Raw genomic sequence first — 144,179 nt, forward strand, 5'->3', positions numbered from 1 at the left:
CGGTGAGCCTAATATACTCATGTGAACTTTAAAAGCTGAGAGTTTTCTCAAGCTGAGAGCAGAAGAGTAAGTCCAAGTGATTTGAAGGATGAAAATGATTCAACATGCTATTGGTAGCCTTGAATATAAAGGGAAACAATGTAAGGACTAGAGAGTGGCCAACAGCCAGCAAGAAAACTGAGACCTCAGTCCTACAGCCACAGGAACAGAAATCTGCCAACACTCTGAATGACTCCAGAAGCGTTTTTTTCCCCAGGGCCTCCAGATGAGAGCCTAGCCCAGCCAACACCTTGATTCCAGCCTTGGGAGAATTGAAATGGAGAATCCACCTAAACTCTCCTTGACCCCTGATCCACAGAACCATGAGATAATAAACAGACACTCCTTTAAGCCACCAAGTTTGTGATGATTAGCTACATGGCAATAGAAAACTAATACTATGAAAAGATGCACCCCAATGTTCACTGCAGCACTATTCACAATAGCCAAGACGTGGAAGCAACCCAAGTGTCCATCAACAAGTGAATGGATAAAGAAGATGTAGTACACACACACAATGGAATACTACTCGGCCATAAAAAAGAACAAAATAATGTCATTTGCAGCAACATGGATGGACCTAGTGATTACCATACTAAGTGAAGTAAGACAGACAGAGAAAGACAAATATCATACGATATCGCTCACACGTGGAATCTAAAAAAAAAAAAAAGATACAAATGAATTTATCTGCAAAACAGAAATAGACCCACAGACAGAAAACAAACTTATCATTGTTAAAGGGGAAAGGGTGGGGGAGGGATAAAATAGGAGGTTAACTTATACATACTGCTATATTTAAAATAGATAACCAACAGTTATATATATATATATATATATATATATATATATATATATATATATGTATATATACACATATAACTGAATCACTGTGCTGTACACCTGAAACTAACATGACATAGTAAATCAACTATACTTCAACAAAATAAAAACCTTTTTAAAAAAGAAAGAAAATGGGGACTTCCCTGGTGGTCCAGTGGTTAAGACTCCATGCTCCCAGTGCAGGGGGCCCAGGTTTGATTCCTGGTCAGGGAATAAATCCCACATGCAACAACTAAAAATGATCCCTAATGCCTCAGTGAAGATCTTGCACGCAGCAACATTAAGATGTAGTGCAGCCAAATACATAAATATTTTTTAAAAAATAAAGAAAAAGAAAACTAATACCACAGGTTATCACTACCTGGCTCTGTTTAATAGATAAGGAGAGGGACTTCCCTGGTGGCCAGTGGTTAAGAATCCGCCTGCCTATCATACAGAGCGAAGTAAGCCAGAAAGAGAAAAACAAACACCATATGCTAACTCATATATATGGAATCTAAAAAAATGGTACAGATGAACCCAGTGACAGGGCAAGAATAAGGATGCAGATGTAGAGAACAGACTTGAGGACATGGGATTGGGGATGAAGCGGAAGCTGGGACGAAGTGAGAGAGTAGCATTGACATGTATACACTACCAAATGTAAAATAGCTAGTGGGAAGCTGCTGCATAAAACAAGAAGATCAGCTTGATAATGGGTGATGACTTAGAGGGGTGGGGTAGGGAGGGTGGGAGGGAGTCACAGGGGGGAGGGGATGTACGGATATATGTATAAATACTGCTAAGTCACTTTGTTGTACAGTAAAAACTGGCACAACTGTGTAAAGCAATTATATTCCAATAAAGTGCTAAAAAAACCACCATATGCAGTATCCTTTATTAGGAAATATACTTAAAATGTTTTTTTGCTCCCAGGTAACCTAGGTTGAAAGTGAGTGTTTATAAAGTATCACAAATATCTAGTATACTAAATTTAGAAAACTGTCAGAACTGAGAAATTGTTGTTATTGCATATGTTGTCAAACTTTGGTAATTTTTATTAAATTTCAATCTTATGCATTAATAATTAAATTTGATAAAATTTAAAAAAAAGAAAAAAAAGATTCCGCCTGCCAATGCAGGGGACACAAGTTCGAGCCCTGGTCTGGGAAGATCCCACATGCCAAAGAGCAACTAAGCCCATGCACCACAACTACTGAGCCTGTGTTCTAGAACCCACAAGCCCACAACTAATGAGCCCACATGCTGCAACTACTGAAGCCTGCATGCCTAAAGCCCATGCTCTGCAACAAAAGAAGCCACCACAATGAGAAGCACATACACTGCAATGAAGAGTAGCCCCCACTTGCCGCAACTAGAGAAAGCCCATGCAGCAACAAAGACCCAATGCAGCCAATTAATTAATTAATTAATTTTTTAAAAATAGATAAGGAGATACATGATGACCAAGAGATGAAATACTGCCCACACCTGGAGAACAAAGATGAACAGACACAAGCCAGGGCATGTCTGCTCCAGAACTGCTGCCCAGTTATTGCAGGGCCAGTTCCCCAAGCTGACTGAATACACCCTATGAAGCCCTTTCCACATGCGACAGCCCAAGCCCCAGTGCACAGCCAAGCCTGGGAGGAGGGGAACTGGACAGAAGAACATGGAAGCAGACAGCATTAGAGGCAACGGGGCATACACTAAAGAGGGAGCCCCAAGGTCCATGATGCGCTGAGAGGAGCTCACTTCCAGTGAGGTCTCACTCTGGTTGCACTGCTTAGCACACCACACAGGAGACTTGTGTAGCCTGAACGCCCCAGGCCTCCCCAGCCTTGGGGCACAAATGAGGTCACGTCAGCATATACACTCATAATTTGTTTGCTCAGACCCCTTCCTATTGACTGTATTAGTTAAGGCACAAGATAAGTTGCTGGAATAGAGAGATGCAAATATATAGTAGCTCAAGCGAAAGAGAAGTTTATTTCTCTGTCATGTAACATCCCAAAGATGGATGGTGGGCCTGAGCAGGGGCTGACTCTACTCCACAATGTTGCTCAGGGTCCCAGGTTCCTTCCACCTGATGTGTTGTTCTCATCCAAGTCAGAGCTCATGCACCACCACCAAGTCCACATTCCAGCCACTAGAGACGGTGATGGGTGGGGGAAATGGCCAAGCAGCAGAAGTAGAGGCCAACTAATTTCCTTTTAAGGAAGTGACACATCACTTCCTCTCATACTCCATTGGCAAGGTCATGTCCACACCTACCTGAAAGAGAGGCTGGGAAATGTAGTTCCCACTGGGTAGCTGTGGAGTCCTATTACTGAAAGATGGGAAAATTACATTCTGGGGAGCAATAAGGAGTTCATGCAACACCACCACCCTGAGTTGGCAGGGAACCTTGGTGTATGTTTCACGTGAACTTGAACACCACCTGAGTACCATGGTCCCTGCGTGTCTGCCATCTCTGCTCTGTCAGAGCTCTGGGAATCAGCACAGAAAGCACTTCCCTGTCCAGAGGGCTGTCCCCTTGGGCTCCCAGCAGTGGGCAACTGTCTCAGTTTGGGATCCCTCCAAGCAGAGCCAGAGGCAAGTATTTGGGTGCTGGTAGTTGATTTGAGAGGGGATCCAAAGAAGTAGAAGTAAAGAAGCAGGGAGAGTAATAAGGGAAGGGGGAAAAGCCAATAAATGGTGTGCTGCTGACCTGATTACTTGATTATAACTCAGTCCCACTGTGGACACTCTGAGGAACTGTCTTGTCTGCTGCTTCCCCTATACCATTGGTTGGGGACTGTCCCTGGGGGTGGTGTCTCCTGCTGAGGCAGAGAAAGAGAAAGAGAAGGTGGGCACTTGAGGAAGGACACCGTCCAAATGCATGAGAACTGCCTGCAGTGCCCACTGCTGAACTCTGACAAGAGTCAAGAGATGTGGTGTGGGTCGGGCTGGGGACATGCCATCCTGCCTGCTCTGAGCCTACAAATGAACCCTTCAAAGGTCTTCATCACAGTTTCCTTGCCCTCAGGCAAGTCACCCATGTGATTAAGACCTCGGGAGCCTAGGATTCTGGGTACAGTCCTGGCTGAGGCACAGCCCTGATCACCTCAAAAATTCTCCGTTAACATGACTGTCTTCGGGACTAAATAGACATTTCTCCAAAGAAACATACAGATGGCCAAGAGGCACATGAAAAGCTCCTCAACATCACTAATTATTAGAGAAATGCAAATCAAAACTACAATGAGGTCAGAATGACCACCATCAAAAAAATCTACAAACAATAAAAGCTGGAGAGGGTGTGGAGAAAAGGGAACTCTCCTGCACTGTTTGTGGGAATGTAAGTTGACACAGCCACTATGGAGAACAGTATGGAGGTTCCTTAAAAAACTAAAAATAGAACTACCATATGACCCAGCAATCCCACTGCTGGGCACATACCCAGAGAAAACCATAATTCAAAAAGACACATGCACTGCAGTGTTCATTGCAGCACTATTTACAATAGCTAGGTCATGGAAGCAACCTAAATGTCCATTAATAGATTAATGGATAAAGAAGATGTGGTACATATATACAATGGAATATTACTCAGCCATTAAAAGGAATGAAATTGGGACATTTGGAGACACGGGGATGGACCTAAAGACTGTTATACACAGTGAAGTAAGTCAGAAGAAGAAAACAAATATTGTATATTAATGCATATATGTAGACTCTAGAAAAATGGTGCAAATGAACTGGTTTGCAAGATAGAAACAGAGACACATATGTAGAGAACAAATGTATGGACACCAAGGGGGGAAGGCAGGGGGTGGGATGAATTGAGAGATTGGGATTCACATATATATACTAATATGCATAAAATAGATGATTAATAAGAAAAAATACCAAATTGTATGCTTTAAAAAAATGTCTTCTGGAGACTAAGTGGATTCATCAAAGCATTCCTGGCTCTCAATAAATATTAGTTATTATTATTATTATTATTATTATTATTATTATATTGAGGGTTTATGAACAATGCCTGGCTCCCATGAGGCAGGCTGTATGTAATAGATAAGATAACATTATTCTGGGCCAAGATCACACAGTTATTGAACAGAACCAGGATTTAATCCAGACAACCTGATTCCCGATCTATGCTCTATGCCATCAGGGCCTGTCACCTCTCCAGGGTAATCACCAGCAGCTTTATTATAAAATAATGCAATTGTGATGCTAATGCATGCGGCTTCCAGGAAGCACCCAGGAAGAATCTCAGGCACGAGAAGGGACACTGCAGGAATTCAAGGAAATGAGCCTCCAAGACCGCCACCTCCCAGCCCCAAGCAGAAGAGACTGTCTCCTCAGGTATCATCACTGAATCCTTCAACTGCTCCCAACAGATGGAAAGGATTAGGAGGCAGGGATGAGGTTGGGGCCTTGGAGAACACTAAATACTGGCACAGGAGTTTCAGAGCCTTGGTATCAGCGATTTCAGCTTGGTTAGCTTTCTAGGACACTGCGAAGAAACTGGATGTGGAAGGGCAGGTGCAGGGAGCAGTCGCTGGGTTTGGAAGGCTGCCACGCCACCTGCGATGGAGAGAGCAGAGGAGGAAGCTCATTAACTGTCCCTGGATCATTAAGTCACGGTCCCCAGGGGCACAATCACTGAGTTTGGACTTTTCCTTTCGTCGGTCTCTCTGCAAGGGTCCCTGGGGGCTCCAGCCTGGGCCAGGGCACTCATCTCAGGAAGAAGGTGGTACAAATCTCCCCTCTGGACAGAGGAGTTAGTAACCATTGTTATTGGGCAGAATAACAAAGGCTACTGTTTACTGAAAGCAGCACCGTTCAGGTGAGGAAACAGGCTCAGAGAGGTTAATTAACTTGCCCAGGGCACACAGTTTGGAAGTTGCAAAGTCAGAGCCCAAAGCAAACCCATCTGGATCTCCAATCCATATCCTCACACTACCTTGCCCTCCGTTTTGTAGGGTGGATGACAGCAGTTCTCCGTGGTCAGCAAGAGTATCCGAGAATGTACTTCAGGGGCCTGAGCAGCAGGCAGATGGGTGTAGACGGGAGGAGAGCCGGTCAGATGGCGTGGGTCGTTCAGGTAAACGTCGATGGTCCCTTGCTCAGTAAATACATTTGTTGGCTGGTATTTACTGAGTGCCTCCTATTTTTGAGGCCCTGGGGATGCAGGGGCTAATGGGAGAAACTGGGTTCCAGTTCCCATGGGGAAGGTGGGAAAGAGGGACCACGACATCGGTCATCTCAGATGGTGGGGGGGACAGTGAGAGGAAGGAAAAAAAGGACAAGACACAGAGTGATGGAGACACAGGCTGCAGGGCTGTCCTGGAGACCTTCCTGGGGAGGAGACATTTGGCTGAAACCTGAATAGCGAGAACCAACCCCTGGAAGGTCTGGGGAGAGAGAATCCAAGGGCAAGAAACAGCAAAAACCCTGACGTGAGAACAGACGTGGTAAGTCTGAGACCTGAAAGCAGCAGTGTCTGGGGAGCAGAAGTGACAGAGGTGGGATGAGAGAACCCAAAGAGCTCCCATCCCCACCCCCAGGCTGGCTCCATGCCTCTTCTCTGACCCTCACACTTGGATTCTAGTTTTCTATGTCAGGTTTGCTGGCCAGCCTCTGACGGGTCCTGGCACAGGTCTGGGCACAGAATCGGTGCTTAATCAGTCTTCACTGAACAGATCTGACATGACCCCACAGGGAGAAGGTGGTACCTGTCGGCAGGGTTTGGGTGACAGCCCCTAAGGCAATGGGTCAGCGAAGAGCAGTCAAACTTTGCTGCTGTAATTAGATGGGCGTGACCGCCTAGCTTGGCTTGCCTCTGGATTGGGAACTATTTAGGGCTTTCTGCAGGGGGTCAGGGGTCTGCATCGTGGCTGCTCTGGAATTACGCAAAGCTCTGTCCCCTCTGCCTACACCCTCCTCCTCCTGGGCCATGGCTGCCTCACCTCTTCCAGGACTTTCTTTAAACCTCACCTTTGGAGAAGACTTCCCTGATAACCCTTCCTCCAATCTCCAGAAATTTTCTCCTCTTTCCCCATCTTATCTTTCTCCAGAGGACTGAGCACTCTTAACATGCCATCGATTTTAAATATTGACTTTGTTTGTCACCTGTCTCCCCAGCACTAGAATGCCAGCTTCATGGAAGCAAAGATATTTGCTTTTTGGTTAATTGCTGTGCTGAGCTCAATAAATATCTGTTGCATGAATGAGTGAAAGAACAAACAAATGAATGAATGTTAGCAGAGAGAGATGACTTGAGGCAGAATTAGCATCATCTCTAGGACACCAACTAGGCAGTGGCAGCCCCCAAATAAGACAGTTTGCATTTCAATAAACTTACTCAACATTTGCCAATTAGCACATCTAGGAGGAAGCTATTTCAACATGTAGGTTCTGCGTTTTATACTTCAGTATTATTTTTATTTTGAAGTAGCAGTGGTGATCTGGGGAACACTAGATCTTTTCAATGCTTAAAGTCTTCGAATCCAGCCTTAAACACTGCAGCACTGCATCCTGCCAAACCTTATCTATCAAACAGAGCCACCTAGTGCAAACCTCAACTCCCATTGCCTATATATTTTTTTAACTTTCCTCTAAAATTTAGAGCCTATATCAGTTCTATCTCAATCTTTCCTTTGAGTAAGGTCTACCTGGCTTCGGTGTGTGTAGTAAAATACAGATTTCTGGGCGCAGTGGGTTTGGGTGAAGCCTGGCCACAGACTTTGCTGTAAGAAACACTGGTCTCACTGCTGTGAAGGATGGATTTAATGTTGGTATCCATCGGGACGTAGGGTCAAAGGAGGCAAACTCAAGCACTACACTGGTTAGTAAAAAGTGCATATCTTCCAAATATCCCAAGTAGGCATTAAAAAAATCCTAAAGTTATGAAGAATTCAGGAAAAGAAAATAGGGACCTGCCCAAGACACAGCAGAAAGCGGATTTCTCCCTTGTCTCCTGACAGCATTTCCTCCCCAACCTTGCATGCTGCCCACTTACACACGTGGCTACTTGTAATGTTGCATGGGAGAGACTAAACATTAGGAAAGACTTTTTATTATTGCCCTGGGGGAAGGTGTTTCCTATGGCCTATAAGTCTTGGGCAAAATCATCCCCTTGGAGATAAGCTTGGAGCGAGTAATTAAATACCTGAAAATGCTTAAACATCACAAATACCTAGTCAGGGTAGGAAATCAAAAGAGCCCTTGGCTACCCTCTCATAGAGACATCCACCACTGCTACTGAGTGTGGATAAAAGCATCGGTACCAGGGTCAGTTTCTGCCTATTCCACTCAGGGGCTGTTTGACCTTGGAAGTTATTTAGCATTGTGTGCCTCAGTTTACTCCTGTGAAAAATACAGTGCTCGTATCTACCTTATTGAGCTGTTTAAGAGCATCAAAGTTCTTAGGGCATTGCCAGCCAGAGTAACAGCTGTTCTCTTCATTGGAGATTCTGGAACCACTCTTCTTAAGTCATTCTCTTGTGCCATGGTTTGGAGGGAGTCACATGCAACTCTCACTCTGAGTTTCCTCATCTTCCAGAAGACGAGAACAGCTGCTCTTGTTGCTGAGTAGGCTGGATTCTCAATTCAACATTGAATGGGAAAGGCTTCCCTGGTGGTGCAGTGGTTAAGAATCCACCGGCCAATGCAGGGGATATGGGCTTGAGCCCTTGTCCAGGAGGATCCCACATGCTGTGGAGCAACTAAGCCCATGCGCCACAACTACTGAGCCTGCGCTCTAGACCCTGCAAGCCGCAACTATTGAGCCCACGTGCTGCAACTACTGAAGCCCACACACCTAGAGCCTGTGCTCCACTGCAAGAGAAGCTACTGCAGTGAGAAGCCCACACTCTCCACAACTATGGAAAGCCAGGGTGCAGCAACAAAGACACAATGCAGCCAATGAATGAATGAATAAATAAATGAAAGATATAAAAAAAATTTCATTTAAAAAATCATTGAATGGGATGAAATGCAGGTAAGTGGAACACAGCAAAGGGGAGGGTGTGGCTGGAATGAAACAGGAAAGATGGAGTAAATGGAAGAGAAAAAAGAGTGGAGCAGACAGGATGCAGAGGAGGAGTGTGGGTGAAGTGGGAAGAGAGGAGGGAGGCGTGGTGTGAGGCATGCTGGAGGGAGGAAGGAAGAGCTGGGGAAGTGGGGTAACGTGAGATGGGACCTGCCTCCTGACCAACACGGGGGTCCCCCAGCATAGCTGTTATCTGACAGGGCATCAGGGATGGTGTGGGGAGGGGGACCTCAAGGCTGCTTTCCTTGGTAAGATCAACAAGAGGGAAGGGTAGAAAGGCCATGATACAGATACAAATATGGATCCCCCTAAATGCTTGAACTTTCTGACACTTGCCCACTTCAAAACTCACCAAGATGTGTGCTTCCCTGTCCCTCAACCTGTAGAGCAGCTCCCAGAACCTGGCTATGACCTCAAATATTCTGTGAGGACCTCAGTGAGGTGCTATGACCTTCATGCCATGACTTCACCCATGGTTCTGGTCCAGTAACTAGCAACAGAGGCCTCCAGGCTCCCAAAATGAGCATCATTGATGGTGGCAAGTCCCAGGCAATAAGGGCAGCTATTCTCATCTCCCTTGAAACTGGAGGTGATGCCCCATGTCGCCAGGTAGGGTCAGAACCTTGGTGAGAGTCTGCATTCCCAGAGTGCCAATGTAGGTCATTTTGGAGATGAGCTGACAAATGAAGTGGGAAACAGACTCTGAGGCATAGGCTCCAAGGAAAACCCATTGTAGGTCGGAGCTTGCTATTTCTCACCCCAGAGGCACTGCTCCCATCTCAGGATATAGTCTCCCTCTCCCCCTCCTCAGATAGGGCTCAGAACACCCTGCAGAGGGAAGCTTAGATTAGAATCCTCAAATATCTAGGAGCCTGGCCAGCACTCGCCACATACAGGGTTGTGAGTTCACTGATGAATCCTGAGGTTGAGTAGGGCTTGGGCTGGTGGGCAATGTGCTAGGAGGCAAATAGCAGGTGAGTGGTTATATGCTGGGACTCTTTGGTTGCAAAGAATAGAAATGATACTCAAACATACTAAAGCACCAAAAAAGTAAACAGGTTGCTTCACATGCCAAAGTCCATGAGTTTGAATGCTTCAGATAGGAATACAGAGAGGTGACATTGATATAGACATAGGTATACACATGAATATAGATATAGATGGTATAGATATACATATAAATATAGGTATAGATATATGGATACAGATACTCAATTTTTATCATCAGTTTCTTACTGCCCTTCCTCTGTCCCTCACCTCTGATTTTACTTTATTTTCAGGCACACTTTTTTCTTTCTTTCTTTCCTTCCTTCCTTCCTTCCTCCCTCCCTTCCTTCTCTTCCTTTCTTTCTTTCTTTCTTTCTTTCTTTCTTTCTTTCTTTCTTTCTTTCTTTCTTTCTTTCTTTCTTTCTTTCTTTCTTTCTTTCTTTCTTTCTTTCTTTCGTTTTCTTTCTCTTTCTTTCTTTCTTTCTTTCTCTTTCTTTCTTTCTTTCTTTCTCTTTCTTTCTTTTCTTCCTTCTTTCTTTATCTTTCTTTCTTTTCTTCCTTCCTTCCTTCATCCTTCCTTCCCTCCTTCCTTCCTTTCCTGCATTGGGTCTTTGTTGCTGCGCACGGACTTTCTCTAGTTGCAGCGAGCAGGGGCTACTCTTCATTGCAGTGTGTGGGCTTATTGTGGTGGCTTCTCTTGTTGCAGAGCACCGGCTCTGGGTGCTCAGGCTTCAGTAGTTGTGGCACACAGGCTCAGTAGTTGTGTTTCACAGGCTCGAAAACACAGGCTCAGTATTTGTGGCTCACGGGCTTAGTTGCTCCATGGCATGTGAGATCCTCCCGGACCAGGCTCGAACCCGAGTCCCCTGCATTTACATTCACTCATGTACATGTTTAGCTAGCTCTAAGCAATCTACCTGCATTGGTAGGTGGATTCTTAACTACTGCACCACCAGGGAAGTCCAGGCACACTATTTCTACATGGTGGGAAAATGGCACTCCAAAATTTCTGTTTCAGTGGTCCTTGCAGAACTCAAGAGTCTCTCCTTCTCAGTGTCCATGTTAATTCCTCTAACCCAACATGGTTTAGTATAAACTGCAGAGTCAAACAGGCCTCCTGCACCCCTCCCTCTGTGTTGTTGGAGTGCTGAGCACAGAACTCACATGCCCAACCTTGAGTGTGGGTGAAAGCCTGGGCCATGTAATTGAGGGCTCTAGACATTTTATTGATCACAACAGTAGAGTCCGGTGGAGAGAGGAAGGGGAAGGTCCCAGAAATAGAGGACATAACAGTCTTCTGTCAGGTGGGGAGGCAGCACAGAGCAGAGGTTATGGGCCCCAGGCGCTGGTGAGCACAGGTTTGATTGCCCAATGTGCAGACTTGGACAAGTGCCTTTGCTTCCTCCCTCTGTCCTCTCCCCACCCATTTCTCTCATTGACATAAAAAAAATTTTTTTTAAGAAATTGTAGATTCATGTGCAGTTTTAAGAAAAAAATAGGAAAAAGGTCATAAGTCCTTCTACCCAATTTTCCCCAATGGTAACATCTTGCATAAGTAGAATATGATATCACAACCAGGAAACTGACACAGATACAATCCACCAACCTTATTTAGATTTCACTAGTTTTACGTTGACTTATGTGCATGTTTCGCTCTAAACAATTTTATCGTGTGTGCAGATCTGTGTGACCACCACAGTCAACATCCATGACCACAAGAATCCCCGTGCTGTTCTTTCATAACCACAGCCACTGGCCTCCCTCCCCCATTCTCTAATCCACGGCAACCTGGATTCTCCATTTCTATAATTTTGTCATTTCAAGAATGTCATTTAAATGGAATTATACAGCTTGTAATCTTTGGGGACTGGCCTTTTTTCCCACTCAGCCTAACTCCCTTGACATCCATCCAAGTTTTTACGTGTATCAAAATCTTGTTCCTTTTTTATTACTGACCAGTACTTCATAGTATGGACGTTCCACAGTTTGTTTAACCATTCACCCATTGAAGGACATTTGGATTACTTCCAGTTATTGGTTATTATGAATAAAGCTGCTATGAACATTCATGGACAGGCTTTTGCGTGAACGTTAAGGCTTCATTTCTCTGGAACAAATGCCCAAGAGTGCAAATGCTGGATTGTATGGTAAACACATGTTTAATGTCATAAGAAACTGCCATATTCTTTTTCGAGAGAGACTGTATCATTTTACATCCCCACCAGCAATGAATGAGTGATCCAGGTCCTCTATATCCTCAACAGCATTATAATCATCCTGATAGATACATAGCGGTATCTCACTGTGGTTTTAATTTACATTTCCCTAACAGCTAATGATGTGAACATCTTTTCACAGGATCATCATTGACTTTTACAGGATCAATCTTCAGAAAGTTTTCTCACTTGGTAAACGAAGATAATAATGACAGTAGCACATCACACAGAGATGCTGTGAAAGTTCTCATGAAGCTCCTGAAGAGTAATTGGCATGTAAGTATTCAAGAAATGTCAGCTGTTATTGTTCCTGTAAGAGAGGGGTTAATAGTATAAGCTGCAGAGTCAAACAGAATCTCACTCTACTGGAGCTGAGAATCCCCTCCCTAAGTCTCTCTTTATTGCACTATAAAATGGGAAGAATGGGAAGAATGGGAACGTTACTTACCTTGCAAGGTTGCCATGAAACTCAGATAAGACATGTAAGGTACTCACTACAGTGCCTACCAAGTACTTAACTCTGCTTTTCCCTCACATATGCAGTTTATCAGAGGCCCCTTGTCTCCTTAACTGACTCTTCATAGCTCTCCCTCCATTGCTTTCCAGTCCACCAGGGTCACTCTGCTGGGGCTGGGGTGGGGGGATACTGGATACAAACTCTCCCTCTGAGGATCATTATTCCACTGGGGCCCTCCACTGCTCCAGAAGAAACAGCAGATTTGGCTGGGGAGCTGGGTGAGATCACATTTATCTAAGAAGCTTCCAAATGAAAACTAGCATTTGTACTTATTGCATTTCACCTCCAAATTTGATTACATTTCTCTCCTGCTGTAAATCTGCCTTCCCCTCTGCCAACTTATTATTAAAGCCAGGGTGGAATTGGTGGAGTGATACGTAAAATTTCCATCTTGGCTTTGACATTCTAGGAAGTTACAAACCAATTACAGCTGCTGAGCCTCAGGCCCCGATGAATCACAGAGCACAGCAAGGGATGGAAGGGGCCAGAGCGGGGACGTAAGGGAGATAGTGAGCTGGGAATCAAAGGTCAATTAAAATGAAACGGTCAATTTTAATTTGAATGTCTTGCTTATAGTCACATCCTTTTCCCATAAATGAGAAAGTAAATGAAGCTTGTTCATTCGTGTGGGTGTGGTGTGTATTTTTGGAGGACAGTGAGTGTTTCTGAAATGGTTTCAGAGTCTAAAAGATTTGAAATTTGAAATGTCCCAGGGAGAAAACATGCAATCTGGTGACCTGCCCAAATGTCAACAGCTGCCTAACAAAAAGCCATCAGCACTGGCCTTAGGGGAGTGTGGGTCTAATGTCATCAATTCCAGCTTTGGGAACAAGCACCTCTGTGTTTGGGACCTGGCTCCACCACTTAATAGCTGTATGAGCTTAGCCAAAGTGTGAGCAACTTCTCTGTGCCCCTGTTTCCTCATCAGTAAAATGAAGATAACAATGACTACCCCTGCTGGTTATTTTAAAGATTAAGATAAATAATGTTCCCAAAGTGTCAAGCACTGTAGAGAACGGACCTGAGGACATGGGGGGAGGGGGAGGGGAAGCTGGGACAAAGTGAGAGAGTAGCATTGACATATAAACACTACCAAATGTTAAATAGATGGCTAGTGGGAAGCTGCTGCATAGCACAGGGAGATCAACTCGATGCTTGGTGATGACCTAGAGGGGTGGCATAGTGGAGGGTGGGAGGGAGGCTTAAGAGAAAGGGGGTATGGGGATATATGTATAAATACAGCTAATTCACTTTGTTTTATAGTGGAAATTGGCACAACATTGTAAAGCAATTATACTCCAATAAATATCTAAAGGAAAAAAAAAGTGTCAAATACATTGCCTGTCCAGGGGTTCAACGTTAATTCCTTTCACCTTGATCGGTGGACTTGAAGCCCAACCAGATAACCTCAAACAAAAACAGTTTAACTAGATCTTAATTTAGTGGTATTCGCCTTCCTGATAGGGACTTAGGTTTCAGGGCGGTTTTTCGTTTGTTTGTTTAAGCTCTTTATTAGAATATAATTTCCTTTATATGTGCTTCCTGAGCCTGTTCCTCTCTCAGAGGTTGGAGGGGTTCAGCACCATGGACAGCGGAGGCGCCGCCGGCCCGGTTATCCCTGAGTTCATTCACTGGCTGGCACTTTGGCCTCTTCCTGTCAGCACAGGGCTCAAAGACTTGCTGTGAGCTGTACAGCTGACTTGGTGTTAGGTTGCAGTCTTGTGTCTCTGGCTCTCATCAATGAGGAACATTTGCTTACAAGTTCATATTTCTCTTCTCCAGTTCAGGGCAGGGATCCTTCTAGAAGAAATTCCCAATCTTTTCTTTGGGGGTTGCTCTGTCTGAAGGTGTGGGTTGCTGGAAAGGGAAGGGTGGGACAAAGGTTATTAGGGAGGACTAGGAATGGGAATTATCCATGATGACCCAGGACACTGTGGCTTGGGTGGAGAACTGAGAATTTTTTGAGAAGAGCCAAGTTCATATGAATCTGAAGGATGAGGAAGAGAGACAAATGGGAGAATGCCTAGCCAGTTCAATAGCCAGAAGAGTCAAGCCCACAATAAAACAAGGTGCAATGCATGGGTCAAAGTAGTTCAAGAATAAGACCATGAATAGTTAGTGGGCACCAAAATGCCCTTTCAAAGTGATGCATAGGATATGCAGGAGAAGGCATCCACTTTGTAGGAGCTGGGTCAGCCTAGTGAAAAGAAAAGATAGAGCACCCACCAGGGAAACCGTGACCAGAAATGAAGCAAAGTCCAGGTTGGTGGATGAGGAGCAACGAGTAGCAGTAACTTATTGTCCTTTTCCATCCCTCCATTGACCTTTCCTAGCAAAGGTGGTGGTGATGGGAATTGGGGGCGGGGGGGGTTCCAAGAGGGAGGCAAGAAGGGGGCATTTCCCCACTCATTTTTCATATTTCTCATCATGCCACAAACCATTGCCTTGGATGACAAAGAGAGAGCAAAACTGTGTACCTAGGGAAAAGTCCCAAATTAAGTCACAATAGGTATATGGGGACAGTTCAAGAGCAGCTCTAGCTGAGGAGAGTGAAGTCATGGTGTTAGCCTGAGATTGAAGGGAGAAAAAGGCAGAAAACAATATTTTCACATAATACACCTCTGCCTGGCAGCAATCAACACCTGTTCATTCATTTGCAAGGTTTGGTTCCCGAGAACACCTGCTCCTCTATTCCCCAAGCATCTGATGTTGTCCTTGAAACCAGAACACCAGCTTCCCAGGGAGGAGCAGAGACACCAACAAACACAGCTGGCAGAAGTCACCCAGCTGGTCCCCCCTCCTCCTTGCAGCCCTGTACCTTTGCTGGCAAGGCCAGCCCACAAGCTTCTCCCTCCCTCCACCCAGAGCTAAGACCCGCTCTGCAGGAACCCCTGGCATTCATGTTTGCCGAGAATCCAGCTGCCTTTTGCCTGACCCATTCTCTGATTAATCAGGTGGGGGCCCCAGGCCAGTGGAGGGGAAATTACAGGGGACCCCTCACCGCCCTCCTGGACCCCTGCCCAGGCCTTTCTCTCTCTGACTGTGCTGCTCCCAGATCTGGATTAGGTCATATTTGAAGAAGGTTTTCTCATCTCTCTCAGTGTGACCACACTTGAGGACCTGTAGCATCACCTGGAGCTCATTTGAAATACAAATTCTGCAGCTTCACCCTAGACCCACAAAAAAAAGCTCTGGGGACGAGGTCCAGCAATCTGCTTGAGCAAGCCCTCTAGTGGATCTGGGTGCATGCTGACATTTGAGAACCCTTGTCTACAGGAGTCACAAGAAGAAGATGCCTCAAATTCCATGATGTGCAATTGTTCTATCGTTCACCCCAGTTGGTGAACTTCTGGATTAATTCCATTTTTTTCTTACAACAGCAAAAAGTCTGTATTGGACATTCTCTTATATACACCTTTTTTTTAAAGAGGGAAATATATTTATTTATAGAACTGATGGCATTCTTGTCCACGTTCAGGAATAAAAGATGACTGTGTCACACAACTGGTGTCGACATTCTCTCATATAAATCTTCATGGACCCATGCAAGTATTTCTGGAGTGCACATTCTTAAAGAAGGGTGTACACACACTCAAACACTGATAGATATGCCAAATGGGCCTCTCAATGCAGCAATTTGCATTCCCACCACAGAAAATGAAAGGGCATGTGTCCTCCACAGTCTTTCCAGCTTCAACTAAGTGTTCTCACTGTTTTCGTTTTCTTTTCCAATCTGAGAGGTGAAAATGATACCTTCTTTTGATTTGCATTTCTTTAAGAGTGAAATTGAGCATCTTTTCTTATGTTTATTAGCCATTTTAGCATAGTACTTTTTTGGTTACCTCTACTTCCAGCAATCACCATGCATGACACATAATAATTAAAAAAAGGGGGGGGGAATGCAGCCCCCTCTTTTCTGCAAAGTGCTTTACAGTCCATGAAGGAGCCAGATGGAAGTTTTAGGGCTGAGTGTAGAGGTGACTAACTGTGCAATGGTTTGTAGGGGGACGGTTCCCCAGGATATAGGACTTTTAGTGCTAAAACTGGGAAAGTCCCAAGCAAACCTAGTTGAGTGATTTGCTCAGAGCATCACACAGAAAATCAGGAGCCAGCCTTAGGGGAGGCTCCCAGACCCCTGATCCCCAGTCCAGGGCTCCTTTTTCTCCCCAAGACACCTCTTGTGGAGAAACAGAAATAGACATGGGAGTGTTGACCATCTCTTGCCAATCTCATCCAACTATACAGGAAGCATCTCTTGCTCATTCACATCTTAAACCCAATGTTTATCACAGAGCCTGACAAAGAGTTGGTAGCTAAAGTCACCATCACAGGGTTGAGGAGGGAGAGACCCAAAACCGCGGTACCATCCCACCCTTGAATTTCTTTCACAGTTGATTGAATCCACAGGTTTGGAGGGCCTATTGTCTTCATTGTTCTACACCATTTTGTAAGGGACTTGAGTGTCTGCAGATTTTGTTGTCTGCGGGGGCTCCTGGAACCAATCTCCCATGGACACCGAAGGATGACTGTATCCTGATCACACAAAATCAGAATCCATCCAATGACTTTACAAGGAAATGCAGTTGAAACACCATGGGTGTTGGACAGATGTGATTTCTAAACAGCCAAGTCCAATCACTTGCAAGCTGCATAGCCTTGGAAAACTGCCCTGTTCCTCAGTTTTCTCTTCTCTAAAATGAAACAAATAATACCTACATCATACCAAAATGATTAAGACGTGAGGAGGACATGAGGAAGAAAAGGCAAAGAGAGTAGATTATTCTTTCCCCCAAGGTGGGAAGAACCAGCACCAGGAGAGGCTGGCCCAGTTGCCACAAGAGAAGGAGTGGCATTTGCTTCAGGTCTGTGCATTGAAGGGCCTGGCCAAGAAGTCCAATGGGACTGGCCTCACACACTCCCTGGCACAGAGCTGAGTGTGCCCAGAGAAAGTCACATTTCTTCCTAGAAGGAGCCCTCCCCTTATAACTGTGCAGCCATGGGGCCGTGTCTACCCAGAAGAGGTACATTTCGCAACTGCACACAAAAGCACTGGGTAGTCTGGCAGTAGCCCCGATCTGCGGCACCCCTGCTCTTCGTGGTGCCTCCATTTCTCCTACCCAGAACATAGAGAATAGTTTCTTCCCCTATGGACCCCGTGTTGGGTCAGGCTGACCCTGACAGGTTATCTGAAGATCCGTCTTTTGCTCATTGTGAATCATAAATCATTTGCAAAAGAGGATGCTGCCTAAACACTGCCATGAGGTCTCTGTGGATCACTACGTGAGGCAGATGACTGCCAATTAAGGAGGGACTGGCCATCGTAAATTCAGTAGGGCCTCAAACGGGGCTTTGTTCAGTGAGGTTCTGGCTCTGAATCCTGACGCACCTTCACCCCAGCCTGGTCTCATGTGTTTACAGATCCAACAGGAGCCTGGCTGTGGATGCTGGGGGATGTCTTTGGGCAGAATACCAATCTTCCCAGCAGCCAGCCCCTGTTCAATTAAGAGAAGAAGAAAAGATCACTGCTAAACGTTCAGTTTACTTCCACTGCTACAAAGATCCAACCCAAGGGAGGGGGTAATCTAATATATTCTGAGTGATTTAAACTCATTTAAATGAAAAAAAAGAATTCTGCAGCAATGAGCTGCAGAAAAGATGGGGGTTTGATAACTCCACAGAACAAGCCAAAAATGTGGCTCAGAAAAGAGAGGAAACACACAGAGGTGATCTAAAGTATGACCATTCAACCAGCTAGCTAACCAGCTAAACAGACAGGCAAACCAGGACCAGGAGCTAAACCTGCAACACCCTGCGAAACCAGGATGGATGGACTTCAGTTCTGCTTTCAATGATAAACCCAAATGAATTATGCTGGAGGAGGGAAACCTGCTATCAATTAAACTGAAATTATATGCTGATAAAAGAGCTGTGTGATGATAAAAATTAAGCACATGCACTCAGATGCTACACACACATCTCACACCCTCTGTTCAAGGCACAGTCTCCTCATCTGTCACATGCCTGCACTCCCTCCCATGCCATCAGGTACAAAACCCCTCCCCCTCAGCCTGTACACTGCTCACCTGGAGACCACCCAGGGACAGTGCCTCCACACATAGATCCCCCCCTTCAAATTCACACCTCACCCACCCCAGAGCCTCACAGGTACTAGTGGCCACCTATCCATGCCTAATAAGATGATGGAGATTCTGCAGCTCTAGTGGCATCACTCCACTCCTCAGGAAGGTGCCACCCCATGTGGCCTCGTGCAGTCCCCAGCTCAGGTCATAGTGCTGCAAGCACAGCTCTGCTCCCTTGAAAGGTATAAGGACCCTGACAACCTGGGGCTCCATGTAGGGAGTCAGGGAAGTGTAGTCTTTGGCTGGGAGCCATGTGCCTCGAGACTCACTGCAGGGGGTTTGAAATCTCCTTGTGGTTGTCAGCCTCACATGCTACCTTTGTGGTGTTACAGACGCTTGTGAATGGTAAGTCCTTCCACATCTTGCAAGTTGGGTGGTTGCCATCCACCCAAATGACCTTTTCAAATATTTGCAAGGTAGACAATCCAAAGAAGAGCTGGACAAGGCAGGGGAGTGTCTACAGGAGGCAGCCTTCCTGATTTCCCAAAAGCCTTACAGGGTGGCATTGGCTTTGGTGCATTTCAAAGGTTCACAGTCCAGTTCTCAGGTTTTTAGGCTGAAATGTTGTCCAGACTCTGACAGTGAACCCATTTCTCTGAGGCTGGAACATGAGCTATAATTCTAAAGTATTCACTTACAATGAGAAATACAGTCATTCACTCAAGCTTAGTGGTCAGTGCATTATTTGCTATAGAGAAGGCTGCATGGGAAGCCAAATTATATTCAAAAGTTTGCCAATTAAAAATAAAGCTGAAAGGACTTCCCTGGTGGCACAGTGGGTCAGAATCCGCCTGCCAAATCAGGGAACATGGGTTCGAGCCCTGGTCCGGGAAGATCCCATATGCCTCGGAGCAACTAAGCCCGTGCACCACAACTACTAAGCCTGCACTCTAGAGCCTGCGTGCCACAACTACTGAGCCTGTATGCTGCAACTACTGAAGCCCGTGCATCTAGAGCCTGTGCTGCGCAACAAAGGAAGCCACTGCACTGAGAAACCTGCACACTGCAACGAAGAGTAGCCCCCACTCACCACAACCAGAAAAAGCCCGAGTGCAGCAACAAAGACCCAACACAGCCAAAAAAGAAATAAATAAGTAAACAAACAAAATAAAAAATAAAATAAATAACATAAAAAATACAAATAAATAAATAAAAATAAAGCTGAACAAATGAGTTTGATTAACCTCACATGTTGGGGCAGGATGAGTTCGGCCAGGACCCAGGGCCTCTGACTTCTCATTTAGCTGTTGGATGCCACCACAGGTTCTCAAGAGAAGGCATGCTCCAGGCAAAAGCACATTTTGCACAGAAAGGCTTTTGTCCCAAATCTAAAACTTTTGACCCATTCCAGAGGCAGGCCAAAGTCCTCCTCCAGTACAAGCCAGTCTTCCTCCCGGGCCCTTCCCCCTGTGTTTACTGCTTGATCTTGGGGCCTGTGGAAGATCCGGAGATGAGCCACTCAAGTCCCCTTCAAGAGATGTACCCCGGCACAAATGGGCAGAAGACCTAAATAGACATTTCTCCAAAGAAGACATACAGATGGCCAACAAACACATGAAAAGATGCTCAACATCACTAATCATTAGAGAAACGCAAGTCAATGCCACAATGAGGTATCACCTCACACCAGTCAGGATGGCCATCATCAAAAAATCTAGAAACAATAAATGTTGGAGAGGGTGTGGAGAAAAGGGAACTCTCCTGCACTGTTGGTGGGAATGTAAGTTGGTACAGCCACTATGGAAAACAGTTCGGAGGTTCCTTAAAAAACTAAAAGTAGAACTACCATATGATCCAGTAATCCTACTACTGGGCATATACCCAGAGAAAACCATAATCCAAAAAGAAATATGTACCGTAATGTTTATTGCAGCACTATTTACAATAGCCAGGACATGGAAGCAACCTAAATGTCCATCAACAGGCGAATGGATAAAGAAGATGTGGCATATATATACAATGGAATATTACTCAGCTATAAAAAGGAATGAAATGGAGCTATATGTAATGAGGTGGATAGACCTAGAGTCTGTCTTACAGAGTAAAGTAAGCCAGAAAGAGAAAAACAAATATCGTATGCTAACTCATATATACGGAATCTAAAAAAAAAAAAAAAAAAAGTGGTACTGATGAACCCAGTGACAGGACAAGAATAAAGATGCAGATGCAGAGAATGGGCTGAAGGACATGGGGTTTGGGGGGTCAGGGGGTGAAGGGGAAGCTGGGACGAAGTGAGAGAGTAGCACTACCAACTGTAAAATAGATACCTCGTGGGAAGTTGCTGTATAACAAAGGGTGATCAACTTGATGATGGATGATGCCTTAGAGGGCCGGGCCGGGGAGGGTGAGGGGGAGTCGCAGGAGGGAGGGGATATGGGGATATGTGTATAAATACAGCTGATTGACTTTGGTGTACCTCAAAAGCTGGTACAAGAGTGTAAAGCAATTACATTCCAATAAAGAGCTTAAAAAAAAAAAGAGAGATGTACACTGGGACTTCCCTGGTGGCACAGTGGTTAAGACTCTGCCTGGAAGGAGACTCACCTTTCCTCCATTTACAGCCGCTCTAGCCATGCTGACAGCAGTTCGACCCTTAATTCTAAAACTTGCCTTTCAAGTCTTATTTTTTTAATTTTTTAAATCACCCAATGCAGGGGCCCAGGTTCAATCCCTGGTCAGGGAACTAGATCCCACGTGCCACCATTAAGACCCGACACAACCAAATAAATAAAATATTAAAAAAAAATAGATGCACGCCACCCAGCAGCAAGGAGTGTGACTGACTGACAGCCTCTATCCAGCGGCTCCTTCAGGGGCCTCAGTTCACCTTCCTCTTGGGCTGGGCCCTGGCCAGTGACTGAGCAAGGCCGTGGCACTACGGTCTGGCCATTTCTGCTCAATGCAGGACCCCTCTAATGGGCGACCTGTGCTCTGGAGCAACAGCTGGGCTGGCAGAGACCTTAAAATGTCTGCAGGGTGGTCTCACAGCTCCTCTGGCCCATCCTGCCTTCGCCCGTCTTTCATATGCAGATGTTACTCCTGAAAAATTTTTGCTTCTAAATCCATTGCAGCAAACTGAGGAGTCCAGCCGGCAGCCACGCTCTAGATCAGAGGTCAGCAAATTTAGCCCATGGTTCAATCCTGGCCTGTGGCCTGTTTTGTAAATAAAGTTTCACTGGCACACAGCCAAGCCTGTTTGTTTACTTAGTGTCTCTGGCGATTTTGCACTGCAATGGCCAGGTTGAGCAGTTGACAACAGAGACCTACAAAGCCTAAAATATTTCATATCTGGTCCAGAGACAATTTTGCCAAACTCTGCTCTAGATATTAGAGTTCCGAGGGCAACGAAAGACTAATGCAATGAAAAATGAGGGCCTCTTCCCATGAGCTTGAGACACCCGCTCTGTGCCTCCTTTTATGTGTTTCTCCCGGACTGATAACTGGTCTCAAACAAGACCCTGAAGTAGATAAGGAACTACCAAGTCCAGAGTTCAGAGCCTGAAAGATATTGGAAGGTCAAGGGTAGGATCTCCATCATCTCACCATGTTCAGACTGGCTCCTCTCACTGGACACTACCTTCCTGATGAAGCTACAAAGCCATCCTACCATGCCCAGTGTGTGTCTGGGCTTAAAGGCACCCACAAGCTTTTGACCATGACTATGAAAATCAGGAGGCAAGGATATGGGGTTATCTTTACTGCTACCCAGCAAACCTCTACCACTTTGGGGAACAGTACTCTGATTTTCCTTGGGGAAACCACCCTCCCTCCTACTCATAATCATGTGGTTTCTGCAGAGGCTAATCTCACCTCTGGATTCAAGGATGAATATGGGACCTCAACCTGGACAATCTGAATGTTCCACTCCTCTGGACACTGTAACTGGATTAGGGATTAGGGACGGGCACACAGGCCAAGCTGGTCTTTGTCTAGAGCTCTTAGGAGAAGCCGTTTCTCTGTTACCATTGCTGAAAGGCTGATAATGACCTTGGCACTTCCAGGAGCCGTCCTGCCACTTAAGGGAGCTTGTCTGAGAGCGATGCCAACACCTAGGGGGGCAGAGTCAAGGGTAAGGAGGACGAGTTCCTATGGGTGTCATCCCAGCACCCGGATTTAGTCGCCTAAAGCTAGATCCAGCCTTGGAGTTCTCAGTCACATAAGCCAACAGGTTCTGCATTTTGCTTAAACCAGTTTGAGTGGGATTTTCTGTCACTTGCAACCCCAAAGACCTGGCTTGTACTAGGACTACATCCAGACCGTATCCTCATGACACACTGGGTATTTCAGAAATGAGACTGGAACTCCTAGAGAAGGGGAGGGAAATGTAGAAAGGATACAAGGAAGAGGTGATCTGGGCTTGCACCTCTACATCCTCAGAAGCCTGGGCAGGGGTCCTGGCTGCATAGACTCAGATCTCAGCTGTGGATGGTAGCTTTTTCCCAAAGCCCTCGGCTGTGATGGTGGTGCCCTTAGCAGGCATTTTTCCAATTTCTGTGAAGGAATTCCTTCATGAAACAGTCTGAAGTTATTTCCAAATCCTCAAGGCTGGGTAACCAGGGGGATTTTATTAAATGTGTTTATTCTGTAATCCAGCTTCTCACAAGATATCCAGGAGTTTCTTTTAAGCTGTCTCTCCTTCTTCCCAGGCAGAATTCTCATGCTGCTTCTTAGATGTTAAAAATAAGATGAAGAAGCCCCTCATTCAGGTCCAAACCAGCTTAGCGGAAAGGCTCCTGCCCCACACCAGCCAGCTGGTGGACACGCCCACCTTCCGCACCGGTCCTGTCTGTGCTAAACCCCCTTGTGGCCAAGAGCCTTCACCCATCATGGTCAAACCGACTTTTAGATCTACAAGGCTGAGGAAACAGTTGAAATGCAACACAAAACTACACTATTTATATTTTCATTTCTATTAGAGCTTTATAACGATTTCTTATTGAACTGAAGCTTAAATGGCTCAAGACTGATCATAATAGAACACTTAATTGTTTGCTTGTCTAACTCTCTCAGCCCTAATTAAATATTGTTTTTCATTGAGCAGCTTACAAAGTGATGTTTTTTTCCTGTCACTGAAGAGAGCACGGGGACTGAGGCAGAATTCAGATGAGCCCAGGATCACTCCCTGCTCTCATCCTGTTCATTTTTCATCCAACAGTGGGAAGCAGAGCCCTCTGGAGGGAGAATCGCAGAGTTCTCAGGGGCAGCTTTCAGAGATGATCTCATGCCAGTCCTTGAAGATGACCAGGCTGGTTAAAAGATGAGTTATGAGAGCTCACGTTTCTTTGTAGGGTTTCCTATAGAGCGTATGGGTTCTCGGCATTAAAAGCTGGTGTCGGAACCATCGCTGGCACCTTTCTTTCTCTGACACCCCCCTTCTCAGCAGCACTACCTTTAGTGTCACCAGAATCCAGCCACGTCTCATCATCTCCCTGCCATCATCCAGGTACAAGCCACCTTCACCTCTCACCCAGATTACTGTAGAAGTCCCTTAACTGGCCTCCTACATGTATCCCAGCCTCACCACCATCTGTTCCCACCACAGCAGCTGGAGGCCTTCCATGCCTCCCTCCCCATCTCAGGACCTACCAGTGGCTCCCAGCTCATGCAGAAGAAAGCCAGGGTTCTAACAATGGCCTCCACTCCGCTGTTCCTATTGACCTTGTCTCCTAATTCTCTCCCCTTCGCTCATTCAGCTCCAGGCGCCCGACCTCCTTGCTCTCTCCTTGAATGCTCTTCACGTGCTTCTTCCTTAGGGCTTTTCACTTGCCATTCCCTCTTCCTGGAATATGTCTCTCCCAGAAAGCTGCACGCTTGCTGGCTCACTCCTCCATGCCTTCATCCAAATGTCACCTCTCAGTTGGGGGTGGCGGGCAGTGGATGTTCTAACCATCCCATTTAAAATTCCAACTACCCCATACTCCCTATCCTCCATCTAGGTTTTATTTTCTCCATAAACTTTACTACTGACATATGTTTTTAGTTCACCTGTTTATTTTGTTCATTGTTTATCTGCCCTATTAGAATGTTACTTCCAAGAGGACAAGGATTTTTCTCTGTTGGTTTCACTGCTGAATCCCCAGTGTCTAGAAAAATGCCCAGCACTAAGTAGGTGTGCAAATATTTTTTGAGTGAATGGAGTAAGTGAATAAATGTAAACATATATAAATGAATGAATAGTCTGTCACTTGTTTCTGGCCATGAATTCCAATGGCCAGGGTCTATTCTAGGCCAGGAGCCTGGATGCATCTGCACTTTGCATCCTAGGATTCTGGGCATTAAAGAAATCTTCCCATGGGAGATAGAGACGCTAAGGGTATCATTCAGTGAACATCTCCAGAGTGAGGTCCAGAGCTTAGAATGAGCCCTAACCTTCCAGCCATAAGTGTTTATTTAAATCTGGGGCAACAGGGTAAAAGAGGGGGGAGCTTAAAACTGAGTTCAAAAAGGGCCCTTGTTCATAGCATGAGAAGGGACAAGTTGACTCAAGGAGCTTCCCTGGAGGCATCAGAGATGAGGAGAGCTCAGAGAACACATAAGGCATTGCTGTGAAAACCTGTAGTATTTGTGGGTGCTCTGGGACCCTGGGGATGATTTTGTCTGTTAGAGCACCAGGATAATCCAGGAAACTTTTCTAGAGGGGAAGAGGGAAGGGAGGTGGTATAGCCAGGATCATTCCCTTTGTACAGGATTCACAGGATCATGGGGTCAATCTCCAGGTGGCCCATCTCCAGGACCAAAATGATTGAGACACATCCTTTCTCCAAAGGCTGTTGGAGAGGGTGTTCCATTTTATCCCCTATTCACCAGGTCCAGGGTCAGAGACTTCTTACTAAAGAGTCTTTTTTCATGAGACTTCACATTTGAGAACTTCATTCAGTTCAATCTAACATTTATTTATTCATCAAATTTTCAAGGTATGCACATTTTACATTTTGACACTTGTATCAAACCTCCCACCGGAAATGTTGTACCAATTTACACTGCCCTTTTCTTATATCTTACGTTAAGTATCTATCATGTTTTCACCTGCTTTGAAGGGAGTCAGACTTCCCAGAGATGTGTCTATTTGATTTATCTTTTCAAAGTTCTTATTCTTGATTTGATTAATCAATTCCCTGACTTTTTGCTTTGTGATTAATGTAGGCTCTTATCTTTATTCATTTCTTCCTCTCAATGCTATTTTGCTATTTGTTTTCCAGCTCTTATTTTGAATTCTTAATCGAACTATTCTCAATTTTTCAACATTTAAGCATATTTATTTTAGCAATAACAGCTTTAGATTATGGATTTTACTGAGAATAATTTTAGTCATATTCCCAGTACTTTTATGTAGTGGTCTCATCATCTTAAATGTCTAAATAGTCTGTCTTTTCAGTATTGATTTCCACTTTGACAGAAGTTATTTTTTATTTTGCTTAATTTACAAGTGGCTATCATTTATCTTAATCTAGGCATACTCTTGCTATCAATGTGACCAGGAAACACAGCTTACAAATTTTTATTTTGGAGATTTGTTGTGGGTTTCTTTACCTGATGCATACATTGTATCAGTCAAGATAAGTTAGGTTAAGCTGCAGTAACAAACAACCCCTTAGAAATATCAGTGGTTTAAATAACATGGGTAAGCTGCAAGTTCTTCTCATCATAGTCATTCAGGGACCCAACCTTCATTTCGACACATGCTTCCATGATCACAGAGGCAGAGAGAAGAGTCTGGCTCTTGAAGCCACTTCTGTGCCCATTTCATTGGCCAAAGAAAATTCAGATTCCTGAGTTCAACAGAGGATGGATGGCTTATTCTCTAAAGGGAGGAGCACTGAGTATTTGTGAATAAATATTTTACCATATGCATTCAACAGATACTTATAAAGGACTACAGGGATACTGCCTACTATATACCAAAGATTGTAATAGACATTGGGATCCTGATAGATAATTTTTAGTTGACATCCTGCCTCCTTTTCCCATCCACTCTCCAGCCAGAAGTGGCCATGTGACCCAGATATAAATGGAAGTGGGTGGGGTTCCTGGGAAAGATTTTGCTTTTGTGATATTGCTGCCACCCTGTCTTCTTCCTCCTTCTCTCTGTCTTGACTGCTAATGTGAGAAAGGTCAAGAGAATCCCAGAAATATTTGCCTTGACATTGCTGAGCATCAACCAATACCAGCAGAAGCCTACCTTCAGATTTCCCACATGAAAAAAAAAAACAGACTCATGTTTGTACAGCCACTGTGGTTGCGTTTCTTGTTACCTGCATCCAAAAGCATTTCTGAGGCACAAAAGTGTTCACAATTTAAACCATATAGACAATTCCATTCTAAGTGAATGATAATCTTTTGGAAATATTCTGTTGTATATATATATTTGTCTCTGACTCTGGTTCCTGCACAGAACTCCTAAACCCCTGTAATTTTCTAAGTGATAAGAGCTCTAGGAGCCTCTTTTGTTCTAATATTTGGTATTTGACCTCAGTTCCTGACACAGAGCTCCTAAATCCCTTGGAATTTCCTAGATGATAGCAGTGTCTTTTGTTTTAATGAGGGGACTCTTGGTGGACTCATGGATGGAGGCTGGTCACCAGAAAGACCAAGACATAATTAGAAGCTTGGAATGTTCAACCCCACCTCCCAATTCTCCAGAGACAGGAGAGGGGCTAGAAATGAAATTAATAATTGATCATGCCTACGTAAGGAAGCCAATAGTTAAATATACTCAGTTCATTGTATGTCAATTATATCTCAATAAAAGTTTTTAAAATTTTTAAAAAAAAATCCAATAGTGGACTTCCTAGGTAGCGCAGTGGTTAAGAATCCACCTGCTAAAGCAGGGGACATGGTTCAAGCCCTGCTCTGGAAAGATCCCACATGCCACAGAGCAACTAAGCCCATGCGCCACAACTATTTAGCCTGTGCTTTAGAGCCTGTGAGCCACACTATTGAGCCCATGTGCCTGCCGCAACTATTGAAGCCCACGCGCCTAGGGCCCGTGCTCCACAACAAGAGAAGTCACTACAGTGAGGAGCCTGCACACCACAATGAAGAGTAGCCCCTGCTCGCAGAAACTAGAGAAAGCCCGTGTGCAGCAACGAAGACCCAATGCAGCCAATAAATAAATAAATTAATTAATTAATTAGAAAAAAATCCAATAGTATAGGGTTTGGAGAACATCCAGGTTGGTGAACACATCCATGTGCCAGGAGGGTGATACCCCCCCAACTCCGCAGGGATGGAAGTGTCTGTGCTGGAAGCATTGCAAGAATGGTAATGGTAGTAGTGTGAGAGTTAAGGGTGAAAGACACAAGAGGGTTTAGTTTTTCCAGTTCATCTGTAGACATCTGAAAACAATGCTAAATATGCTTTCTAAAGGCAAAAAATTTATATGGTTCCAAATGTCACAAAATCTTTATTCTTAAAAATATGTTGTGAAAGGATGAATTGGGAGATTGGGATTACCATATATACATTACTAATAAGAAAAAAAATATCAAATTGTACACTTTAAAAAATATATATATATATATGCTGTGAAACAAGATTTGTAAATGTTGATGATTGTTGTAAAAGAAACTTTTTTCTTAATAAAACATTTCTTATCAATTATAATAGGCTTAACAACCATACTATTACTTATACAACTTTAGTTTTCACTGTTCTTAATTGCAATAACAGCTTTATTGAGATATAATTTATATGTCATATAACTCATCTATTTAAAGTGTACAAGTCAATGGATTTTATCAATAGTATGTTCACAGAGTTGTACAACCAACACCACAACTTATTTTAGAATATTTTCAGCACCCCATCAGGAAACACTGTCCCCATTAGAAGTGCCCTCTATTTCACCCCAACCTGCCCCACTCCTCTCACCCCTCCTTCTCTCCACTCCCACCCACAGCCCTAGGCAACTACTAGTATATTTTCTGTCTCTATGGATTTGTCTGTTCTGGACATTTCATATAAATGGTATCATATATTTTGTGGTCTTTTATGACTAGCTTCCTCAGCTTACCATGTTTTCAAGGTTCATTCCTGCTGTAGAATGTATCCTGAATACTATTCCATGGTATGAATATACCATATTTTTATTATTCATGGGTAGATGGACATTTGAATTGTTTCCATTTTTTTGCTATTATGAATAATGTTGTGATGAATATTCCTACACATGTTTTTGTTTGAAGACCTGTTTTTGATTATTCTGGATGTATACCTGGGAGTGGAATTGCTGGGTTGTATGTTAATTCAGTGTTTAACTTTTTGAGAAACTTAGCTGCACTGTCTTGCATTCCTACCAACAGTGTATGAGGATTCCAATTTCTCCACATCCTTTCCAACCCTTATTATTACCTGTCATTTTTATTTTAGCCCTTGTAGGGAGTATAAAGTAACATCTCATTGTGGGCTTGATTTGCATTTCTTTAGCAGCTAATGGTGTTGACATCTTTTCATATGTTTATTGGTCACATGTATCCTCTTTGGGGGACTACTTAAATTCCTTGCCCAGGACTTCCCTGGTGGTCCAGTAGTTAAGACTCCGAGCTTCCTTTGTGATGACCTGGAGGGGTGGGATAAGGAGGGTGGCTCAAGAGGGAGGGGATATGGGGATATATGTATACATATAGCTGATTCAGTTTGTTGTACAGCAGAAACTAACACAACATTGTAAAGCAATTATACTCCAAAAAAGATGTATTTTTTTTTAAAGTGTATGCACATATACATTCAAAATAAAAAAAAAGACTCTGAGCTTCCACTGCAGGGGGTGTGGGTTCAATCCCTGGTGTCGGGGAACTAAGATCCCACATGCTGTTATTTACAAATAAATAAATTCTCTGCCCACTTTTATTTTTTATTTATTTATTTATTGGCTGTGTTGGGTCTTCATTGCTGCCTATGGGCTTTCTCTAGTTGCAGAGAGTGGGGGCTACTCTTCGTCACGGTGCACAGGCTCCTCATTGCCATGGCTTCTCTTGTTGTGGAGCACGGGCTCTAGGTGTGTGGGCTTCAGCAGTTGCCGCAGATGGGCTCAGTAGTTGTGGCACACGGGCTTAGTTGCTCTGTGGCATGTGGGATCTTCCTGGATCAGGGATCAAACCCGTGTTCCCTGCATTGGCAGGCGGATTCTTAACCACTGCGCCACCTAGGAAGCTCTCAGCCCACTTTTAAATTTGATTGTCTTTGTATTGTTGAGTTTTGTTTCTTACTTTCAGCCATTATTTTTTTTGGGGGGGGTACACCAAGTTCAATCATCTGTTTTTATACACATATCCCCGTATTCCCTCCCTCCCTCGACTCTCCCCCACCCTCCCCATTCCAGTCCTCTAAGGCATCATCCGTCCTCGAGTTGAACTCCCTTTGTTTTTTTTTGTTTTTTTTTTAATTTATTTATTATTTTTGGGGGGGTTGAGTTTTAAGAGTATATATATATATATATATATCTTTTTGGAAATATGATTTGCAAAAATTGTCTCCCATTTTATAAGTTGTCTTTTCACTTTTTGATAATGTCCTTCAAAGCATGAAAGTTTTTAATTCTGGAGATGTCAATTATCTATTGATCAGCCAACTGGAAATGTTATGGACTAAGGCGGAGGGGAATAACTATATAAATGCATATATAAAATAAGGGAAGAAGGATTTTCATAGCCTGAAGATAGTCATATGCCATAAACAAAGGGGTACGTTTATCTCAAATTTCTGCAACTGAGTTCAATTAGATAAACAGACATTCTAATGTAGAATGTCCTTCTCCTTTGGTCTCACAATTCATCATCGTGAGGAATTATTAATGAAGCCCCCTCAGCTACTGGCAGTGAGCTATCTTCACCTTATTTCCGAGAAAACTCTCTAGACACATGAAGAAATTCATCAGAGTGAGTCTCTGAGGACTCTGTCTTGTTTAAGGTGGGACGCTTCAATGGGATACTGTATTGGAAGAGACAGAGACAGACACAGCTTTAAATGGTCATCTGACCTGTAAAAATCCTTTTTTCCAGCTTATTTCTTCATTGTCCCATCAGAGGGAAAAATCTCAATTACAAAACTCAAAATGACACTAGGATTCTTCCCCATTTTCAAGAGAAAAGCTACTGATGGCCAACATTGCTCTTATTTTTCTGATCTGCGCTAAGTAGAAAAATACAAATGTTCCTCTGTGGGTCAATGAAGTTATTCCATTCATATCCTTCCCCCACTGTGAGTTACGTAAAGTCAAAGAGCGTGTCAATGTTGCCCAGCACCGTGTCTGCAGAGTCTAGTCTACTGTGGCTAACACACAGTAGGCATTCAATAAGTATTTGTTGAATGAATGAGCAAATCTTCAGCAAAACATTGGGCAGACAACTGGAATCCATAATGAAAATGTAGGGCTTCGGCTGGTCCTGCAGTTCCATCTTTTGACGCCAAGAATGGGGCACAGAGCCTGGCTGTAGATTATTGCTTCCTAATGCCAGTGGGGCATGAGGGTCAAGGAATAATGTGCTCCTGCCCTGGCAGGCTTTAGACAATAAACCTAGAACGTGAGCCAGTTGAGAGCAAACCCGAAGGTGACACAGGAGCCAAAGGAGTGTGTGTTGCAATCGTGATAAACGCTGTAAGTCAGGGTTGCGTGGAATTAAAGAGGCATTTGATAGTGATGTCGGAGGGGGATGGACTTGGTCAGGGAGTGAGACTTTTCGGGCACTCGAGAAAGGATTAATACAGATCAACTAGGTGACAATGGGAGGGGAAAATCCTACTCTTTCCTTCTTCCTTTCTTTTTGTTCTCCCTCCTAATCTTCTTGTCCTCATCCTAGAATTCTGAGCGTGCCAAAGTTAGTGCCAAAGGAAGTACATATTAGTTAGGGTACAGGCTATGCTGTTCAAACAAAGATCTAACAATGCGATACCTTAAATAAAATAATAGGCTTTTATTTTTCTCTCACACCATAGTCCAGAGCTGCCAGATGGCACTGCCCTCCCCGACACGTGGCTTCCATGTCTGCTCCAGGTGCTACCATTTCCCAGCCTGCAAGAACAGAGAGAGAGAGGAAGTAGAGGGCAACCTGCTTCCTTTTAAAAGATGTGATCTGGATATTGGACACACCACTTCCTCTTACACTCTCCCAGCCAAAAGGCAGTCACATGGCCACACCCACCCATTGGGGGACCGGGAAATGCAGCCTCTGGCAGCGTAGAGAAGAAGGGATAATGCAGGACAGTTACCAGTTTCTACTGCAGAGAACAAGATCATTAACCCAGAGAAGTAAATTCACTTCTCAATGCCTCTTAGCACTTGCTTAAGTGTGGCAGGAGTTCATGGGTGAGAACAGGAAACCTGATGGTCCCTCCAGCCCCAAACCACAGTGAATGATCTACCCTAGAGTTTTTCCTAAGTCCAGCCATTTTAGAGCCACCGTCACAATTTCTGCCATATTTAACATCCGTATCCCATGCAAAATCATGTCATAGCCTTTATACAAGAGGTGCACCCAGCTTCCTGATCTGTGGTCATCACTCCTGACTCTTCATCACATCCTCCCCGGGTTAACAGATGTACTGCATCTGGGAACCACAGAAATACACTGCCATCCAGGCCTCACCTTAGACCCAGCAGATCAGAATCTTAGGTGAGGCTTCTAGACTTCGGACAAATTTTAAAACTCCCCAGGGGATTCTCACGTACAATGAGGGAAGAGATCCACTGCCTTAACATTTAGGAATAATCTTTAATTTCCACAAAGGGCAGGAAAGCGTTGTTCCTTTTTATTTCTTAAGAAGAGAGTGCCTTGCTTGGCCCTGGCTTGGATGAGGGTGGTTCAGCTTGTAAACGTAACATCACATCTATGAGCATCCTGGGGGACGAGGGAGGCAAGGGGGATTTCTTTTTCTCAGTGGGTCAGGCAAACAGAAGAGGACGTGTATTTTCCCAAGGCCGTTCGGCAGGTTAACAAGCTCCTAACTCCCTCCCCAAAGCTCCAGCCACTAGGCTAGGTCACTGAGCTCCAGGGCCCTTCCTCATTCACTCCCCGTGCATGAAAATCAGGGAAATCCAGTTGCTAATCCGATTAATACCAAGCACCAGACATTCTTCTAAGTACTTTACATATATGACATTGAGGCACACAAATGTTAAACAATTTGCCTAAGGCCGCAAAGTTAGGAAGTGGTAAAGCTGAGATTTGAACCCAGGTGGTCTGGCTCCAGAATCTGTGATTTTTAAACTGCTACGTTAGACCATCTCTGCTGCAGGAAGGAGGTGGCTACACCCGCCCCGATGACCACAGGTCAGAAAGAAGCCAATCTGAGATTCAGAGAGAACAAACATTTGTTGAGTATCTAAATGTGCGAGGAAACTTCCCCTCCACCGCTGGCGGAGGTTCTGAAGAGACAGACGCTTAAGCCTTCCCCTCCTCCCCTCCCTGCCCTCACGCCCACCTGTTCCCCAGGTTCTCCCACACTGGAGCCTCTCTGGAACATCTCTGCCCCAGACTGCTCTCTGACCACCCTCTGGGGTACTGCCTTCCTCCTCCTTCTCTAAGCCCAGGATGGTTCAGCCAAGACTGGTCAACTGGTCACCCAGCTCTGACCACAGCCACTTCTCCTGCTCCCACTGGGGTAGGGAGGAAGGTCAGCACACTCCAGACAAAGCGTCTGAGCTGCTGTGCAGAGACAGGCTCTCTGCCCTCAGCCCACAGGGAGGGTCTGGCTGCTGGGACCCCATTAGCCCAGACACGCAGGCTCGGGAGAAGGCGGTCAGGGAATACGAGAGTGCCTGTTAAGTAGAAAGCATCACGCATGTCACCCCTGTTATTCCCTTTCTGCACTGTCACTCTGACAAGCTCTGACACAGGGGCATTCATTTTTCATGCCACCCTGCCGCAGACACACAGATTTGTTCGGAGCGAGGACAAATGAAATGCAAATGTGGCTGGAAGCCCAGGGCTGAGATGCTGAGACCGCAGGTCACATCCTGCTCCGCGTCATCCTCCTGTCCTGTGACACCTGCGGCCACCGCTTTACATCTGCCACATCCCGTGGCGCCAAGGAGCCAAAGGTACCTGGCGAGGGGAGGCAATACAATATTCTCAGGGGGTAGCAGGAAAGTTGATTAAGAAAAATTCACTCCCTCCATGCGGTTTCTGATCTCGTGTTTATCTTCATTTGAACCATCCTGGGTAGATGTGTTTTAATTGCAAGCCACTTCCATTCTTTCTCTGGAAGCAGGCAGGGCATAAATTATCAAATAAATAAATGATTAAGAAACATCTAATTATTGTTACTAGTTTCTTACTTGAAGGTACTTCTAAGCTGCTTCTTATTAAAGTCATTCATCAAGGAGCCACCATGCCCTTTCTGGAGGCGCTGCTCCCAGGACCAACGCGAGGCTCGCTGTCTCACGAAACCCGCGCTGCTTAATAAACACGAGAATATTGATGGCTGTGAATGCCTCCCTCAGCCTAAACTCCAGCGTGATGGATTGATGCTTCCTAAACATGGCGAATATTTCTCTGGCCGTTCATCAGCTCCGCCACAAATACAGGTGTCAGCCCGAACAGACGTCAGCCTCTAACTGCCTCCCCCCAGAGCAGACGTGGAGAGAAAGCTCCCATTTCCCACACAGGGACCTCATCAATTTTTCATGTGCCGCAGTCCCTCGACTTATTAAATATTTATAACAATGTCATTATTTACCAAACAAGCTACCAGGCTGAGTCTGAGGCCCCCAGAGCCAGACTCCTGCGTGTACAGAGCAGGGACCTCCCTCTGGCTCTCCTCTTCCTCTGGAGAACCTTCTTATTCCGTTTTTGCACTGTCGCTCTGTGGGGTCTAGCAGACAGAGTTCTCTGCCTGCCTGCACAAACGCCTCTGTAGGTTCCTCCCAGGCTTTGGTAGAGGGAATGGCAGGGCCAGAGACGCATCACCCTGCTGGAGATCAAAGCATGAGGAAGCTAAGGTGTTGTGAGTGGGGGACTCCCACCGGGGCTCCCCTGGCCGTTCCACCACCCTTGGCACATTGACCTCACCTCTCCCCTGATCCGCTCCCCACATCTCTCTCTCTGTCTGAGGCCACAGTCCAGAGCTCTGATACTTCCAGGTAATGGCAGATTACGTCCCCAGGCAAGAGACAAAGAACGCATTGACTCCACAAAGGTTAACTGAGCACCTGCAGGTGTAGGGTGCTGTCCTGGGTGCTGGGGATGATGCAATGCTGCAGACATGGGGCTGTCTCCCCAGCGCTCATCCCCCGCCCCCCAAGTTTCTTCTCCACTGGAGCCCATCCTTCCAACACCCCTCCCCCCAAACACTGGCTGGAAATGCCAGTTACTCATTTCCTTCGCTTTCCTTGCAACTTGGTCAGACTGGTAACCAAGGCAGGTAACTAAGATCCTGGTCACTGGGATCTGAGGGGAGGTTTTCAGAAACTGGGGCGTAGATCTGAGGAACATTCCCCTCCCTGGTCCAGACACCCGGGCAGAGAAAGGGCCCATCTTTGTCAACTAGACGTCGTCACCGAAGGCCAAATCTGAGGACCACGGGCTCACCTGCTGAGAACGGCAGAGCAAAGAGCCTTGCTCCTGCCCTTGAGGCACTGAGCCAGTCCTGCAATTGCCCTGCTTCTGGCCTTCTTGTTAAGTGAGGTTTTTAAGATGTCCTTCTTTCACCATTAGAATACCCCGGTAATAAAAAAAATTGTTGCAGGCAAGATTCACGGCTGGATGCTAAAATTAGCTGGCCAAAGAAGGAGAGACAGGATATTTGCATGATCTAACATTACCTCCCCAAGACATTTAATAAGTTCATAGGGAAAAATAGTAACTTTACAGTGAAGAAACCCAGAAGACACCACCTTAACCAAATGGCCAAGGTTTTAACGTTAATAAGTAATAAGACACATCAATGTCACATTCTCCCTCTGATGCATTTCTTTGGGGATATTCTTGCCCAAAAAATGCAAACCCTCAATCTAACTGTGACAAAGCATGAACTAAATCCAAACTGAGACACATTCTATATAATAACTGATTCATACTCTTCAAAATCATTCAGTTCCGTGAAAGAGTGAGGGCTGTCAATTTGAAAGAACTAAGGAGACATGTCACTTAAGTGTAACGTGGCTTCCGCGGTTGGTTTCTGAAACAGAAAAACACATCAGTGGACAAACTGGTAAAATCCAGAGAAAGTCTGCAGTTTAGTTAATAGCATTATACCAATATTAATTTCAAGTTTTAATAAGTACTATGGTTCTGCAGTATGCTGGCATCAGGGGAAGCTGGGCAAAGAGTATATGGGAATCCTCTGAACTATTTTTGCAACTTTTCTGTAAGCCTACAATTATTTTTTTTTAAGTTTCAAAAAATTAAGCCAAGGACACTCTCCCAAATTGTTCCTAAAAAGTAGCAATTTTCTCACTTCCTGAATTTGCTATAGTTAAAAATTACTCAGAGATTACACACAAAAGAGGACGTTATACAGTGTAGGATTCCCCTTCTAGTAACTACATTACTAAATGCAGTTGTATATGTTAATTATTAAATTCCCTTATTCAATATAGTGTAGGGTACTGGAGTAATAATGTAAAAAAACACAAGTTTTGAAGTAGCAGGCCTAGATTCATATCCAAGATGTACCACTTATGACTGGTGTGATTTTTAGGTAAGTTATTTATTCTCTCTGCACCTCAGTATACATATGTGTAACACTGAAATAGTGGAGCCTACCTTGGTTGGAAATTTTGTTACTTAGAGCTGAAAACACCCAAAATGCCATAAGTAACAGAGTAAATACAGGCAAAGACTCTGCTCTCATGGTACTACATTTTGGTGGGGAAGATTCATGACAAACTAGTGCTAGTGAATAAATAAATAAGAATTTCATAAGTTTGTTTTCTACATCTATGACACCATTTCTGTTTTGTATATAAGTTCATTTGTACCATTTTTTAAAAATTCTACATATAAGCAATATCCTGTGATATCTGTCTTTCTGTTACTTCACTCGGGATGATAATCTCTAGGTCCACCCATGTTGCTGCAAATGGCATTATTTTGTTCTTTCCGGGGGATAAGAGGGGGGATAAATTGGGAGGTTGGGATTGACACACACATATTACAATATATAAAATAGGTATCTAATAAGGACCTACTGTATAGCACAGGGAACTCTACTCAATACTCTGTAATGACCTATACGGGAAAAGAATCTAAAAAGAGTGGATATATGTATGTATGTATAACTGATTCACTTCTCTGTACACCGGAAACTAACACAACATTGTAAATCAACTACACTCCAATAAAAATTTTTTTAAAAAAGAATTGCAGAGATTGAGACAGGCTAGGAAAATACCACAGGGTAATGAGATAAAGAATGACTGCAGAGTCGCGTGACAGTGACTCTGGATACGGGGGTCCAGGGGAAGAGCATTCCTGGCAGAGGAAACAGCAAGCCCGAGGCCCTGTGGTCAAGACACTCAGGTGGCTTCTACGCCTGCAGTGAAGGAGAACGACATGAGATGGGGTTGTAGAAGTGGGCAGATTTATTTAAGAGGCTGATGCAGAAGCCCAGTCAAGAGACTACAGTGCCTGGGACTCAGGTGTCATGAGTGGAAAGAAAGAAAAGTGGGCAGATTCAGGCCATAATTGTGGAAGTGGGCTTGGACAGGGCTTCCGAATGGACTGGGTGTAAGGCTGGGGGCTGAGGGGAAAAGCACAGTCAAGGATGGATCCCTGGCTCTGGACTGAGTGGCTGGAGGGGGTGGTGATACCACTTACTGAGCTCTAGAAGGGGATGGAAAAATGGATCCGAAGCAATATTTAAAGAGATAATGGCTGAAAACTTCTCCGAGTCTGATTCATGAAGTGCAGGATAGAAACAAACAACACAAAACCCCACACGAGGCCCATCATGATGAAACTGATGAAAAACAAAGAGAAACACCTTCAAGGCATCTAGGAAAAAAAGCACATACCTTCACAGGAACTGACTTATCAACAGAAATAATACAAAGCAAAAGACCATGGAATGAAAATGAAAGAAAATAACTTCCAACCTAGAATTCTATTCCCAGTGAAAATACCCTTCAAAAGTAAACACAAAATAAAGACATTTCCAATCACAGAAAAACTAAGAGAATGCATCATTAGCATGGGCTTAAAAAAGAAACACTAAACGGAATTCTTTAGGAAGAAGGAAAATGATCACAAAAGAAACACTGAAAGGCAGGAAGGAATGGAGAGCAATGGAAAGTAAATATCTTGGTAAATCCAAGCGAATATTGACTTCTAACATTAATAATAATGTTAGTTACATGAGTTATATATACAATCATCCCTCAGTATCATGGGAGATTGGTTCCAGGGCCCCCCACTGCCACCCTGTGAATGCCAAAATCCAAGGATGCTCAAGTCCCAGGATGCCATCGTACGGTCAGCCCTCCACAACCGTGGGTTTCGCATCTGTGGATTCAATCAACCTCGATATGGAACCCGCAGACAGGGAAGGCCAAGTGTATCTGTACGTTAAATACACACAGAATTCAAATACACAACAAACAGCAAATGGCAGAAAGGGTAAAATGGAATTGAAGTGTTCTAAGACCCTGAAGGGGTAAAAATGACTAGCTTTTCTCAGACACTTATAAATCAAGAATGCATGTTGAAATCATAAGGATAACCTCTGAAAGAAGAGCAAAAGAATGAATAACAAACTGTTGAAAAACTGGAATTAAAAAAAAAGTTTGATCTAAACGAAAGAAGAGAAAAAGAAATATAAAACAGGATGGGATGAATTTCAAAGAAACAGTAAGAGAGTAGATGAAACTAAATATATTAGTGATTATATTAAATGTAAATAAACCAAGCACCTCAATTAAGTCTCCCAATGATCATATAGATTCTATTAGCCACACCCAACAGGTGAAGAATTTGAGGCACAGAGAAGTTAAGTAACCTGCCCAAGGTTGTCCAGCTAGAAAGTCACAGCACCTAGCAGCCTAGCAGCCTGCCCTCGGGGCCTGAGCACATCACCTCCCTCCTCTCTGTCCACCCAACACTGCTTTAGGTCAGCCCTTCCACAGAGCTCCACCCAGATTCCTGCAGCAAGCTCCTAACCAGGGCTTGCTGGTGCCACGTCGTTGCCATGGTGACCATGCTAAGTCACAAACTGTACCTCATCTCTCTCCCAAATTAAAAACCTCTTCCTGGATTCTCATTTACTTCAGGACAAATGTGTAAGGTCATAAGAGGTGCTTCTAGATGAAGCCTCTGCCAACGTCCCTCCCCCTTCATCCACTGCTTCCTGCCTTCCTGTCCTACATTCCAGGAAGATTGGACTCCTCAGGTTTCCAGAAAGTACAAGTGGTTCCCCCAGCGTGGAACGTGCGTGAGTCATGATCATATGAGAGCCCCCTCCTGCACAGAGCTCCCATGAAGGTCAAGGTGAGCCCCTCCTCCCCAGCCCCTGAGCCCTTTCTCTGTGCCACACACCGTGCTGCACGCATTAAGGGCATCATTTCCATGTAACCCTCATGACTCTGTGATGCAGGTGCAATCATTCCTCATCTTCTAGACAGGAAGGCAGATGCAGAAAGGCTAAGTGGATTACCCAAGCAAATCCATTAATCCAGTTAGTAAATATTTACTTAGTAACTATCATGTGCCTGGCATTCTCCTAGGTGGTGGGAAAACAGCAGCGAACTGAGCAAACAGCCCTGCCCTCCTTGAGCTTATGTACCATTTATGCGCATGTACTGTACACTGCATATACATTGTATAGATACTGCAGTTGTTGCTACTAAGTGATATGAGGAAAATAAAGCAGGGAGGAGGGAGAGAATGTGAAGCTGGCTGCAGTGTTTTAAAAGATGGTCACGGGAGGCCTGGCTGAGATGCTGACATCTGACCAAAGACATGAGGAGATAAGGGAAGGAGCCGTGGGCATCTCCGAGACAAAGCTTCTGAGCAGAACAGCAGGAAGCGGCTGGAGGTGGGGTGGGAACGTGCAGGTGCCTCGAGGGAGGAGCAGTGGTGAAAGGCACGGCAGCCCACACTGCAATCTACATTATCCACCAACCAACCTGAGCCCTGGCTACAGTGGGCCCCACGGAGCATGGGCCTATCTCCAGACGGGAGGCATTGCTAAGCCAAGAGATCTGGACTTTAATTCCGAATAAGACAGTTAAAGGGGCACCTTCCCCAACACAGCCTTTTATGGATTTGGAACCCTGAGGCTGGCGCTGACCATCCTCAGGCCACACTATACCAGCCCCCACCAGTGTCTTCCCTTCCCAGCTCTGCGAAGGAATCTGACACCGCGCCCCTGTGTCTTGGGAACTGGACCTGTATATTGTGGGCCTCTATGAAAGCTTCCTGAACAAAGGAAAGGTACAGAAGGAGAGCCTGCCAGTGGCAGGGAGGCCTGATTCTACCTACAACACTGGCTTCACGCACATTGTCTTCTTACTTTCTTGAAGGAAAACTGATCTGTTAGAAATCCAAAGAGCAAATCAGATTAATGTCACACCCCTGCACGCTCTAAGAAATGAGGTGCAAGGCTGCCGGATTATACAGCCTCATGCAAAAACCTATTCCTCTGGGAGAGGAGAGCCCTGGTCCTCTACGTGGCAAATGTTGGCGGGGGTGAGAAACGGCTACAGCCAGACCAAGTTAAGACTGAATTGCAGAGGGTTCTGCAAGAGGAAGAGAGAGGGGACATCTACCAGATGACCCCTATGGAGACTCCTGAGACGAAAAACAGAGCCACGAAAAGAAAAACCAAAACATCCTGGGAGAATTCAGGAGCCGCCTGGGAAAGAGCAAGGGGATCCTGGGGGTTGGGGGGCAAGGGAGGGGCGACAGGCTTCAAGTCACACCCTGTGGAGTGACAGTGGCCTGGAATCACTTATGGGACCACATGAACATGTAGTCCAGGGCAAGGGGCTTTATCAGGCCCTTGCTTCTTCCAGGAAGACCAACAGAGGAGGGAAACATGTGCAGGGTTTGATGATATTGGTCAAATATTTGAAAATAATCTTTCAAACTCTAAGGAGACACAGTGATCCTTCAATACCTGCCAAAAATTAAATCCATGTATTTTATGACACATGAACACTTTCAGACGTAATGACACCTCTCGAGCAATGTGTACGAAGTGGTTACATTCTTTAATATAACCTAAAGCACAATTTTACCCTTTAAGACTACAGAGGTTTATAGTGCTGGACCTCAGGTTTTATGGCACTTGGTTCACACTCATCCTTGGTTAGGAACTGCCTCCCTTTTCCAACCCTAAAACTATAGGGCTGTGCTGTAGGAAAATAAGATCTGTCCTGTGATCTGCATTCAACAATGTTTAGGGAGAATGATGGCTGTGGTACTTATTTAAACTGAAACCCCTGCTCACTGTTAATGCTCAACTCGTATTAAATAAGCATTTCCACACAGGCTAAGAACTTGGAAGCTGCACTTCTCAAATACCTTTGATAATGGTGATCTCTAGTGCCCCCAAGTGGTCATAAGTGATGTGACATCCTCAATAGGGAGTCCTTGTCCTGAGAGGTGGTAAATTTTTGCCTCCTGGACATTTTTATCAGAACAGGATGGTTGAAAAAGAAGATATCAGGGAAATAATACAAAGTCCACTGGAACTGAGCTAGAATGTGAGTTCTTGTCCAGGTCCATGGCCCAGGACAAAATGCCTCTTGGAGACGATGGCTATATTAACCCTTGGTTGTAAAAATTAAATAAGCATGGGTGTGATTTTTTTTGCTTTAAAACTTTACTTACAGAGCATCTGTATGTATCCTTCCGTTACTTGTTTTCACTGAACACTACAATTTTAGAGCATTTTGCATACGTCAGTGTAGTACCAAGTATCTGCTTAATTTCCGAGGTTAGTTAACACCAAAAATATAGAGGTTGGCAAGGGGGGAGAAAGAGGAATATGGCTTGAAGAGGGCATCATGTAATAAATTTATTATATTTTGTTACATTTTCCACTTTTCTCTTAATTCCAACTGTATACTATATAATCAACTGCTGTTCCAGAAATAAAACGTTTTAAACATAAAAATATAAATTCTGCTTCTTAAAAGTGCACACACCTTGAATAATAAAACATACAAATAAATAACAGACGTCAGTGACACATCTCATGCACTTGTTCTAAAGTAATTTAAAATGTATGATACACTTTGTTTCCAGCCTCAAGGAAAGACATCCTGCCTTCCATATTACTGTTCAACTAAAGAAGAAAATTATACACAAATCACTATGAGTGATGCATCAACACCGAAGCATTTTGTATACAGTGATATGACATGCAGCTTTTAAGACAACTATAGAAATTCCAGTGTAAAAACTCGAGTTTGATCAAGAAACCATTTTTGTAACGGGGCTTGAATTCAATTTTAATCAGCGGTGAGAGGCACAGTTGGTGAGCAGAACTATAGGGAACATAAATGCATATTTGAAAGGCCTACAAAGAGAACTTCAGCTTCCGAAACACTGTAACTGCCTCCCCATTTGATATAATAACACCTTACCATTTAGAATAGCACCTAGGAAATTTCATATTGCATCTTGGCCATTACAACAGGTATCACGGCTGCTCTGGGCAGCCTTTCTAAAGGAGCATTTCCAACTTGGATTTTTCACTTGTATCTTATTCCTTGAAATGTTGAAAACACCAGGTAAATTGTGTTTCTTTTTTTGTAGGCAGTATCGTTCTCAATAGGAAACCACCTGAGAAGCACAGCAGCTTATTTTGAAGAAGTAGTGCATTCAGCTCACCACAGATTAAAACTAAATTTCATTTGCCTCCATAGGTAACATGTACTGCCAGATTTCTGGATGAATATTATTTGATTTTTTAAATCACATGAAAAAATCCCGAGGGTTACCAAAAAAAAAAATTAAATGAAACCAAAAGCAAAAACAAAAAGACCCCAAATAAAATGCTTCACATTCATTTTTAAACTAAAAAACAAACACACACCAAACAATTCCTGAAACTACATTCTGGATAGTAGAGTGTGAGCTAAACAGGAAACTGGGCGGCAGCCTAGGGTTCGCCACTATGATTACTACAAGGTGACAATCGGTCTATCAAAATCAAAGCCATTGAAGGCTTTACTTTAGCGTTTTCTAACTCAGAGTGACTGCCCTACTCCCGTCTGGTCCTGCTGTGGCATCCAGGAGACAGGCTCTGGGAAGGAGGCAAACCCACAGGGGACTCTGCCTGCGCCAGCAGACTAAAGACCACCGCTTCCCACCACATGGGCAGTGCTGAGGCACGCACAAAGCTCCAAGCGTCTCGAATCAGAAAGGCCCCCCTTATTTCAGACAGGAGGTTGATCAGTAGCTCTCAATCACCTTTTTTTTTTTTTTTTTTTTTCCCTTTTCTCTCCAAAGCAACAGAGGAATCTGAGTCACTCCTGAGTACTTACACGGCAGTGATTCTCGCCACAGTTCTCGGCAAAGGGAGGGTGTATCACAGTGGTTCTCAATTCTGACTGCAAATTAGAAACACCTCGGAGCTTTCTATATATATATATATGGTAATTCCTGGGACCTGTCCCTACACTACTTAGGTCAAAAGCTTGGGAGTGGGACCCAGGCATTTTTAAAATCTCCCTAGATGATTCTAGGGAATGTTGGCTATCAGAATCTCAGACGAATCGCTCAGAAGAGGCTTGACGGAACCCTGGGGAGAGCACATGTGTGAGATTTGAAAACACCTCCCAGGTCTGCTGTGGGTCTCCCTTCTCCCCCAAATTGGGAAACACCAGTCTTAGATGCATGTGAGATGGCTCTAGAACCTACCTCACTGTCAACGCTACTGTAAACTCCACAGCTTAGTCTCACTGTGACCCGTGGCTGGGAAGCTCCAAAGCTTTCCAGAACAGCTCAAGTCTCTTATGAAAGTGTTTTAAAATTGTTAGCACTATTAGAAGCCACATTCTTTCCTTGTGACCATGATAGAACCCTAGAAGACATAAAAAATTAAGATCTATAGAAAATGGCAGGTTATTTTTAGAACAAAACACTTTAGGAAAGTCTTTAGGCTAAATACAGTATATAAACCAGTGTGTGTCCAACATACTCGTTTCCACTCCTGCCTGCAAAATACTTATTTTACATACGATTTTGCCAATGATCAAAAAAAAAAAAAAAAAAAGGCAAAGAGAAACATGTGCAAAGCAAGAAATCACATTCACGCTCTTTGATATTAAGCCACATTTTAAAAATTACAAATTAAAAAATACAGCTCCATAGTCTAAGAGTTGTGTTTGTGTGTGTGTGTGTGTGTTTTAACTTACACTGAGTGTAAGTAGTCTGTATTTTTTCTCAGTTGCTTGCATAGGTAGTAAGAGCATGCTTTCTGGGTTAGACAGAGGCCATGCAAATTTATTTTCATTACTTGGGGGGAAAAGGATTGGTCATGCTCAAAATGCAGCTGCAAGAACACACACTTTGGGAGTTGATCAAAAGGTGGTATGAGAGTGTTCATTTAAATAAAAGCATGGGATTTCCCCCCAAAATATGTAGTCAGGTGCTTAGCAATAACATACCCTTTATGAAACTGAAGACAGCCTGCACAGTAACAGCTGTTTTTTGTGTTTGTGTTTCTGATATAGGCACTGGTTTGTCAGCAAGTTTTGCTCTTCTCAATTCCAAATAATACAAAGTTCAACGCGCCTCACAGAATATGTGTTTTATTGAAACTGTGCTTATGATTTGCATACTACCTCAGAAATACAACCTGGAGACACTATCTTTGCATCCAAGAATTATTACAACCTACACAGGACACAATATCTTCTGTTCAGTAATTTGTCAGAATGAAATTTAACGTCAGATGTCAATCTACTTTTTAAAACATGTTTATTTGAAATAAATGAGCTTTGTTCACAGCTCTTCTCCGTTCCTTTCTTCCCAAAGGTTGCCACCTTGTTTACTTTACATTCTCTTTCTGTTTTTTTTTTTCATGATACGTACTTTAGAGGGAGGACAGTTTTTATCCCCACCCACCCCCCCAAAATCCCCACATCCATCTCATACAAATGCGGATGACCAAATTCTAATGAAAAGGGACTTTGTAATGGATTTCCAACCCCTAAGTGGTAGAGACAGCGCAGTCTGAAAAAGAGGATGACAGTAACATGTCTCCAAAGATGAAGAAGGGCACTTTTGGTTTCCAGAACAGAAAAGACTTGTTCAAAAGGCCCAGAAGCCTCAGCCGATCACTGGGATCCAGGCGATCTCTCTGCTCAGGAGGACTGTCGCTCCACTAGGACATCACTGGCATCCCCTGGTTCACCAGCTGTGCTCCCAGGGCTCCTCAGCCACAGCAAGCTCCCAAAGCTCTCAGCTTGCCTTCGCAAACAAAGCAGGCCCTCAACCAATGTTTGCAGAGTGAATGAATGAATGAATGAATGATGAAAGAATGATTACAGAGCAGGTCAGGGCAGCCTCACAGACAGTAACAATGTTTTATATGCCACAAATACTTCCACACCCATTTCTGTTGGGTCAGCAGAGCATCACTTACTTTCAGTTAGCCTGCTTTTAGGATGAGAAAATACAAAAAAGGTGAGAGACGGTCTTGAGATGACATGAGCTTAACAGTTTCTTCGTGCTTGCACATTATATAAGGAACTACAAAAGCAAGGTGTGGGGCTGTCCTAAGAATGATACAGACTCAGTGCACTCGATGTTTACAGGAAAAGAAGTCAAGAATAAAGTTTTTAAGAAGCAAACAAACATTACAGATGCAATGCTATTGTTGGTAATTATTTTGTGCCTATCAGGAAGTGACTGCTCTAATCAGGTCCGCGGGGTTGTCAACCAGGCACCCATGTCTACCATCCTCAGCAGGTGAGGTTTAACCCCAAACCACATATAAGCTCACTGTGCCAAACATCACTGGGAAAAGAAAAAACAAAACACCAAGTCCCTAACTCTACCAAAGAACAGAACTGAACCAAATAATAATTTTTCCATTAGATACTTCAGGCCACAAAGAACACCTCCAAAGTTTTGGGCAAAATATCCTTTTCTGTGGTTTAAAGGTTGTAACCTGATAATTAAGGATGAAATTTTCATTGTTTACCAAACACAGAACTATAACAGCCTAAAGATGCCTAGACAATGCCATAATACTTTCTGATTTTTTCCCCCATTTAAATCTGAAACAAGAACTAATTTCCACAGACATACAGTTTATAGATACGGAAAGTTTATTTCTAGGTCCCATGGAAATTTAATGGAGTTTGTAGAGTTGTGTTTTTTTGTTTTGTTTTGTTTTTTAAAGACACTAGACATAACAGAAAATCCATTACTGGAGAAGTCAAGAGTAAAAATATTTGCCACTGTGAAAACTAAACTAGATCCTATTAATGCTTAACTGCCTACAGCCCCCGCAAGTGTTACTAAAACACTCTGTGTCGTCAGACTATCTTTCTAAGACTGTTTCAGAGCTTCAGATAGGAGATTTCAAATGAGATTTACCTACTGCAGAAAGAGGAGAGGTTCAAATCAGACACACACTCAATTCCGGATGTTGACAACCCCCACATGTGCTGCATCCTTCTGGGAAATGAGAGCGATACAGGAAAACTCGAGGTGGCTAAACACGGATCGGGCTGTCAACGTGCGTGGGAAGCAACAACAGGATGGAAGGCAGTCACAGCCCAGGAGAGGAGAGGAAGGCTGCTTTGGGAAACCGGACGCCTGTACAGTGAAAATGAGGACACCTAGCAAAGTGGAGCGTCAGGATCGAGTGCAGCGGACACCAGGCTCACAGTAGGTGAATTTCACGGAGCACTAGGGTAACTCGCATAAGGCTAAACGTGGACGTCTTAAAGCACGGCAAGGGTCTAAAACGCCAGCTACCCTCAACACACGTGGTCTCCAGACGTGCATGTTACCTGCTAATGCTCAAATTAGCAGCAAAATAAAGGAACCCACTGGAAACATTTCCTAAGAGGTATTCATAGAAAAGAAAGGGGAAAAAAACAAAAACAAAAAAACAAACAACCAGGCAGTGCAGAATTCATAGCTATGCATGTAATATGTGTTCTACTTACGTCACACACAGCAATACTGAAAAGGGAAATTATAAATGCATCTGTGCACAGAGAGTTCAGGAAGAACCTGAAGAGTCCATGATTTAAAAAAAAAAAGTTAGTATGTAAAAGCATATAAACTTAGCATGCTATATTTCACGGCAAAGTGACAAATGCTATTCAAAGAGAATCTGAACCATGACTCTTGACATTTAACAAAAAAGTGAAAAGAAAAAAAAAAAAAGCAAAAAATTCCAGAACGCCTCCTAAAAGCTTGAAATAATGTGTGTGTGTGTGTGTGTGTGTATCTCTTGCTTATCTGTGAATTTCTGTGAGGTTCCCTTTTCTTCTAAACAGGAAATGCAATTTGCACTGACAAGGCCAGATGAAACATGCTCCATCCTGCTTGCGAGTTTCTGGGAAGAGATTAAATCTTCGGCACAAAGAAGAAATTAATGCGTTCCTGAAAAACCAGTCACAACTGGGACTGACAAGCAGGACCAGAAGTGTGTGTATAACAGTTTGTTACACACCGCGCTCACACACCACCGCTGACTGCTGGCATTGGGCAACTTCTTCCCTCTCTAAGGGACAAGATGAGGAAACACGGGCACGCGCACATGGGGCAGCGTGGAGCTTTCGACTTCTGACGTGGAAAAAAGCAACACCAGAGAAGGAAAATGGCACAGGTTTATGCATCCAGTTTAGAATCCATTTTTTTCCCAAGAATCTTTCAAAGGTATTAACTGCTCTACTACATTTCAAAATCCCAATGACCTTCGCTAGCAAATTTATAAGGAAAAAAAAAAATTTAACTACTAGTGACTAGCTTTCTGGCTATCCAATTTGCCACCTCTTAGGACACATCCCAAGGGTCGAGACAGCTTATGGGACACACATCTTTGCAGATATGAAGGTGGTGAAAGACTCCATTTCTACCTCTAGAAACTTCTATCTGTGGCAGTAGGAGAAATGACAGCCACCCACAGGCCATCTTCTTCTTCGATCCTTTCACGGACGCGCGCCCATCCTAGACTAGCTGGATATATACCTGAGAAACATTAGTGTTAAAATATTGCCCTTTACAAAGACTGGTAGATGGGGCCAAAGTGCAGAAAGCGACAGTTTTCCCTCGGTTTGTTTCACCGTTAGTGTCACAGTCTTTAGAGCTCCTGGTGCCACATGACAATCCGCAGTGAGGATAAATTCTGCTCAGATGAAACCCAAGTCAAATAATTCATCCTTCCACAGAGCACACGAATGATAGCTTAACTGGTTCACAGGTTTCAAATCCCTAGTGTCCAATGAAAGTGATTAGAGTTCTCTAGAAAGAAATATGTACAACTGCTAGAGGGACCGTCCAGGGAATCGTCTATGATTATTCCAGTTAGCTTGGTGTTGATGCTTTGCCTATGGCTGTTATTTGGTTCAATGGCAGAATAAGGCGACGCTTTCAACAATTTTCAATTGAACTCTACACACACACAACACACGCACACACACACGCACACAAACACACACGTCAGGCACGTGACCCAAAAAATACAAAAAAAAAAAAAAAAAAAAGCATAGAAGGGCTTTGGCGGGAGGGAAGGGGTTCTGAATAAATTAACATCTTTACAGATAAAACACTTGGATTGCAGAAATATCACTGAGGTTTCTGAGAAGGCCGTGCAGAGGTTTGCATGCTAGAAGGTAACTTTTTTGAGGATTTCTCAGCAGACTGCCTGCAACCAGGGGATGAGGGCACTCCAGAATCTAGCTGGGAAGACTTGGACTTGCGAGCGGACAGCAGGGAATGTTTAGCAGAAGCAGGGTCCTTGGAGGAAAGCTGCTCTTTTCCAACTGCATTTGCGTTTGACTGCTGGGAGCCTGGCGCCTGGGAGCCTCTCTCTGCCTTGTCATCTGCTGCACTCTTACAGGCCAACTTGACAGCGCTCCCACCCGCCTTCTTGGACAGCAGGGTTGTCTTGCCAAGATCTGTGGACCGCCGGGTTTCCTTCTGCCTCAAGGCTGACTTGAAGAAGGACAGCCCCTTGTCCTCCGACTTGCTGTCCCTCTTCAGACCGGCCTTCACGCTCATGCTGGGGGAGCGCAGGCTGGCCATGGAGGAGCTGCGGACGTGCTTTCCGTCCCCCCTGCCGTCCCCGGCTCTGGCCTGGCTCACACGAGGGGAGTTGGGTTTGGAGCTGGAGGTGACACTGGCTCTTTCGGAAACCAGGCTCTGTCTGGAGCCCTCTCTGCTTAAGCTCCTGTCTGAAGTCCTGCTCTTCCCCGGAGGGAAGGGGCCCCTCAGGGCAGGGCCTGAGGCTTTTTTGGCAGATGTGGAGGAAGCAGCGTAAGCGAGGGAAGAAGCTGACTTCTGCTTCTGGAGCGAAGGAGAGGACACGGAGTCCTGGGATTTGGGGGAGGGCTCCTTTTTGGAGGCAGAGGCAGGGGAGGAATGCCGTCCACTGGCCCTGGAAGAAGAATCGGCTTTGCTTCGGGAGCGGGAGGGCTTTACAGAAACTTTTACAGGGACAGGAGAGGAAGGGGATGTACTAGAAAGAGATGATTCCTGGCTGGCCAAGACTGGTCTCCCCTTCCGCAAGCTTCTATCTGGCTCAGAAGCACCTTTGGAGCTGGGGGATCTCTTGGCTGTGCTCTCTGACTTCTTGGCGAGGGAGCCTGGGTGGCTCGGAGGTTTCACCTCTTTGACTGGAGAGCTGTCTACAGAATCGCTCTGATCCACATACGCAATCTGGTTATTGTTATCGAATGGATCAGAGATGGGGGGCAAGTGATCCCCTTGCGCTGAGCTTTTGCTCTTTGTGTCTACAACACTGGAGTTCAACTTGCGGGTGTCTGACTCGTCTCTGAACACACCTTCCATGACAGCCAGAGGGGCCCGGCCCACAGCCTTGTGCTCCCGTCGACTGTGACTGTCGCTTGAGTCCTGGAAACTGCTGGACAGGTTCCTCAAGCTGCCAAAGCAAGAGATGGAGACCTTGTCATCCACTGCCTCCCCGATCTTCTCCAAGGTGGAAGTGGAGGTGTGGATCGGAGAGTCCCCTGAGAAGCGGGAAGGGGAATTGGAGCGCATCTGCAGCTTGGCAGACAGGGACCAGGAAGGTCTCATGCAACTTTCACTGACAGCCAACGGGCTGGTGACAGAAGATCTGGATGACAAGCTCTGGCGCTGGACACTTCTCACGAACGGCCGAGTTGAGAAACCTCCTGAATGCAGCAAAGAGAGGGTCGTTAAGCTAAACCAACAAAATGTCCTAGTAACATCTAAGACGGAAGGAAGGCCAGCCTCATGGGATGACAGGAGCATGACCTTCAGAGCCAGTACTTCTGGGGCCAAGGAGTAGTCCTGTGATTTTAACTTTTCTGAGCCCAGTTCCTTCACCTATAAAATAGGGGCATTCTAACTTGGGGATCAGCAAACCACCTTCTTGCTCGACATCAAGGGTCAGCAGACTTTTCCTCTAAAGGCCCAGACAGCAAATATATTAGGCTTTGTGAGCCAGCTGCTCAACTCTGCCACCCTTGTGCAAAAGCACCTGCAGGCAACACATAAACAAATGGGCGTGGCTGCATTCCAATAAAACTTTATTATTATTTTTTTTTACAAGTAAAGGCAGGAGCCATATTTGGCCTGTGGGCTACAGTTTGCTGACCCTTGTAGTAACCCACAGAGCTACTAAGAGAATTAAATAAAACCTTAAAAGTCCTGTGCCCAGCGCGGCACCTGGCACTGCACAGCTGCTCAACAAGTGTGAGCTACTTCATTTACGGCCTCTTCATCTTACCAAGGACACTGGGGCCCAGAGCAGTGAAATTCTCGCCCAAGATCACACAAATAGAGACAGAGCTAACACCAGAACCACAACCCCTTCCCCTCCAACTCAATTTGACTATGAATGCGATCAGTGGAAAGAACTAAAGGGACAACACACTTCTACCCTGAGTGACTGAAAAGCTCCAAGGAAAATATTCATAATTAGAACATTATACTCCTATTTAAAGTGACTGAAAACCTCCAAAGAAAATGTTCTAAATTAAAATCTCCACACACTTGATAGTGTCGCTGTGGTATTAATAAAAGTCTGTCTGGATGAGCTCCTAAGAGACAGGCCGTGTCCTGCGGGCACCACCCAGCACCACTGCATGAGGATGGCGCTTCAGACAAGATCGACTTCACCAACTACACGGTTTAAAAATAGACTGGGGGCAAACCATAGCTAGGCTTACTGTTAAAACAACGGTGAATTCTAAGTTTAAAGGCTGCGTTGAAAATAACCTCTAAATAATAAACAAGCTAAGGTTCACTGGTCAGTTTTTCCTAAAATGTCAGGAGCTACAGACAGGAGCCTCGCAGTTACAGCCCAAGACTCTCATTCTACAAATAAAGCAGCAGCAGCCAGAAGCAGGCGCAGAGCTGGAGCTGCGACAGAGCTCCCCTCGTCTGGCCTTCTTCTAGCCTCCTGCTTTTTTCCTCCATTTCGTGTTCTCAGAATTATCCATCACCACGAGGAGCGGTTTTCTAGAAGCGATCAAAATGCTGGCCGCAGAATGAGACTTGCTGGGGGATGAGTCATCGTCCTCATTATAGAAGCTGAGCTCACTCCCTCCTGCTCCCAGCTCGCAGGGCTCCGGCTGCCTGGCCCTCCCCACACCCCTTGGGGTCCCAGTTAGAACGGAGGGCTGTGCTGCCCCCTCCTCAAACGGCCGCTGAAGGCAAAAAACCAGAGCTCAAGTTTTATCAGATTCTCCAAGTTTTTATACTGTGACTGTCTTCAACATTCCTAAAAACCAGCTTCATGCAAAGGCAACCGCTCTTGTCATGCATGCCTCTGCACTCACAAGCGCACACCCACAGACCCCTCCGCGGGGGACAGCGCAGGGGGAAGGTGAGAAGCTGACTGAGTCGTCACCAGGCGGCCCTCGGCAAATCACAGCCTTGCTGAGTCCCCTCACAGCTCCTCGGAAGGTTTTAAAAAGCACTTCGAGAAAACGTGTACATCACTGTACAGAGTTAAAGCTCCAGCCTCCACATTTAGACCTTACGGTGGAAGACAACAAAGTGGAAGGAGAAGGTCCTAGGTCAGAGAGGAAAAGCCAATGACCCAGTTACGTGAAGTGCCTCTTACGAGGGGGACCCACAGCCATGCAGCCCGCCCGCTAGCCCGCCCCCCTTATGTTCTCCCGCCGGGACGTGGCTCCTCAAGGTGAGGGAGCCCATGCTGTGCCCATGAGCTGCCCGTTTGGAAATCTGTCCCCGAAACCCAGACCCACCATCGTCTTCGCTCCTCTCCCCAGTCATCTCCACGGACTCGGACAGCGAGGCCAGGGAGGTGCGTCTGGAGGAAGCTGCAGAGGTCACGCTGGCCTGCTTGCTCCCCGGGAGCCGGCTCACCCAGTGTTCGCACAAGGAGGAACTCGTGGAGCCTGAGGGAAGGAAGCGGGCACCGAGGTCAGGCCAGAATCCCAGGGCCGCCCGCGCCACGCACGCCCTCCCGGGGGGCGGGGGGCCTGCTGCCCCGGCTGCAGGTGGCCTCAGCGCCGGGTCAGCACTCACTCCCTGACCCCACACTGTGCCCGCTCGAACAACCCCTGTTAACATGAAAAGGAGGACAGACTTCTACACACGTCTGCGGTGATAAAATCCAAGTACAGGGATGGATGCTTCATAATGCAAACTCTGAGTCTTAGGTGCTGGCAGCAGAATGGAACAGACACCATCGTTCATATATTCCTCTATTCTACAAATACGTATTAAGCACCACATGCCAGGCGCTGTTCTAAGCGCTTGCAGTAATACTTCCAACACAGAGAAAGGAAAGCAAGCAGCGGTGTCCTGTTAGTTTCTTGGCCTGTTTGGTGGAATTTTTAAATCACTTTCACAATATTAATATATACACACACACACATGCACAAAGAAGGCCACATGCCATTCTGTCCTGTCTGTTTCAGGGAGGCCCTTAAATATATATTAGAGCAACAGAAACTGCTCTTGAAATGGAGAACATGAAGCAGCAGGACTATCTCAAGTAGATCTCAAGAGGGTGTCATTTCTGAGTATATCTCAGACTCTGGAAAGCACTGAGCCCTGCAGTTCCCACTTTCTGTGAACTAAGAGCAGCTACAGGCAGAGGGCTCTACTGGGCGGGGTTTGACTCTAGCAGGGGTCACTCTGCTTCAGTAATGCTTCCTTTCAGCAGCTTCCAACTTAGCCCTTGCGAACTTCAAGGGGAGCAGGGATTAATAACTGATCACACACTGCCACGTCCCAGTCCTCTGTCCCGTTCTCTAAACTCCAACTCTGCATTAAAAAGCATTCGTCCCCGTTTGGATTGTGTGTGGCTGCCTCAACATCACCTGTGGGTATTGGTTCCTGCCCGTATTAAACACAGCAGACTAGATCCCATCAAACTAAACCCAAGCCATCTGATGTTATTATAGCCTTCACTCCCTCCCCTAACAGAACCGGCCGACCGTACCGGAAGAAAAGAATGATTTCTAAAGGTGCTTTACCCTTTACAAAAGGTTTTAATGCACATTTACTAATCTGTTGCACACAACGACCCCATGAGGTAGGCCATATTATTACACCCATATAACAGACAACAAATATGCGGCTTGGGTGGGACGTGCTCCAAGATAACCCGACCAAAATGTTTCCAAATCGCTCAGTGCCTGGACTCTGAGAGAAGCAGTGCGGTGCTGCTTTTTAGCTCCCTTGCTCATTTATTTACGCCACAAGTAAACCCCACGAGCGTGCTTTGAGCCAGGCTCCACTCCACCTCCATGTGAACTCCTGGTTCACAGCTGCTCGCACATTCCATCCCCACTTCCTCTGACTGCAACCATTCGGGTTTCTAGATTAAGCGCCAATGTGAGAACTAATCTGATCCAACCAACACAATCATGAGACCTCCTGGAGAGGTTCTCTGGACCATCGACGACCATCTTCGGCTCTTGAAAACAACCACCCGAGAGTAGAGCGGCCTTACCTGCCACCGAGCTGTTGGCCGACCAGGACGGTATAGCCGTCCGCCTCTGGTAGAAGAGGATGTAGGCCGTCTGCGTGCAGACCTCATCTTCTGACAGCTGCTGCACGTCGCTGTCGTCGAAGCAGTACCAGAGGCCGTCCACGGAGTTCTTGCAGTGCGCTGCCAAAGAGAGCCCAGCAGCCGTGAGCACCGGGGGGCCACACTGGCCACTCCACTCTACCCACAGACACCATTTATTTGGCTCACATAATTAATTCAAGAACGTTTTAAGGCTGCGGGCGGTAACACCGAAAGGGGTAAAAATCCAAATTCCAAATCACACTCAGGCAAAATGTTTCAAGAAACCCCAAACTATTCCAAATGGATAAAATTCTATTTAACCTTAGAAAACACAATATACCTATTTATTTAAACCAGTGGGGCTTCGACCAGAGATGATGTGGCCCCAGGGAACACATTTTTGACTGTCACGACGGCGGGGGGGGGGGCACGTCGGCGTCTAGGATGCCAGTGAAATACAGCAGGTAGAGAGCAGGGCTGCCACTACACATCCTGCCATGCACAGGACAGCCCTCACAAAAACAATCACCCAGCAGAAATGTTACCGTACCAGTACTGAGAAACCCTGTCATGAGGATGCCGTAACATTTTAGTGCTTCTTAGAGACAGAAAACAACAGAACGAGAAATGATGATATTAATGATAGCAGTAGCTAACATTTGTTCAGCACTTATTATGTGCTTCTCACAGGAACCTATGAAATTTGTTCTACTATCATTCCCATTTTACAGAAGCTCAGAAAGATTAACCAGCTTGCCCAAGGTCATGCAGCTGGTGAAGGGCCGGGCCCAGCTCCTTTCAGGATTATCGGGTCCCTGAGCTTGCTCTTAGACCCCGAGCCTACCCTGCCTGCCTCAGAGGAAGCACAAATGATGCCTCGTGGAAGCGCCCTGGCAAACGGAGAACACTGGAGCTCGTGAATGCACGCGGCCTTCTCTCCAGTCCAAATTCTAAGCCTGAGGTAAAAATAAATTCTAAGCTGGTACACTGAAGTACCAGCCAGAACAGACGCAGCTTAATGTTCACGGAGCCGTATCCTCCTGTGAGTCTACCAAGGAGTGTGATAAGCTTGATCCAGAAAGGTACATTCTTACCACACTTTCTAAAAAGACTCATGTGTTGGGGTGAAAATAAACAAGTTCTAGAATATTTAGCTGAACGCCCGAGCAGACTCAGCAGGGCCCTGGGGGCAGGACACGTAAGGTCCCAGACGGCACCAGGAGTGACTCCCTCGAGAGGCCACGGCCACAACCACTTCGGTGAGTACGGACTCCTAGGAGGCGAAAGGGACCCGGAGAGGAAGGGCTATACCAGACAGGTCTCAAAGAAGAGCAGGAGAAGAACCTACGACTTCAGGGAGGGACGTCGTCTGCCTCTACGAACTCGCTGGAACCAGAGGGGAGAGCAAGGGAGACAAGCAGCAAACAGAGCTGGTCAAATGGCAACTGTTTGGTCAAGGGTGTCGTCCAGCGGGCGAGGGGCTGCTCTTCGGGAGCAGGAGCGGGAGGGGAGAACTGTAGGGGGAACACGCCCTAGAGAAGGCGACAGAGCAGCCTTGGACTAGCTTCAGTCTGTTTCTCCTCAGGATGGTCTGTCCTCAGCCACGGCGTGGAAATTAAGGCAGCACAGAGACTCATTAATGGGTCAATAATGCATTTATAAAAAAAATGCTATGTGCTTTTCTTCCCGGCGCTATTTTCTGAAGTGTTTTTTTTCTAGACCAGTGCTACTCAAACTGTGGCTCACAGACTGCTGCCAGTCCACAAGCACCAAAACGAGGTAATCAGCATTTAAAGACATTCATAGCTATTTGAGAATGGGTGATACTTTTCTTGTGTTTTTGCAAAAGCAGTGGTTCATGAAGGATTAGAAATTTTTAAAAAGGTTTAAGAAGTTTTTTAAACGGTTCTTCATCACAGATGGTTTGAGAAGCACTGTTCTAGAATCCTTACACAAGTCAGCCATACATGTACCATGTAATTTTAGTTAGAACCAGGGCAAAATAAAGAACACATTAAAATAAACACTCCAAATGAAAGCTTCAAAACAAGGTATCTTTAACTCAACAATGCTGAGGTACTTAAAATGTTCTTAACAGACAGGAAAGGGAACACAGTGCAGAAAACACCCGCACCCCTCATGGGGAATAGGCCCCAGGAGGCTGGCACAAGCACTTCTGGCTCCCTCACATGGTCACCAGGTTTGAATAAGGTTCCTCACCTAAGGTCACAGAGCTAGGAAGACGTGCCTAGCTTCTCACCCACACTCCTCTCACTAATTTGTACTGCTGCCAAGGTAGTTAGTTATGGGTTTCCAGGCATTTTCCAGAGTCTATTACATATGAAGAGCAACATGATAGGCTAAAATCTAGCACTGTCCTATTTTCCTCAACAATTTCTTGCTAGAAACCACGCAACACGCTTGCCCATAGTTTCCTGAGAAAGTGTTACGCATGGAAGATTCTTTACCAGAGCTGAAGCTACATGAACACCAACCAGGGATGCTGACAAAGGCGTTACTTCACCATCTAATTAGTGAAATTAAATTCCCTCTAAGTCGTTTTTTTAATTCTCAGAGTCCCAGGGTATATAACTCTATGACTCAGTATCAAGGAACACAGATATGACCAGGAATGCCACAAAAGCAAAAATCCAACTAGGCATACAACAATTATTATACAAGTGACCCCCACAGAATATAAACATAACATATGTAAGGTACAAAACACAGTATTAAAATTTGGCTTAAACCAAAATACGAGGTAAAACATACTCAGACATTTAATTAACATTAACTTTGTCTCCTATGGACTTTGCAATAGATCCTCTGTCTCCTTTTTCTCCTGAAGGTGCTTCCTAGGGCAAGTGGAGGCCATCCAAACCGCTCCCCCACGAGATCTAAGTCGGGATCACTCCTCTCACAAGTCACTGCTGTCTGCAGCGTGTTGAAAGAACTTGAACTACGTGGGTTTCAACCACAAAAGACTGTTGTGTCCAACACACTCCACGTCCCCTGCCTTCTGGAGGAAGAGCAGGTTGAGAGATTAAGTGTGCTGGGCCAAGAAGGGGGTCCAGGGCCCGACAGGCTCCTTCACCGTGTTGTGGGGGTCTCAGGGCTAACTGCCAAGAAAGAATCTCAGAGTCTGAAATACCAACCGGTAGAGCCTACCCTCCTCTACCTCCCCCTTCCTTTATGAATCACTAGCACCCTGGGCTCTTGCTGCAGAAACCACTGAACTGAGGAAGCAAAAAAGTCCCTGAGAAGTGTTCATGCCAGACAGGCTGAGGGAGAAGGACGCAGAAATCCGGGTCCTGGCCACCTATACAGGAGGAGGACCCTCACATCAAGTGCCCCCCCCCCCACCATGCAGATGTCCAAGCAAGAAGCCCCCAGATCTACCTGCCTCCCCAGCATGCATGCAGGCCCTTAACCCAATAATTCCATTTCTGAGACTCAATCTCAAGGAAATGCAGAATACAGAAAATGTGACTACGCACAAAGATGTGCATCAGTACTATCTTCAAAGTTAAAAACCAGAAACAACACAGGTGCTCCACAATGGGGAATGGTTATATCACGTTAGAGTTCCATCAACTGAATATTCTGTGGTCATTAAAAATAATGTTTATGGGGCTTCCCTGGTGGTGCAGTGGTTAAGAATCCACCTGTCAATGCAGGGGACACGGGTTTGAGCCCTGGTCCGGGAAGATGCCACATGCCGCAGAGCAACTAAGCCCGTGCACCACAACTACTGAGCCTGAGCTCTGCAGCCCGTGAGCCACAACTACTGAGTCCACGCGCTGCAACTACTGAAGCCTGGGTGTCTACAGCCTGTGCTCCACAACAAGATAAGCCACTCCAATGAGGAGCCCGTGCACCACTACAAAGAGTAGCCCCTGCTCATCACAACTAGAGAAAGCCTGTACAGGGCAATGAAGACCCAACACAACCAAAAAAATTAAAAAAAAAAAAAAAAAGTGTTTACAGAAATTAAGTGTCTGCCCTGTGAGCCCACAAGGGCCTCACATGTAGGCAGCAAGTTACTAATCCCAAGAGCTTCTCCTGAGTCTCCAGGAGGAGGTGCTCTGACCACTCTCTCCTCCAGGTTCCTGCTCTGTTCACACTTCAACCACAGAATCTAATACACGTTCCTGCTCTGTCATTTTAAGTGCACCTACACCAGCCCAACCACTTGATTACACTCTTGGGAGACAGAGGCTGAGCTCTTTTCATTTCCAATGTGTCTCTGATGTGATACAGCCCAGTGCAAGCAAGACACAGAGGAGGTGCTCCATAAAGGTCCACCTGAACAGAGCACACCAGTACAATCACAACAGCACAAAATAATGGCCAAAACTCACAAACATTGGGAGGAAATACCACTTATCAAAATGTTACCTACACATATACAATGGGATATTATGCAGCCTTAAAAAGAAAGGAAATTCTGAGATATCATGATACAACATGTGAAATAGGCCAGACACGAAAAGACAAATACTGTATGATTCCACTTACATGTGGTACCTAGAGTAGTCAGATTCATAGAACGAATGGTGGCTGCCAGGGGTTGGGGGGAGGGGTAAACAGGGAGTTACTGTTTAATGGATACAGAGTTTCAATTCAGGAAGATGAAAGAAACTCTGGAGATGGACAGTGGTGATGGCTGTACAGAGATACGAATGTATTTAATCACCCTGAACCGTATGCTTCAAAATGGTTAAAATGGTCAATTTTGTTGTATATATGTTATCACAGTTTCTAAAACTGTTACCATTTTTTAAGTAATAATCTCATGGGTTATCTTTGAGCAATAATCTCATGGGGCTGATGGCACTGTTCTTTCTGCCTCTCTCTAGTCTCTAAATTTCATGATGAGCACTACTGCTTTGACAAATAAAAAAGTAAGTTTAACCAGAAAGCAAAAAGAGAAACCTTTCCAAGGTACTTTAAAGACATGATAAAAGTGGTTCGCAACCACTCCAAATAAGGGAGACGCTAGGTCCTTGAGGAAGCTGAGCAAAACCTTAAACGGGGCATCAGGTGAGGCCAAGAAAGCAAGTCCTGGGTGAGCAGAGGATGTCCCCCATCTGCACACACCATTTCCTGCTCAGGCCAGAGCCCGACCAGACGATCCAACTCAGGACAGAGAACAGAGCCAGAGGGTGAAAACTGCCCTCCAGGTCAGCACACTGCCTGCTGGAAGAGAAAGCAAGGTTCTAAAGCAAAGCAACCCTGTCACAAGCAAAACACGACGGGGAGAATCGTCAGCACAGGCGCCCGGCCTCTCGCGCTGCAGACCTGTGTAGTGCCCCCCTTGCATGGTGCCGTGATGATTGCACACAGCATACAGGTCATAGATGTAGTCCTCAGGGTCCCTCCCGAGTCCGTAGGGCCGTCTCCATGGAGACCAGTGGGATGGCAAACTCCAGCTGCTCTGGCTTCTCTTAACCACATGCGGTGTCATGTCCAGGCCCGTCAAAGGGAACTTGACCATATTCTGAAGTTTCATACGCTTGTCTCCTTCCTGTTGCAAGAAGAAAAATAAGTTCTGATGATATTTTCATGCAAGCAGATGATAGATCGGTTTAGTGTGAAAGGCAGACTCTATTAGCTGAAGTAGGTTTGAGTTACCTACTGATGTTTCCAAAGACACATATGACACAGGGAAACAGACGAACAGTTTTAACTACCTGGAGGAACACATTTTAATATCACCAAAAACGGAACCAGCCATGAGCTACATACAAGAGACAATGAGCCTTCATTTCCTTACCTGATAAAGGGTTTTTAGGTTTTTGACTTGCAAAATGACAATTCCAGGTGGTTCATCCTGAAACCTCTGTTACAGAGGCATGAAAAGTAATGGAATAACAACATTCGTGAAGGGAAAACACAGTGCTGGCACACAAGAGCCATTCACCAAACAGGGCCTCTTCCCTCCCCACCTCCTCCAGCAAGTACATTAAACGTTAACAGTGACTCAGCTTAATACAGCCATTTAGGTGACAATCTTGGGCAATCTGTATTTCCCATTAAGTCCACTGGGAAATCCAACCATCAGTTGAATAGATATTTACCGAATGTTTCCTGTTCTATGGGAGCTTTAAAAAAATTAATCGGGCACAGATAATGCCCACCCCAAGGAACGATGGATCTACTAAGGGAAGAAAAATGTTCCTAAGAGAAAGGGAGGATGGGTCCTGCATGGTCAGGAAGGTCAGGCCAAAGAACCTGGATTTTGTTCTGTAGTCAAGGGAGAAGCACTGAGGCTTTGAGGGAGGAGGTGATGTCACCAGGCCTGTCATTAAGCAGGGCCCAAAGCATGGCAGAAAGGGAAGAGCAGTGTAGGTTACGAAACCAATGAAAAGACACTGCAACTGCAACCAGCTGGGAAGCATCAGAAGTAGGAACTGGCAGGAAGACAGCAAGAATGGGGAGAAGGGGACACATACAGGAGGCAGTGGAGAGGCACGACCAAGCCAAAGAGGTGACTGCCTAGGTGACAGGGACAAGAAAGAAGAGGCAAGGATGGCACTGCAGTTTTGAGGTGGGCCGCCTGAAGGGTGATGATATGTCTTCTAAAGAAACAGAAAGCAAAGGAAACCCATTTGTGTGTGTGGAAGGAGACAGAGAAGGCTGGGTCCAAACCCTCAACCAGCCGTCCACCTGCAGATCCCAACGGAAGCAGAGCTGGGACCCTCGGGGCAAATGCCCACTCTTCAGTACTACGGGAGCTGGACCCCAAACCTGTGTGTGAAACCCACCCCCTGGGGACCATGTGCACGCCCCCGACACCTTCACTTCACCAGCAAGTCCCAGACATGTCTCAAGTCTATCCAGGTCTCTCCATCTCCACTGCCACCACTCCACTGCGAGCCACAGGCAGACCTCCCCGGGTGACTGCAAAGGCCTCCTTCAGGGCTCCCTGTCTTCATCTTTGCAGCCTCTAATTCTCCACACAGAACACGAATTTGGTCACGTTGCTTCTCTGCTTCAGAATCCCATGCTGCCTACAAGGGTCTGCTTGGACCACCAGCCCCTGCCTGCTCTTCTACCTCAATTCACGCCTTCGCCCCCACCCCCCGAGCTCCAGCCACACTGGCCTCAGCTTTCAGCCTCTCGCACATGCTCTGCACCCACCGCTCCCTCAAAGCAGATTTTCTTTGCATATATTTATGACTCATCTCCCCAACTGTACAACTGCTCCTTGGAAGCAGGATGATACCCACTATTACTTTAGGTAGAAATAGAATTCTACCCTCCCCCAGAAAGGAGCTCAATTTTTTCTTAAATCCCAAAGTACACTTACTTGAGCACAACATTTACAAATCTAAAGCAAATCCTCAGGAACAAAGTGAAATATCTGCAGTGTGAACTAAAATGGTTAGGATTTAACGGGTCGCAGGATGCTTGAAATTCATTTTGGGAAAGAAAAAAATATGGCTCCAAACGCAGGGGCAGATGTGTCTGTAACAACACAGGATCATGGGATCAAACAGGGACATGAAAGATCTCCCCCCACCCCCCAACAGCCCACCAGTAGGGAGCATAAGAAACCTGGTCACAGCTTTCTTTCCTATGACAGAGGGTTTCCTTACCTGTCGAAATCTCTTTAGATGTATAATAAGCACATCGGGCAGAGTCCAGAGGCTTAACGTAATGCTCCCCTGCTGCAGCTGCTTACAGTGCGGGCAGCGCCAGGCGTCATCTGGGGCAAGCTGCAAACAAGGAGCATGGCTTCTGTTAAGCGCCACTTAAGGCAAGGCTCTCACAGGAGACAGCCAGACACACTGCTTGGCCAAGGCATGGCACAACTGCGGATCTCTCTGCACACTACGTGCCACGGGAGTCAACGGAAAAACACAATCAAAAGTGGCGTCTGGCTAGAGCTGGTGCCCAAACCTTTGCTGAATAGATTCTCTCTCAAAAAGGAATGACTGACTCGCTAAATACTCTACAGAGATGGGAGATGTCACAGAAGCACGTCATGCTCAGCACACTTCCAAACTCAAGTCATCACCTTTCCATCAATATAGTTCCCTTTCCTCCTCCTCCTGTATGTCTTACCCAGGTAAACACCACCCGTCAAGAGCAGACCATGGGGGTTATCCCAAAGCCTCAAACCCTTCCCTCTTCCTCCACTCCACATCCATCCATCGCTCTCTGCCACTCCTTATACCTGTCTCCTCCTCTCCATCCCCCTGGCTGACCTCAAAAGTCCTCACTCACTCTTACCTGGACTTCTCAAGTCTCTTAATTTTTCTCTCCCCAAGCAACAAACTGCTCCAAACAATCCTCCCCCTCCTGCTACCAACAAGATCTTTCTTGACATCAATTTGAAGCCTCAAATCCACGTATGTCACCTCTGCAGGCAAGGGCTTCGGGATGGGGATATAGAGGTACTAATAGGGCATGTCTGGTGAGAGAGATTTCCTAAATCTCCTCTGGATTTCCGAAGATGCATCAGATCTGGGTCCATCAACACGATGAAGTAAGGGAAGCCATGGGAATGGGGGACAATGCCCACTGAGAGGGAAGAGAGAGAAGCCAAGGACAGAATCTCGGGGAAGGCCGATTTTTAAGGGAAACACAAAGGTTGCAAAACCACCAGAACCTGAGGTTGCATAGTCAGAAAAATACGCAAATCAGAAGCATTCCTTTTACGCACATCTAGAAAAGAGAGTGGCAAGAACAGGGTGGTTATGAATACCACATCCCATGGAGAGGTCAAACGCAGATTGAGAAGAGGCCACCAAACTGAACAAACTCGGGGCCCCTGAGAACTTCAAGAGCAAAGTCAGAAATGCAAGTCAGACAGATGAGAAGAGGTTTGAAAGCGAGGAAGAGGAAAGAGCTGAAACCATTAATGGTAAAGTTACACAGAAAAGAAGAGAAAGACTGGCGTGGTAGTCTGAAAGGGAAGCAGAGCTGAGGGAATTTTTTTTTTCATGACAGGGAGACCCAGTCATGTGTGTAGGAAAGATGGGGAGGACAGAAGTCTGGGCAGATGGAAGTAAATCAGAAAGTGAGATGGGAAGGGCTAAACTGTCATCTGGCAAGGCCACATCTGTGCAGCACGCTGTCTGCAGGCATGGTCATCAGCCCAATGCTTGTAGTTTTTTAATTTCCAATACATCATAAGCAGATACTCTTTTATAAGATACAATAAGAATGTCATGACGATGTCTAATAGCTTTCACAGTTTCTACAACACTGCTCTATTTCTGTACTTATCTCGTTGTAAACGGCCACAAAGAGCAGCCGGGCCTGCAGGGCACCCTTGGAGCACTGCCGGCCTCGCTCACTGCCCAGCAAGGAAGGGGGCCAGCCCGGGAAGCAGCTGCTCCACGTTCCGATAGCCTGTTACAAAGTTCTTCCTCATACTAAGAAAAATCACTCTCCCTGTAACGTCCAGTCTCTACTTCTCCTTTTTAGACAACACGAAGTCCAATCCCTCATCCATGGGATGGCCCTTGACGTACATGAAAATAATGATCAGATGCTCACTTAAGGCCTCCTGCGTCAAGATATACTCAGTTGCACCAGGATTTCCAGACACACCACCCCCTATCCACACTCTCTACCTGTGCCCCAGGGTGTCAGTCTCTCAACAGTCGGGATTTAAGGTCATGAGAAGGGCAGTGCTATCACCCTCCCAGTCCTGGACGTTGTTCCTAAAGCATCCTTAGGCAGCCATCAGCGGCTGATGCCCACATGACGCTGCCGATCATTACTGAGCTCGCGGACAACTCGACCCCAAAATTATGGTCACACGGCCTACCGCTACGTCTGACCATCTCCTCTTCCATATCTGTACTGTTATTTTTGGACCCAATGACTGAGCTTCCCAAGGAACACTCACTCACTCATTCACTGCAGTATACTTTTACTGAAGGCCTTCTATGTGCCAGACACCACTATACGTGTTAGGATTATTTTGTGATCAGGACAGATTCTCTTACCTGCTGTGCCCCAGCCATACCAGCCTCATTTCTGTTTCTCAACCTTCCTCCTCCCCCAGGACCTTCGCTTCCTTTATTTACTTGTTTACCCCCCACTACACTGGAAACAGGCTGAGGGCAAAAATGTTGTCTGCCTTGGTCCCTGCTGTATCCCCAGTACCCAGCACAGTACCTGGCACAGAGTATGCACTCAATAGACAGGTAGTGAATGAACGAATCCCTATTAAAATGTATGTGGCTAGCTTGAAAGATCAGTGAGATGTTCTGTAGAATACCAATGTCGTCATCTAGTAGATGTGTTCACCTTTAAACTTTGTGACATTCTCAGACATCTCCCAAATCAATTAAAAAAAAAAAAAAAAAGCTAAATGGGATAAGGTGCTACATACAGCATATGATCAACCAGCTTCAAAGCCAATTATTTTATATAAGCCCAAGATTGGAAACATATGTCTAATGAAGAACTATTAAAGGAACTAGCTATTAACTGCTTGGGGGAGAAAAGACTTCGTGAGAAGATGAAAACTATTTTCAAGTATTTGAAGAAAAGACAAGTAGAAGAAAATCAAGACCTGTCCTCAACTTGCTCTTAAGGCCCTGAGAGTTTGCCTGCTGGTTATTTCAGGTTAAGGTCAGTTACCATCAGAGACACCCAAAGAGGAAATGGTGTCTCTGACAAACAGCCGCTGGACAATCATCTATTTGAAATTAGGTAGAACTCAACCATTAGAGGAAAAAAAAGCTTTAAAGTCCTCTCCAACCCTGAAATTCCATGATTCCCTGTACACGAGAGTGAGCAGTAACAATCAGTTGTCAGAATTATGATCCTAAATATCAACTCAAAATTAGATGAACTCCAAGTGCTCTCATCAAGGTTTCTCAAGGCACCTAAATCCGGAAAGGTTTAAAAACCACACAGGCCCGCTGCACAGTGAACACCAAGAATGCTTTAGTTCCTTGGTTTTGACTCTGTGCTATAGCGATGTCTGTTCTTTCCCTTTACATTGAAAGGACTAATTTATCTTTTTAAAAGTATTCAGAAAGTCAGCACATCGTATTAGTGGCATTAAAGGGTATGAATGATCTAGAACATCCCTCCATAAATTTGCTTTATCTTGAACTATAGTTGCATCTAACTGAGGATCTCCAATGTTAGTGGTGGTTTTGCAATTATGTGTTTATAAGAGGATCTTCATCTCAGAATAACAGAAGGATTTGAAGCTGCAAAGGAAAAGGCACTTCAGTTTTGGCAACAAGTCAAAATATGCAAAGAGATGGCAGGGAAAAAGTTATCAACGTGGCCAGAACATCTCTATGTACTAAACTCTGCTAAAACTTGCTGATGTTTTAGCAGAAGCTGTAGTGGGCTCCATTTTGGCCATTAAAAAACAAGATGAACACAGTGACCCCTCGTGGTTGAGATCACGGAGAAGAAACATAAATCTGAAACCTATACAAGCTTAATCAGAGGTCTTCTTTTGGATCATGGGACATGGCATCCTGATATGAAAAGAAAAAAGTAGAAGATGCATACATCCTCATATGCAATGTGTCATTAGCATATGAAAAATCAGAAGTGAATTCTGGCTTTTTTTTTTAATAAGAGGGTAGAAGAGAGAGAGAAACTCATAAAGGCTGAAAGAATATTCACTGAAGATGGAGTCAAAAAAATGATAAAACTTTAAAAGAAGGTGTGGTGGTGATTCAGATAAAGGATTTGTTGTTATTAATCAAATGGGAATTGACCCCTTTGCCTTTGATGCTCTTGCAAAAGAAGGCACAGTAGCTCTACACAGAGCTGAGAGAAATGTGGAAAGGCTGACTCTTGCTTTTGGGAGGGGGTAGCCCTAAATTCTTCTGATGACCTAAACCCTGACTGTTTGAGACACACGGGACTTGTCTATGACTACACACTGGAAGAAGAGAGGTTCGCCTTTACTGAGAAATGTAACATCCGTCACATTACTGGTCAAAGGACCAAATAAGTACACACTCATGCAAATCAAAGATGCAATAAAAGATGGCTTGATGGCTGTTAAAAAATGCTATTGATGATGGCTGTGTCATTCCAAGCGCTGGTGCAGTGGAAGCAGCAACGGCAGAAGCCCTGATTAAACGTAAGCCCAGTCAGTGTGAAGGGCAGGGCCCAGCTCGGGAGTTCAAGTATTTGCTAATGCAATGCTCATTATTTGCAAGGCTCTTACTCAGAATTCAGGTTTTGACCTTCACGAAATACAAGTTTAAGGTTCGAGCAGAACATTCAGAATCAGATCAACTTGTGGGTGTGGACTTGAACACAGGTGAGCCAACGGGAGGCACATGGGATAACAACTGTGTAAAGAAAAACTGCCACCAACATTCTCCTGGTTGATGAGATCATGAAAGCTGGAATGTCTTCTCTAAAAGGAAGGCTGAAATGAAGCATCCTTAGTATCGTTTGAATCATGAAGACTCTACAGAGTGATCCCAAGAATATAGCTATGGGGACTTTCCTGGTGGCACAGCCAATGCAGGGGACACAGGTTCGATCCCTGGTCTGGGAAGATCCCACATGCCACAGAGCAATTAAGCCTGTGGGCCGCAACTACTAAGCCTGTGCTCTAGGGCCCAAAAGTTGCAACTACGGAAGCACCACACCACAACAAAGAGTAGCCCCTGCTTGCTGCAACTAGAGAAAGCCCGCCGCAGCAATGAAGACCCAATGCAGCCAATAAATAAATAAATAATTTACTTAAAAAAAAAAAAAAAAAAAAAAAAAGAACATACCTATGGAATTTTGGTCCAAACTTCAAATGATTTTCAAAGGAATTTTCTTTTCCCATATGAAAAAAGGAGAGAACACTGGCAACTATTCAAATTCTGAAGTTCGGAAATTATATTTACAGTATTTTTTGAATTGCTCTGCAGTGTACACACACACGACAGGCCATATTTATCCAATGAACAGGATGTTTTGCTTTAGCTTCAGTTATATAAAAATATATGTTAGATAAGCATATGCTATCTACCTTGTTATTAAATATTCCTGTTGAAAAACACACACACACACACACACACACACACAGAGGCAAGGGTCCCATCCACTATCTGCCCATCCATTCATTCAAATCATTTACTGAGTCCTTACAATCTGCAAAGCACTGTGCTAAATGGTGTAAAAAGCATGTTGTCCAACAGAACTTTATGTCCATATCTACACTATCCAATACGAGAGCCACTAGCCACATGTGTCTCCTGAGCCCTTGAATTGTGGCTAATGCAACTCAGGAACTGAATTTTTAATTTTAATTAATTTTAATTTAATTAAGTCTCAGCAACTATGTTCTTAGTACCAATAAGTTGAGAACCACTGATCTAGTTACCAAGGAAAATAATTTAAAACCTCTAAATTGAAACAAACAAAAAATTTATCATTAACCATTTAAAAAGGAAAAGAAAAAAAAGAACTATAAAAAGGTTCATGTCTAGAGCAGTTTAATTAATCAAGGTTTTCCAGAACTTTAAACTACTTTTTGATAAAGTCCTAAAAGGAACTAAGATGCATATCACATGTGCAGAACCTACATAAACGCAAAAATCCTTGGGAGTTACCTGGGGCAGAATTTGTCTCTCCATTGTCATCTTGCCCCAGCCCCTCACTACCAACCTCACTGCCCAACGAACGCCGCCCAACCCTTACCCGCTCCTCTTTGGTGTAGAGTTGGAAACACTGGGATAAAGTGCAAGTTTGAGGCTGATGGTGACGCTCCCTCTGCAGCCGGACGCTTTCTGCATCAGGGATATACTCATCTTCAGTATTTACAAACAAGCTGAGATCGGGGGAGAAAAGCATGTATCAGAGAATGTCTTGCAAAACTGACACAAAAATACAATTAACAATGTCACAACATGGCTATAAATTCATAACCGAAAAGATCAATGCATAAGAAAGTAAAAGTGGCAATCCAACTTTTCTAGGTTCTGAAATGTTCTTGAAAAGTTCGCTATCTATAAAGTTATTTTCAAGAAATAATTTGGACTTGGTTTTTCTGGGATTGGCCACAAACTATGCTGATTAATTCATATATTCTTGTTCTTTGCATCAAAGGGCACGCATTTGGCATAACTTGCTAGAGTTAATGGGTGTGTAATAAAAATCAAAGTAATTTGACCTACATAGTAGTTAATGAATATACAGCTTCTGTCTCAGCAGCAGCAAACAAATGTTCTAAGGTTTTAGGATGCAGACAACAGAATGTATAGGAGAGAAATAATAAACTACTTAAATAAAGGATAAGCAACACACCAGCACATTTAACTAAAGAAAAGAGAGGCTTGTGCTGTAGCTAATTTGAAAGATCAAAGGTATGCTATTAAAATAATAATTAAGGCAATGACTCTATAAACGCTAAGTAAAAAAATACTTACAAATCTTTTGTCTCCTTGTCCCATTCTACCACTAATTTCACATGAGCAGTGCCACCTGGTCCACAAGATTTTAGTGCCCTATACGATGGGGAGGGAAGTCATATATTATTTGCTAAATTAGTGATTTTGCTTAAATATGACTGTCCTGTCTGAAATCATAATGTGATTGCTGAAACACTTCATCATCACTCTCCATCAGAAAGTGTCTCGTGAGACCATCAGAATCTCCTACTTAATAACTAGATTACAACCGGACTGAAAAGTCCTTAAATTAAAATATTCAGTAATGGAAATAAAGATACTGGAAGAAATTCAGTACCACACCATAAGGCTAGCCACAATAACTCTTACATGTTACAATCTTTCCAATTTCTGTCCCATTTCTCACCAAACCAATAGAGACTGGATGACAGTCTCTCTGGAAACAAAGCCTGCTCCTGCGTCTCTCCATCTGCCCCCACACACCATGCCTGGTCCCTAGACCATGCCCACACCAATGCAAACTGCACCTTCCTGCAAGGCGCCCCTCAAGTTTCACCTCACTTATTTCCCCTGAGCTCCTTGGCTCCTTTGCCATCTCCTGAGACATTCAGCATTAACGGTCAATATTACTCATCAAATATTTTTTATGTTTTGCAATGTTCTGTGTCATTATCTAATCTATTAACACTAATCTCTAAAACCAGTGAGTTGCTTTCAAACAGAACCACACTGTACACTTTTTTGGAATCCCAAAACAGGCACTTCAATACTTATTGAAAAACTCATTACAATGAAAACAATAATGTGTTTTTATATCCATTTTGTATCCATATATGTGTAGTGTATCTGTATACACATCTCTATTATTCTATTAATACAGTAGAGTGTTATAATATAAAACAAGTAGGTAGAGGCACAGAGGTAGCAGAGGGGCGAGACGAATTCTAAGGCGGGGAGGAGGAACAGTGTGAAGAGAGGCTCAAAGGGAAGGAATTATCACCAGAGGAAGCTACACACGTGAGGGCACAAATAAAACCATACTGTATGTTCAAACGATCCTCGGTACCTGGATGCTGCTAAAGGTTTAAGATAGTGGGGAGAAGAAAAATGAGGCCTGACAGAATGGAAGCGGTCAGGATTCAAACTGTGGAGAACTTCATATGCTGTGGAAACTGGGCTTTATCTTTGAGGCCACGGGTTACCATTTAAGGATTTCAGGGAGGAAAGTGCTATGATTAGAATTCTGCTTTGGAAAACTTCCATCTTGGTGAATATGAAAGTCCCATTCATCTATAGTCCTGAGACACAGATCAATTTACATTCCTAAATAAGGACTCTAGGGTTTCCCGATTCCAAAAAAGATCATAAAACATATCCTACTCAAATATGAATCGAAAGTAAAATAAGTATTTACTTTCTAAATGAGCCTGAAGAACCTACCACACATCACTAAAAATTACACACGCGCATATATGAAAGGTGATTTTTTTTTTTTTTTTTTTACCTTTCTACTGTTGGGTGGCACAGGGGCTGCTCCTCCTGGGGCAGCAAGTATGTGATTCCCACAACACTGACCACACGCAAACTGAACGGACACACCTGCATCAAACGGCAAAGGCAAATCAGGCTGGCTTTCTCTCCCAGGGCGTGTGGTTCACAGGGGCATTTCCAAAACAGATTAGAGGCAGAACAAACTATTTTGCAAAATGCTTCTCTACAATATTCCTTGAGGGTGTCGAGCCACTCTAATACACTTTAAATACGACTGACCCAAATGCAATTACATATGTTATGCAAGACAAGTAACAGGCTGCTTTGGCTGAACATGAACTTAATGTTAAGTTTTCCACAGATGCCTTAACACATAAATCATATTTTTGAAAATACATAGTCTACAAAATCTCTCAAGCTGATCATGTGCTAAACTTTATTAGACCAAGATTATAAAGGAACACCTGGCAGTTCATGGAAAACCTTGCAGTGGCCAGCTCCCTTCATAAAATGAGGGATAGTCCTCATTCTGGAAAACCTGAACACAGCAGATTTTATTAAGCAGCTTTTCCTCCAGGGCTCCCAGCTTGCTAGCACAGTGTCCGGTCTTCCCTAAGGGCAAAAGTCTGAACTTCCAATCTCACTGTAGTGACCGTTTCCTCACTGGGTACACACATGCTATGCTAGAGTATCAAAAGGCTTACACACCTGAATGCAAACTGTGGGCCTCAAGAAATACTTCATCTTCTCCAAGATTTCCTTCTGCAGAAGGTCCCATGCTATTGTCTTCTCTAAGTGCAGCACAAAAGGTAGTCCAAATCTAACACACATAAATATTGTAATCACCTTAGAAAGTATGACAATTCCTTTAATACTGTAACTCCTCATTCATGATCTTTTAAAATGGAATCGCAATACAATTAGTTTTAGGACAGTTCTCAAAATAAAACAAACAGAAATTTAATACTCTTATAAATGAATGAAAGAGTCAAAAGAGAATCTGAGATTTATAAATGAAATTTAACAACTCATACATCAAAATGGCTTCTAATAGAGTATGGGGCCAGGAAACTAGGTTACAAGATGACAGGATTAGTGGAGACGGGGAGGAAAGCAGGTGGGAGTGGACGCGAGTCTAGCAAGTAGCATGGGTCAAACATACAAGGGGTCAGGTGCCAGAGGAACAGAGAGAGAGGGCTTGAAGGTCTCGCAGGGAAGTGGCCACAGCCTGGTGGCCTGACGAGGAAGGTGCTGGCAAGCAAGTGACACCAAAAGTCAGCTCCCAGCCCAGAGGAGAAGCCATGCGGCCCCTGCCAGGTTTCCTATCCAGTGCTGAGCTCATGGGTGGTAGAGAATCAGAGGCAGAGCCATGGTTCTCAGCCGTGGCTGCAGGCTGAAATCAGTGAGTGAGCTTTAAAACACAATGATGCCCCCTCGATTCTGCTGTAATCACTCTGGGTCTGTGGCTCAAGCACTGAGACAGCTTCAGGAGCTCCCAGGTGGTTCTAATATGCAGCCAAGGTAGAGGAGCACTGGCCTAGCCTTAACTCTCACCCAAGCCCCAGCCATTCAGACCTACTTGCTGTGCCCTGCACGTGTCCAACTCACATCCCCTATGGACAGCCAATTCCCTCAGTCTGGAATAACCTCACTCTTCTTTTAAGCTATTTCCTACTCATCCACAGAAGGACCCAGTGGCACCCTACTGATTTGTCCCTGAGCTCTGTGTACCACAGCACTGCAAATACTGCCTGCTTATTTTTTCGCCTCCATCAATAGACTACGAGTTACCTGAGAGCAGGAACCATGACTGACTTATCTTACTAGCCCGAACAGCCAATACCTAGAAAAGAGTAGATGCTGAATGAATGAACAAATGAATAAACAAACAGAAAAACCAGGACTGAGACCAAAGCAGAGATGCTAAGGTCACCAAGAAACCCACTCCTAACAAGTACCAGCTTACTCACAGTAGCATTCCACACCAAGCCTACCTTCCTGAAGACAACCACTGTGACGGGAAATAAGTTACAAGCATGATGAGTAAACCAGCAGCCATATTTTTTACATGACAATGTCTTCACTTTTAAGAGACTGCCATCACGAAAGGGATTCCATATAAGTTCTTTATTTTATATAAATACAATGAGCTGCCTTTCCTTCTGTCCTTTAAACACACCAAGCTCCTTCTAATCTCAGCATCTTTTTTTCTTTTTAATTTTTACTGGAGTATAGCTGATTGACAATGTTGTGTTAGATTCAGGTGTACAGCAAAGTGATATATATATACATATATGCGCTCTTTTCAAGGTTCGTTCCCCATATAGGTCATTATAGAGTACTGAGTATGATTCCCTGTGCTATACAGTAGGTCCTCGTTAGTTATCTGTTTTATATATAGTAGTGGGTATATGCCAATCCCAATCTCCCAATTTATCCCTCCCCTCTCTTTCCCCCGGTAACATCCAGAGAAAACCATAATTCCAAAAGATACATGCACCCCAATTTTCCCTGCAGCACTATTTACAATAGCCAGGACATGGAAGCGACCTAAATGTCCACCAACAGAGCACTGGATAAAGACGTGATACACATATACAATGAGATGTTAGCCATAATCTCAGCATCTTTGTACTTGACGTTCCCTCTTCTTGGGGTCCTTTCTCCAGAGGCTCACACGGTTCACACCTTCCCACTTGGCTCGGCTCAGCTGCCGCCTCCCCAGGGAGGCCCTCCCTGACCTCCCTCTCTAGCACAGTTTTGCCAGCACCTCCCCCACCAGCACATTCTATCATACCAGCATGCTTCAATATCGTCAAAGTGACTGTCTGAAGTCAAATGTGTTTACTTGTCTCTAGTGGCTCTGTCCTAACTAGGATGCCAAGCTCCATGAGAGCACAGATCCTGCTGTAACCCTAGTGTTTAAAAGCTGGTACAAGAGTGTAAAGCAAATATATTCCAACAAAGAGTTTAAAAACAAAAAAAATAGTGCCCGACACTGAAAACATGAAAGTACCTGCTAACGAATATCATAAATATAGGAATCAACACATTCTGCACTTATTTACCATTCTTAAATGAGAAACTTATTTCAAAGCAACATTTTAAAAGGCTAATAAAAGAGCTACTCTGACAAATATTAGAAACATAGTACCCTTCCTCCCTGAAACATATCCACATCTTGCTCTTACTCAAGTTACATTAAGATGGTGATAAAGTTACTTTAAAAATTAAGTCCCATAAATTCTGACAGAGGGAATCAGATTTGAGAGAGATCTCTAATTCCCTAATGCCTGACTAAATGCAGCTGAAAGAATAGTGGTGCCATCTGCCGAGACAGGAAATACTGCAGGGTCCGGTTTACAGGGAAAGACAACGAGGGCAGTTTGGAACACAAGATTGAGGTGCACATGCCATCCAAGGAGATTTGTTAAGAATTAAAAAAAAAAAAGCTGTTAAGAAAGTAGCTGGATATAGGTCTATAGGTCTAGAGCCCCAGGAGGATCTTGAGCTGAAAATATATAAGAGAAATGTGTCTTTAAAAACTATATGAGCTTGAGAGCCATTCTGACTCAGATCCTATCAGCCTAATTTTATATTCTCCCCTTCCCAACCCCTCAAATCAGGTCAATGTACACACATGCTCTTTCTAAATATCAGAACCAAAAATTAACTACCAAAAAAAAAATTAAATACTAAAAGTGAGGATTTTTGTATCCCTACTTTTTAAAATATTTGAAAATATTAGACTTTTAAAGTCTCAGTACTTATTAGAAAATACGTTGGTTTTCACCTTTTCCCTTGCTGCCCAGTGCAGGCTCGGTTACACACTAACAGAACAATCTTGTCGCTTCCCGCTCTTGTGGGAGGTAAGTCCGCTTTCCCCTGCTTTGCTGCTGCTTGTGTAGAAGAAGACAGTCTATAATGGTCCAAGCCAAATTTCAAGTGGTTTAGGTTGTTGTTTAAGTGGATTCCTAAAATAAAATGAAAACTTACTTTATCTCTTCAAAGTTTTTTATTCTTTCATTACAAAAAATTTACCCATTAGAGAAATTAAGAAGTTGTCAACAATTATGTTATTTAAACTGCAACTGAGAAAAGGAATAAATGATCTACTTTGAGATTACTCATCTGGCCATTAAGAAAATGTATGGCATCCATTATTTCATCTAAACTGGCCTTACCTACCTTAAAAACTGAAAATTAAAACTCTTCACTTCAACGAAGACTAGTTTTAGAATGGCAAGTGTGCAAAGATGATCCACCAAGACAAAGTGAGACCACACAACCAGCAACCAAATAAAAAATTTTTAATAAAAAATAAAGGCTAGCACATGTGGAATGATCTTCAATATTCCAAGAGCAGCTTCTTTTCCCTGATTTAGACCCAGACTTATATGAAACTCACAGCCATTACTGAACTTTAATACAATCAACTAGACTGGATCGACCTACATTAAAGTGGACAAAAATACATGTTTGACAGGACTTCCCTGGTGGCCACAGTGGTTAAGAATCCACCTGCCAATGCAGAAGACACGCGTTCAATTCCTGGCCGGGGAAGATCCCGCATGCCGTGGAGCAGCTAAGCCCGTGTGCCACAACTACTGAGCCTGTGCTCTAGAGCCTGTGAATCACAGCTACTGAGCCTGCGTGCTACAACTACTGAAGCCTGTGCACGCCTAGAGCCTGTGCTCCGCAACACGAGACACCACTGCAATGAGAAGCCCGCGCACCACAATGAAGAGTAGCCCCTGCTCTCCGCAACTAGAGAAAGCCTACGCACAGCAACAAAGACCCAAGGCAGCCAAAAATAAATTAATTTTTAAAAATATATATATATGTTTGACAGGCACAGTGCTCGTTGCTTAAAACCAGGTCTTCAGACATGCCCCAAAGCACAGCTATCTGTCAATCAGAGGTACTTAGCAATTCAGCACCTAGCACAAGGTCCTACACTTAGTAGGAACTCAATAAAATGGTTGACTAAAAACAATTGCTCATTTCTTTAATCCTTTGAAAGTATAGCCTAAGGAAATGACACCTCAACTGGGACACAGAAGAAGCCCTCCACCACCACCACACCAAAGAAAATAATAAAAATGTCACCAGAAGGATAATAAAAGGTGGCTTACACAAAAGTATTCATAGCAAAACTCCAGCAAGAACCTAAATATGCAGCGATAGGAGATTTGTTGAACCTATTAAGGCACATACATAGTTAATATTAAAATAAATCCCAGATTAATTACAGTTTAAAAACAAGAACACTGAAGCTAGAAATAAGAACTGAATCTTCACCAAGCTATTAGAGGGAAGAAAACTTTTTAAGCTTAAACACCATAAAAAAATCATAAAAAAGCAACAGATTTCACTTCATAACCATTTTAAACTTTGGTATGAGAAAATAAATAGAAGTCTGAATCTGAGACAATTAATGGGCTCATTTCCCAGGTTCTTCGCAGAAGTAAGGCTGGGAAGACCCGTTCTGCTAAAAGTGATCAGGATTCCTAGTGAGATGAGAGGATACACTCAACTGCTCAGAAATCAAGCTCCGCATCCAAAGTTCAGGCCCATCACTAGCAACTGCGTGACCCAGGCCCACGACCTAACTTCTCTAAGTCTCAGCTCCCTCACCTGTAAACTGGAGAAGTCAGTAGCCTCGTATACACGAACAAAATATTGATGGGGCCTTTGTAAAGAGTAGGGGTTTACACATATTCACTAAGTGGTATATTCTTCCAACAAAGGCACTCTGGCTAGACTATGTAAGCTTGGACCTCACCAAATTCATTTATGAATAGAAACTTAGTGTTAACCCTAAGCAATTGGGGTACGAAGCAGGATTTGGGGAAATTTTCAGTTAAACAAACGTTAACTATGTTCTCACTGCACATTAGGAAGTATACTAAACTGCTGGGTACAGAAAGTTGAAGCAAAACGTACTCCCAACTGCAGAGAATTTCACAGTGTGGTAGGAAGGATAGAGAAGAAAACAGAGCATTTCCACACATGCTAGTGTCAGAGGTTAGCAGAAGCTACACTGGAATACAGGAGAACAAGAGTCAGTCAGCCAACCTGATGGGGGGGAGTAGTGAGAAAAGGTCTTTCTGGACAAGTGACAATTAGCTATTTTTTTATTACAATGCAATTAAAATTAGAAAACAATTTTAAACAAGCAAAAGCACATGCCTGAAAACACAATAACTAACAAATAAAAAAGATCCCAAGTCAAAGAGTGACACCTGAAATAAGACTGTCTAAAAATTAATAATGTAAATATGAGTAGACCAGAGAAAACTGAATTGTAAGCTGGCAGTGGAGAAAGCCAACCAACCCAAAATACAGAATTACCAAAGGTTCAGAGACGAGAGGCACAAGAGACCTCTGGAAGTAGAGGTGAAGGAAAAGAGGAACTAAAGAAAGAAATAAGAACACTCAGCAGAGGCACCAAGGCCATTCAATGAGGAAAGAATAATCTCTTCAGCAAATGGTTCTAGGACTACTGAATATTCATACGCAAAAGAATGGAGCCTAATCCTACTTCACACCACATACAAAGATTAACTCAAAATGAATCAAAGAGCTAAATGTAAGAGCTAAGATATAAAACTCTTAGAAAGGGCTAAGATATAAAACTCCTAGTTGGCGCAGTGGTTAAGAATCTGCCTGCCAATGCGGGGGACACGGGTTCGATCCCTGCTCCAGGAAGATCCCACGTGCAGCGGAGCAACTAAGCCCATGCGCCACAACTATTGAGCCCATGTGCTACAACTACTGAAGTCCATGCACCTAGAGCCCGTGCTCTGCAACAAGAGAAGCCACAGCAATGAGGAGCCCGCGCACCACAACGAAGAATAGCCCCCACTCACTGCAACTAAAGAAAGCCCACACACAGCAAAAAAGACCCAACGCAGCCAATTAAATAAATAAATAAATACTCTTAGGAAAAAACACAGAGGTGAATCTTCATGGCCTTGGATTTGGTGATGGATTCTTGGATGTGACATCAAAAGCAAAAGCAACAAAAGAAGAAAAAGAAATTGGACTTCATCAAAATTAAGAGCTTTTGTGCATCAAAAGACACTATTAAGGAAGTAAAAAGATAGCCCACAGAGTGGGAGAAAATATTTGCAAGTCATATATCTGATTAAGATCTAGTATCCAGCAAATATAAAGAACGCTTACAACTCAAAAACAAAAAGACAAGCAACCCAACTTTAAAGTAGGGAAAGGACTTGAATAGACATTTCTCTAAAGAAGATATACAAATGGCCAAAAACCACACAAAAAGATGATCAACATCATTTATCATTAGGAAAATGCAAATAAAAATCACAATGACATCCCACTTCACACCCACTAGGATGGCTATAATCAAAAAGACAGAAAATAACAAATACTGGCAAGAATGTGGAGAAACTGTAACCCTCGTATATTATTGGTGGGAATGAAAAATGATGGAGTTGCTATGGAAAACAGTCTGGCAACTCCTCAGAAAGTTAAACACAGAATTACCATATGACCAGCATTTCCACTCCTAGGTATATACCCCAGAAGAACTGAAAACAGGTATTCAAACAAATACTTGTACATGAATGGTCACAGCAGCAGTATTTCATAATAGCCAAAAGGTGGCAACAACTCAAATGTCCATCAACAGATGAATGGGTAAGCAAAATGTGGTATATACATATAATGGAATACTATTCAGCCATAAAAAGGAATAAAGGACTGATACACGCTACAATGTGGATGAACCTTGAAACATTATGCTAAGTGAAAGAAACAAGTCACAAAAGGCCACATATTATATGATTCCATTCATATGAAAGTCTAGACTAGGGAAATCTATAGAGACAGGAAGGAGAATAGTGGCTGCTTAGAACCAGGTGGGATGGGGAGACTGGGAGGTGTTCTTCAGGGAGACAAAGTAGGAGCTAATGAGATGGGACCTGGAGAAATGAATTTTTAGCAAAGCGAACAGTAGAGAAAATATAAACACATGTAGCATGTTCCAGAAATAAAGAGTAACCTGGATAAGGTACATGGGGAAGAAGATGGAATAGAGCAGAGAGGCTGGAAAAAAGGCAAGGACTAAACCGTGAGGGGCCATGCATTCTTCCAAGCTATTTAGATTTAATCACAGACAAAAGGGAACCACTGATAAGTCAATGAGCAAGTAACATGGTCAGAACTGTATGTCAGAATAACTCTGGTGGCACTGTGAAGAAATCACTGAATGGGAGAAAGCCCAGGGGTAGAGAAGTTACTAGAAAGGCCCAGATGAGACTGGTCTGCACTGTGTCAGTGGCAACAGAATGAAGAGAAAACTGCAGTGTTTGATCAGTTGTGAATTTCAGTCAAAATCTGAGGGAGAAGTGATTGGGTCCGGCTCGGGTGAAGAGAAGGACAGTGATGCTGTATTCCACAGAAGAAATGCAAGAGGAACTGAGAAAGAAATGCTCAGTGTACGATGCCTGCAGGACTGTAAGCAGAGATTCCAGTGGACAGGTGGAAGTCAGGGAATGGAACCAGAAGAAAAGTGGGGGCTAGTGGAGAGTTTAGTTTTAAAAATCACCAGTAGAAAATACTGGCAAGACTGGTAGAGCAGCAGTTCTCAAACTTTCATGTGCATCAGAATCACCTGTTAAAAACAGATCGCTGGGCCCTGCCCCAGCGTTCCTCGTTCAGTAGGTCTGGAGTGGCATCTAAGAATCTGCATTTTTAATCAGTTCCCAGATGACACTGATGCTCTGACAACCACTGGAGCAGTGTAAAAAGAATAGAAGCCCAAGGATTTTGAAGAACACTAAGCCCAGGAACAAAGTTCTTCCCAGGAACTGCCTTCTTCCAGGGAAATAAGTTACCTAAAATTTACACCATCATAGAAAGATGTGTTATGTGTATTTTACCACAATTTAAAAAAATTATACCATCATATAATAATCTAAAAGGGTAGACATTTGTTAAACCTGCAAACCCAGGTGGTATTACGGAAACTGATGCTCATTTACCTCTTTGACTGAGAATTCCTTCAGGCCTAAATATTTCTGGAGTCTCAAAGGCAAAAATGCAGTCGCTTTCATGGACTGTTTCCAGGTCGTCTGTGTCACAAAAGGAACGATGGAACCCATCATAGTACATTTCTGTTAACACAATCTAAAAATGGGAAAAATGTAAATAGTTGGATAACTGGAAAGTCAATATGAATTGATCTCCCAGTCCAGCTGTGAATTTCTCCAGGCCAGCAGGACTGCAGTGATCTGAGGGCTTGGAAACACCTCATCAAGCCCATGTGATCTGCCTTTAATGAGAGAGTCTTGGAAGCACAACATCCTCCGTGATTGTATAACAACATACTCTGATTTCAGAGTGCCGTGGCACTAAATCCAGAGTTCTTCTAAGTTTTGGTGAAGAGACTCAGCGGATACAAAGTCTAAGGCCCTTATTTCACAGAGGGGAGAAACTAAAGAGAGATGGAGTGACTTGCCTAAGGTTATACAACTATTCAGCCTCATAGCGAGGACAGAGTCCACATCTGACTCCAAGACTTTCTCCTACCATCAAATTTTCTTCTTTTCAGATTAAAAAATGTCAAATAACCACGGATATTTGTATTGGAAAAAAATGAAATCAACTCAAATGTCCAACAATAAGAACTAGTTAACTATACTATAGCTCTACTGGAATTATAAAGTGCTTGCAAAGAATGAGCTGCATATATTTGCACTAACACGGAAAGATATCCTAAGTAAATATTAAAAGTAGGGAAAGAAAAATGTGAGTACACGGTTCCATTTTCATAAAATATTAATATAGTACATGCAGAGGAAAAAATATGAATGAATATACAACACAGTATTAAAGTTAGTAAGCCTTAGTTCTTAAGATTCTTAGTACAAGATACTTTCACTTACTAATAAGTTAACTTTCTGAAATGGTTGAGTATTGTACAATCAAAGAGACCTCATGATGTGCTCAGCAGCACCGTCTAGTGAAAAAGCACTGGACTGGGCCTGAAGAGATTCTAGTTCCAGCCTGCCACCAACCAGTCCTGTGATCTTGAACAAGTCACATGGTTTCTCTGGGCCTCCTGCAAATGAGGGGTTGGACTGGACCCCTAAGGTCCCCTCTACTATCACAAACATACTATGAGTTGATGAGGTGAAAGGAGCTTGGTGACATATTCCACAAACAGTCCAAGAAAAAATATTCCTGGCACATTTTTCTTCTAATGATTCTAGTGACCACATTGTTTTCCTACAGGTGAACACGCAAGTATAATTCACTTTCTCCAGCAAGCTGAGGTCAAAAACAAACTTGTAATTATATCACTCATTTCAACAATGCAAAAAGAGCCAGACAGCACTGGAAGCTTTAAAGATACAACCAGATTTGCCTCGGACACACACCTAAGCTTCCCTCAACTTGAATTTAAAAAAAAAAAAAAAATCAATGAGCACTTCCAAGTACAGATAAATGTGAACATTTTATCAATCTGCCAGTACTCAGCCCATGAAAATATGAGATATTTGCTATATCAGGGCAACACTGCTGGTTGTATTTGTTTTACTTCCCAAATGAGGTCACAGGAGGCCAAAGTACAAAACACCTTTATTATTCACATGATTACACAGCAGCTTCCAGAAGTTATCTAGGGAAAAGCTATTCAGCCACTGAATCATCTTTCCTTGGTAAATTTTAAATGGGGAATTTTTTTCCAAATAAAATCCTAACAGTGAATTGAGTAAAAGATGTATGCAAAAGTACGTCAAGTCACAAACAGGCCAAAATTATCTTAGGTCAATATAACTACTTATCAAAAATTTACCCACAAAAGAAAGGTGTGTGGGAGGTTACAACTTTCCTTTCTCTTATCTAAACAAGGTAAGAGACTCTAATCCAGCTTTAATCAGAAAATAAACCAAATTGAGCACCTATTATGTACTGTACTAGCAATATGCCCATTCTTATCACCATACGGGAAGGGATTTTCAAGAGCCACTGGTTAAGTTTTCTAAGCCTCTCTGACCTTCAACTACCACAGGATGCTCTTCCTATTGCCCACAGGAGCATCTACAGAATGATTTAAGAGCAACCACAGAATGATATAAAGTACTAATTATACTTTATAAACAAAGCTTAAAAAAAAGGTCTTGGGGTAAAGTCACAGCTTTTCCTTTTAAATATATATATACACATACACATATACATACACACATACAAGTAAATGAAGCATGAAAAGTCTGTGTGCATATTTTTCTCCTTTGGATCTTGATTTTTAATTCTTCCCTCAACACTAGAAACAACTGGTTTTAAATGCTATCCAACCATGTTTGGCTGAGAACTGTTAAAAAAAATTCCAGAAGAGAAGAAAGCAACACTTTCGTGGCTGGTGTGTAATCGGTCTTAGCAAGCGTATTACCTGGTCAGTGGGGATCTTTGTTTCCATAGACACTGCTTCGCGAAGTCTGGCGACAGTCCCAGACAGAGGCACGGCCACACCAATCCGCATGCAGTGAGAACATTTCCCTTGATACACTACAGTGACATAGAGAGGCCTGTACAGATCAAAGTCAGATCTTCTCATTAGTCACTTATTTCAACTAAAATATGGAAGCAAAACAACCCTGATCTGAAATCAACACAATGAAAGCTAGCCCACACCTTTAGTTGGATCTAAGTAGAACTAGCAAACAACAATCAAGAACTCTTGGAAAAGATAATACTTATGAAACAAAAATACAGCATGTCAATACTTGGTTCTGTGCTTTTTATTTTCTTTAAAACAGCATAACTCCTAGAGATTTTGAGGAACAGTTCAAATAAAGCAATTAAAAGTGGAACGTAAGGTCTCTAAAGGCTCTAGCAGGCATTCAGCAACCTTCCCCGGCCCCCATCCTGTAGGTGGATGACCAACTGACCAGACTACAACCAGACCAACCAAAAAGACTTACTTGCCCCATGCACCTGCTTCACCCTGCAAACTCAGACCAGCATTTATAAGTTTCTGTAAGGCCTTCATAATGCCTGTATTCAATTTATCACCAATCCTATTACTCATCTAAATATGTAAGAAGCACCAACAGGAGCCTACAGAGGAAAAGGAACATACAGGAATATATGTCTTCATTTTATTAACTCTGTTCTTACCTTGTGTGGGGTAGAGGAATTGGCAAAGAAATGCAGAGGAAAGGATCAAAAGTGTTGCTCTGCTTCTGACAATGAGGACACGTCAAAGAAGATCTTCAAAAATAAGAATGTAAGACACTCACATTAAGATCACCTAGAGCTACATAAGCAGACAACAGAAGGGAAAGTGTAATTTGCTCGTACCTGTATTGGGCTTGAAAAAGTTCTTGTACAAAAGTGCTACAGACGGGAAAAGATGGTCCCTCAGGCATCATATCAGTCTCTGATGGTGGCTAAAAAAAATAAGGTACAATTTCACAGACTAGAAGTGCCAGTTCCTGACTGAAGATGAGCCTAAAAAGTCACAGATGTCCTTGACCTCCTTTACAAGATCTGCATCAGATCCAGATGTTTCTGGCAAAGGCATCTGCTAAAGGAACCAGAACACAGCCGCCAGGGTGTGGGTCACATGGACTCATGGCCTGCTCTCCCAGACGTGGTGCTTATCCGTGTCTCCACCCCAACCAGGCAGCTGGGCAGTCCTTCCCCAGTGTGCTCCAATCCCCCTTCAACCTCTTCCAGGAAATAATCCCAGCCATTCAAAAGTACCAGTTCCTCCCCTGCCTAGAGAGAATTTATTCTCTAGCACCTATTAGCTCTGCTGCTTTTTTGGGTCTCATGGTTCTACTTCGCATTTTACTTAACCTTTTCATGTCCGTCCACCTCGCAATTAGTTACTGAGCACTGGCTACCACATGCAGAGAGCACTGCAAAGGGCATTAGGATACAAAGATAACAAGACACAGTGCCTGACCTTGAGTACCTCTCAGTCTGGTGGGAGAGTCAGCCACAAGTATGTAGTCATATGACAGTACAGAATGTTCAGGCCCAGAGGACCTTAAATCAGAATAATTTAACAACTTACCAAAACTAGAAGTTTAAAATTTGAAGTACAGAAAAGGATTATCAAAACTTTTTAAAGCTATGAGAAGAGAACAACACTTTATTGCCATTCTATAGATCATATCGCCCATCATACTAAGACTGCGTAAATAAAAACTGAGAATGCACCACTGTTTCTCAGTAAACTATTCTAAGGGTTCAATTCCTACACTCCAATCTAACCCTAACAGCAGAGACATCATACATTTCCTTTTTGATTGTGTATTCACATTCCAGTGATCTACAGACTATGTCTCACTGGAACAGAAAGCAAATTCCTGCTTTAAAAAGTTTAGTGAGGACTCTTACTCTCTCTCTCTCTCTCACTCTCTCACTCTCTCTCTCTCTCTCTTTCTCTCCTGTCTCTGTCTCTTTTTTTCTCGCCGACTCTACCCCTCCCAAGGGACTCCCTGGATCCTGCCTGGGCTGGACCCCGGCAAGTGGCGCCCGGAACAGGGACCTGAAGGGAGCACTGGTTCTGGGAGTTCGTGAGTCAGCCCTGGTTAACAAAGTGTTCACAGGCTTGAACATTTTGGTTCTCAGCTTCATCATCTTTTCTGGCTTCATTAAGGGGGATCTGCACAACTGGCAGCTCACAGAAGAGGATTACAAATTAAACACATCTGGATCCAATGACACCTCTAGCTTGGGTCCGCTGGGTTCTGGAGGGTTTGTGCCCTTTGGCTTTGATGGGATTCTCCAGGGAGCAGCTATATGTTTCTATGCATTTGTTGGTTTCGCTGCCATTGTCACTAAAGGGGAAGAAGCCCGAAATCCTCAGCGATCCATCCCCTTAAGCATCGTGATCTCACTTTTCATCTGCTTTTTGGCATATTTTGGTGTCTCGGCGGCCCTCACCCTCATGGTGCCCTACTACCGGATTCACCCTGAGAGCCCCTTGCCGCAGGCCTTTCTCCATGTTGGGTGGGGCCCTGCCAGATATGTCGTGGCTGTTGGCACCCTCTGTGCTCTTACATCCAGCCTCCTGGGCGCCATGTTCCCTATGCCTCGTGTGATCTACTCAATGGCAGATGACGGGCTCCTTTTCCGGGGACTTGCCCGTATTCATCCCCGCACACGCACCCCCATCGTGGCCACCTTGGCTTCTGGAACTCTTGCAGGGGTCATGGCATTACTCTTCAAGTTCACTGATCTTGTGGACCTCTTGTCGATTCAGTCCCTGCTTGCTTACTCCCTGGTGGCCTTTTCTGTCATTGTCCTCAGGTACCAACCAGATCAGAATTTCAGCAAGAATGAGAAAACAGGGGAGGAAATTGAGATGGAGGCTGAAGTTGACGAAAATCCTTTGGAATCTATACCTGAAGCAGGAACCTCAAAGATTCTCAAGAGCCTGTGTGACCCTCTCTACACCATCCCCACTCTGGCATCTGGCCAGATTGTCTACGGATGTGCCTTACTGCTTGTTCTCCTGCTGACCATCCTGAGCCTTGTGCTGGCCCGGTGGCCCAGCCGCGTGTTCTCTGGAGACCCCATGTCCACAACAGCGGCTGTGCTGCTGCTGCTGCTCATCGTGGGGGTCACGGTCATCATTTGGAGGCAGCCCCAGAGCCCCGCTCCTCTTCCCTTCAAGGTCCCTGCTTTGCCTGTCCTCCCCCTGGTGAGCATCTTTCTGAATGTTTACTTGGTGATGCAGATAGCCTCTGGGATCTGGGTCCAATTTGGCATCTGGAATGCCATTGGATTTGCCATATACTTTGGATACGGGATCTGACACAGCTTGGAGGAGAACAGTGACCAACAGCCACCAGCCTCCACCTTCCAAATGCTTGACAAAAACATCCCTGGTGCTGAATCATCTTAACCACAGGAAACAGATGCTGTGTGGAACCCCTCCATGCACTGGAGGTATCTTCTGGTTTAAGGGACACTGTGAGCCTCTATGGAGTGTGAACATGGGATGCATTTACAGCCCTGTATTTATTCCAAGCAGACAAAATGACTTTAATGTTGCATAATTTTTAAAAACACTCTTAAAATCATGATATGCATACAGAAAACTGCATGCCTCGTAAGTGTGCAGCAAGATGAATTTTCACAAGAAAGTAAACAATGTAACCAGCAACTAGAGGAAGAAATAAAATATTAACTTGCACATAAGAAGCACCTTCTGGACTTCCCTGGTGGTCCAGTGGGTAAGACTCCATGCTCCCAATGCAGGGGGCCCAGTTTTGATCCCTGGCCCGGGAACTATATCCCACACGCATGCTGCAGCTAAGAGTTTGTGTGCCACAATTAAGAAGCCAGCAAGGCTCAACTAAGGAGCCTACCTGCTGCAACTAAGGAGCTGGTGATCTGCAACTAAGGAGCCCATCTGCTGCAATTAAGACCTGGTGCAAATAAATAAATATTTAAAAAAACAAAAAAACAAAAAAAAAAAAAAAAAAGTTTAGTGAGATGGAATCACTTAATGTCAGTCTAAAGCTAGTCACACATGCAAACGTGTCCCCTCTTTCATGAGAGGGTAAGCTGCCTGGAGACAGCGTCTCTTGCATGTGACACTGCCAGCACAGTGGTAAATGGGGAAATAGCCTCTAAGTAACTACAAATTTTATACTTACCCAGAGCCTAGTCAGTTTCACTATATTAACTGAAAACTGCAACAACTCCTCAGAGGAGGTTTGGAAGAAGAATCTATACTCATTCCTTACTCCATTCACCCGTGGCCACTGAGCACATGCTCACTGCTCCCTGACTGCCCTGGGGGCGTCCCCTTACCTTCAGAGGAGGCTGGCCGCTCTGCTTCACAGCGTGATTGAGGTCTTCGTGAACTCGGTCCAAAAGCCACAGCAGAAACTCCTGGGCATCGTGCTGGGAATTCCCCCGATACTGCAGTGCATTCTTTGACACAATACTCTATACAGGTAAATAAATCAGCATGAATAGTTATGAGTTCCTGGCTTTAAAGATAAACTATTCATAATCCCAAAGAGGGATGCAGGACCTCAAGGGTATTAGAGAGTACTTCCTGGAAAGACAGCAAATATGAAAACAGATGCTCAATGTAAAAACCCCACCCATGTACCAAAAACTTTTAAATGCGTCTACCCAAAAATCCTACTTTTAGGAATATATCTAAAGGGAACCATCAAAACAGCATGCCAAGACTTCTAAGATATTCATTCACTAATAGCAAAAAACTGGTAATAACTAGAACATCTTAAAAATGAGAATTGTTACCAATATCAAATGATTATGTTGTTAACCTGAAACAATGGTATATGTCAATTATACCTCAATTTTTTTTTTTTTATATACCTCAATTTTTAAAGAAGTAAAAGAAAAAAATGACAACTGGTTAAATAAGTATCACAGTATTAGATTAAAAACCAAAGTATAAAATAATAAACAAGTCTACATAAGGTAAATGAGCGAATAAATAAGTGGGAAGAAACAAATCTTCCTTAAAAAAGAATTCTAAATAATTTATGTCAATAATGCCCCCTCCAGGAGTTGGACCTTAACCCCTCCACCTTGAATATGGGCTATGACAGTGACTTGCTTCCAAAGACTAGAGTATGCAGAGGGGTAGCCAGCGTAAGACTGCAGGTGACCTGGTTAATTAAAATTAAGATCATGGGCTCTGGAGCACTTAGCCTGAATTCAAATGTCTGTTCTACCACTATTTGTGAGGCCCGGCCTACTCTGCACCGAAGTGAAAAGGATAGTAATGATTTAGTGTGAGGGTTAAGTGAGAATGCATACAAAGCATTTCACCTGTAAACGACATACAATAAGCACTCAAATTTCAGCTACGAGTATTAGATTTGGAAGTAGGGAGAAAGGAAGGGAGACAGCGGCACAAAGGGAGAACGGTTAGGAGACAAGTGAAACGGTGACGCAAGAAATAATAAGTGTCTAAGCTGCGTCTGTGAGGGCAAATTTGAAAGAGATTTCAAAACTGGGGCAGTAGAATCAATAGGATTTGTGACCTAATGAATGTGGAAAGTGAGGAAGGAGGCACTAACGTCATTCAGGCGTTGTATCTGGATGATGGGCCACTGGTGGTTCCCTTCGTCAAGACAAATAAAAATGGAAGAAGTCTGGAAAAGGGGGCAATGCATTCCCATTAGAATCCCTATATTTGAAGTTTGGTGGAACCTCCAAATGGAAGTATCTGGTAAACAACTGAAAAAAACAGATCTGGTGTTCAATGGAAGAATCTGTGCTCAGGACAAAGATCTGGGGGTCAACAGAGGGGTGGCACTTGAAATCATGCGTACAGCTAAGACTGCCCAGACAAGACCGTGAGAGACCAAGCCAGAGGACAGAATCCAGAGGACTGCTATATTTAGGGGGCCCTAAAATGAGACCCAGAAAAGGCCATCAAAGATGTGGAAAGAAAAATCAAGAGAATGGAGTCCCAAGAGTCAAGAGGAGAGAGCTACAAAGGAAGAGAGTGATCAATAGCGCTTAAAGAATGATAAAGTAAGCCGAAGAGCTAATAACTGTCCATTGTATTTTCCATTTAAGATAATGATAACAGAGATGAAAGGGATAGATTCTTAATTCAGTTATGAAGAACAACCATCACAACCTGATGATCAATTAGATGCAAATCACAAAAAGATGATTTACTCAAATTTAAGGACGAAAAAAATCAGAGGGACCCAAATGAGAGAGAATATGGAGGTGTCATTGGCCAAACTCACTGACTGAACAAAGTGAGCGAGAGGAAGGACCCTGGTAACAAACAAGGTATCCAGTGACTTGAAGGATACCATTTGGATGCCACCCCAGAAACACGTACACAAAAGAAGGAATGTGTGGAGAAAAGTCTTCACTACACTACGAAACTTCCCCTAGAGGTCAGACACCATCCAAATCACCAAATCTAATTTCTCCTTTCTCAGTCTTCACCTTTCTCAGTCTCCCTGTAGCATTTCGTATACTTGACATCTCACTCCACCTTGAAATGGTTTTTTGGCTTGCAGCCATAATTATGTTCTCATTTAGGAGAATGAAAACTAAAGCCATTGGTATGGACAGTGGAAAATGTGAGCTACAGAAAGAAAGAGACCTCTTTCTTCAAAATGAAAGTTGATTCTAGCAAAGAAAAACGAATCAATAAAAAAAAGCACCAGCATAGGCAGGTAAACCTGTGGCAGATTCAAGATGGAAGAGAAACAGATGACTGGTGACACTATACTGAGTGACATAAAGAAGAAATCCGGGATGACACCAAGGTTTTTAGTTTCTGATTTAGGTGAATAATGAAATCAGGAACAGAAAAAGAGACTGGGGACTGCAAAGCTCTGAACATGTTGAGTCTGAGGTATCTACAGGATCTCAAGTGAGGTTAGGTCTGGTGCTCAGGAAAGAGATCTGAGCTGGAAAGCTAAATCAGATCACATACACCTATCATATGAGCATAGAGGGAATAACCCAGGGAACATTTAATGAGAAAAGGGGGAAGCTGGGACAGAATCTTATAGAAGGGACAAGTCACAGAAAAGAAGCTTAAGAAGAAAATAAGAGGTAGCAGCCAGGAGTGGCATCACACAAGCTGAGGGAGAAGAAACCTCCGAGGAGATGAAAACAACGTAAACCACCGCAGAAAAGTCAAGTAAAGACAAGCGTGGAGATGGGTCCTTTGGAATAGCTAATTAAGAGACTGACTGCCTGTGCAATTTCAGTGACACACATCAGAGAGGGTAAAGGAGAAGAAAAGGTAAAGAAATTGAACAGTTACAGGAAGCCCAGTCCTCACATCCAAGAAGCTTAGTTCTAAAAGGCAGGAAGAAAGATACTGTAACAATCTGAAGGGGGCACTTACAGGACAGAGGGACTTAAGTGCTAAGGGAAGAAGGGGACAGAAGGGAGACACTTGAGGAAAGAGGGTTCTTCAGTAAGGGGAGAAAGATTCAGAAAAGAGGCAGAGGAACAGGAGTGGGAGAGACAGAAGAGAAGGAGGTAAGGATAGTTATGGATTCAGAGAAGTTATAGACAGGAAGGCAGGGAAACTTTGTTTTTGTTTGTTTTGTGGAGGAAGCAGAAACCAATTGCCAAGAGGAAGTTTTAGGTACAGCAAGGGTGAAAACGAATCTCATAGCATATAGCTGGGGCACACAAAAAGCTGGAAGCATAGCAAGCCTCTCCCTTCTTTACTTCCAACGGGGGCAGGGGGTAGTTCTCTGCATTTGCATCCTAAGAAACAAACTGGCTGAATCAAATGCTTCTTTACATGTCAAAGCAGATATTTTATGCATAGTGCCCATCAAATTCAGGGTGGAGACAATATTCAATTCTTTATCAGGACTACACTAAATCTGATCTATGCTTCCTGCCACTATCACTTCAACTCATCCAGCATTTATCCTCCAATCACTACGTACAAGGTTGCTGTGCTGAAGCTGCTCAACAAGATTTTTGTTGGGCACGACTACACAAGCAAGAGGACTTCCACAGCCCTCTGCAACTAGGGCCAAAACTGCTCTGGGTCAACCCCACCCTAAATCACTACATCTCAAACTAAATGAAATCTTACAGGAAACCCCACTGAACATACACAATACAAAGGCTCCTTTTCCCCTCACAACGGCGACTTCTTTCCACTGCAGAGACCCAAGGGACTATTTATTTTACTTCTGCCCAGACGAACCAAAACATAGAATAATCTAATCACTATCCTTTAGTATGTGTTACAGAAGGGAGAAATGTAGTAGCAGTCAAGAAACCTGGGCTCAAGCATGGCCCTGCCCCACACCACTGGTTATCTTAGGCAACTCATCAAGCCTGATTCCTGGTCGCAGTGAAGCAGTTGAGCTGGAGACCCTGGCATCTCTTATCTTCACCCAAGCTCTGCCCCTAGAGTCCTAGCAAGTGATTTGGTTTTTCTTTTGGGCCACAGCTGACACTGCTTTGGTTTGTCTTTTATGATTTTTTTCTAAATAAGTCTTAGTTTATTTGAAGTCCTAAAATTAACCCTTCTGTATTTTTGCAGTTTTTGAAAAAGTTGATTATCATCAGAATATGTTATCTGTCCGAGAAATCACTTAAATTTAGCACTTCTGTGAAAGATAGCATATGAACCTTTTAAAATTAACCTTACACATTTATGTCTATTTTTTAGAATTTGGACACGATGCTGGCTTATAAAAATATTAAGCTGAATCTGCTGCTTTAAATCCTTTACATCCTATTATAAATAAATTTAACCATAATTCTAATTTTCCATTCAGGATAATCCCTAATTCCATCTAGTTACTAAACAATAAAGTAAAAGTCAAAACATTTGTAGGGTTTTCAAGCCTCATAAAATTTCTCTTTACCCTTCAAATAAAACCTTAAGGCCTAGAACTGCAGAGAACTTTTTTCCCCTTAAAGGAAAAAAAAAAAAAAAATGAGTTGGAAGCATGGCCAAGATAGAAAAAGAAGTCTATCCAACTGGAGCTATAAAATTAGACATGAGATTCTTTCCTTCCATAGCCCTAGTACAGAAGCAGCAGAATCCTGGGCTCCAGGGAGAAGATAGTAACTGGTTCAAGACATCCTTTACCTGACTTCAAGAAGATGACAAAGAGTAGCTACTGGTGATTTCCTTCCATGGGGAATGGACATGGCAGTATCAGTCTGGCACGACTGACGAGGAACTGGCTTACTCTTTTGGGGAAAAGGTAGCTTGCCAAAACTCATCACACCAAACCATCACTCACTTTCCTTGATCCTACGCCGGAAGGAACGTAGAATTTATTTTCAGTGATTCTGGGAAAGAACAGAGAACTTGGGAGGAAAACATATTTACATTTTAAGAGAAAGATGAAGTATAAACAGCTGGGTTCATAGATGGTATCTAAAAGTGAAACTTGCTTTCTGGACTGTGCTGGGAAGAACAGAATGATGAGCACCTGTCTTGAGAAAAGTCTCATCTCTTGTATCTGACTGTCTGGACACCTAAGCTGAGGAAGAATAATTAACTAAAAACACAGAGGATGAAAGTGGTACAAATGGATGAATACTGTAAAAACAGATATGACCCATACAAAACGGTGACAGAGAAAGTGTCCGTAAAACAGAATTCCATGCCGGGGTACAGAACAGAGTCGCACTCAACAGGGCTCTCTATGACCTTCATCCAGCCTTTCCTCCTTTTATCTTCACCTCTGGTGGGGAGGTCTGTTCACATAATAGCACAAATGAGGCAGAGAGGCCCTCAGTACTAGCCAGCCATGGCAACTATGGGCCCTTGAAAGAGACTCTAAGGCCTCCAGACTTTCACACATACTTTCCCTGTGCCTGGAATGCCCTCCACTCCCATCTCCCAAATGCATTTCCCTCCACCCCCCACCCCCTTAGCAAGATGGAGCTGGGACCCTGGTGGGAGAGGAGAAATACAGAAAAGGAAAGAGGCAACAGGAAAGGCGCCTCCTTCCAGGATGGAAACACAGCTTAGGGAGAACAGTAGAGAACGCCACACACAAGCTGTTCACATGTTCATGTTTGACCACAGGGAAAAGTGAGTTATTCTGGTATGGAGCTCCTTGATTCTTCCAGACAGAGAGCCAAACAAAGGGTAACTCAAGTATGGGTGTCCCGGATATCCAAGTTCTCAAGATCCAAACTCAGGAACTAAGCTTCAGACAGCAAGGCATATTTGTAGTTACAACTAGTTTTCAGTATTAAACAAACTCATATACACCACAAAAACCTGGTGGCAGGGACTCGTTGCTGAAATAAAAAATAGGAAAGAGTATATTCTTTTCTAAAAGAAAAAGCTGTAATAAAAGGGTTGAGAAATGGCTACTGCATTTCAAGAAATTACAGCTAAGGGTGGAAGTATGGTCAAAAGCCTTACAGCCAGAATAATAGGGAGAAACATAAAAAGAAATACAGCACAAGTGGTTCAGCCAGATGAACAATGAGCAAAGATTTCTCAACAGATCATAGAGCTGTATCAATAGAAAACATAGCAACAAAAGAAGACCTCCAAGTATTTAAACAGTGGTTGGAAGTTTCTGCTAGAAATGCAATAGAAGCAGAAAGACCGGATTCTGAACACCTGCGTTTAAGTCCACCTTTTACTTAATGTGTAGTTTTTCTGAGCCTCAGCTATCTTTTCTATAAAATGGGGATGATAATACTTATCGAAATTTATTATTGTGAGGCTTTAATGAGATCATAAAAACATTTTAAAACTCTAAACACCAGCCATTATGTAAGTTTCAAAAGTCAAGAAAAAAGCAAGGAATTATCCTATGGTATCATATAACCCTGGAAAATGCCAAAGAAAAAGAAAAGAAAATATCTAAAGCGTTGGCTCTTGACCCTTGGCTGCACATGTAGAATCACCTGGGTAAATTTTTTAAAAAAATAAAAACCATGTGTGGCAGCAGCCCAGAGATGCTGATTTAATTAAGTCTATGGTGGGACCTGATCATCACTAATTTTTTTTCAAATGTGATTTTTTTATATAAATAATTCTATTTCTAATGTGAAGCCGAGACTGAGAAAGAGCATGGTCATGCTGGAAAAACTCTGAAGTTTCACTTACAAAAACATTAAAACTTTATAGGAGGCTCTTTTGTCACAACCATATTATATCAGTGATTACATTTTATTCCAATCACCAGGACGTATAATCTCATATCTGTCTCCATCCACTAGACAGTGATCGGGAATGTCTTAGTCAATATCATTTCCCCCAAACCTAGCAAATACAATACTTGATACAAAGAGTAATAATAAGTTAAAATTTGAGTGCTTGTAATGCGTCAGGCTTTGTACTGTTCATAGGTATTCCTGCCTATAAAATTAATCCCCAGAAATCCCCCAGGCTGTTAAGTCCTAACATTATTATTTACAGACAAAAACCCTTGGGCTCAGTGAAGTGAAGTCAATAATTTGTCCAAAGTTACCACTGTTCTTCAACATCATCTGATTAAAAGGGCCTTAAAACATTTCTGTCCATAATCATTTTGTTCAATAAATGATTTTTTCCCTTATACAGCTCAGGATCACGCAGGGCTTGAGATTCTTCATTCTGAAAGCCATTCTCAATGCAGACACAAAACACGTGCTGGAGACTGAACTACAGCTGCACCAAGCCTGAGGCTTCTGGGAGTTTATTTGCTTTTAAATAAATCCTTGTTAATCAGTGTTTGTTTTGTTGTAATTTGCATTTTTTCCTATGACTGAAATATGTCCCAGAAACAAAAATGCAGTTTATCTAATTGAGATGTTATTATTTGAGGAATAAGGAAGAATTCGGACTATGTCAGAAGATCAAGTTGCAGCATATGAAAAACTATGGCCTGCCTGAGTGTCCCAGCATGCCAGAGAAAGCAAACCAGAGACTCGGCCATCTTCCGCTAGAGAGCTGTATCCATCTCTCATCAGCAGACGTAAAGGGGAGTGTTCACCTTATAATGCTCAAGCTGCTCTGCTGGTGGAGATGATTCTGATCCCATCCATTCTTCCTAGAACACTACTGGCCAAGCAGCTCGGGGGGGTCACCAAAATGTGTTTATGTATCCAATCAAGTAACTCAAGAAACTCAACAGTGTCTTCAGTCTCCTTGACATTTTCCAACACAATCTAAGAGTATTCCAAACTATAGTAAAACAGAGCTTTTTAAAAGCTTTTTGTTGTTGTTGTTGTTGTTGTTGTTGTTAAAGAAGGAAAAGGGGGAATTTTGGCTTACTATCAACACAAACAAAAAAGCAAATACCCAGCCCTGATGTGACTAAAAGGTCATCATAGGGGAAACATAATCATCTTCAACAGTTACAACTCAAAACAGGAAACATGGAAACACCATCTAAATATCTAAGAAATTACTATATATTCCTACCATGGAACACTACAAATATTTGAGAGTTTTAGAAAATAGGAAGAAATAAATACATAATAAAATTAAGTGAAAAGAAGATACAAAACTCCGTATGAACTTGATTTCAAACTTTTAAAAGACATTTTTAATGACGTTTTTGTTTTTTATCCTTATAATTATACACCAAAACATTAACAGTCATCTTAAAGTGGCAAGCCTGGGGTGACTTTTCTTTTTCTTCTTTATACATTTCAGTATTTTCCACATTTTCTAAAATGAATTTGTTGCTAATGATTACCAAGTGGTACGTGAGGGTGACCTTATGGTAGCGCACCTGGTATTCTGACCAAAGAACCCAAATCTTATGCACAGAAAACTGCGCTGGCAAAAACAAAACAAACAAGCAAAAAAACCAGATCGTACTTCTTGCTGAGGTTTTGGCCCCAGATCCCTGCACGTCAGGCTGCACTATGCTAAGAATTCCTTTTTTTCTCTGCTAGACAGACCTAGGGAGCCTTAAATCAAAGTTTTCTGCCTATATTAATCCTAGACCCAAAGCCCAAATCAAGGTTTGGATCTTGCCACTGGGGAAAAAAGTGAAAGCAGCCAGCATCAAAAAAAAAAGGGGGGGGGGGGAGAGAGAAAAAAATAGTTTATGCCTACAGCCACCCACCAGGGGCCTTTTTAGGGCTGGCAGGCTTGCCAGGTGGGAGGTGAAAGCTTAGCCCTGGGAAGAGAAAGCAAGAGCAGCAGCAGATTCCTGACCAAGGGGAGTAAAGCAGGGGGCACATGGGCGTGGCTTATGGACTCAGCACATGGCCCTACTCACCAGCACAGGGGCCAGTGATGTTCATGGCTGAGTGTCACTCCTCTTTGGGGTGGAAATAAAGGGACCTACACATCACTGGAGGTGGAATGTGGGAAAGACAAGGAGTGGGGGAGGCATGAGGCCCTGAACTACTCCAAGGTCAAATGTGCATTTATTTCCTCTATAATCAGTGTGTGTGTGTGTTCACTGGCAAAGTTTACATCCTCTTGATTTTGAATACATTGGTATTTGATGATAAGCAGATCTAAAATGTGTTTGACCAAATAGACAATTCTATACAAGGGATTCAAAATATTCTGCAAATAACCTTGCTCTGAATCAATATTCTGTTATTGCATATTGATAACAAAAATATCAATTAACACTAATCAAGAGATATGATTCACAAGCAGACAGAGACCCAGCAAGTTTCACTAAAATTATCCATTCATATTGCCATAAACCCAGAGCACTCCAAATAAATTTTAACTGGCCAAAGAAGCTTTCAAGTCATGGGCCTGCCATATCATTCTTCTCCACACCCAGCATTGTGCATGCTTGACAGTTAAGCCAGGGTGACTAGTGAGCCACACACAGGTGTGGTCTCCAAATCAGTCCTGGCCTCCAGCAGTTCACCACAGCAATCAGGCAGCATACAACCAGCACAGGTGCGAGCCTCCCGCTTATCCTGGCTCCAGGCTTTTCCTAGCAGAGTGAAATTTAGAACCTTCGCAGTCTAGACCTGGTCTGACCTGCCCCAATCTTGGTCAATGCTAGTGGATTCAGGCCTTGTTCATCTGCCTCTAGAATGTGAAAGCTAACTGGAAGAATGCATGAAAACACACAGAGCAAACAAAGAGAAATCTGTGAAATCAAAACAAGGTAATTCCCTAAATTATCGAAATGTTACTATCATACAGGTATCCTCCCACTTTAAAGAACAGATGAAGCTGTCCTACCTCACTATCAACAAAGAAATACAAATTAAAATAATAAACTGCTCTTTTCCACTTATAAACTTAAGGATTTCATTTTTTGCAACAGTGGGTATATGACAGACATTCTTACCCAGCTAATGGCACAACCCTTCTGTAAAATAAAGTAACAATATGATATAAGAACCTTCAAAATAGATAACCACTAACCGGGGAATTTCACTTCTAAATACCCTAAAGAAATAATCAGAATGAAAGATTTACGTAAAAAATATGTTCACTGCAACCACAAACCATCCAAAAATAGGTTATAGTATCTTTATACAATGATCTAAAGAGTTTTTGTGAAAAAAAGACTCGTAACATGAAAAGACAATCACACAATGCAAAAACTATACACAGTTTGAACCCAATTATGTTAAAACACACACAAAAGGAAAGAGTAATATGCAAAACTCTTATACATTTTCAATTTTCCTTTTTCAACTTTTACATATTTTCCAAGTCTTCTACAATATTTTAAATGTTACTCTTATCAAAATAGATGTTATTCATAATGAATTTTGACAAAAGAAACCAGACACAAAAGATTCCTTACTGCAAATAAAAACCACGAGATACCACTTTTTCATACCCCCTAAGATGGCTATAACAGAAGACAGATAATAACAAGTGTTGGCAAGGATGTAGAGAAACTGGAACCCTCACACACAGCTGATGGGAATGTAAAATGGTGTGGCCGCTGTGAAAAACAGTTGGGCAGTTGCTCAAAAGTTAAACATGGAGTCGCCATAAGACCCTGCAATTTTACTCCTAGGTATACATCCAAGACAAATGAAAGCATATTTCCACACAAGAACTTGTAGACGAATGTTTATAGCAGCATTATTCTTAACAGCCCCAAAGCAGAGACAATCCAAATGTCAATCAACAAATGAATGAACAAAATATGATATGTTCATATACTGGAATATTTTTCAGCCATAAAAGGGAATGAAGTACGATACATGGTACAACATGATGAACCTTGAAATACATCATGCTAAGTGAAAGAAGCCAAATGCAAAAAGGCCATGTGTTGTATGATTCCATTTATACAAAATGTTCAGAATAGGAAAATCTACAGAAACGGGAAGAAGATTAGTGGACATCTAGCACTGGAAGGTTGGGGGCAATGAACAATGACTGCTAATGGATATGGGGTTTCTTTGGGGATAATAAAAATGTTCTGAAATTATGCTGATGGATGCACAATTCTGTAAAGATACTAAAAACCACTGAATTATACACTTTAGGTGAAGTATGTGCTATGTAAATTATATTTCAATAACACTATCCTTTCAAAGAACATATACTTTTATTTCACTCATAATAAAATTCAAAAACAGGCAAAACTAACCAATGGTGATAGAAGCCAGGAAAGTGGTTAACTTTGGGGAGGAGGGAGAGGGTGGGGTTTGAAAGGGGCAAAGAGGGAGCTTCTGGAGTGCTAACGACAACCCGTTTCTTGATCTGGCTGATATGATATCACTTTAGGATTCAGAATTCATTGAGTTGTACAGTAATCATGTTATGTATTTTTCTTTATGTATGCCATACTTCATTAAAAAGTTTTTAAAAACTGACTTCAAAAAGGACAACCCTAGGGACTTCCCTGGTAGCACAGTGGTTAAGGATCAGCCTGCCAATGCAGGGGACATGAGTTCGATCCCTGGTCCAGGAAGATCCCACATGCCACAGAGCAACTAAGCCTGTGCGCCACAACTACTGAGCCTGTACTCTAGAGCCCACAAGCCACAACCTCTGAAGCCCACACACCTAGAGCCCATGCTCTGCAACAAGAGAAGCTACCCAATGAGAAGCCCACACATCACAACGAAGACTAGCCCCAGCGCAGCAACTAGAGAAAGCCCGTGCGCAGCAACGAAGACCCTACACAGCCAAAAAATAATAGTTCTTTAAAAAAAAAAAAAAAAGGAAAACCCTAAAGTTTCTTAATTTAGCCAGACTCTTCAGCCCTAACTCAGCATATTTAATCTTATTTGAGCCAATTCTATTTATCTGGTTACTTAACTGGAAGCAGATTAGAAACTGCAAAGTACAGGAATGAGAAAGTAGGAGGTATAGCCTCCCAGGACAAAGTAAAACAGGATAAAGCAAGAGAAAACTAAGGAAGGACCATGACAGAGGACGGTAGGGAGCAAGAGGGAGTATTACAAAAAGCAGAAATAAGAATTCAAACAATATACCAAACCAGCACCATTCATGAAGTCCAACGTAGTCCCACTAGGCCCAAAGAAACCTCCATAATTACAGAAGAAGAGGGCAATAGATGATGCTCATCATAAAGACTCTAAATTACCAAAGAGAGTAAAGTACGCCCAGGAGTCCCTCCCTGAAAAGTGAGTGTGTAAAATACGCCATCAAGCCATCAAAAAAAAAAAAAAGCTAAACTTTTAAAGACAATATTTAAATAAATAATTATCTAGGAAATAACATATAAAAGACTTATTCCCTCAAAAATCCAGATGAATTGGTTATTGTGTCATTCAAAAAAGATCATACAATGACAACAAAATGGTACAGAATATATCACAGTGAGAGATGCCCTCTTGGGGGACAGATGCCTCAGTGAGTCCTTTAGTACTGTTACACTGGAGACTGAAATACCACCCCTTCAAAAACAGTCTACAACTCAAGAGGTCAGCACACATGCATCAAAGGTGAATTCAAAACAATTAGTCACAAGGCCAGACCCAGAGAAAGTTTTAGGTGGAACACATTTTTTTCTTTTCAGCGCTTATCTACAGTGGCCTTCTGCAGGATCCTCCACGTCTTCTTCCTACCAGGGTACCCTTCCTATGTTCCAGGCCTGCTTTCACAGGCTGGCTCAGAGGCTTTTCCTGCTAAGTGCTTCCATCGCTCAGGTATAGAGGAACCAATGGTTGTGAAACAGCACAATCTGTGAAGCTGATCTTATCCCACGGCAATGCAAAGGAAAATAAGGAAGCTGAGATTCAGAGACCGCCCTCAAGATCTCAGCCATACCAGAATTCTGACTAAATTCAAAATTCATGGGTTCACAGATTTTCAAAAGGAAAGGAGCAGACCTGCACCCTGGCTGCCCTCATCCTCCTCCCAGCACTATCCTCTGACAGTGACAGCCTGAAGCCTGAGAGAGAATCAGGTATCACGAGGAAGTGGGTGGGGCAGTTACTACAGCCTAACCAGCTGCCTGATGTCACAATAGAGCCTGAAAGGGTAACGACCCACAGGTCTCCAACCTAGCTAACACTTCCTCCTGCTGGATATAAGATAAAAAGCTGCCAAAGCTCCTTTCTCTTCTGCCTGCTGGGAAATGAGGCTACCCTCCTTCCTTCCTGTCACTATTAAAATCCTGAAATCATTAAACAGTAACTATTTCCCATGAGCTGTTGCTTTTAACGGAGTCTGTCTTTTCTTTAGCTATCCTACTTTATTATAACGTCCATGGAATAAAGACTCTAAAATGAGGGAGATTTACCAAGTTGTCACTGCACTGTCAAAAAGGGACTCTTATTTCAGGGTAACGTTAAAGAATGTTCCAAGTTCACGTATCTTTATAATTGCTGGGACCACCTCTGGTCAGGAAAAAGGTTATTTCTAACTACGTGTTCTTCTCCAGCTATAGAGAGCTATGGACCTCAAAGAAAAGGTTGCATTTCCATTCCTACAGTTTAAAAAACAGCATTTCTCTGCTCCCATCATTGCTCAAAGTAAAGCAGTTACAAAAGGGAGTTCCCTGCTCATTCATTCACTCATGAAGATGCACACAAAGGACAGGACCAGATCCTGTGGGGAATAAATAATGAGAATCAGAGAATTAAAGGTCTGAAGAAATGCCTCCGTTTCTTCATCTGTAAAACAGAAATAATAGTATGTATATCTACCTTACAATGTTATAAGGAATACATAAAATAATTCACTGTGCAGGGCATATGGTAAGCACGCATGTATCACCTACAGGGAGAACGCAAGGTGAGGAAAATCATGGATATATGGTGTGCTGCTATTTATGTAAATAAGAGGAAGGCTATGAATACACACAGTTGCTCATATTAAAACAAGGAAAAAATAAAGCTTCAAATTTAAGGAGAAAGGGAATAGGATATGGGAATCAGAGACAGAAACTAGACTTGTTTGCTTTTTTTTTTTTTTTAAGAAACTAGACTTATTTGAACAGATCTTGTTTTGGAGATTTGACTTCAGGCAAATAAATTTTGTTTTTTACATAACAATGCAACAAAACTAAATTTTTTTAAAAAGTAAAAAGAAACAAATGAGTGTAACTGTATATCACAAAACTAAAGTAAAAAGAAACAAATGAATGTAACTGTATATCACACTGGTGACAAAGCCACACTGAGAACTATTCCAAGTGACTTTTAAACATGATAATATGACTATACAGTCTTAGTAGGACATATCCTATGGACAAAAATAAATAACTGAACAACTCTTAAACCTTTTTCAAATACTCATCCTATTAGGGTAATATTGGAATTATTATCCCGACACTTATGGATGCACTGTGAGATAATGTAAATGAGAATTCACACTAGTGTTAAGAATAGGATTTTTAGCATGGGAGAAAGAAAACAGAGATGTAAGATCAATGAAGTTAAATAAAAGCCTTGAAATCCTGAATAAATTATCAATATGAATTCTTTTTTTTAAAACAAATTTATGCCTTTGGTGTGTTTATTTTATTTATTTTAAATTTTATTTACTTATTTATTTTTGGTTGCATTGGGTCTTCATTGCTGCATGCAGGCATTCTCTAGATGCAGCAAGTGGGGCTACTCTTCGTTGCAGTGTGTGAGCTTCTCATTGCTGTGGCTTCTCTTGTTGCGAGGCACAGGCTCTAGGAGCGCAGGCCTCAGTAGTAGTGGCACTCGGGCTCAGTAGTTGTGGCTCATGGGCTTAGTTGCTCTGTGGCATGTGGGATCTTCCCGGACCAGGACTCGAACCCATGTCCCCTGCATTGACAGGTGGATTCTTTTTTTTTTTTATTTTTTTTATTTTATTGGCTGTGTTGGGTCTTCGTTGCTGCACACGGGCTTTCTCTAGTTGTGGCGAATGGGGGCTACTCTTCATTGTGGTGCGTGGGCTTCTCATTGCGGTGGCCTCTCTTGTTGCAGAGCACGGGCTCTAGGCGCATGGGCTTCAGTAGCTGTAGCACATGGGCTCAATAGTTGTGGCTCACGGGCTCTAGAGTGCAGGCTCCATAGTTGTGGCACACAGGCTTAGTTGCTCTACAGCATGTGCTATCTTCCTGGGGCAGGGATCGAACCCATGTCCCCTGCATTGGCAGGTGGATTCTTACCCACTGCGCCACCTAGGAAGTCCCTGGCAGGTGGATTCTTAACCACTGCGCCACTAGGGAAGTCCTTCAATATGAATTCTTGATTTATTATTTCTTTAAAATAAATCACACATTTCCTAGCTCTGTCTACTTCGACACAGAGAAACCACGTACACCCCTAATACCCAGACCATGGGCACCAACTGCCACCAAAAGGAACTAGGGCTCCTTAAAGAAATGGCTGATTGCAGATCTGGAGCAGGAAACACATAAGATGAGCCTGGAAAATCCTAACTTCCTGCATTTTGGTTTGACATCACAGACCACTAGTAGTACTGTGTCAAAAGGACTTGGTAGCCAGCTTGTCCCAATGGCCAAAAATGGGACAAGTTGGGCATAATAAGGTTAATAACAATAACTGACTGAAAAACAGCAAATATGCATTTAAATCCATGGGTTCATATGGTTACACAAAAAACGAACTACATTTGGAAACAAAGTAATTATTTTGAAAACCAGAAAATAAAGGGGGAAAAAAACACCAAGTATTTATCTTGTCTTTCTTTTCCAAATTTACTTTGGGGTAACCAAACAACTGACAAGAGCAAGAGTCTCTAGGTAAGTATTCCAGCTAATAAGTGAAAAGAAATGTTAAAATTAAAACATCACAGGTTTTCTACCCTTAATGAACTAATGGATCAAGGACTAACCATCAATGACTGCTAACATTGCAAGAGACACAACCAGACATGACAAGCTTCCTGATGGAAATTTATAACACTTCCCACTGGCTTTACAAAAAAAAACAAAAAAAGAAGAGGGCTTTAAAAAAATACTCAACCCTGAATCTCATTAAGCCTCTAGATATAACTACCATTTTACAGGCAAAGTAGAGACAGAAAAACAGTTTCACTGAAACTACAGGAATAAACAGACAAAATCAGACGATGGGAAGCTCCACAGCAATGCTCCTCAAAGTAGGATCCACAGACGGGTGCCCGTCCATGAACTTTTTTCACTAGTCCATGATGAGATAAGTACAGAAATCAAAGTAAGCATTAGAAACATTTAGAGCAAATTAACAGTAATTGTATGTCTATTGAACCTAACAATTTTTTTTACTGGGGCTGGTTTCATGTATGCCTTTTTTTTTTTTCTATTTATTTATTTATTTATTTATTTTATTGGCTGTGTTGGGTCTTCATTGCTGTGCGCGGGCTTTCTTTTAGTTGTGGTGAGTGGGGGCTACTCTTTGTGTGGTGCGCTGGCTCCTCATTGCCGTGGCTTCTCTTGTTGTGGAGCACAGGCTCTAGGCGTGTGGGCTTCAGTAGTTGCAGCACATGGGCTCAGTAGTTGCGGCGCACGGGCTTACTTGCTCCGTGGCATGTGGGATCTTCCTGGAGCAGGGATCGAACCCGTGTCCCCTGCACTGACAGGCAGATTCTCAACCACTCCGCCACCTAGGAAGCCCCTGACTTTTTTTAAATTTCATTTTTCTGGCAAAATTTAAACGCCGAGCTAAGAAATTTATACCACATTTTGTACATAAAAGGAAAAGTAAAGGCAATTTTTGAGAAAAGAAATAATGTAAGGTTAATTCGGCAGCAAAAAAAAGTCAATAGGACAGAGTTTAGAAATGGGGAAGGGTACTCAGGTGCCCACAGACTTGGAACAAGCACCTTCCTTAACACAACCTTCCATTTCTGGAAAACTTACGAGTGAGTTTCTGCACTAAACCCTTACTTACATCTTCTTTAACCTCATAAAAACCATGCAAGGTGGGAGTTTCAGTTCTGCTACTTATTAGCACTGAAGCCCTACTGCTAATTTTTCTAATGGAATAGCGATGTTTCTTTCACAGGGCTGTTGTGAAGATTAAATGAAAAAGTTGTAGGGACTTCCCTGGCGGTCCAGTGGTTGAGACGCCATGCTTCCACTGCAGGGGGTGCGGGGTCCATCCCTGGTCGGGGAACTAAGATCCCACATGCCGCCTGGCACAGCCAAATGAAAAGAAAAAGAAAAGAAAGAAAGAAAACGTTGTATATGAATGTACGTTGTAAATGACCTGGCTCCACACAAATAAATGGTACTTTCATCATTATGACTGTTTTCATTTCTTAAATCTCCTGAGAATCACACAGCTATGCCTTGCTCTTATGAGAAGACCAAGAGTTAAAGTCAAAGAATTTACCAAAAAAAAAAAAAAGAGAGACTTAAAAAAAAAAAAAAGAATTTCCTAAGCTGGTGATGAGCTTACAAAGGTTGCTGACAGTAGAAGCAACAAAGGCATCTCCCACCAGTCCTACGCAGTCTTCTAAAGCATGAACAGTTTGTTTGTGGACACGCTGTTCGCTACCATCCAAGCTCAACAACTGCAGGGAAGAAGCAACAGATGTCGGGTGACTGGCCCATTCCTCTAGGAACTGCCACAGTCCGTGGCATACAACAATGATTTCTCCATAGAGAGAGATCACAATCGAATGAAAGACAAGACATCCCGATGTGCTCCACTGAAAAAATGCTGTTTGTTAAACATAAAAGGTCATTTGAGGAACAGCCAATGAACGACTAATTAGCAGAACAAACAAGAATATTTTTGAGGGGAAAAGCTACAGAGGACAGGACTTTAAATTACTTAGTTTTGAATGATTTCTTTTCCATGACTATATATAAAAGGCTTTTTTGTGGAAACCATGAGGTCATTGTTTTCCTGAGTCTTCACTATAGGAAACAGCTGTGGGGAACTACACAAACAGAGAACACTGCCCTATTTAGCAGACCCTCATTGTGACAAGTGTATAGATGGGGACAGGAAAAATCCACCAAACCACACACCAATAACAAAACAAAAGTGGCAGAGTCAAACTAAAAACTTCAAGCCACACAAAGGAAGATGTAAAACAACTGAGGACACGCATCCGTAACTCAGAACAAGCATCTGTATTATTACATCTGTATCAATTTAAGAGAGATTTCCATGTTTAGACCAGATCAGTGCCTTTCTACATGGCTCACCAAAAACTTAAAACAATTCACTTTACACAGTGCCTGCCTGACATATGAGAGACAGTCAACAAATATAAAAACAACAAACAAGTTTTCCTAGGGCTCTAATGTTCGTATACTATGTGACCTGTCTAAAACTGAACGCACCCACTTTACCTTCAAAACTGTCTTCCATTCGGTGCTTCCAGTCGTGAAGAGAGCTATCCCAAGACACCCTGTTTCAAAGCCTCAAAATTATGTTCATCTCCTCATTTTATCCACCCTTCACATAAAGCTGCCAAACAGTCAACTCTGCTTCAAACACACATTTTTATATGTTCAAAACTCAGAGGAAAGGAGCAGGAGACAAGGAAAGGGAAAGAAGTTCACTGAATCCAGACGAATCTATTATGGGGTATGTAACTCTCTCTTATAGTAACACCCAGGACTCTGCTTAAACGTATCCAACGATAAAAATACTCTCAGGGAAGCAGCTCACTCCATTTCCAGACAACTTGCTCAAAAAATTCTGTATACTGAGGCATGCCACCCCCTTCTCCAATTTCTCCCCTCCTCTCTCAAACTTAAAGCCTAAGTGTGATCGCAGTCCTCAAGTGGGGTCTGACCCACGTGTACAACAGAAGTGGCCCATCACCAGCACATCTACGTTTACAACTGAGGCTCGTCTGCAAGCTGTCCTTCCTTGCTTATGGCATCTTCAGTTTAGGTTAACCAGTACCCTGTGCACCTCCAACAAAACAATGCCGAATAAGACAGACTCGCTGCCCTCGAGGGCCTGCAGTGGAGTGCAGGAGACAGACATGAACAGGTTTAGGAAACAGAACCCTCTTGCCTCTGAGAGGACATTTTTTCCTACACTTTTGAAAGTCATACAACATGGGAATTATCTGATCCTTGGAAGAATGTGTGAATAAATCCATCCAATCCTGTTATCTTTTAGGGGAACAGGCAGTTCTTTTAGTAACTCAATTTCTTCCTCAGTTATCAGGCAGCCACGCTTTCTTACTCTAACATTACTTTTAGCTTATGGGGGTTTGGAGGTTTTGTTTTGTTTTTTAATAAATTTATGTACGTATGTATTGGCTGCATTGGGTTCTTCATTGCTGCACACGGGCTTTCTCTAGTTGCAGTGAGCGGGGGTTACTTTTCACTGTGGTCCATGGGCTCCTTACTGTCGTAGCTTCTCTTATTGTGCAGCACAGGCTCTAGGTGTGCGGGCTTCAGTAGTTGCAGCACACAGACTCAACAGTTGTGGTTCACAGGCTCTAGAGTGCAGGCTCAGTAACTGTGGCACATGGACTTAGTTGCTCTGCGACATGGGGGATCTTCCTAGAGCAGGGATCAAACCCGTGTCCCCTGCACTGGCAGGTGGATTCTTATCCACTGAGCCACCTAGGAAGTCCCTACCTTATGTTCTGTTTAGAGTTATGGATTTTATCAGTGACCGGCAGACATTCAGCAGAGATGGTTATCTGTCCCAAATTAATGTAGATATGTAACACTAAACTTCACACAGGATTGGTTTTTGAAATCTGACAAAATGATTCTAAAATTGTCTGCAGAACTTCTTTATTTTTTAATTCTTAATTTTTTTTTAGAGCGGTTTTAGGTTCACAGCAAAATTAAGAGGAAGCTACAGAGATTTTCCATATACCTCCCCCAACCCCCACTGCTGCCAAACACGGGCATACTTTCGTTGCAATCAGTGAACCTACAATTGACAGGTCATTATCAACCGGAGTCCATAGTTCACATTAGGGTTCACGCTTGCTGTTGAATATTCCATGAGTCTGGATAAATGTATCCATCATTATGGTATCATACAGAGTGGTTTTATTGGCCTAAAACTCCTCCGTGCTCCACCTGTTCATTCCTTCCCTCCAATCCCTTCCAACCACTGATCTTTTTACTGTCTCCATAGTTTTGCCTTTTGTCTGGAGAACTTTTAAACAATAGCAAGATAGCTCACCTCTTACCCAATGTACTTAGTACTTTTCTGCACTGGTTTTAATCAAGCCTAATACTGCAGAACAAAAATAAATGTTTCAGAGTGGGGGAAAAAGGAACAGCATGAAAAGAACAAGCAACAACAATGCCATGTGGTACTAATAAAAGTATTGATGAAACAGAACACAAAATTCAAAAATGGACCATAAAATTCTAAATATGAAGAAGACTTTTATAAACAAGCAGGGTGATAATAAGGTTGGGGTAACAATACCAGTTAACACTCACTTAGCACTAATGGTATGCCAGGCCCTCAGCCAAGTTTTCCTCTTACTCGTTTTTAAAACAACCAAATGAGGTAGATATATTCTTATCCCCATTTTACAAATGAGGAAGCTAAGCCCAGAGAGTTAAGTGCCCGAAGTCCCATAGCTAATAACTGTTGCAGCCAGGATTAGAACACAGGCTGTCTGGCTCCCCAGCCCAGGTTCTCAACCACTCACTATACTATACAAGATGGGAAATCTCAAACCTTAAAATAAATCCCCACTTTACAAATGCACTAAACTAAACCAAACTCCAAATTACTGGAAAGAGAAATATTTTAGAACATAAAAGAAAAAACTAACAAAAACTAAGAGAGAAAAATTATCCTATATGAAGGCATAACTTTTCAGGAATATAGTAACAAAATAAGGGAAGAGGACAGGTTCAAAAACATTAAAATCTTCTGTAATATACAAAAGTAACAAAAATAAAAGAGCAAGAGACTGAGAGAAGTATCTATATCAAATGTATCAAGGCTTAATGAAGGTGTTACCTTACACATATTGATACTCTATAATGAGCTATTATAAAGTTTTTTAAAAAGAAAAGAACCTTCAAAATCCCAAGAGACACCATGACCAAGTAGGATTTATTTCTGGAATGAAAAGGGGTTTAACATATGAAAATCAATCAATGTAATATGCCACATGAATAGAATGAAAGAAAACTACCACACAATCATCTCAATTGATTCAGAAAAAGCACCTGAGCAAATTCAACTCTTTCATGATAAAGACTCCACAAACTAGGAAAACAAGAAAACTTCCTCAATATCACAAAGGCCATGTCTGAAAAGCCCACAGCTAATGTCATACTCAATGGTGAAACACTGAAAGATTTCCCCCTAAGATGAAGAAACAAGACAAGGACGCCCATTTTCACCACTTCTATTCAACAGGGTTTTGGAATTTCTAAACAGAACAACTAGGCAAGAAAGGGGGAAGGGGGAGATGGAATAAATTAAGAATTTGGGATTAGCAAATAAAAACTACTATATATAAAATAGATAAACAACACGGCCCTACTGTATAGCAAGCACAGAGAACTATATTCAATATCTTATAATAAACTATAATGGAAAAGAATAGGAAAAAGAATATATATATCTGAATATATATAACTGAGTTACTTTGCTGTACACCAGAAACTAATACAACATTGTAAACCAAAAAAAAAAAAAAAGTATCCTAACAGCAAAGGAAGATGTAAAATCATCTCTGTTTGCAGATAGCATGACCTTGTATGTAGAAAACTCTGAGGACTCACAAAAAAACTGTTAGAGCTAATAGATGAATTCGGCAAAGTGCAGGATATAATATCAACACACAGAAATCAGTTCCATTTCTATACACTAACAATGAACAATCCAAAAAGGAAATTAAGAAAACAGTTCCATGTATAACAACATCAAAAGAATAAAATACTCAGGACTAAGTTTAACCAAGGAGGTAAAAAACTTGTACATTGAAAACTACAAAACCTAAGCAAAGGAAATTAAAGACAACATAAATATTAAAAAAGACATTCCATGTTCAAGGACTGGAAGACTTAATATTGTTACAATGACAGTTCTACCCAAAGCAATCTACAGATTTCAGTGCAATCCCTATAAAAATCCCAATGGCATTTTCTGCAAAAAGAAAAGCCTATTCTGAAATTCATATGGAATCTGCAAGGAATCCAAAGCCAAAACAATCTTGAAAAAGAACAAATTTGAAGGACTCAAACTTCTGCTTTCAAAACTTACTATACAGCTACAGTAATCAAAACAATCACTGAAACAAAGACAGGCATACAGATCAATGGAATAGAATAAAGAGCCCAGAAATAAACCCTCACATATACAGTCAATTGATTTTTGACACAGGCACCAAGATCATTCAACAAAGAAAGAACAGTAGTCTTTTCAACAACACTACTGGGAAAACTAAACATCTGCACGCAAAAGAATGAAGTAGTAACCATATACAAAAGGTAATTCAAACTGGATCAAAGACCTAAATACAAGAGCTAAAACTACAAAATTTTTAGTGGGAAACACGAGGGAAAACTTCATGACATTAAATTTGGCAATTTCTTGGATATAACACCAAAAGCACAGGCAAGAGAATAAAAAAGAATAGATAAATTGGACTTCATCAAAATTTAAAACTTTGTATATCAAGGGACAGTTATCAAGAGAGTGAAACAACAACCCACAGAATGGGAGAAAACACTTGCTCATCATATCTCTGATACAGGATTAATATCCAGAATATATAGAGAACTCCTACAACTCAACATCAACAACAACAAAAAAATCCAATTCAAAAATGAAGAAAGTACTTGGATAGACATTTCTCCAAAGACATACAAATAGCCAAATAAGCGCTTGAAAAGATAGTCCAAGTCATTAGTTACATCATTAATGACTAATGATCATTAGTTATTACAGAAATGCAAACCAAAACCACAATGAGGACTTCCTAGGTGGCGCAGTGGTTAAGAATCCACCTGCCAATGCAGGGGATACAGCTTCGAGCCCTGCCCCAGGAAGATCCCACATGTCGCAGAGCAACTAAGCCTGTGCGCCACAACTATTGAGCCCATGTACCACAACTACTGAAGCCCACGTGCCTAGAGCCTGTGCTCTGCAACAAGAGAAGCCACCACAATGAGGAGCCCGTGCACCACAATGAAGAGTAGCCCCTACTCACAGCAACTAGAGAAAGCCCGTGTGTAGCAACAAAGACCCAACACAGCCAATAAAAAAATAATAAATCCAATAAATAAATAAATAAATTTATATTAAAAAAACACAATGAGATAGCACTTCACACACACTAGGATGGCTATTATTTGGGGGAAAACAATGGAAAACAATGATTGCTGGCAAGGATGTAGAGAAATTGGAACCCTCATGCATTGCTGGTAGGAATGTACAATGGTGCAGCCACTGTGGAGAACAGTTTGACAGTTTCTCAAATTAAACATAGAATTACAATATGATCCAAAAGAACTGAAAACATGGACACACATAGATACTTGTATGCCTATGTTCATAGCATCATTATTCACAACAGCTAAAAAGCAGAAACAACCCAGTTGTCCATCAACAGATGAATGGATAAGCAAAATGTAGTATATACATATAAAGGAATACTATACAGCCATAAAAAAGAAATGAAATTCTGCTACATGCTACAACATGGATGAATACTGAAAATATTATTCTAAAAGACATAAACCAGACAAAAGGATTTTGTGTATTGCAGTGTGTAATTCTACTTATATGGGGTACCTAGAACAGGCAAATTCATAGAGACAGAAAGTAGAATACAGGTTACCAGGGACTAGAGGGGAGTGACTGCTTAATGCACACAGAGTTCCTGTTTGGGATGAAGTAGTTCTGCAAGTAGATAATGACTGACGGTTGCACAACAGTGAATGTACTTAATGTCCCTGAGCTGTACTTAAAAGCAACCAAAATGGTAAATTTTATGTTATGTGTATTTTACCAAAACAACAAAAAGAAAAAAAAAAAAAAAGAAAAAAATGCCAATACACAGATAAGCAAAGACTGAATATACACTGACAAAAACAACTTTAAATTATAAAATCCACCGCATTCTATAAATGGTGTGTGAGCATCCAACATGCACCATTCACTGGCCTGGATGAAGTTTATGATCAAATTAGCAGCGCTGTACATTTTGTAATACGAAGTCAAAAAGATGTTCATAAGTGTCTGATGCTCTGAGAACATGTTTGGAAATTTATCCTAAATAAATAACATGACAAAATATAATTTTGAACATATAATGATTCATGTTCATTACAATAAAAAAGAGTAGGGGGAACTGCCCAATAAAAGAGGACTGGATGATCATCACTTAGCAGTATGATACTACATGTATTATGAGCACTATTTAGAAACATGGAAAAATGTTTTATAAGTTGCATGGAAAAAACCACAATCCAAAATGGCCTGGCTAGGATAACAGCAACTCTGTAAAATATATATATCTGTGGACAACTACAAAAATGTAAACTGATGGCACTGCACGGCGATGTGTTCAGTAGCGTAAGAGCATGATGTCATCACCACACCACCTTGAGCCCAAGTTGAAGCTCTGCCCCTGCAACTGTGTAAAGAATCAAACAAGATCAAATCAAAATAACAGATTTAGTGCTAGTTTATGTTGCTTATTGGAAAGATATTTTTAAAAACTCAGAAGAGGGATTTCACAACAAATAAAAATCTCTAGCCTAAACCCACTACTGAATATTTTCCTCCATGAGTTTCCATGGGACCTCAAACACAACATGCCTAAAGTAGAATTTAGCACCTCTGAGAAGTTCTATGCTGTCTCAGTTTCCCAAATGTAACCAGGCTCAAAGAGGCTAAGATATATTCTGTCTCCTGAACCCCCAAGTTCTGCCCCTGCCCTCTCTCATCATCACCTCACCCATCCTAAACATCCCTACCCTCTGAGTGATCATTCTTTTAAAAATAAATAAAAGAAAAAGACAATCGTACCACAAGCCTGTCTGAAATTCCTTGGTGGCTGCCCTTGCAAGATGCTATTCTCTGACGTGGCACCCAAGGACCAAGGTCATAGATCTAACCTTGCCCAAAGCATCACTCAGTGACCTCCTCCCCAACCCATCCACCCCAACCACTACCCTACCCTTCTGCTCCAAACACGCTAGACCTTGAAATTTTTTGAATAAGCCAGCTGTTTGAGGTTCTAAGCCTTTGCACTTGACAGGTTTTCTGCCCTGGAAAGGCCTTTCCCATCTCTCCCCTATCCACCTAGAGGATTGCTACCAAATCCTTCCAGACACAGCTCAGGTATCGTCTCTCCATTCCCCCCACAACCCTGCCCCTCCTCCCGTGGGTCTGCACGGCATTTCTGTACATGCCTCCATCACTTGGCTCATTCTTCCCGACTGCGACTGTGTCTTTACCCCGCCTTCCCTTCCAGACCCTGAATTCCTTAGGGGCATGGACTATCTTACTCATCCTCGTCCAGCTTGGTGCCTCCCCACACAGCACCAGCACAAAAAACATGCTCCACAAATCTGTAGACTTAATGAAACATCTCTACAATATATCAACCTGAATTTGATTCTTAATGGGTATAAACTGACCTTTCTGCAACTCCACACTGCATTCAGGGTTAAGAGCAGGAAGTCAGCCTAAATAAGCCAGGTCTCCTGACTCTGCCTTCCTGGTTCTCCACCTGTCTCTCTGACTGCCCCTTTAACAAGTCCAACAAGTCCCTCCCTCCTCCCATCCTCTCATTTTTAGTTTCCCCCAGGGGCCTGGCCTTGGGCTTCTGACTACACACTCAATGCTCTTGTCTTCAGTTATTATCTCTATGCAGCTCTATGCAAGTCCACACAGCTAGTCCCAAATTGTACCATATTTCCAACTGTCTATTAGGACTGTCCTTCTTAGATGTCCCATAACCCCCAACCCCACATGTTCAAATGATAGTCACGGTCTTCTCTGCCCCTTGTGCCCTTTTCAGACTGCTCTCTCTCTACCAGATAGCCCCTTATTTTCTCCAACACCCAGGTCTGAAACCTCGGTGTTTCCTTTACCTCTCCAACCCTTAGAGTCTCCTTAACAATGTCCTTCAAAATGCCTCTTGGATTCACCCTTTCCACCTCCTTTTCTTCACGTCACACCTGTGACTGCCCTTTCCACACACTTACTTTCTCCTCCATCTGATTCGTTTTTGCTCACCTTCAGACTGATTCTTTTAAAACATCTTTTTTCATCAAATCAGGGTTCTGCACAGCTCAGGAAGCCTCAACTGAATCACTACTAATGCAGCCTCAAGGCTAAATTGTTGAGACAGACTTTTGAGGCCAGCCATAATCTCTCCCCTCTTGTCTCCTCAGCCATCTACATTTATTTCCCCTTCTCTCCAGATCAGTGGTTCTCAACCAGGGGCAATTTTGCACCCCCAGGGTACATTTGGCAATATCTGGGGACAGTTTTGATTACCATGACAGGGGTGGGGGGAGGGGAGTACTACCAGCACCTAGTGGGTAGAGGACAGGGACACTGCTCAACATCCTACACCACCAGGACAGCCTGCACAGCACAGACTCATCCAGCCAATAATGCCAGGTATGTCAACAGTGCCAAGGCTGAGAAAAACTGCTCCGAATCAATTCCCCACAGCAGACAGCCCAGGGGCCTCCCTGACCCTAAACAAGGTGTCATGGTTGTGCCTTTGCTCAGAATATCTCCCCAACAATCTGGAATGGTGCCTCTCTTTCCCTTAAGTATCCAAGCCTGACATCTTCAAATCCCATTCCAAGTCATATCCCACAGTTTTAAATACCACCTATAGACCAAGGAGTTCCAAATCTTTCTCTCGAACCAGTCGCAATCTTCTGAGCTCCCAACTCCCTTATGCAGCTGCTGACTAGACATCTCGTGAGTGTCCTATTTAACACATCTCATCCCCCAAAACTTCTGCTCCTCAAGTACATGCACAGCACCAGTAATCACTAGGTTGCTCAAAACAAACACCAGGGAGTTATCCTGGCTGCTTCCCTCTGCCTCCCTGCCTTCCCCGGAATCAATCCTTTAGCAAGTCCTCTCTGTCAAGTCTACCTCCAGATATATGTCAAATCCATCCACTTCTCCACCCATCCACCACCTTTACCTTCACAAAGCCTCCTACCTGGCCTCCCTGCTTCCAGTCTATATTCACTATTCAGACTCAGAACGATCACTTCACATTTCAAGGAGAACATGCCAGAACCATGCTTAAAACCTGCCACAGCTCCCCACTGCTCTTAGAATCAAGTCTAAACCCCTCATCTTGGCCTACAAGGGGTCCTGTAAGACCCACCTCCGCCTACCTACTCCCCTTTTCCAGCCCCATCTATCCCATGCCCCTCCTAGCTCTCTAAGCCATGAAAAAGGCCTGTCATAGACTTTCAAATGTACCCGCAGCCCTGCCGGCTGCAGAGCCTTTTGAATACATTTTATTCCCCCTGCCTGGTCATACCCATTATTCTCTCTCATACACCTTATCTTTTCCTTCTTAGTGCTAATAATTTTACCAGTGTGTGTTTGTGAACATCTGCCTCCCCTGTAACAATAAAAGTTCCAAGAAGGAATGGCTCACGGGACCTGGCATCATTTTTTCACATTCCCATACCGTCTGGTTTAGCCCTACACGCCCAGTGACGAGCACTGCATGTGGCATGGAGCTAGGAGCTCCATCAATTCATAAATCTGTAGATGCTTACCTGCCAACAGTGAACGAATCAATCTCCTACTTACACTCCAGCTCACAACAATTTCACCCTTCTCTGAATTCCCACTAAACTTTCCTAGTCAATATAATTTTTTAAAAGTTTCCCTATAAAACTAGTAAATTCTATGAGGGCAAAAACTTTGTCCTATAATCTTTATACTTAATCCTCTATTCCCAACCCCTCCCCTAAACTAGTCCCTTTATACACAATAATTGCTCAGTAAATGTGGTTTAAGTCAGCAAACATGAGATTCCATAACTATCCTGTGTATTTTTATTCCCCACCTAGTCTTCTCTATGTTTTTCTTACACTTTCTCATGATTCCCCTTTACCATCTGATAAGAAGCTGCGCACATCAGGTGGGCAGTATGGGAGAGAGAGCCACACGTTTAAGAAGAATGGAGAACAGGCATACCTAGAGGAACAAAACTGACCTACTGAAAGAAAGTAAGTTTGAAAACTGAAGAATAGGGACTTCCCTGGGGGCGCAGTGGTTAAGAATCCACCTGCCAATGCAGGGGACGAGGGTTCGAACCCTGGGCCAGGAAGATCCCACATGCCGCAGAGCAACTAAGCCCATGTGCCACAACTATTGAGCCTACGTGCCACAACTACTGAAGCCTGCACACCTATAGCCCTTTTTCTACATGAGAAGCCACCGCGCTGAGAAGCCCGCGCACTGCAACAAAGAGTAGTCCCTGCTCGCTACAACTACAGAAAGCCCACACAGCAATGAAGACCCAACACAGCCAAAACAAAACAAACCTGAAGAATAGGGCAGTAACTTGTAAGAGGAAGCACGTGTCAGGGGCGAGGCCCTACCATGCAGCATGGATGGGTCAGAGTCGTGTCCTACACAGGCTGGGCAGCCTGGTGAGGCACATCAACAGAGTAAATGCACGTTCCCTCAGACTCAGCAACACCACAGCTAAGACTCACTCCTTAGAAAAGGAGACTTGATATATGCTGAAGGATTGGCTATAATGGTTAAAAATTTTACACAACCTTAGCACCCATCAGTGGGCTTCTATACAACTGTTAAAAAGAATGAGGTAGATTTGGATGTATTAACAAAAAAAACAATGAAAGCTATGCTACCTGTGATATATTTTCAAGTCCAGGATAGGGGCATAGGGAAAAGCAAATTACAGAACTCTATGGGGAGTATGAGTCCGTCAACGTAAAAGATGTTATGTGTTTATATATGCATTTAAATGGTCTGAAAGGATAATTTTTTTAAGGAAGACTTTCAAAAGTGCCTAAATCTCAGGAACAACTGCACATATATACAGTTAGCTGCAGCTGACCTTATTTTCACTGCAATTCAGCCCCACAAACTTAGAGGGAAAAAATGCTACACGTTTCAGCACGTCCACCCTGCCTGTTTATGTTTTCTGTTGAGACCTGTCGCTTCAAGGGTTGTGCTGATAAGGTGACCACAGAACCAGGCTCAGTGTGTGCATCGGTGCAGGGGTGACCGGGGGGGGGGGGGGGGGGGGGTGGGGGGGAGCAGGGGCGTAAGAACTCTGGTTCTGCTCCCTCAGCCGCTAGCCAGCAGGTGAACCTCAAAATCCTCACCCAGAAAGGCTGAGGACCACTCACATCTCACCCAAGTCTCCTTCCAAGTCTAAAATCTGATGATTCTCTCACCACCTTTCTCTTTCAGAGATTTGGAGTGCCACTAAAACAGAAGTGATAGCGTTTGACAGACAAGGGAATAGAACAGGGAGACATACTTTCTCCTTAATACATCACAAATCTGAATGCGACTGACATGATTTCATTTTTTTCCCCTACTTTTCAAATGAATTTGAGGGACACCCTTAAGTCAGATTACTTCTTGAGAACCACTGTGAAATGTCAATGTACTAAACAACTTCATACAAACCAGGAAAACTTTTATCATAGATCTGCAGCATAAAGTCAGAGCTCCCCGACATGAGTCCATGACAAAGTAAGGTGTGAAACGGAGCCAGTGAAAGCCCCTGACTGCTAGCTTGTCTGCCACTCATTTACACACATATACTCCCTTTGTAACCCAAGAACTCTCACTAATAAATAAGCACCACCAGGCACCAAAGTTCCAGGGAAAAAAATGTGGGAGAGAAAATTCGATTCATCAATTACTTTTTGTTTTACTGCAAATTTGGAAGGAGTCCCCACAGTTCTTTTATCAGTAGATCACTCTGTTCTAGTTGTTCTTTGGAAGCACAGTTTGAAAACTGCTGCTATAAAACCTATCTTTGTTACTTGAAAGATGGCCATCCATCTTTCACTCACTGCAAAAAGGCACTGAGTACTAGAAACCAGAGGGCATCTGTACAAAGCTGGAGCACCCAAGCTAGCATCCTATCAAAGTTAAGATGACAAGCTTACTTCCTCTTAAAACAGCATACCGAGCATTCAGGTTTCAAAATGATTTACTTACTCTCACAGTTTTACTAAGAAAGTGATCCAAGGATCTTGCTTGTAAAGTCCAACTTTTACTCTAGTGCTGCAGCAAACAGAGAGAAGAAAAAGTAACAAGGTAACCATCTAAAGGCTGGGAAAGTAAGGAAAATTTGCACCAAGGAAGCTCAAAATATTCCTCCAACAGTTTCTTAACCTCACACTACTGACATTAGGGGCTGGATAATCCTTTTTGAGGCATACTGTCCTTCAAAGGGAGTAGGGGAGGCAAAAGTGTCCTGGCTGAGAACCACTACTTTAAGATTAGGAGATAAACGTCTGCGCAAAAAGAGAAAAAGATGTAAGTGGCAGCTACAGAAGTTTCTTAAAGCTTACCAAGCTTGGGCCAGTCAACCCATTTCATTCTGGAAAATGAAAATCCAACTTTAACAACCACCTAGCTCATCCAAAACCAAAGATCAGTTTACCTGTCAAGCTCCTAAAGCTGAAATCAACGTGGTTAGAAAGCAAGAAAGAATTCTAATTGATAAACCTTAGGAAAAAAACTGTTAGTAACCTAAGGAAGTTTTTAAGAACGGTAAAAATACACTCCAAGACATACTCAGTGCTTGTTAAGACCTCAGGGCAAATTATCTCAGGATTGCAAATTGGTTTTATCTTCTCTGCCAAACTGTAGTAGCTGCCTGGAGGCCAGAATTCAACAGGATTGGGAGGCTGAATGTGAGCTCAAGAGAAGAGTATCTGCCTCAAACATCAATGTCTGCCACCAACAGGTGAGAGGGTGTGGGGACCAGCGTGCCAGCATCCACTTGTTCCATGTTCAACTTCCTTTGTGCTTCGCGGGCAGGTGCAGTGTCTTCCCCCAAGTTAGAGGTCTGGCACATGGCAGGTGAGGCACTTTGGGGGGCTGCTTAGGAGGCAATTCCCCCTTACTTTTCTCTTCTAGTAAGGCAGGAAAACCCAAACACCACCTTCCTTCTCCATGGCAGCCAGGGCTGGTCAAGCAATACGGTTTTAGTTAATGAGATGTCAGCAGACGCCTGTGGAGGAGGCTTCTGCAAGAACTTTTATTTCCCTAGTGACTTCCTGCCTTGACTGGGTAGAAAGCCCTGAGGTGACAAACGTTAAGGACAAAAAGCCAGTAATAGCTGAGGACAACAGAATGGAAGCACAGAAATGGTCTGGGTCCTAGTTGGGCCCATAAAGCCACTGTACCACCTTAGAACCACCTACCTCCAGACTTCTTATAGGTGAGCTTATTCAACATCTTTATCGCTGAAGGTACCATCATTAGAGCTTCCTCTTTCTGGTGCTGAATGCATTCCTAACTGACTGAATAAACCTTCAATAGATGGACGTGAATGAATGAATGCAAAGTGAAATCTACTAACAGTTCAGAAGATTACATTTTTTAAAAACAGGGCCTTTAAGAATCTGTTCAACTTTGCCAAAGCACACTTTTCTAAAATTATTGACCCATTTCTGTTTCAGCTTGTTAATGGATAAAAAAAGTGAACACAACACCACCTCTTAAAAAGCAATGGAAATGTTCATATACAAAAACACTGTAGGAATTGATTTTCACATTTTGGAAAAGAATAGAAAACCAAACTTAAAACACTGGGCTGTGACCTTGAAAAGTTTGCAACCCCTGTGCCTACTTTCAGGCATGTATAGGCAAAAAGAAAGAAGAAAAAGACTGACAGTAGCTGGCTGGCTCCCGTTCTCTCCTACTTTCTTATTTTGAGATCTCTGACATGAATCTCTTTTTCCAGTCCCTATCCAAGTATTGCCATTCAAATTTCCAAGATCAAACAACACCTATTTTTTTTCTTTTTGAGAAAAACAGGGTAGAACAGAAAATTAATATAAATAAAATGTAAGTAAAATGTATTAAAAGGGGAGGAGCGGAGCTTGGCAGTGTTGTCCCTCAGCAAGAAGGAAAGACCTCAACCAGGCTGATTCCCTTAGATGGCCGATCATTTTATATTTTAATCAAATCATTTACTCATACTTGAATAAATGTATTTTAGAAAGAAACTTCATAGCACCAACAGAAAGCCAGTACCAGCTGCCATAAATAGAAGACAAACGTAAAAACAAATCCAATGAAAACACAGCCTTATTAAATTCTAGCTACTGTTGCCTACTCAAGTCTCTAAACTTGAAGCTTGTTCTTCGTTTTATGAGAATAAAAAAAAAAGGTGGGGGAGTAAGCAAGAGGTGTTAAAGACAGGCTAACCACCCAGCTGAGACTTTCTGTTGGGCATGATGAGGACGGAAAGAGAACAGAAAAGGAATTAACTTTCTTATTGAGTGATTTCATTCTATTTAATTCTATGTATAACCATTTCCCACCTAAAAGTATACCTTATACAATGCCAAATCACCTTCCCCTCTTGCTCAGAATAAGAGCCCATTTCCTTAGTACTATGGCCCAAATGATCCTACACCATCTGGCCCCAGTCCACCACTCACACTCCACCCTCAGCTCTCCTGCTCACAACAAGGACCCAAGGGCCACATCTAGCCCACTGCCTATTTCTGTATGGCCCATAAGCTAAGCACGATTTGAAGAGATGACTATTTGTAATCAATTTGATGACAGGGAACATTAATTTTGAACTCCAATTAAGTTAAACACTGTCCTCTCCAAAAAAAAGTCCCATTCTTCTCATTAGTAGACCTGTATTACAAAATATTGTACTCAATTATGATAATAGTTTTATTGTAGACAATAAGAATGCACAGAAATGTGTCTTCTCCTTATATAAGTACCTACATAATATCCTCGATTTTGCATCTTGACCAGCAGAGCCTAAAACATTCGCTGCGCGGCCCTTTACAGAAAGAGTTTGCCCATCCCAAAGCTACACTGTAGGTCAAGTGCACCAAACCCTTTCCCATCTCGCGGGGTCCACACTTTCCATACACCTGGGAACCACTTCCCCCTGAGCTCCTCAAAGCTGGCTCTCCCTGTGGTTACTCAAGTCTCAGAATGCCACCTCCTCTGAGAAGTCACCCTAACCATTTAACCTCCCCCCTTCCCATTCAGCTGCCCTGCCAGCATGTCAGTCTCATCACCAGGTTTTACTTCCTCCAAACTTCTATCTGATATTACCTCCCTAACTTATTAAAGTTTTAATAATGAAAATAATAACGGCAGCAAATACTCATAGAGTGAGGTTCCACAGGAGAACACTGTGGCACAGAGAGGTTGAGTAACCTGCCCGAGGTCACACCGCTCGTAAGTGGCAGAACAAGAATTTCATCCCAAACTCAACACTCCCACCTCCAAGGATGTAAGTTCCAGGAAGGCAGCCGGTCTTGCCCATCGTCCCATCCCTCCCGTGGCCATCACAGCGCCCGGCAGGTGGCAAGCCCCGAATCAATGCGCGATGAATGAATGAGCGCACGACCGTCCCTCGCCATCAGCGCCATCCGCCCGGACTCGCGGCCCATTCCTCCTGCGTTGGGCAACCAGAGCATCGGTCCTCCGGCCGCGACGGAAGCGGGGAAGGAAGCTCCGGGCAGAGGCGGGGGATGGGGAGAGGGGGAGAGGAGGAGAGCGGGGTGCCCCACGGGCTCACCTTGAAGTCGCGGCTGTGCTGCGGGGTGTACTCCAGGGTCCAGAGGGCCCGCACCAGGTGCGCCAGCTGCTCGGTGACCTCGCCCTGGCCCTGCGCGCCGCGCCCCGCCGGCGGCTCGGGGTCGGGCGAGGGCTCGGGCCGCCCCGCCCGGTACTGGCCGAGCGCCAGGTACTCGGCGAAGAGCTCGGTGTTGCTGAGGCACTGCAGCGTGGCGTTCATGAAGCACGTGTTGCCGTGGTTCCGGAGCCCCGCCACCCCGGGCACCGGCTCCGCGGCGCAGGCGGGCGGCGCGGGCGAGGCGGGCGGCGGCGGGCACGGCGGCGGCGGCGGCGCGGGCGCGGCGGCCGGCCCGGGCGGGAAGCAGCTGCGGAGGCCGCCGCGCTCCGGGGCGGCGCCCTCGGAGCTAAGGTGCGAGAGCGTGGACAGCGTCTTGAGGACGCGGCTCATGAAGCTGCCCACCGAGCGCGCCGACGAGGGCGACGCGGGCGCGGCCGGCCCCGGGCCCCCCGTGCCGCTGCCGCCGCCTCCGCCCGCGCGGCCGCTCCGGAACAGCCGCTTGCTGAAGGAGCGCTTCTCCTTCCCGCCCGCCGCCGCCGCCGCCGCGGCCGGCGGCCCGGGCCCGGGCGCCGTTACCTTGGACATGGCGGTGGCCGCCGACGCTCATCACCGCGCCCGGCCGCCCGGCCCGCGGCCCCGCCACGGCCGCCGCCGCATCCCGCTGCCGCCTCACAGGGCCGGGGGGGGCTCGACGCCCCACACACCTCAGAGCGCCGCCGAGCGAGCGAACGAGCGAGCGAGAAAGCGAGCGGCGGCCGGTGGGGCGGGCGGCAGCGCGCGAGATCCGCCCAGCTGGGCCGCTCACGTGACCCGCCTCCCAGCACCGCCCGCCGCGCGCTGAAGCCGCCGTGGCCGCCATGTTGACTGAGGGAACGGAGCAGCCTCCCCAGCCAGACGCGATGACTGGCGGCTCCCGGCGCGGTCCCGCTGCGTGAAGCCGGAGGGAGGCCATGTCTAGTGTGGGCAAGGTCCAGGCGCCGCCGGGGAGCGCTGGGCTGGCCCTGGGTGGTGGACCCCCGGGGTGAGTCTCCCTCCGTCATGGCTGATCTGATGGGGGAGGCCTTGGGAAAGTGCAGGAATCAGGTTGCCGCCCCTTACCGGATCCTGGAAGAGGTGATGGGCATGCCCCTGACCGATCCTGGGCAAGCCAGCCCCGCCCGGCTCCCGAGGGACCTCGACCGTCTGCGTGCCCACTCAAACGCCATCGCAGAGCCTGGCGTGTTTCCAGCCTGCACTTTGGGATCGCAGTGAAACGATGTTATCGGAATATTTTCTTTTCCAGACCGCCCCCCCAACCCCCGAGCTCTATCATCATTCATTCATTCATTCAGTAGTGCCAGGCACGGTCCTAGGCGCCGGGAGTACACGAAGTGTAAAACTAACAGGTTTTCTGCCTGCTCTCTTGTTAGTGGATGCTAATGATAGGTGCTGTTACAAGCATTGTGCTAAGCGTGCAATCTCTCCTTCAATCTTCCATTCAATTCCTTTGACATTGGTAGACTCTTACCCATTTCCAACCCAAGTATGTTTCAAAACCCCTAGACCTGATTTCTAAACAAAACGTCACAGACCCACAAAGATCGGAAGGACCAAGACAGGTCATATCAGTGAGTGAAGAATTCTGGTAGTTCAATCATCATATTCACCATTATTACTTTAAGTGACTTCACTCAGTGTTGGGGAGAATGTAAGGAAGGATAGGGACTCTGGCAATTTGCAAATCAACATCCTTCTAAAGGGTGTGGCTGCCATTCAGCTCCAGCCAATTGTTCCCGTGCAGAAATGAGGGCTCAGATCATCTGATTCTTTAAGAGAAGGTGGAAATCCTATTTTTAAATGTTGGTTCAATTAAAAAAGAAAGAAGTAGTGCCAAAAAGGGGGGGGGGCGGGGAGTACATCTTTGTGCAGCTAAATCCACTGGTTTGTGACCTCCTCTCTGTAGATTCTCCTCTTTGCTAACCCTTCACCTGAGTCCTGGTTATTGCAGAAGGGAGAAATCAGGGAAAGGAGAGCCTTTCCCTTTTTAAAAACATAAATCCCACCTTACACCACATTGCAAAGTAAGTGGCTTTTGCCTCTGACCTCCCAGACCATAGTAAGCAGGACCCTTACGGTGACACCCCAGTGGATTCTTTGCACTAATTCCCAAATCACCTCCATTCCCACTGTATCTTGAGCTCATCTGAACTTCAGGAAGAAAGAAATCTGATCGTTCATACTGAAGTGTGAATGCAATAGCCTTCAAACCTTGCAGACATGTTTGAATTTTTTCAAATATGAAACTGTGGAGGAGGAAGGGACAGAAAAGGAATAGCTTTTGGTGAAATTTCAAGCAGTTTGATAACATTTTGTCACCATAGTCAGCCATTATGTTGAAAGTTTGTTTGCTTTCTTGTTTCTAGTATATGGGAAGGGTCTTGGGGCTGTGGTCCCTGTAGATTTCAATCTTACTTGAAAGTTAGCCCCCAAGGTTTGCTTTCTCTTATGCTTCTTTTATATATATATGTATAAGCTCCATTTTGGATTCATGTCCATAGCACCCATCACACTTGCTCGACATCCGCAAAAGACTGTCAGCTCTTAAGGCAGAGAGTAGCTCTGTCTTGCTGACCGTAGATGTCAGGCACTGACCATGGTTCTAATAAATGTTTAGTCAAATAAATAAACTGCTTTAGAAGGAAACTGAGCATAGCAACAGCTTTTCATCCCTCACATCTTATGCCCTGAGCCCATCTCTAATTTCAGCCACGGCTATAAACTGTGTAAGTCATTGCCATGTGACAGCCCCCCACACCCCACTTCAAACGCCTGCTGTTTCTTTGCTTTTCTGCTTAAGGGTTCTCCCTAAAGCCAGGGAACTCACTAGTTGGAGTTGAATTAATAAGCCCCTCTCCCCTAAGCAGGGGCAACCTTCAACCAGTGGGAACTACCAGCTGGTAGAAAAACACCCCAGCCTCACATCCTTTGGACGGACAGCTGTGGGTTGCATCCAACAGAGTTCTTAGCGTCTCCAGCAAGATTGAGCTCCAATTGCCCTCTGTAGTAATGGGATCAATAAGGCACCCTTTTCTGGATTTCTTTACTTCCCTGTCTCACCCTTCCTACTTCCTCACTCCTGCTTCCGGGATCACCTCCCAAACAGGCTATCTGCATCCAGGTCTTTGTCTCAGGCTCTGATCTAAGGGGAACCCAGACTGAGACATTGAGTCACTTTATTTAGAGCTGGGGAATTCAGACCCAAGACAGATCTGGAACTGGTCGAGACTGGATTTTCTCCTAGCTGCTGCAACTAATCCTTGGCCTTCTCCACCAATGGACCTTGTCCACGTGACTGTCCTGACAGCTGCTTTCCAGAACGCTATTCCTTCCTTTACTGCCATGCATGCCTAGCAGATAGTAGGTACTAACGAGAGCTCTTTTTTAATTTATAATTTTATAATTTTACCACCCTGCTCCTCTTCTAAGACTGGAGCCTTAGGCAAAATATGACCCCGTCACCTGGGCCCTCCTTTCCATTCTCCTTGCTTGTGTGAGCCAACCACTTGGAATCCCGTAGCTGTCATGCGCTTTGGGAAATAGTTTACCTTAGCACCTCTTAGCACCACCACACGGGGCAAGCTAGGGTTCACCACACCCCTTTGAACATTGCCCCCTCCCCTAGCCCAGAATCACCTAGTTGTCACTCCCACCTTTTCACACCAGCGTACAGCTGAAATCCAAAATGTAGTTGCTATAGTTCAGCAGTAATTGGAGGCTGGTTTCCTTGGTCACCGGAGTCCAGTAAGATACGGTTCTCTCTGATGTTGCTCCCCGGGGAGTGTCCTCCAGCCACCACTTCTAGTTCAGCATCATGGAATGTCTTGTTCTTCCCCCACACCCTCAGGCAATTTGATCCAGACATACAGGCCTTTGCTCAAGATGTATTCTCTATCCCAGACACCTTCCCCTGGGCCTCTTCATTTACCCAACTGCTCCCCATCCTTAGAGTCTTACCTTAGGCATCACCTGCTCCAGGAGGTGTCCTTTCTGCAAGTTCTCTTGGCACTTCCCAGTCGTGACATACTGGAAGTCTGCTTACAATCTGTCACCTGCCCTAAAGTATAGGCTTCATCCCCACAGAGGCTCATCTTACCCGTTATTGGATAATTAGTAAGGTGGACATTGTAGAGCATGTTGACTATTTGGTGGCAGTACATCCAAACATCTGAACTCCTTAATGAAACACATGAACCCCCTTCCCAGTCTGGCCCCTCTCACCATTCCAAGCTTATTGGTCCCCGTGGGGCCCCAAAGCCAGCCTATCCCAGCTTGACCAGAACAGGCTTGGGAAAAATCCCTAAAACGTTGGAGTGCTCCGATGGTCATTCTTTAAGACCCACCCTAAACAACATTCTATAGTAAATCTGCCACCTTTCCTCTCTATACCCACCCCTTATCCGCAGAGTAGGGAAACACAAATTAGAAACAACAGTGCAGTGAGTATTGTCATGACCTAAATTTGGTCCGTCCCTGCGACTATCTCCTTAAGCTGACAACTTGAGCCAAAGAGTATGCAAATTTCATATTTTGACACCTGTTGTCAAGCTCAGCTCCAGAGAGGTTTTATCCTGCCAACAATAAATGGGGTGTGCACATCACCCAAACACTAGACAGTACCGAGTTTTTCAGTATTTTTCACATTGGCAAATTCGATGAACAAAAGATGGTGTATTAACGTGCTTCTATCTGTAGGAGTGAAGTTGAACATTATGTTCCAGTCTTTTACCTTCCAACATCTAAACAGACTTCCTGTTTGAAGAAGATACCAAATTAGGCAGAATAATTCAAACTCCATTATGAAAACTGAGCAGGGGATGGGAAGAAGGTATTTGCCTTCCCATCCCTAGAAGCTAGAGCCCAGGAAGATGACCTAAGAAAGACCAGTCAGATACTCCCACCTGGACCTTGGCTCTGGCTAAACAGATACAAGGTTAGTTGGAGATAATTAGTGAGTCTAGTGGCTCTATACTCAGCAGAAGGTCCAGTGGTGGCAGTGCCGGCAATGATGGCTGTGAGTGTCCAGCTGGCTGCTCTAGTGGCAAGTTCTTACCGGTGTCTGCCTACCCGAATTTCTGCCCAAGCCTGTTTCTCCAGCTCTGTTTATTCTCTGAGCTAACCTAATAGGCTTCCTGTAAATTTCTTTGTTGCTGAGACTAACCAGTGTCAGTTTCTGTTGCTTGCAATCAAGAAAATGAGTAGTAATACCTTTTTATTAGCAATTTGTATTTTTGCTTCTGTGATTTACCTGTGTACATCATTTGCCTATTTTCTCTTCGGTGCGTTCCTTTTATAAATATTGATCAGTGAAAGTACTTTGTATATTAGTTATTCCTTGGTCTAAGCGATTACATTTGGTTATTTACCTTTCACCATATTTGCAGTGCTTTTATATTAAATAGAGAATTTAAATTATTTTATATAGCCAGATTGATCAATTTTTTCTGTAAAGATTTCTGATTTTTTTTTTACATGCTTCGGAACGCCAAGATCATAAGAATACTCATCTGTGTTTTCATTTAGTACTGTTAAGGTTTCTATTTTTTTCTTTTTCTTACTTTTAACATTGGCTCCATCTGGAATTTATTTTTGTGTAAGAAATGAGGTAAGGATCTTGCCTGTTCCCCCACGCACATGGCTAGCCAGTTGTCCCAGCACCTTTTTTTTCCCAATCTAATTCTTTTCCACTGCTTTAAAATGTCACTTAACACATATCAAACTCCACATATATTTAGGGTTTTTAAAAATTCTCTTCTCATTGATGTGTCTTTATAGTCCATGATAATATAGATACAGAATATATTGAAATGTTTGGTAGGGCAATACCTCCTACCATTTTATTGGCTGTTCACTTATTCTCTCAGATGAATTTAATTATTGGGAGGATTAATTTATACAGATTAATTTAAGGAAAATTGACATCATCATAATATTTATTTTCTTACCTGAGAATATATATCTTTTAAAAATTACACAAGGCCTCACCATATCCCTCAGAATACTCTAGGTTTGTGTAACATTAATAAGTTTCTTCCTATTTGTTTCTAATTATGAATGGGATATTTTTGTGCCATTATATTTTCTGTTGTTTATCTCTAGGACAAAATTATTTTTGTCACCAACCATCTTGATGTACTTTAAGTTGTTTCTCATAATTTTCAGTTGATTCTCTTAGGTTTTTCAGGAATTCATATCAATGCATGAGATAATAACCTGGCCTCTTCCTTTAAAATATTTGTACCTCATCTTTTCCTTTCTCTTGTCTAATTGCCCTTCTAGAACTCTGTTAAGTAATAGCAATGAAAGTGGGAAAGCCTGCATTGTTCCTGACATTATGCTTCCCTATTAAGCGTGATGCTTGCTTTTGGTTTGATATATATATTATTTATTGCATTAAAGTGGCATCCATTTATTTCTACTTCAGAAAGGGTTATTATCAGAAATGAATCTTGAATCTTATCAAATGCCTCTGGGCATCAACAGAAATGAGCATATGCTTTTTATTCCTTTGACCATGTATACCTATCACAAGTTCTTGGAAGCAAACGATATAAACTACTTTAAGCTAACTTAAACAGAAAGGGTGTTTAATGGAAGGGTGGGTATCGAGCAGCACACAGAACTGTCAGAAAAGCTTCAGAATCTGACTCGGGAAACCCAGAAAGACAGTACATAGTCAGAACCCTGCACCAGAAAATGCTGCCTTAAAAATCTTACGTGTCGTTGGCACCATCGGTGAAGTTAAAGACCCCGCTGCTGCCAAAGCTGGCACCACCATTGGACAGTGGTAGCCACACTTCTGGACCCTTGGTTCTGCTATACCAGATATGAATAATCTTGAATAATTTCTACTTGTCTTGAACTTTTGCTATCACACCTTCAAATTTATAAGCCCAAAGTGAAAGCATCCATTTGGTTGGGCTAAATCCTAGGTCTGATTACTAGCTGCTGGGAATTAGGAAGAGGACCACATAGTTGGAGAAAGACCTGCCTCCCATTCATTTTGAGAATCCCTCCAAAAGGAAGACTATTCAAAGCTGGGCAGCCAAAAATGACAAAAGACCACTGCAACCTACTCATGTGGTATGTCTTGATAGCAGTAAATGTACTGCTTTGCCTACTTGCTGTCATTTCACATAGAATTTTAAATCTATTTTTATAAGAAAGCCAGCTTGCAGTCTCTGTGTGTGTACATACTACCCTTCTCAGATTTTAGCTTTACCAGCTTTTTAAAAACAACTGTGAAACATCCCTATTTTCCTTAGGCCCTGGAACATTTTTTTTTAAACATAGCTGTTTTGAACTTTTGTGTATCAGATTTTATTTTTTTATTTTTATTTATTCATTTTTTTTTGGCTTTGTTGAGTCTTCGTTGTTGTGAGTGGGCTTTCCTCAAGTTGTGGGGAGTACTCTTCGTTGTGGTGCACAGGCTTCTCAGTGCAGTGGCTTCTCTTGCTGTGGCGCACAAGCTTTAGGCACACGGGCTTCAGTAGTTGTGGCATGCAGCCTCTAAAGCGCAGGCTCAGTAGTTGTGGCACACAGGTTTAGCTGCTCCGTGGCATGTGGGATCTTCCGGGACCAGGGATTGAACCTGTGTCCCCTGCATTGGCAGGCAGATTCTTAACCACTGCACCACCAGGGAAGTTCCCTCTGGAACAATTTAAATGATGTGTTGTAAGAATTCTCCCATTTACTCTCTGGATCTAGTAGGGCAGGGAGTTCTTTGAAATAGTATGTAATTTCCATCCATTAATATTGGTCTGTCTAGATGAATGGATAAAGAAAATGTGGTACACATATATAATGGAATACCACTCAGCCATTAAAAAGGATGAAATAATGCCATTTGCAGCAACATGGATACAACTAAAGATTATATACTAAGTGAAGTAAGTCAGACAGAGAAAGACAAGTATCATATGATATCACTTATATTTGGAATCTAAAATATGACACAAATGAACCTGTCTATGAAACAGAAACAGAATCATGGACATAGAAAACAGACTGGTGGTTGTCAAGGGGGAGGAGTTTGGGGAAAGGATGGAGTGGGAGGCTGGGGTTAGCAGATGGAAGTTTTCTATACAGAATGCACAAACAACAAGGTTCTACTGTATAGCACAGGGAACTATATTGAATATCTTGGGATAAACCATAATGGAAAAGAATATTTTAGAAAAGAATATATATATATACACATATGACATATATATATATATATGACTGAATGACTTTGCTGTACAGCAGTAATTAACACAACATTGTAAATCAAATATACTTCAATAAAAATTTTTTTTACTATTGGTCTGTCTAAACTTTCTTCTCTGAATTAATTTCAGTCATTTTTATTTTGCTAGAAAATCACTCATGTTTTCCAATTTGCTAGCACAGTCTCATAAGGATTATCTTAAGATTCTGTTTTCTTTTTTTGGCTCAGAACCATGGAAGTGAGTTAAATATATTCCTCCATGTATGACTCTCTTATCACTGGTGTGTGGCAACGGCCTCCCCTGTCCCCCAGTCCTTTCTTCTTTGCAAGGACATTCACTTAGCTCCAGGACTGTGGCCGACAGTGTTGGTGCCCCACCCAGACACATGGGATCCTTTAGTCCTTTCTGTGTGCCAGTCCCCCAATGTGTGCTTTGCTTTGAATGGCTGCATCTGTGACTCTCTTCTGACAGCTGGCTTTGAGCTACTGGCACTGCCTCATCTGCACACACAGAGAGTGGAAATGCTCCTGGGGTGGCCCTTGGTCAGTGACTGTTGGGTGCAGGAGTATGGAAGCCAGCTTCTCTGCCTCCATCATCACAAATTTTGAGGCATAACTTATATTCAAGAGCTCCCTGCAGGATTAGGATAAAAGTAGCCTGTCTAGGGCTTCACAGGTGGCGCAGTGGTTGAGAAGCTGCCTGCCAATGCAGGGGACAAGGGTTCAGTCCCTGCTCCAGGAAGATTCCACATGCCGTGGAGCAACTAAGCCCGTGCGCCACAACTATTGAGCCTGAGCTTTGCTTTAGAGCCCGTGAGCCACAACTGTTGAGCCCATGTGCTGCAACTACTGAAGCCCATGCGCCTCGAGCCCGTGATCTGCAACAAGAGAGACCACAGCAATGAGGAACCCGTGCACCATAACAAAGAGTAGCCCCCACTCACCGCAACTAAAAAGAAAGCCCGTGCACAGCAAAAAAAAAAAAAAAACCCAACATAGCCAATTAAATAAATCAATATATTAATTAATTTAAAAAAATTTAAAAGTACCCTGTCTAGGACCTTGCTCCAAATTCCATCTTTGCTTGACACCTTCCTTTCCCATGTCCTGCTCCCCTCACCCCTTATGAATTTCTTGTAAGAGCTCTTCCTTAAAAACCACTTACATGTGAGTTCTCATCTCAGGGTCTGGTTCTGGAGAACTGGTCTAAAACAAAGATGATTTAACTTAGTCCCTGCCCTCAAAGACTGACAAACCATCCAGTGAATTACACTAGAACACCTGGACATTGCCATAGACATACAAATGAAATCCTGTGAGAGTACAGAAAGGAAGTTAATAACTCAGTTGGGAGGAGATGGTATAAACAGTGTTAGTCAATCTGGGTTTTTAAGGATGAATAGGAGTTGGCCAGATAGGAAATATAGTGTGGAGATGAGGTGTTACAAGCAGAGATAAAATGGCTGAAAACTTACAATTACAAATAACATGTGGTTCCTAAGCTTTAGGAATTCAAAATGTAGTGAGTGAAACTGGGAAGCCAAATGGGTCTCAGAGAAATTTATAAGGCAAGTGATAAATAAGGGCTAGAATAAACAAAATGTTATTCTTGCCTCAGAGAGTGAAGCTGGGTTTGGAAGAATTAAAATGAGTTTTCTAGGCAAAGAGGGGAGTAAAGGAAATTTAAGAAGAGAAAAATCACATGTGTAATGACACTGGACATGAAAAGGCTTCATATGTCAAGGAAGCACAAGTTCAAGGTAGGTATATAGACTCATAAATACATGATAAGCAAAATATGTTCCTGGCATTCATTTCCTTTTGAAAGGAAAAGTCTCAGTGTGGTGCTAGTATGCTTTGTAAACCTCTCCACCACTCGCTAATCTCTTCCTTTCTCTTCTTTTTTAAGCAAGTTCAGAGCCTTCGGCAGGCAGCAGGATTGGGGTAGTTTGTAGTTCTTATTCCACATGCTCTTTGAGAACCTTGCTGCTCCCCATCAAGACCATCAAGAGTAGAATCTATGTCGCCTCCCTTTTGAAACTTGGTGAGCTTTTGTGACTGCCTTGACTAATAGAATTCAGCAGAAGTGAAACTATGTGACTTCTGAGGCCATATCATAAAAGGTATATACCTTCCATTCATCTCTCTCTCTCTCTCTCTCTCTCTCTCTCTCTCTCTCTCAGAATGTTCACCCTGGGAACCCAGCCACCACACTGTGAGGAAGCCCAAGCCACACCGACAGGGTCACTTCGAAAGGGATCAAGCCTGAGGCCCTGAGACCTGGTGTTGACAACCAACTTGCCAGCCATGCAAGTGAGCAGTCTTGGAAGAGGGTCCCCCAGCCTTCAGTCCATCCACCCCAGTGATGCCCATGGGGTAAGGACAAGCCTTTCCTGCCAAGCCCTGCCCAGACAAAATAAATTGTTGCATAGTTTTAACCCATTAGGTTTTGTTGCAATTGGATAACTGGACAAGTATTCAAGGATTTAATTACAAGGTATTTAAAGTTTTGTTTTCCTCTATTCATTTTTACATTCACCCTCTATTTATAGCAACACTGATTTTCTACTTGCTGCAATGATATGTTTTATTTTTAAATACATTTACAAGCCTTGACTGTGGGCTAGACTTCATGACTTGCTTCCAAAGAACAAAGTGTAGGAAGGGGGAAATAGTAAATTTGTGATGGAGAGACCCAGCAGACACTACTTACCTAAACCAAGTGATGAAAGCTGACATCACTCAGAAATAAATCATGTGGATATCAAGTAATGCTTTATGTTAGTCAGGATTCTACAGAGAAACAGAACCGATAGGTAGGATGTGTGTGCATGTGCGTGTGCATGTATGTGGAGGGGGAGAGAAAGAAAGAATAAAAAAGATATAATCTACAAAAGAGAGATTAAGAAAAGAGAATACGGTCAGTGAAAGATTGTGTAAATCAAAGTTCTATCAGAAGACCAGAGCCAGTCTGTGTGTTTTGATTAGGAAGGGGAATGTAGGGCTTATCCCACCAATGCAAGGCGGGGGAACACAGGGCAGGCAAGCCACTGTCACCAGTCTCACCCTGCAGCAGCACCAAAGTGAGCAATCTGGCAGCTCTGCGCATCCCAAGGGCAGGACCAGGTAGAGGGTGAGACTAGCGAGGCAGTCACCTTGGATACAGACTTTAAGAGGGTACCAAAACACTTGTGTATTAGGGGTCTCCAGAGAAACAGAACCAGTAGAATAGGTATGTATATATAAGGAGATTTATTACAGGACTTGCCTCACATGGTTGTGGAGGCTGAGAAGTCCTGCGATCTACTGTCTGTGAGCCAGAGAACCAGGAAGCCTGACGGTATAATTCAGTCTGACTCCGAAGGCCTGAGAATCACGGGGCCAATGGTGTAACTCCCAGTCTGAGTCTGAAGGTCCAAGAACCAGTATGCTGATATCCAAGGGCAGGAGAAGATTCATGGCCAGGCTCAAGCAAAACATCGCATTTACCCTTCCTCCGCCTTTTTGTTCTATTCAGGTCCTCCATGGAGTGGCTGATGCCCAACTGCAGTGGTGAGGGTGGATCTTCTGTACTCAGTCTACTCATTCAAAGGCTCATCTCCTCCAGAAACACCCTCACACGTGCACGCAGGAATCATGTTTTACCAGCTATCTGGGCATCTCTTAGCCCAATCAAGTTGACAATTAACCATCACAACTCACTTAGCAAAATAAAGAATATTTTAATACAATATTTTTTTTAAAAAATCAAACAATGCAAAAAAAAAGTCCATGATGAATAAAACGTCAAAATTTTAAAACAGAATGGTTTAATCAAGAAATTTCAATTTAAAAAATTTTAAACAGATAACCGTCTGATCCTGCATCTGCTCGACCATGCCTTACTCATCTCACCCTAATCCCAGCCCTGCTCAATAGCTCTGGGAGGACCTACAATCTTCTCAGCTACCCATAGAATTAAAACAAGTGATTTATTATCCTTGCCTGGAAGATACTGAGAACTTCAGATTTACTCTCTGCTCACCTGTCTGCCCGCAATTGCCGCCAGAGAATAACAACTTCCCTTTCATCTTCTGAATTTTTTGTGGGTACCTCTCATTAGCAAACACTAGGAAAGAGATTCTTGGAAATGTAATTCTAGGCTCCTTCCCTGTGATGCAGAGAGAACTATAAAAGAGAGGTAATGCTGTCAAGTTAATAACAGATAATCCAGCAGAGAGATGTCAAGATGTTTCAAAAGCTGGAAATCAGGTAAAGATATTACCAGAACTGAGAAATACTAATATCAAATAGTTGTAGAGAGGACGAAAACAACAAGCAAACCAAGCTGTAGGATGTCTAAAAGCTCAGTGTTATGGGTTGAGTTGTATCCTGCCCCCCACCCAATTCCTATGACAAAGTCCTAGTACTTCAGAATGTGACTGTACTTGGAGGTAGGGTCTTTAAGAAGGTAATTAAGTTAAAATGAGGTCATTAGGGTGGGCCCTAGTCTAATGCAGTTGATACCCTTGTAAGAAGAGGAGATTAGGACAGAGACACACACAAAGGGAAGACCATGTGAAGACATGGAGAGAAGACAGCCATGTATAAGTCAAGAAGAGAGGCCTCAGAAGAAACCAACCCTGCCAACACCTTGATTTCAGATGTCCAGCCTCCAGAAATGTGAGAAAATAAAAGTCTGTTGTTCAAGCCCTCCAGTCTGTGGTAGTTTGTTATGCCAGCCCTAGCAAACTAATAGAGTCAGGAATTAGAAGCATCAGAGGCAGTAAAAGATGGGGTAAACAAATGTAAAATAGATAGCTAGCGGGAAGCTAGCTGCGTAACATAGAGAGATAAACTCGATGATGGGTGATGACTTAGAGGGCTAGGATAGGGAGGGTGGGAGGGAGTCGCAGGAGGGAGGGGCTATGGAGATATATGTATAAATACAGCTGATTCACTTTGGTGTACCACAAAAACTGACACAACAGTGTAAAGCAATTATATTCTAATAAGGAGCTTAAAAAAAAAAAAAGATAGGGTAAAGCATGGAGCTTAACATAGGCAGCCTGGTTGAAAGTCTATACATTTAGACCCTTAGATACCTTGACTTATCATACACATCCAAGGCAAAGATGCTTCTAGCTCCAACTACCAGCATGAAGTATATTTAACAAAGACATTAAACTACAGAGTCTCCAAATCCAGAGAAACAAGGCCTAGCAAAGGGCAGGCAAGAGGATCTATTCTGAAAAGTAGGGAACCAAGTAAGACACTACCACTTAAAGACTGCAAAACCATCCCTGACCCAGCCCACTTTTGCCATATGGTCCCAGACAGGTACAGAGGACCATCAGCAGGAAACTGGTATTCTTTTCTAGAGAAAAAGGGCTCTGAGAAAGGTCTGCACATGGTGACATTTGGGAATCTGACACAAATGGCTGGATTCCTTCTGAACATTGAAGTCCCCTGAGTTGAAAATCACACCGAGTAAAGTAAGTCAGAAAGAAAAAACAGATATCATATATTAATGCATATACGTGGAATCTAGAAAAATGGTACCGATGAACCTATTTGCAAAGCAGAAATAGAGGCACAGACATAGAGAAAAAACATATGGACACCAAGGGGGGAAAGAGGGGGTGGGATGAATTGGGAGATTGGTATTGACATATTTGCACTACCATGTATAAAACAGATAACTAATGAGAACTGTTGTATAGCACAGGGAACTCTACTCAGTGCTCTGCAGTGACCTAAATGGGAAGGGAACCCAAAAAAGAGGGGATATATGTATACATATATTCACGTCACTGTACAGCAGAAACTAACACAACATTGTAAAGCAACTATATCCCAATTAGAAAGAAAGAAAAGAAAGAAAGAAAGAAAGAAAGAAAGAAAGAAAGAAAGAAAGAAAGAAAGAAAGAAAGAGAGAGAGAAAGAAAGAAAAGTCATACCTCACATCCACAGCTTTTTAATACCTTACTGTTAAAGATAAGTAGCTCAGGGTCATCAGACATTTAAGTAAAATGTTTTCCATCCTTTGGAGGAAATTAAGAGAAAGCAGAGAGCTAAAGAAAAGTTTTTAAAAATTGCACTTAACATGTTCAAAGAGATAAGAAAAGATTTTGTATCTGTAAAAAAAAAGATTTTTAAAAAAAATAAGAATATAACTGACATTTGGGAATTAAAGTTTTGATAGAAGAACTTTAAAATTGAACAAAAGAGTTGGAAGATAAAGTTGCAGAACAGACCCCTCCCCATATCCTCTGCTTTAGTGCCTCTCTGAAGTCCCTAGATAATAGTATCTGTTGCACATTTCCAGAGTTGTTTTAAGGATGCTAAAACCCCCACCAAATGGAAGATGTTAAGCACTTGCTGACCATGAGCACATGGGCTCCTGGAGCCTCAGGACTGATCGTGTTAACCTCTGTGACACCACCCTGTTATCTCACCATCAACCAGACAATTGTACACGAGCTGATAACAGACCCTGGGACACCCCTCCGTCACCTGTCCTTTAAAAATGCTTTGCTGGGACTTCCCTGGTGGCTGAGTGGTTAAGACTCCATACTTCCAATGCAGGGTACCCAGGTTTGATCCCTGGTCAGGGAACTAGATCCCCCATGCATGCTGCAACTAAAAGTTTCCATGCCACAACTAAGGAGCTGGAGAGCAGCAACTAAGGAGCCTGCCTTCTGCAATGAAGGAGACCTCAAGCCACAACTAAGCATGTGCTGCAACTAAGACCCAGTGCAACCAAATCAATCAATCAATAAAGTAAATATTTAAAAAAAAATAAATAAAAACGCTTTGCTGAAACTCTTTGGAGAGTTCAGGGTTGGGGGGGAGGGCATAAGCTACCTATTCTCCTTGCATGGACCTGCAATAAACCTTTCTCTGCTCCAAACTCTGATGTTTCTGTATCTTTTTGACCTCACTGAGTTGGGCACATGAGCTTGCATCCGATAACAGAATTAAAAAGAAAACAGATGAGAAAGAGGAAAGAAAAGATAATGAGAATTAACTCGTTGAAGTTCAATACTCAACTGACAGTAATTCTACCAAGAGAGCAGTAATTTCCTGCAGGAAATGATAGAAGAAAATGTCCAGGACTTAAGAACATGAGCTTCTAGATTAAAAGTATGCAGCACATTGTATTTGAAAAAGATTCCCACAAAGGCATGTAATTGGGAAATTTAGAATCCCAAGAACAAATATAACATAAAAACGTTCATAGTGAAAATATAGGACACAGTCACAAAAAAGAAAAAAGAAAAAGAAAAAGAGAAAGAAAGTGGAAATCAGAATCTCATCCAGACTTTCAAAGGCAAAACAAGAAACTAAACACAATGAAGTAATACCTTCAAAATAATGAGGGATTATTTTTAATCTGTAGTTCTATTCCCAGACAAACTATACTTGAATCAAGTGTGAGGATGGAATGAAGGTAATGCCTCAGAAAATGTACTTTTCCAAGACTTTTTGGTCAGGGGGCTATTGGAAAATACAGTCAACCAAAATGAGGGGTTAAAACCATTCAGACGAACAGTTAGGACACAGAAAACCCAACACAAGAAGAAGCTAAAAAAAATTCCAGAATGCTCATGAACAACCAGTTCAGAAGAAGTAAGATTACAGAAGACTCCAGGGAAGATGTGGGGAAAAGGGAAACGATGTGTCTGACTACATAAAAAAAATCCTTTCAGTGAAATTTTGCAGTTCTGTTGGAGAGTTTATAGAAAGACAGTGACACAGAAAACTAAGCAAACAAAAACAAGAAGCCATAACTCCAAGGAAAACACAAAAGTTGACCAAGGGAGGAAATTAGTCACAGTACATAACACAGATTAGTATGGAGTAATATTTACGTAAGTCAAATAACACAAAACACTGAGTTAAATAAATACTCTCCCTTAGCCATATTGAGAGGTTGGTGAGAGTACGTTGGTGCTGTGAAGGTGCTAAACACACTCTGAACCGTGGCTGTCAGTGCTAGTTGCCCACCTAATATCTATTCTCCCCTTATTTAGCAACAGAACTGGGACTTCTCTGGTGGCACAGTGGTTACGAATCTGCCTGCCAATGCAGGGGATACAGGTTTGATCCCTGGTCCGGGAGGATCCCACAAGCCGTGGAGTAACTAAGCCCATGCGCCACAACTACTGAGCCTGTGCTCTGGAGCCCTCGAGCCACAACTACTGAGCCCTCGTGCTGCAACTGCTGAGGCCCACGCACCTGGAGCCTGTGCTCTGCAACAAGAGAAGCCACCGCAATAAGAAGCGAGTACACCACAACAAAAAGAGTAGCCCCCGCTTGCCAGAACTAGAGAAAGCCCGTGTGCAGTAACAAAGACTCAATACAGCCAAAAAAATAAACAAATAAAAAAAAATTTTTTTAAATAGAACTCTGATTTTTGTTTGGGGGAGCAATGAACCCAGTTTAAAGAGTCCATTTTCATCTCCCCTGCATCTAGGAGTTGCCAGACAGAGTTCTAATGCTTGACATCTCTGTGGAGATATCTTGGCATGTTTTTCTTTCCCAGTCTAGGTGCTATCCCTTCCACCTTGTGACTTGCTTCTTCCTCCCAGGAAAGCATATTCCAGACCAAGGGATGAAGAGGTCATCTTGTGACCCTGAGATGCTAAGGATGATGGAGCCAAAGAAAACAGGAGCCTGGACCTTGACACCCCTGAGCAGCTGCATTAACTTCTAGGAACTGGTAACATGAGAGGAAAATGAAATTAATAATAAAATCATTTATGACAACAACAAAACCCATCAAATAACTGGGAATAAGTCTGACAAGAAACATACACGACCTCTACACTAAAAACTACAAAATGTTGCTGAAAGAAATTAAGAAAACCCAAATAAACAAAAGGATATACCATATTCATGGTTAGAAGACTCAATATTGTAAAGACAATATTGTAATGCTAATTCTCATAAAATTGGTCTGTAGACTGAACACACTCCCTATCAAAATCACAGCAAGCTTTTTTTGTAGCATTTGACAAGCTAATTCTAAACTTTATAAGAACATGCAAAAGGCCTAGAATAATCTGAAAGAATGAGGACTTACACTACCGGAGATCAAGACTTTATATAATTAACTTATCTATATTACTTTGTTGTTATCTGTTCTTTATCATTTCCTTCCTTCTTCTTTCTCTTGGTTTTATTTTGCTTTTTTTGTTCTAGTTTCTTGAGATGTCAGCTTAGAGTGTTGATTTTTCAAATATTCTTTAAATTTTCTTTTAACTTTTCATTTTGAAATAAGCATGCAAGACACAAGGAGTTGCAAAACTAGTACATAGCGTTCCTTGAACCCTTCAGCCAGCTTCTACCTATGATGATGTCTTACATAACTGACGTGCAATATTAAAACCAGGAAACTGACATTAGTACAACATTGTCGAATGACTGCAAACCTTATTTGGTTTTCACCAGTTTCAAATGTACCCATTTGTATATGCGAGAGGAGGGAATTCTGTGCAGTTTAGTCCCATGGATAGATTTATGTGACCACACCGCAGTCAAGATACAGAATTGTAGGGAGGGTGGGAGGAAGGCTCAAGAGGGAGGGGATATGGGGATATATGTGTAGATGCAGCTGATTCACTTTGCTTTACAGCAGAAACTGGAACAAGAGTGTAAAGCTATTATACTCCAGTAAAGATCGAAAGAAAAAACAAAACAAAACAGAATTGGTCTGTCTCCACAAAGCAACTGCCTCCTGCTGCCCCCCTGTATTCCCACTCACCCTCTCTTACCCCCATCCCTGTCCCTTAGCAACCAACAATCTGCTCTCCGCCTCCATAGTGTTGTTAATTTAAGAATGTTACATAAATGGAATCCTCTAGAGTATGACCTTTTGAAATTAGCTTTTTGCACTAAATGTAATGCCCTTGAGATCCGTCCATGTTGTTACATTATCAACATTCATTCTTTTTATTGCTGAGTGCTATTCCACTGAATGGATGTATCACTTTGTTTAACCATTCACTCACCAAAGAACTTTTGAGTAATCCCCAGTTTTTGACTATGACAAATAAAGCTCTTACGAACATTCACATAAAGATATTTGTCTGAACATAAGTTTTCATTTCTCTGGGGAAAATGCCCAAGGATGTGATTGCTAAGTTTTATGGTAAGTGTGTGTTTGGTTTTATAAGGAACTGCCAAACTGTTTTCCAGAGTACCAGTTTACAGTCCCACCAGCAATGTGTGAGAGATCCAGTTTCTCTGCTTCCTTGCCAAGAAATATTCTTTTAAAATATATGCATTAGAGCCATAAATTTCCATCTGAGCACTGCTTTAGTTGCATTCTCTAGACTCAGTTGTTGAAGCCATTGTTAATCAGGGCTTCTACTACTCAGAGCAGAATAAAATCTTAATCAGTTGTGCCCTGTACAACTCCAGGGGGCCACCATTAACACCACGGTGTAGAGTTCTGTAAAACAAAATTTGAAAGCTTCTATTAGGTATCTTGAATTCAGTAGGGGAAATAAGCGCAATTTAAACAGAGTGGTCATGGGACTTCCTAGGTGGAGCAGTGGTTAAGAATCCGCCTGCCAATGCAGGGGACATGGATTCAATCCCTGGTCTGGGAAGATCCCACATGCTGTGGAGAAACTAAGCTCATGCACAACAACTATTGAGCCCATGTGCTGCAACTACAGAAGCCCATGTGCCTAGAGCCCATGCTCCACAACAAGAAAAGCCACTGCAATGAGGAGCCCGTGCACCGCAAGGAAGAGTAGCCCCCCTCGCCGCAACTGGAGAAAGCCCGTGTGCAGCAATGAAGACTCAATGCAGCCAATAAATAAATAAATAAAATAGAGTGGGCATGAAAGACTTGCTGGAAACGTGACTTTTGAGCACAGATCTGGAGATCTTGAGTTAGGCAAAAATTAGGAAGAAGGGCATTCCAGACAGAGGGGAGCACAAACGCAAAGGCTTTGAGATAAAGACATGCTTGGGTTGTTTGAGAAACAGTGACGAGGCCAGTGTGGAGGTGAGTGAATGATGGGCAAGTAGTAGGATATGGGATTAGTGCGGTAACTGGTCTAATGGCACTAAATCATCTAGGGCTCCAAGACAGACTGTATGGTAGGCCATAAAGCAGGCCTCAATGTGTTTAAAAGGATTGAAATCATACATTGTATGTCCTCTGACCACAGCTGAGTGAAATTAGAAATCAATAACAGAAAGAAATGTGGGAAATTCACAAATACGTGGAAATTAAACAAGACATTTCTAAATAGCCAATGGTCAAAGAAGAAACCACAAGGGAAATTAGAAAATACTTTGAGATGAGTGAACATAAAGACACAACATACCAAAATTTATGAGATGTAGCTCAAGCAGTTCTTAGAGGGAAATTTATAGCCTTAAACACCTATATTTAAAAAAAAAAGAAAGTTATCAAGTCAATAGCCTAAACTTTGGGCTTCCCTGGTGGCACAGCGATTAAGAATCTGCCTGCCAATGCAGGGGACATGGGTTTGAGCCCTGGTCCAGGAAGATCCCACATGCCGCGGAGCAACTAAGCCCATGCACCATAACTACTGAGCCTGTGCTCTAGAGCCCACAAGCCACAACTACTGAGCCCATGCACCACAACTACTGAAGCCTGCATGCCTAGAACCCATGCTCCACAACAAGAGAAGCCACTGCAATAAGAAGCCCACGGACTGCAATAAAGGGTAGCCCCTGCTCTCCACAACTGCAGAAAAGCCTGCGAGCACAAATGAAGACCCAATGAAGCCAATGCAAAAAAAAAAAAAATCTAACCTTCCCTGCTAAGACACGGAAGAGGAAGAGCAAACTAAATCACAAAAGGCAATATGGGATTTGGCTTCTATACCTTCTGAGTACCTTTTTTATCTGGAGATGGTTACTTTTACGTGCCAACTTGACTGGGCTAAGGGATGCCCACATAGCTAGTAAAACATTATTTCTGAGCACTTCTGTGAAGGTTTCCAAGAGATTAGCATTTGAAACAGTAGACTGAGTAAAGAAGATCATCCTCACCGGTGTGGGCAGCATCATCTAATCTGTTGAGGGCCCAAATAGAAGTAAAAGCAAGAGGAAGAGCGAATTTTCTCTCTTCGTGAGCTGGGATATCCGTCTTCTCTGCCTTTTTATTTGAGCTCTCATGCCATACTTTTGAAGCCTATTTAGTCCCATTTTTTCCACATTTTTGTGCCTTTTGGGATTTTGCTGTTTAAAATGGCCCCCAAATATAGTGCTGATGTGCTGTCCAGTGTTCCTATGCACAAGAAGGCTGTGATATGCCTTCCACAGGAAATGTGTGCATTAGATAAGCTTCGTTCATGCGTGAGTCATAATGCTGTTGGTCATTCAATGCTGAGGAACCAACAATAAGGTGTTTTTCAACAGAAACACACATTTTAAAGTTATCTATTTATTCATTTTTATTTACTGGCTGCGTTGGGTCTTTCGTTGCTGCGTGGGCTTCAGCAGCCGTGGCACGTGGGCTCAGTAGTTGTGGCTGGATGGGCTTAGTGGTTCTGTGGCATGTGGGATCTTCCTGGACCAGGGCTTGAACTCGTGTCCCCTGCATTGGCAGGTGGATTCTTAACCACTGCACCACCAGGGAAGCCCAGAAACACACATTTTTAAAAGTTATGCATTGATCAGTTGATGAACACTTTGTGATCAGAGGCAAGGGGGAAGCGAACTCTCTATTTCTCCTAAGAACAATGGTTCAGTATTTGCTAATTCGGTGTTTGTGTGACTTCCCAGAACCTAACTACTGCGGGTGTAAATACCAGGAATCGACCGCACATTTTTTGTCCTAAAGGCAATCTGACTGTGACATCTCTTATCTGTCATCTGTGCTGATTGAATAACCTGACTAGAGGAGGTCACTTTCACTATTTAATGCTTCTTGCAGTATCCATCTCAAATCTGCACTTGGCATTTTTGTGGGAGAGGAGCAAACCATTAGAGACCTCCTGCATAAAGGGAGAACCCACAACTGCATCCCTGACTGCTGTCCACGGTGCTGATCATCTAAAGCGAGCCTCCCTCAAGAGAAGAAGCATCAGAAAAATCATTATGAAATTCACACAAGTGAACTGAAGGATCCTGTTCCCTACGCCCCAGTGATCAAAGAGAGTAGGTTTCCAAAAGTGGCTAATGAGCATGCGTGAAGAGAGAGTCTTGATCCCATCCTTGTAACATCAAGGTAACATCCACAAGAACTGAGGGACATTATTCTAGAGCCACAGGCATCCTGGAACCATCCAAGCTTGGGAACAAGCTTGCTTATCACCACTGGGTTCCCACATTTAGCCAGTCCTGTGCCACTGAGGCCTAAACCCTATTATCAGTTTAACCAATCCTTCTAAACCACTTTGTATCTCCTCTGACACTCCAGAATATTTAAGATCACCTAGTATTTCTCATGACTGGCTTCCTGAGTCCCCGAACCCTGATCCTCTAAAACCCAGAGTCTCTACAGACTCCACATTACAAAAATTTTCAAAAGGCAGAAATAAGGGGGTTGAGGTGAGATAAATTGGGACATTGGGATTGCCATATATACGTTACTAATATAAAAAATATCAAATTGTACACTTTAAATATATGCAGTTTATTGTATGTTAATTATATCTCAATAAAAGTTCTTTAAAAAGGCAGAAATAAATTTTAGATACATTGGTACAACATAGAAGCCAAGAGAAATCAGGGTTTCACTGAGACAACTATCAATTGCAGGTGCCAAAGAAGGCAAAATTGGGGAAATTATGGAAGATTCGCTGTTTTGTAATCCAGAATTTACTTGGATTTTGTTTTGGTGGAAATGACCCCTTTCTCACTCTCAGACCATGTGTTTTGGGTAAAGGCGATTCCAAACTTAAGCATGTGATCCAAACCTAAGCCAATCAGCACATTCTTTATTTTAATCACAGCTTTCAATTAGAGGTTGGGACATGCTTCAAGCAAGGTAATAAAGCTGAATTAGGGTCATTCAGAACTAATCCTACTATCTATGCTGGAGCCACCAGTCCTGCGGGACTCAGGTATGGACATTAGGTGCTGGAGCTAATGGAGCCATCTTACGATTACACTGGACAGAGAATGGCATGAACACTGAGAAAGTAGAGCCAAAACAAAAGCAGAGAAAATAGATCCTGGTGACATCTTTTTTGTTTTTTCCTGGTGACATGTTTTGAATCCAGGTTTATGCTAAGCTAAAACCAGACTGCTCAGTACATGAGATAATTTGTTCCATTTTAAAACCTAAACTAGTTCAGAGTTGTTTGTTTCTGATACTTGCAAAATACAGAGTTCTATTTGGATTGCAAATAAGTACTAGAAGTGGAGTGTTTTAGATGATGCATGATAAAATGTGGAATTGACAAAGGCCCAGCAGGTTGGATGTAGGGCAGTAAAAACCCTGCTGACATAGCTAGGAATTTGGGAGGACTTTTCACATGTTAGCAAAAATGTTGGTTAAATTCTCTTTAAGGGAAGGTTTTTATCAGCTGGCTTGGGAAGCATGCCCTTCCTGAACCAATGATGGCTAGAGAGAAAAATGCTATGACTGGTCTTGAAGGAAGGGTTCCTACCAGAATCACATGGTATAAGGTAGGGGACAATGATTTCTCAAAGGAAAATGTAGGCTCTGTTGCCAATAGAAAGTGGAATGGACTCCACGTTGGCAGGAGAAACAGATTCCATCACGAACTCTCCTGTGATAGCTGTCTTGTGTGCTTTCAATAAGCCCCCACATCATAGGTAATCTGCGCATGTCTCTTGAGCCTTAAAAAATCTGATTAATAAAAGGATGTTTCTTACACTAGAAAATGATGTTAACTTTTGTTAGAAGCGTGTGTGCCCCTTGGAGAAAAAAAGTCCTAGAAAATGAATGTAACCAAGTTTGTATTTCTTTAATATTACAACAATTAATGCTATTGCTCTAAGCTAAGACTATATGCAGAAATAGTATCCAGATCATTAAGATCTAGGGTCAGATTAAGAAATAAGAATGATCTACTATCATGCCACCACCTCTCATGAGCCTAGCAAGTTGTGGAAGATGGCCCTCACTGGTGTCATCTGGCATAGAAAAATCTTCCCCAGAAAGTTTGTAGATCCTGCATTTGGGCCTGGGTGTGGAATACACTTACTTTAGGAAGCAGAAGATGGCTTCACTCTATCCAAGCAGATCGTTGGTTGGGACTGGTTTGATTTCTAGTGAAACTGAACTCAGAATGTCTTAAGCACAATAGCAAATGTATTGGCTCACATGACTGAAAAATCCAGGAGGTATACCTAGCGTTAGGTAGTGTTGGGTCCCAAGACTCACGTTTTATCATCAGGGCTGGAACTCTCTCCATCTCTCAGATCTCCTTTTCTTTGTTTTAGCTTCAGTCCCAGGTCCCATGTGATTCTCCCAATAGGTCTTAGATCACACAATTCTTTCTGCTATTAGCCCCAACAGTTAAAGAAGTTCTCCTTTTCAATCTTTCAGAAAATGTCCTGGGTGGGCCTGACTCTCATTGGATTGAACCCATGCCCACTCCTGAACAAAACACTGACCTGAATGATAAGATAAGGTGATTGGCTAGACCTAGAGCCAGAGGTGGGATCAACCTGGCTTGAACCACAGTTCAAGTACAAGACAAGGAGGATGAATGGTTCTCCAAAGGAAATTCAGGATGTCTCCAAAATAAGAGGAAATAGATGTGAAAGAAAAGAAGAAGGAGAGAAAGAAAGAAAGAAAGAAAGAAAGAAAGAAAGAAAGAAAGAAAGAAAGAAAGAAAGAAAGAAAGAAAGAAAGAAAGAAAGAAAGGGAAAGAAAGGAAGGAAGGAAGGAAGGAAGGAAGGAAGGAAGGAAGGAAGGAAGGAAGAAAGAAAGAAAGAAAGAAAGGAAGAGAGAAAGATAAAGAAAGAAAGAAAGGAAGGTAGAAAGGAATAAAGAAAGAAAAAACAGTTGACTACTATGCCAGTGCTCTGGGCAAGCAAATCTATAAAATCTGTGCATTTAGGGGACATTGTAAGTCTTATCTAATACTGTCTTTTCCTAAGTGGCCTAGAAGTACTACTATTATCACAAAAGGATGTATTGGTTCACTTCATTTTAAGGTTTTTTCTTCACTCATAGCCACATTCTCTGAGAATTGCCCATCCACCCATAGTGGTGGACATCTACTGCCATGTTTGATCCTACCCTCATGGTGCTAGCGGATTGGACCAGGCATGAAGACACCCCATCTCAAAAACCTAGCTCATTTGCATACTAGTGGCTATTCAAATTCTTGATGGGCTCCACTGAGACTGAGAAGGGGTTTGGGAACTCAAGAAAGCCCACAAAATGCTCCTCCTGAGAGATACAGAACGTCCCTGGTTCCCATTTTCCTGAGGCCTTATTTGTGTTTCTTCGGATCTTGTTAAAAAGACTTCTGCCTGCATCCATTTAATAATTTCTTGGTTTTGCTTATGCTAATTTAAGTTTGTTTCTGTTAGTTGAAACCAAATGACTTTACCAAGACTAATTCCAGTCACAAGGATCCAGTAGCATCGAGGAAGGAATAGCTGATTTTGAGTGTAAGTGATTTTAATGCTCTCTGCACTTGGCCTCTGTGGTTGCATTTCCCAAGCTCTGAGCTCTTGCTCCTGAGCCTGTCACTAGTCCCAATAG

General features: G+C 43.3%; 2 protein-coding genes, 1 non-coding gene and 1 pseudogene across 5 annotated transcripts; 3 read left to right on the plus strand and 1 right to left on the minus strand.

Moving 5' to 3' along the window:
• Positions 1-41,746: 41,746 nt before the first annotated feature.
• On the minus strand, positions 41,747-119,990 carry USP31 (ubiquitin specific peptidase 31). 3 transcript variants are annotated; one of them, XM_057749789.1, is made up of 16 exons: positions 119,215-119,990; positions 85,530-85,667; positions 82,056-82,144; positions 81,873-81,965; positions 81,145-81,280; positions 78,734-78,878; positions 73,510-73,690; positions 70,425-70,536; positions 69,730-69,824; positions 68,244-68,321; positions 67,516-67,645; positions 61,473-61,592; positions 59,173-59,398; positions 53,812-53,970; positions 52,094-52,246; positions 41,747-50,029 (listed from the first exon to the last, which is right to left on the minus strand). In XM_057749789.1, the coding sequence occupies exons 1-16, from the start codon at positions 119,854-119,856 to the stop codon at positions 48,462-48,464; spliced, it is 4,065 nt and encodes a 1,354-aa protein (XP_057605772.1). In that variant the 5' UTR covers positions 119,857-119,990; the 3' UTR covers positions 41,747-48,461. The 3 variants fall into 3 exon arrangements, with proteins under 3 accessions (XP_057605772.1, XP_057605775.1, XP_057605773.1); XM_057749792.1 differs by lacking the exon at positions 119,215-119,990 and adding an exon at positions 118,917-119,040; XM_057749790.1 differs by lacking the exon at positions 61,473-61,592.
• Positions 62,287-66,256, plus strand: LOC130860164 (T-complex protein 1 subunit zeta-like; annotated as a pseudogene).
• LOC130829564 (small nucleolar RNA SNORA22) lies at positions 64,761-64,891 on the plus strand. Its single transcript, XR_009047588.1, has one exon. It is a non-coding gene; the product is annotated as a small nucleolar RNA SNORA22 (small nucleolar RNA).
• On the plus strand, positions 82,260-84,615 carry LOC130860165 (cationic amino acid transporter 3-like). The gene is given in 2 exon segments (XM_057748024.1): positions 82,260-82,309; positions 83,250-84,615. Coding segments are annotated over 2 exon segments (1,416 nt in total).
• Positions 119,991-144,179: the final 24,189 nt, after the last annotated feature.

Source organism: Hippopotamus amphibius, chromosome 9 (assembly GCF_030028045.1).
Source record: "Hippopotamus amphibius kiboko isolate mHipAmp2 chromosome 9, mHipAmp2.hap2, whole genome shotgun sequence".
NCBI classification, from domain to species: Eukaryota; Metazoa; Chordata; class Mammalia; order Artiodactyla; family Hippopotamidae; genus Hippopotamus; species Hippopotamus amphibius.

Bases quoted from the DNA above. Each gene is read 5' to 3' on its own strand.
- USP31 (XM_057749789.1), bottom strand. From the start codon at position 119,856: ATGTCCAAGGTAACGGCGCCCGGGCCCGGGCCGCCGGCCGCGGCGGCG. The intron at 73,691-78,733 runs GTAAATGAGCAT...ATTTTATTTTAG, and splicing joins AGGAATTCTCAGTCAAAGAG to GAATCCACTTAAACAACAAC. The intron at 67,646-68,243 runs GTAAGTATTTTT...CCCCGATCTCAG, and splicing joins GACAAGGAGACAAAAGATTT to CTTGTTTGTAAATACTGAAG.